Below are 144,179 nucleotides of genomic sequence, written 5' to 3' on the forward strand. Positions count from 1 at the left end.
AAGCCCTGAGCAGACACGTGTCCATAGCGTTGTGGTGGCAGGGTGATGGAGTGGTGGCAATACTTGTGCCTGACAGTAAAAGGTAACTTAGATTCCTCACTCAGCCACACTTTTGTGTACAGTACAGTTCGCATATTTTCTTCCAAATTCGTGGATTTCGTGCGGGTTCAGTGGTTTACACCCTTCACTTAAAACATACAATGCAAATGCCGTTGGCCAAACATCCCAATCAAAGACCATCCTTAAGAGGATAATTCAAATTCAAGTGTGGCTTTCCTGAGTAAATAATAAAACATTTTTAACCCTTTTTCGGCTGAGGCAGGGAACTGAAACAATAATTACTGCGGCTGAGACCTAAGGAGAGAGGATGACATTTCAGTAGGAGGCAGGGCCTAGAGTCGTCACCTTTTCCCACACACACCACACCCCAAATACACTTTTTTTTAAATTATTACACGCTTTTATTTATCTCACTCTGTTGTTGTTGTATCCTCAAATCTTGTAACTCAATTTTAAACCACTTCCCAATGTGGTATCGACTGTAAACTTGGTATACGTACATCTTACTGATGACAATACTATATCTTCATATATATAAAAGGCAAGGTTGTGAATGTGTCTGTTCAAAATGTTTAGCGTACTTCCCGACATGCAACAAACTTGAAATTTGCCATGTGGGTACTTTCCAGACTGTACACCATGCAAAAATTATTAAAATACACTTTAGTTTTTGTTTGGGAGGGGGGGGGAGCTCAATAATGCATTTATTTGTTTGACCCTCGCGTGTGGAAGCGTAACGCATTGTAGTGTAGCGGTTAGCGCGCTGTGTATGTGTCTGTGTGTCTATGTGTTTGTGTGTGGGGAGCGATAGTGTAGCGGTTAGCGCGCTGTGTATGTGTCTGTGTGTGTCTGTGTGTGTATCGGTCAAAGGATGGCTCCCTATTGCTCAACCACGTTATGTATGCTGATGATTTGGTAATAGCTGCTCAGTCAGATGAGGAGTTGGAGACGCTGCTGCTGAGACTGGAGCGTGCCACTAAGAGATGGGGCCTTACCATCAGCCCCACCAAAACTAAGCACCTGCCTGGGTATTTTGTACCATCGGACACTCCACCCCCACAACTCCCAATCGGTGATGGGGCAGTTGTGGAGAGAGTGGAGAGTTTCCCATACCTGGGCAGTGTGCTTATGACTGGCTCCAGTTTAACAGCAGAGGTCTCACTCTGAATCAGTCGAGCGGCAATATCTTTTCATCGGTTGCGTAACGCTGTGTGGAAGCTACCTGGTCTGTTGCTCCGCACTAAGCTTCAGGTCTTCTCGGCCACGGTCATTCCCTCCCTTCTCTACGCTTGCGAAACGTGGACCCCCCTAATGGAACATCTTCGCCGGTTAGAAACATTTAGGCTGGCCTGCCTACGATCCATCCTGGGTTTAACCAGACTGGATTGTGTGAGGAGCTCACAAATCCTTGAAAGATCTGGGCAGGGTCCCATCGGTGAGCTCCTCCGGCAGGCAAGGCTGCGATGGCTGGGTCATGTAGCCCGCATGCCCAGCCACCGCATGCCGAAACAGTTTTTGTTCGGCCGGATCGAGGGGGCTAAATGGGCGCGGCACGGGCTAGAGAAGAGATGGAGTGATGAGGTACAGGAGGACGTGGAGCTGAGTGGACTTGCCGATGACTGGTACCAGCGGTGTCAAGATCGGCCTCTGTGGAGGAGGCTCGTGAAGGACGCTGCTACTGGGCAGTTGGAGGCAGTCGCCCTCCAACAACAACGGAGGGCGGAGGAGCGACGCTCACAACAACGAGCGGAGCGCCGGGTGGCTAAAGCACAGCAGGTTGGCACAGTAGGGGGCACAGGTGGTGCATCAGCCAGTCATCTCAGTCAGTCGACCCGTGGCACCTGGGTCTGCCCAGTGACCTCCTGCCAGCGGGCGTTCCATACTTCACGTGGCCTCACGGTGCACATAGCCTGGCACAAGCGTCGTGGTGACGTCACCGCCACTTAGTGGCGAATGGCGGTTGGTGTTGTTGTTGTGTGCGTGTGTGTAGGGGAGCGGTGGTGTAGCGGTTAGCGCGCTGCGCTATGAACCTGGCGACCCGGGTTCGATTCCCGCTCACGGCCAACACCAGTGACGATTATCTGAACCGGTCCCGGGCCTCCCCTAGGTCGACTCAGCCTCAAATGAGTACCTGGTGCGGTGTGTAAACATTGCCACTAGGGAGACAAAGGCGGTCGGGCGTGGTGCTGGCCACCCACCCCCTCGTGTACCGTTCCGGCCTTCATAGGTGCTCGCTAAGAGCACTTGCCCCTACAGTCTGTTACAGACTATATGGGGGATCTTTGATCTGTGTGTGTTTGTTTGTGTGTGTGTCTGTGTGTGTGGAGGGAGCGATAGTGTAGCGGTTAGCGCTACGAACCTGGCGAGTTCGATTCCCGCTCACGGCCACCACCGGTGACGATTATTTTAACCGGTCCCGGCTTGCAGGTATACCGTCGTGTGTACAATACTAAAGTGTACAACAACCGCTGTCCATCACTAAGTGGCAGGCTAGGTGCACTTTGAGGCCACGTGAAGTGTGAAAGGTCACGGGGTAAATCCCCTAGGTATCAGATGCACCAACAAGACTCCCCATGCACGTGTACACAGTGGTAGTGTGTACACGTGCATGTATAGACAATAGTGTACAGAAGTACATTTATACCATACGGTTTTGCATATATTGTAGTGTATACCGTATTGTAGCGTGCACGATATATTGCTGTGTGCAGTGTGTTTATAGCACACTAGTACTATATATGCACTTTGTACTCTTCTGCAGTGCATGTAGGCTATAGTGTGTCGTGTGTACTGTAGTGTACACAGCGTATAGACTCCAGTGTATACAGTATACATCGACTATATGTAGTGTGGCGTGTGTACTGTAGTGTATACTGTATACTCTCGTGTATACAGTGTACATGTAAGCTGTAGTGTACAGTGTATACTCTAGTGTATACAGTATACATGTAGGCTATAGTGTACTGTAGTGTACAGTGTATACTCTAGTGTATACAGTATACATGTAGGCTATAGTGTACTGTAGTGTACATTGTATTCTCTAGTGTATACAGTATACATGTAGGCTATAGTGTACTGTAGTGTACAGTGTATACTCTAGTGCATACAGTATACATGTAGGCTATAGTGTACTGTAGTGTACATTGTATTCTCTAGTGTATACAGTATACATGTAGGCTATAGTGTACTGTGATGTACAGTGTATACTCTCGTGTATGCAGTATACATGTAGGCTATAGTGTACTGTAGTGTACAGTGTATACTCTCGTGCATACAGTATATATGTAGGCTATAGTGTACTGTAGTGTACAGTGTATACTCTCGTGTATGCAGTATACATGTAGGCTATAGTGTACTGTAGTGTACAGTGTATACTCTCGTGCATACAGTATATATGTAGGCTATAGTGTACTGTGATGTACAGTGTATACTCTCGTGTATGCAGTATACATGTAGGCTATAGTGTACTGTAGTGTACAGTGTATACTCTCGTGCATACAGTATATATGTAGGCTATAGTGTACTGTAGTGTACAGTGTATACTCCAGTGTATACAGTATACATGTAGGCTATAGTGTACTGTAGTGTACAGTGTATACTCTAGTGTATACAGTATATATGTAGGCTATAGTGTACTGTAGTGTACAGTGTATACTCTAGTGTATGCAGTATACATGTAGGCTATAGTGTACTGTAGTGTACAGTGTATACTCTAGTGTATACAGTATACATGTAGGCTATAGTGTACTGTGGTGTATAGTGTATACTCTAGTGTATACAGTATACATGTAGGCTATAGTGTACTGTGGTGTACAGTGTATACTCTAGTGTATACAGTATACATGTAGGCTATAGTGTACTGTGGTGTACAGTGTATACTCTCGTGTATACAGTATACATGTAGGCTATAGTGTACTGTGGTGTACAGTGTATACTCTCGTGTATACAGTATACATGTAGGCTATAGTGTACTGTAGTGTACAGTGTATACTCTCGTGCATACAGTATATATGTAGGCTATAGTGTACTGTGGTGTACAGTGTATACTCCAGTGTATACAGTATACATGTAGGCTATAGTGTACTGTAGTGTACAGTGTATACTCTAGTGTATACAGTATACATGTAGGCTATAGTGTACTGTGGTGTACAGTGTATACTCTAGTGTATACAGTATATATGTAGGCTATAGTGTACTGTGGTGTACAGTGTATACTCTAGTGTATGCAGTATACATGTAGGCTATAGTGTACTGTAGTGTACAGTGTATACTCTAGTGTATACAGTATACATGTAGGCTATAGTGTACTGTGGTGTACAGTGTATACTCTAGTGTATACAGTATACATTTAGGCTATAGTGTGCTGTAGTGTACAGTGTATACTCTAGTGTATACAGTATATATGTAGGCTATAGTGTACTGTAATGTACAGTGTATACTCTAGTGTATGCAGTATACATGTAGGCTATAGTGTACTGTAGTGTACAGTGTATACTCTAGTGTATACAGTATATATGTAGGCTATAGTGTACTGTAGTGTACAGTGTATACTCTAGTGTATGCAGTATACATGTAGGCTATAGTGTACTGTAGTGTGCAGTGTATACTCTAGTAGTCTAGTGTACACAGTATACATGTAGGCTCCAGTGTACTGTAGTGTACAATGTGTATACTCCAGTGTACTGTATACTCTAGTGTACACAGTATATATATTATATACTCTAGTGTACACAGTATATCACATATAATATACTGTGTACACTAGAGTATATATACTCTAGTGTACACAGTATAGTATATATACTCTAGTATAATATATCCACAGTATAATATATATCTACAGACTATAGTGTGGCGGTGTCCACAGTAGCGAGTGAATCGGCGCGCGCGCGCCCCGGCACTTCCGCGAGTCCCCCCCCCCCACCATCCCCCCCCACCCACAACCCCCCCCACCCACAACCCCCCCCCCACAACCCCCCCCCACCCACAACCCCCCCCCACCCACAACCCCCCCCCACCCACAACCCCCCCCCCACCCACAACCCCCCCACCACCCCCCCCACCACCCCCACCACCAACTCCCCCCCACCAACCCCCCCCACAACACCCCCCCCGCGTCTCGCCGTGCTCGCATTGTGTCCACGGCTCTCGTCGTCGTCGCCGTGTCCGCAGCCCGAGCGAGGCACGGCCGCACCGCGCCCCTCTTCTAGACCGCCACACGGACGGCGGCGTAGCGAGGAGCCGGCCGGGCGTGGGAGCGCACGAGACCGCTGCCTACTAACACACCCTGCCGGACACAGGCAGACAGACACACACTACTACCACCCTGCCGGACACAGGCAGACAGACACACACGAAGACGAGAGATCAACAACAACAACAGCAGCAGCAGCAGCAGAATCACCATGTCCCGTCTGGGCTGGGCTCTTCGCGCCGCCTCCTTCACACTCGTGTGTGTGGCCGTGCTCACGCCCGCGGTGCACGGTGAGAGTACGCGGACAACGCAGGGACACTGGGACAAAACAGACACGGACAACGCAGGGACACTGGGACAAAACAGACGCGGACAACGCAGGGACACTGGGACAAAACAGACACGGACAACGCAGGGACACTGGGACAAAACAGACGCGGACAACGCAGGGACACTGGGACAAAACAGACACGGACAACGCAGGGACACTGGGACAAAACAGACGCGGACAACGCAGGGACACTGGGACAAAACAGACACGGACAACGCAGGGACACTGGGACAAAACAGACGCGGACAACGCAGGGACACTGGGACAAAACAGACACGGACAACGCAGGGACACTGGGACAAAACAGACACGGACAACGCAGGGACACTGGGACAAAACAGACACGGACAACGCAGGGACACTGGGACAAAACAGACACGGACAACGCAGGGACACTGGGACAAAACAGACACGGACAACGCAGGGACACTGGGACAAAACAGACGCGGACAACGCAGGGACACTGGGACAAAACAGACACGGACAACGCAGGGACACTGGGACAAAACAGACACGGACAACGCAGGGACACTGGGACAAAACAGACGCGGACAACGCAGGGACACTGGGACAAAACAGACACGGACAACGCAGGGACACTGGGACAAAACATACACGGACAACGCAGGGACACTGGGACAAAACAGACACGGACAACGCAGGGACACTGGGACAAAACAGACGCGGACAACGCAGGGACACGGGGACAAAACAGACACGGACAACGCAGGGACACTGGGACAGAACAGACACGGACAACGCAGGGACACTGGGACAAAACAGACACGGACAACGCAGGGACACTGGGACAGAACAGACACGGACAACGCAGGGACACTGGGACAATATAGGTGTGGGCACGGGACAACGACACACACATATCCCACCCCCACCCCCTTCCCGGTGTAGCCTTAACAGACTTTTGAGGCAAGTGTTGTTAGCGAGCACCTATGAAGGCCGGCACGGCACACGAGGACAAAGACAGGGACACGTGGACACTGGGGCAAATGGACATGAGGACACAGACACATGAGGACACAGACACATGGACACTGGGGCAAATGGACATGAGGACACAGACACATGGACACGAGCACATGGACACATGGACATGAGGACACAGACACATGGACACATGGACATGAGGACACAGACACATGGACACGAGCACATGGACACATGGACATGAGGACAGAGACACATGAGGACACAGATACATGGACACGAGCACACAGACACATGGACACGAGCACATGGACACATGGACATGAGGACGCAGACACATGGACACATGGACATGAGGACACAGACACATGGACACATGTACATGAAGACACAGACACATGGACACTGGGGCAAATGGACATAAGGACACAGACACATGGACACGAGCACATGGACACATGGACATGAGGACACAGACACATGAACACGTTGACACGGAGACATCATCATCATGGACACTTGGACATGGGCACTTAGACATATGAACACGAGGATAGGAGGACATGCTGGTCCGTGCTGGCAACACAACACAGAGACCACGCGCATACATGGGGACACGTGGATATACATGGGACACGGGGATATACATGGGGACACGGGGATATACATGGGGACACGGGGATACGGGGACACGGGGATATACACGGGGACACGGGGATATACATGGGGACACGGGGATATACATGGGGACACGGGGATATACATGGGGACACAGGATATACATGGGGACACGGGGATATACACGGGACACAGGATATACATGGGGACACGTGGATATACGTGGGGACACGGGGATATACATGGGGACACGTGGATATACATGGGGACACGGGGATATACATGGGGACACAGGGATATACATGGGGACACGGGGATACGGGGACACGGGGATATACATGGGGACACGGGGATACGGGGACACGGGGATACGGGGACACGGGGATATACATGGGGACACAGGATATACATGGGGACACGGGGATATACATGGGACACAGGATATACATGGTGACACGTGGATATACGTGGGGACACGGGGATATACATGGGGACACGTGGATATACGTGGGGACACGGGGATATACATGGGGACACGTGGATATACATGGGGACACGGGGATATACATGGGGACACAGGATATACATGGGGACACGGGGATATACATGGGGACACGTGGATATACATGGGGACACGGGGATATACATGGGGACACGGGGATATACATGGAGACACGGGGATATACATGGGACACGGGGATATACATGGGGACACGGGGATATACATGGGACACGTGGATATACATGGGGACACGGGGATATACATGGGACACGTGGATATACATGGGGACACGGGGATATACATGGGGACACGGGGATATACATGGAGACACGGGATATACATGGGGACACGGGGATATACATGGGGACACGGGGATATACATGGGACACTGGGATACGGGGACACGGACATGTTGGACAAACATACATGGACATCGGAACACATGGACACTTGGACACACATGCTTACACATAAAGGGACATCTGAACACAGAGCGGTACTTATATATTGTATAGGGATAAATACACTATATGGACACGGAGGTAACATCCATGGACAGGTACACGGACTAAAGCAGAGGGACACGGGAACACAGATACATGGACACAGGGACAAGCTTCACGTTTGTCGATGGTAGGTGCATATAAATCACACGGGTATGGCCACATGGACACGAGTACTTGTGCAAAGACGTGGACAGAATGAAACTGAATATCCTATCTGTGCATCCTATGGTCACATATTTTGCCTAAAATTCCACACAAATATTTTCATGATCGCTTGAGCGTCATCAGTGTAACCTGTTACAGCGTGTGCGCACGTGTGCTTGTGATTTTATCTAGCCCATTAAGACACTGTGTAATGTTTGTGTACAGTGCCGTTTGTGTATTTTACTGTGATCGAGCTGTGCACGTGTCACCAATGTTGACAACTGGTGTGAGTTCACATCAGCCAGGCTTGTTTTTGTGGAGAGGTCAGTATCAGGATTGTGGGATGATGATGATACAATTGTTATTGATGGCAAATCGTCATTAGTGATTAAGTGATAGCCAAGGAATGGAATCTTTCACGAGAAAACGTACACCAAAGAGATGGAATGGTGAAATTGTCTCGTGTTCTGGTACTAGCTGAATTATTATATCGCAGTGTCGTGAGAGATGGGGATGGCTTGGGTAGTCCTTCCTCCAGCATTGGATTGACTATGGCTAATGATGATTATGAGCATTGTTCACCCAGGAAAGTCTACCTCAGGCCCAATCGGAGCTGGAATCAATTGAAAGTGTGTAATTCGTAATAAATTGCAGTCACAATGTTATTGCAACCTCAGCCAACAATGCTGCTGTAATTGTAATTGCAGTACAACTTAGCCCATGGCCTGCTGATCCGACAATCGCCGTAACAGATTACCGATGATCGGTTTGATTAATCGACCAAGCGGATAACATGACAATGGTCGGAAGAACAAAAGTATCACCTTTATTCCCACGTGTGCCGCCGGATGGGAGGTGATGGGTCGGGCTTGATGACTCCATCAATACCATTTGTCGCCGTGAATCGACTGAAATATTTAGTCCAAGAATTGATTGAGTCCACTATTCGTCTAATATCTACACAAAATCTGTGGCCTGCCTCGAAATTATACTGGTGTGTAAGTCAGTTTTTGGAGAGTCCCCTTCCCATTTTAAACCACCTTCCCACATCCTGGAGCAACCACTGTCCAGTATTTACAGGGTTGCATTCATGGTGTGTAGCAGTGGGCTACATAAAGCCGTCTAACCGAGTTTGATTGCCCACCATGGCTAACATAGTGGCGACTAATATCAGGCCATGGGCCTCCCCTGCCTCCACTGACCAGCTTTAACCAGCACGGGGGAAGCATGGTCAGATAACCCCCACGGCTGATGGGTAGGTCTTTATCCGGCAGTGGATTGACAAAGGACCCTGCTTTATTATTTTTTACTATACTTTATTTATATTATGTTAATAAACATGTATTTGTTGTTCGCGATGCTTTTCGTGAATATGTTGTGCCATCCTCTGCAACTGACATTTTGTGCAATGTTTGTAGAATATTTTTATCCCAGGTTTTCTTTGCAAAAGAGGCTTCTCTCACCGGGATCTCACCTGGCTATCAGGTCCATGTGTTTACAGTAATTTTAATAGCAAGGTTAAGTGTGAAGAGTTCATCAAAGCCACTGGCACATTGATCTCCGCTCCTCTACCTTGGTGACCGGTGCTGTCATATTCCTCCACCTGCAACCCGCACGCTCATCCGATGTCTGCATGAATACAACCCTGCCAGAGGCAGCGCACATCTACCCATCCACCAAGATCTCGTAAATGTACCGCAAACTAAACTTCTGTCTCACAAGCCATTCTAGCAAACGGCTGGGGTGCTCATCAGCTCAGGATTTGACACTAAACATCGGAGATAACTCTAGACTAAAAGCAATGTCCCGAACAAATATCTAAGATTGTATCCCACCACTGAACTTCCTTGTGCCAACCTTCCTCCAAAACAATGGAGCATTTGACTCAATGGCATTCTCACAACCCAGTTAGGTTCACCACCTTCATAAATGGAATCAAGGGAAGCCCAAAATGGGACTGCAGCGACCCTGACCAAACATTAGGGCACATTGTGAGTCACTGTCATCTTCACGAATTCAGCAGACAGAGCAGCAATGAATTCAGCCTCACCTGCACCCATTTTGCGGTTTTAAAACCTGTATATGGATCTGTTATTGCTATTCACTATTTTTCAAGCAAGAATATTAAAGCCATTTCCATCAATAAACCGCACACCTCGGCCACCACTTCCTGAACTTCTAATCCAACTGCTGCTGCTACTGCAGTCGCCGCCACTCCTCCAAGTTCAGTTTGGCCTTTATTAGGGATCACGAGTGGCACGTGTGCACATGAATAGACCTTGGTCAATCCACTGCTCAACAAGCACCTGTATCCGCTCTGAGTGTTAAACTTCATTCATGGTCTGAGACAGTAATAGCAGACCTTGGACTGTGACTAGCCGCTTCATCTGACAGATGGAAGGAGGTGGTGCTGAGGCGTGGTGGCATCAACAGCACTGTACACGATTGTCCTAACACGAGCCTTTTGCCCGTCCAAGGATGGGTGTATATTGCAGTAAATCTGAAACTTGCAAGCGAAATGCAGACCGCGACGTGATATTCATTGCATCAATTTGTGTGCAATTTGTAAGGCCGCGGTGATACAGACTTATTTCATTTAAAGGTTATAATCCCTTGTTCATCATGACGCCCTTTTTACTTATATGTCTCAACAGCGTTTTGGAGATCACGTGACGTGATGAGGGTTCTGCCTTTGTAGTGAGGGTTGTAAGTTGACGCCGAGGAGGGGGAAGGAGGCGCCTCGCCCCCCCATGTGGAGTGACGTCACCCGCTAATTCTTATTAATGAGGGGGGTGTCCATTTGGAAGACGTCACCTCTTCATTATTATTAATGTGGGGGGCTGTTCTATGTGGAGTGACGTCACTTGCTCATGATTATTAATAAGGGGGGGTCCATACGGAGGGCGTCACCTGTTCATGAGTATTAATGAGGGAGGCTGGCCCGACGTGGAGTGACGTCATGCGCGGGACACACAGACATTCTTGGCTCATTATAGTAGTAAATTGACCCCAAGGGCATCTTCAGCCAACTCAATAAGCTGCCTCTAAATCGGGGGTCAATGTGGGGGTCACACCTGTTTATTTTAAGGGCATAGGCTAAAAAGATCGCCTTTAGAACAACGATTCTGATTGGTTATGGCATTTGTGAAACGTTGCAACATCTGCCAGCAGGGTGGCCCAATTGTGGCTTTGCGGTTGGAGGCAGGTTACACGGTCAAACACAATTTTCCTCTCTTCACCCCCTTGAGGAGTCTTGGATGGGGCAAACAAAAAGCAATGACTGCAGAACGTGATGCTGACACTGCACTTGAGCTTTTGTTTTTGGTTGTGCCTTTTCATAATTTGTTTAGAAATTTTATAAATGATTTTTATATCTGAATCTCACCAACACGGGTGGCTAGTGCTCCATGACTTTGAACCCTGTAGATTTAAACAATGAAAATGCAGCTGACAGGAAAAGCAATGAGCTCGGAGGGACAAGAATACAGTGCGGGGCCTCAGGTTTATTGTGTTTCGCGTGAAGCGTTTTTGGTTCCTTTATTTTTTAGCCCATTTTTGCTTTTGTTTGAATTGACCGCGGGGCAGCGGTGTCCATTACCGTGCGAGAACCAGCCAAGCAATACACGGGAAAGTTTGGTGGCAGAGAGCAGTGGGATTTGTTTGTAAATGTTTGTAAGTGTAGGTGTGTCACTTAATAGCTTGGGCCTTTGTTGTGTGTGTGTGTGGGGTTTTTCTTCTTTACGCTCTGCTGAATGCTTATTTGCCCATTTTATGCTACCGTTCTTTCTGCCACTTCCATTGGACCGACAGTGCAGGCAGCACGCATACTGACATGCCCGCAGCATTTTCATTTTGTAGCTCATCGACGTGTTTTTGTGTTGTACCACGCATTGTTGATGATGACGACCCAGTGTTTCACTTCCATGTGCTGGGAGTTTCTTCATCAGACAGTGCAACCGCAAAAACCTACGTAGTTGTAATTTAACCTGTTGGCCTCCAGGATTACCTGTGTTGAATCGTTATTGCTGATAAGATGTACTCCCTGAAGGCCATGCTACTAATGGATTTAAAAAATAATCTTTAAATGATCATGTGGACAGAGAAATATTGGACGGAGGCATTCTTTTTTGTACTTAACATTCTTCGCAACAACACAATGGTTACTTTGTGTTTTGTATTATATAGTTTTACATCGACTCAGGACCCATTTCTTACAAAAAGGATCCTTGCCTATAAACATCTGGCAGTTCAGCAGAATTGAATAAAGCAAGCCTGACTGCTGATGAAGAGACATTGAATGTCAAATCCAGTCCAGAGTTTGCTTGTGTTGAAAGGATGGTGCTGATAAGATTAACTCCCAGAAGGCTGCTCAGCAGATGGGTTGTGTAAAGAATAAACTAGGTTTTTTTTGTGTGCGGGTGAGACGTTTATAGGAAGGTGGCCTTCATTGTTTCGTCCCGTGAAACGCTCTTCAGTTAGCCCTGGCGGTGTCGGTTTCACTTTATGCTATCTGTCCAGTCCTGCTCGCACAAAAAAACACCAAACCACCGCTTTCCCAGAGAAGTTGCCCTCCACGTTATGGTGTAGGAAGCCTGTTTCTGTAGATAACTGATACAAAAGGACACCATTTCTGACATTCCTCCATTCTCTGCCAGTAATCTAGTGTAGTTGAACTCGGTGTTACACATCTGAGAATTCATACGTGACCAAGCCCCGCGTAAATTGAATCATATTTATTGATAGGCAACAGTAAACGTGCTGCGACATTCGATGCGTGGGTGCAAAAGGAAGCCTGAATCTCCGTTTAAATTGAATACATATCCAATGTCAAGTTTGTTATAAAAAGTCACATTTACAACGGCACGTGTCCGACATGCTGGAGACTGAGGTGTAGGTGGATGTGTGAGGATGTTGGTTTGTGTGAGCTTTTTTATATTAATTGGCAGTTGCATCGTCATGCACAATTAGGTCCCAGGATAAAAAAAGAAGTGGAAAATGCCTTTAACACGGGAAACGTTTTACCGTGCTTTTCGAAGCAAGCAAATGCACGCTATATTAAGTACACATTGCTGTGCGTGAAAAGATTGGATTTGTGAACATCTATAGAAAATAACGGTAACACAAAGTTCAATTACTGCTCTGCGAGGGGGTGGTTAATTGGTCTCCTGGCGTACGAGATGTAACAGGCTGTTGATTGGACTGTGTAAGGCCATCATCCTATTGCCAGGCTGCTTTAGACTGGCTTGCCTCATATTGTTCATCGTCGTGGGGGGGGACCCTCTTGTCCTTAGACATCGTGGGAAGGTGGTTAGCGGCGTGGTGAAACTGAGGGAAATTTGCCGATTGTTGCACTTCAGGATTTTTTGCTTTTCCTTCTTGATGTTGCACAGGCTGCCCAACGGGTAGGTATGTTTCCCGTTGTTTGGGGTGAGAAAATGAGAATAACTGGCATTGGTTAGTTTACCCAAATGTATACAAAACCAGAGAGTGTTTTTCTTTCTGTTAGATAAGATATTTTATATGGAAGGATGTCAAAATATAACTTTAAAAAGTCAGCGATTTCCCATTCAAATGTGCATTGAGGCATTGCTCATCTGGTATTTGCCCACTTTGGGCCAATAGTGGAAATTCCATTTTCCTATGACAGGAGCAAGTCAATGCATATGAGAATCACTATTGACTTCCCTCACAATGTGTTACTCAATTTATTTACCAAGGAGAATGTGGTGGGCTGAGTCGATCCCCAATCAAGATTTGAACTCGCAGCCATTTGATTGCGAGCCGCCTGCTCTAATGCTGAGCCAGCTTTGTCGGGAAAAAAACTGATGTATGTTTTACATTTATTTGCTTTTGGCATTTCAATAGCGTGATCCACCAAGCTTGGATAGCTCGTTTGCAGTTTATTGCCATGGCAGCATGGAGTCTCAAACACCACTGCCAAGATAATATATAATCACACACAAGAACAGGTTTACTGTAACATTGGCGTAAAAGCAATAGCCTATTAATATCAATCACTCGGAATTATTTCAACGTAATTGATTACTTTTTGGGACCTATCGCTTGGCATGGAAAGCGGAAACAGGGATTATGACAGCTTAAGCACGCTATCAGTTAGAGGGTTTCCACAGACAAGCGGATGCCAGTGTGGTGTAATAGTTAGCACCCTGAACTTGAAATCCAGAGATAGCCGATTAGACCTCCTGGCGCTGTTCTAGTGTGAATCGCACGTTTCGTGCCGTAACACCGCGTGTTGTCAGCAAGTCTTACGTCCTGTAGATGCCACTTTGAGAGGTGTGCTAGTAGGATTGGTCATGAGCCAGAGATTCATTGTTAGCCGTGTCACGAGGATTAGCAAATGTGAACAGTGCTAATCCTGCTGCGTAATTGAAGCATTCAGAGTACCATTCATTCCGCGCCTTAAAATGATTTGATTTGTATACGCAAGTTAGAGACATTATTCTGACTGATTGTTAATCGCATAGATTGATTTGGGCGTATAGCGTTGTGTAGGTATGATGCCAAATTTTAACTATAACTGTCCAACACCTGACAGAACCAATCAAATAAAGTAGTAACGTGGGTAAATATGCTAATTGAGTGGGTTCATTAGAAAAATAAATATTAAAAGGAAAAGAAAATGGTGACAATTATAAAAATGTTGCTGGTTGTGAAACCCTCCGTGTAAAGATCATCTTGACATGTCACTTGAAGGGAGCCTCACTACACAGTGATGAATAGGTTTAGAGTGAATTTGTCCACCACATTAACTGGTATTTAGGACATTCACTGCAGCATGTCCTAAATGCAGAATGTTCTGCAGCGTGAATGTCCTCTCTATGCAATCAGCTTGTGAGCAGGTGTTGGATGAATTGTTGCATCGTAGACCGTGAGAGATGGCAGTGTCGCAGATTGTTTGAAAATAAAACCCTGAACCGTGTTGTCGGTGGCCATGCGCGCTCGCTCCAGGCTGGTACGGAAACCCATTGGGTTCGTTCATCCGGCACTACGAAGGCCTCTCCTACGACAGGGACGGGCTGCACCAGCGGCACCAGCGCGTCCGTCGCGCCACCTCCCACCCTGACACAGAGCTCCACCTCGACTTCGTCGCGCACGGACGGTACGTGACCCCCACCCCTCGCCACCACCCCCCCCCCGACCTTCTCGTTGCTCTCTCCGTGACCTCCAAGCGCATTTTGTGGACTATCGTGCGTCACGCCGGTGGCTCCGAGTGCCTCTTGTAACCTCGGTGTGTTGTGTTGAAACCTCAGTATGTATCCTGCGATCTCCCTGTGGTCTGAGCATACCTTACCTTGCCCCTTCCGTGACCTCCCTGTGCCTCTTTAGACCTTCCCATTATCTCCACGTGTTGTGTAGAAAACCTCTTGCATTTAGATGCTGTATAAATTGGACTAGATGTGTTGTGTATGTGTGACTTCCTCATCCTCTGTTTAGACATCTCCCATGCGTCCCCGACTTTTCACAAGAGTAGTTTATATCACTGTGTGCCCACCACATGCTTAGAAATAGCGCTGGTTAATTTGAAATTCTCGTAATAAACATAATGAGTAAGTCCAATTTTGGCTCATTTTCATAAGTCTATTGGAGCGCAAGTATTCAGCTTATTTTTCTTTAATATGTTTTCACCTTTTATTAATTATAGTAACACATTAATTTAGTAAATCATACGTTATTTTTGGCTGAATCCGCTTGTAATATTTTATTGGTCAGGGCTTTGAAGGCAAGCTTTGCTGGACCACGCAGAGACTATATATTAAAATAAAATTAGTGACTTGCTTACTTTCCTATACTTTGCACTCCTATCGGTGTTTGTATTGTTTGTTGTAACTTTCTGACCCACCCCTACTGGACATCTGTGAAAAAGAGCTTCATAGCTCATCAGATTCCTCCTCCAGTCTTAACAAAGATTCTGATTCTAAAAGATTCTGAGATTTGTGAAACTCCCAAACGCCATTGGGCTGGGAGATGGCCAGGATATGGTAGTACAGAAAATGGATTTGTGAATCATCCTGTGTGGATATTTTGAGTATAACCCATCTGCATGCTCGGTGGGGTTTTACCCCGGGTATGGCCGGTTTCCTCGCACATGAAGCAAAAACAATCCTTAACAAAATAATGAGGCAAACATCCCTCTGCAGGACCCACGTGAGACAGTCTTGAGACCCAAGGGGACTTCCTGAATACATAAATTACGTAAATTGCATTATATGTACGGTATAAAATAGATAAGCAGAAGATACGTCTCCCCCCAATAAATATAACTTATTTTTGCACGCAGCCATCAGCCCCATGGCCTCATGGGAGGTCATAGTTTCATCGGCGTTGATTCAAATCAAGCAATCTGTGGACCAGTTTTTACACACGTCAGACCCTGCTTGTATCAATGCTGGTGAACTGCCATATATTATAGTTAAAAGCTGTTTGTTTAAGATATGGGCCCTTGTGTTACTTACAAGGAGGCGGTGATGAGAATACTGGGAGGTTAAGGTCTGTCCGATTGAACGGAGCGAACCCCTCAAACGCAGCGTGCGGGGTGCAGCGTCTGAAACTCGTCTTGACAGTAACGGTTGGAGCAGCTTACACAGCAGCTGTGCAGGTGCTGAAATGCATATTTAGGAACAGACGTTTCAAAACAAGGCTTGTGTGTTATTGTTGTGTAAGCGGTCGTTAAGGCTGTAATTCCAAAATGAAATTAAATTGATGGGCCCTGCTGTTTCCCTCTCCCCCGAGTCGCAGGGGCTGCGTCTGCCGTGGCTATATTTGTGTCACCGGTGCCGCGGCAGCCACGGTTTTATCGTGCCGACTGCAGATTAATAATTGCGGAAACGTTCATTGCCTTTTTCTTGGTAATATTCCACAAATATTCCTATTGTGCTATCAGTGTGACGAGACGAAGTATCCATTCAGATATCTCGCAAAACAGTGCATCCCTTCATGTGAGAGAACGGCCCACAGATGCAGAGATCACAGCTACCTCTCAGATCCTGTCAAGTGATACCTGGTCCACACAGGAAATGGAAGCTCTTCCCCACCCGCTCTGCAGGGAGATTAAGCTTCATCACATGACAGTCAAATTAATATTTTTGTAATTCTCACGGCAAGAATGTATCTATATTAAGTGCAGAATCAAATGTTTTGCGATGGCTTTTTTTCTGCTGTCATTGCTGAACAGGCTAAGGCTGTCATCTTGCTACGCTTGAGAAACCCAGTTTAATCATGGGTGACTGCCTGGATTCAAACCCAGGATCTCTGCGGCATTGTGCTAATTTACTTTTAAGTTGTTGAGATTTATTGTGGTGGCTTTATAATTTCTAGTTTGGAGAAGGGGGGGGGGTTTCTGTTACGTGTTTAGTTCTCACGAAGGTTGGAGAGTGCAACGCACAGTCACAATCCAGCCTGATCGGCTCCTGAAATTTTAATGTGTGAGACACCACGCTGCAGTGGTGTGACCTTCCATTCCAAAGCACCTTGTAATATAACTCTCTGCTCTCCTTCAGGAATAGGACGAAATAAATGTTTTACAGTGAACCTTTACGCATAATTTGCAGGCTCATGTTAAGCTAACAGATTGTTCTGTCTGCATGGTAGCCGGCTGGTTGTGAGGTCACAGCGCTGCGCTGGCATCGCTGAGAATCTGGGGTTCGGATCCAGGTTTCAGCTGCCTGTGATTAAACGCTGTTTTGGTTGAGCGAATCGATGGTCTCAGCCCGGTCACCTATGATTGCGCAAAACAAAACAAAAAAAAACATCGTATTAAATTTGGTTCTGCGCTTTATTTGTCTAAATTCCTGCTCCGAGTTAATATCTTGGTTTGACTGATTTATGAAGAACATTACACTCGTATGCAGAGCGAGTGGGAAAGTTCTGCCCCCTACTGCATGGGCAAGAGGCGAATTAAAGGGACATCGGAGGTAGTTTTGTAATATCCAAATCCATGGGAGCGAGATATTTTTTCGGAACTGTTGAGAGTACCGAATGGTTACTTCGTCTCTTGACATGAAGCCAATAGCACAATCGGGATACATTTAAGGGGTAACGAAGGCAGTAAGTATGCAAGTTAAATAACGCGCCACTCTTAAAAACCTAGGTTATCACGAGTGAACAATATTTGTAAATTGTAAGCTCTTAAACAGTTCTGTCCTGAATTTTTTTTATGGAACCGATAAAATGTCTGTTAAGAGTGTTGAACATCGTGCATCGACAGTGAGTTCCAGGTCAATGGACTGCTGAGTAGGTGAGTGGATGGGTGAGTAGGTGAGCGGGTGAATAGGTAGGTTCCAGGCCTTTGGACTGCTGAGTAGGTGGGTGAGTAGGCGAGTGGGTGGGTAGGTGAGTTCCAGGCTGACAGACCGCTAAGTAGGTGATTAGGTGAGTGAGTGGGTGAGTAGGCGAGCGGGTGGGTAAGTGAGTTGCAGGCAGATGGACCACTGACCGCGAAGCTGGGAGATCCAAATCTCGCTGTCCGTGTGCGCGGACCGATCAAGGTCACCATGAGCTGCTGAGTGGAGATGGAAACAATAGACAATGGAGTGGACCGGCATATACCATGTTTGGGTGGGTGGGTGAGTGGGTTTGTGGGTGGCTGAGTGGGTGGGTGGATGTGTGGGTGGGTGGGTGGATGTGTGGGTGAGTGAGTGAATAGAAGGATGGATGCATGCATGGGTGGGTGGGTGTACCTCTGCACACACTGTGTCCATCAGATAGCATGGAGCAGATTAGTGTAGACGTATACGAATTTGCACAACTTGTAATAAATCCTTTGTTTAATTGGCAGCAGTATCGACACACGAAATACATCTTCTCTTCTTGTCCCATCCAGCCCTGTTATTGAGGCCACTGGGTACAAGAACTTCGGTTTGTGGTCCTCTACTGTTGACGATCGTATCTGTCTAACAAACAAGTCGTTTAATTCAACGGGGGGAAAAAATGTCCGTCTGCATTTAAGAATACTGTGGGTAGAGAGACTGCTTGGGAGCTCCACTTCCCATGAGCGATAAACGTGGGGAGGCGAGCGAGCGGAAACGGCGATGGTGGCTGACGTGTGACACGTCCCCTGGCCCGTGGTGATGGGGGATGGATGCTTCATAGCTGCCTCAACTAAACTATTTTTTATTTTACCAGGTCAAGCCCACTGAGCTATATAGCTCTTTTTCAGAAGCGACCTGGCCACAAATGATAGCTCAATGAAGTGACTTATATGGATATTTATATCAGCCAAATACTCTAAACGCATGTTTAGAGTATTTAGCACGGTTGGCTACCGCCAACCTACGGTGCGAAATAAGTTAAACATGCATATATGTGTAGTGACTGACTTGTAGACGTAACTTCTTGGAGGCAATTCTTTAATTAAACACCGAGCACACACACACCCTACACTGTTACACAACGCTCCGTCTCTCGCTTAAACGCATCTCTACACTGGTTGCTAGCCTACAACACAACGCTAACCGTCTGACACTGACGGCGCTGAACTAAGACAGCCAACTACTGTCTAGCAGCGCAATTATCAAGTGACGACGACAGCGACGAAGGCACGAGACGACAGCGGCGATGGCGACGATCTTCAACAGCAACGACGACGATGACGACGGGGATCCCACTCCAAACGACGGCCCCGATCTCCCGCTCGGGGTCCCCTTTTATCCTGTTCGCGTGGCCTCGCACTGCCCCGGCCACTCCCCCCTTCTGGAACCTACGAGCAGACTCTCGACGTGTCCCTTCTGTAATCTTTACCCTAGATCCCTCTCGGGTCTGTCACGTGGCCTGCTGTCAATCAGGGCTGCCTCAAGCTGCAGATCCCCTTCCCTGCCAGCAGCCAGCGCTATGCTATGTAGTGACCAATTCTACGTCACTACACATGCGTTCTAAAATTGGGGGGAAAAACTGGAGGTCCTGACTCGACAAAAAGCCAATTACAACCACAGAGTGCGTGGGGCCCGTTGTAATTTTGCACCTTGATTGAGAGACAAATTCCGCAAAGTTCTCTCGCTGTCGGGCATCCGTGAGTTTTCCCACGTCCTGGCCGCGCCCTCTGTGGCCCCGCTCACGAGCGGAGTGAAGATTTCGTTTCTGCGTTCCATCGCCTGTGCAGCTCTTGAGATAGTTGGTGCCGAGATCGAGCAATCGCCATTATCCACGAGGCAGGAAGTTTCCCCACTAACGTCTCGATTGCAATTTTTTTTTAAACGCGGTGCACTGCATTGCTGGATTATTGTTTATTACGGTGCCGCTGCGAGTGAGTCAGTCTGCCGAGCGTGTCTCGTGGGTTGTCTCCATCACTCCACTCGTTTACCCAGGCAAATCTCGCTGAGTCTCAACACTCGGTTTCAGGAGGGTCCTACTAGGTTTTCGCCGTTGGCGGCGATGTTGCCTTTATGTCATCCCAGTGGAGTCGTTGTTTAGCATTGGGATGTTTGGCCAAAACCAGGAAGGCCTCACTAAGTCTCAGAGATATTTTTCGGGAGGGTCCCTGTAATGTTTCGTCCAATTCCAGCAATTAGTGTTTTGGCTTCACGTGGGAGGAGGAAACTGATTCGCCCGGAGAAAATCCATACTTACGTGGTGGTAACACTCAAAGCTCTCCACAGATAGATTCAAGAAGCCATTACCATATTTCCATGTGGTACAATGAAGCAGAGTACCCGGAGAAAACACTTCGCAGGTTCGAGGGGGTAACACTCAAAGCTCCACGCACGCGAGTCCTTGTCCTGGTGTTCCCCTATAGGCAATCTCCCATCCAAGCTCTAACCAGTCTCAACGCTGCTTAACTTATGAGATCTGAGACCTGATTGAGGTCGGGCTCATTCAGGCCAAGATGTGCCTGCTGGCTCCAAATAACAAACCAGGATGGAAGCCACCTCTCTCTAACCAGGTCGCGCTCCCAGCGTGTGTGTTGGTTGTTTTTACTTCTCGGAACGGTTGCTGTATAACAGGAAGTGTCACGCCCGGCTTTGTGCGCTGACGTGTGTGCTTGTGGGACGAACACGAACGGTTTTAGTTTTTTTGTCCAGAGGAGGGAACCACCCCCACCGCGGCCAATGCTGGCGCTGAGCCATGGAAAGCTGCCAAGCCACCGCATAGCGTTTCTTCCTTGCTATCTTTGACGCAACACTCACGCAGCGGGGTGTGGCCCTGCAACTAGAACCAGCGCTAGAAAACCAGCAAGGCTGTGGATGTTTAGAATAGAGCTGATCCGTGGGAATTTTGCTTTAGGTGTTGCCCAGTTTGTTGAATTATTTTTTAATCGGGTGCGTAACAGTATGTGGAAGCTGCCTGGCCTTTTACTCCATCCGAAGCTATGGATGTTCTCGGCCACAGTCATGCCCTCACTTTTGTATGCTTGTGAAACGTGGACTCCTTTGAAGGAACATTTGCACTGGCTTTATACATTCTGGTTGGCTTGCCTATGATCCACCCTTGGTTTAACCAAACTGATTCTGTGTGAGAAGCTTACAGTGAGGCACTCCGGAGGCGAGGTTCCATAGGCTGAGTCGGCTGAGTCATGTATCCCGCATACCTAGCCACTACATGCCTAGGCAGCTTCTGTTTGGCCCAATAGAGGGGGATAAATGGGTGTGGCATGGGCTAGAGAACAGATAGATGGGCTGATGTGGTACAGGAGGATGTGGAGCTGATTTGACTTGCTGCTGACTGTACTTGATCAGCTTCAGTGGTGGAGGCTCGTGAAGGACGCTCCTGGACAGTTGGAGGCAGGCACCCTCCGAACAACAACAGAGAGGGTGGAGGAGGGACACTCACAACAATGGGGCGAGTTCCAGGTGGCTAAAATACAGCAAGTTGGCATAATAGGGGGCATAGTAGGGAGCACAGGTGATGCACCTTTTAGTGATCTCATTCAGTCAACCCATAATAACTGGGTCTGTCCCATGACCTGTTGGTGAGCTTTCCTCGCTTCACGTGGCTTCAAGGTGCACCTAGCCTGGCACAAGAAGGTGACGTCACCGCCATTTAGTGGCGAATGGCAGTTGTCGCATGGGGAGTGGTAGTGTAGTGGCGAGTGCACTGTCCTACTAACCTGGAACCCTGAGTTCAATTCTGGGCCATGGCTAACATCAATACTGTAGTGATTATTTCATCTGTTTGTAGGCCTCCCCAAGGTCAACTCGGCGTTAAATCAGTACCTGGTGCGGGATGTGTAAGCATCAGCATTGGGGAGACGAATGGTGGCCAGGCGTGGTACTGCCCACCACCTCGTGTGCTGTGCTGGCGTTAATCGGTGCTCGCTCACAGCACTTGCCCCAGCACTTGCCCCAGCACCAGTCTGGCATGGCTACAGGTTGATGTTTGTCTTTGTGGTGTTTGCGTGCCTGTCTAAATAGGCTGCTTGCGAACAGCACTTGCCTTGCGCACACAGTTTATATTAGCTGGCATGGCTATAGGTTGATGTTTGTCTTTGTGGTGTTTGCGTGCCTGTCTAAATAGGCTGCTTGCGAACAGCACTTGCCTTGCGCACACAGTTTATATTAGCTACATGGGGGATCTTTGTGTTTGCACATGCGAGTAAAACCCCCCAATCATGGCTGTGATGAAAGCGAGGAGGTTGTATCGTGGGTGTTTTACCTTTGGACGCTTGTGCACACAAAGCCGGGCGTGACACTTCCCGTTGCAGTGAAATTGGACGCGAAACTATTTTTTATTTTACCGGGTAAGGCCCACCGAGCTATGTAGCTCTTTCTCGAATGTCACCTGGCCACAAATGATAGCTCAACGAGGTGGCTCATCACGTGGAAACGTATAGCAGCCAAATACTCTAAACGCCGTGATGTTGATCCTAAATGTGGAGGGAAAACCCGGAGGGCCTGGAGAGGCCATTGGCAAGGAGTTTTATTTGTAGCCAGGCAGGAGCAGCCACATATTCTTGTATCTGGTGGCATCGGCCAGAGTACGCGCGGTCTCGTTTAGATATGAGAAGCTTAGCAAGGGTATAGAGCCTGGTTTTTAATGCTTGATTGTAAATGAAAAGTAAAACAGTGCTGTAAGTCGGTGTCTCCTCGATCAATTGTGAGTGGTGGAAATTGTACATCTTGAGTTGTGGCTGGTGGCTCCTCACCAAATGGTTTTGCATCACAAAGTTGTTTTTACCTTCCTACATTTCTACAACTCTGATGGCACGATGATGACATTGGTGATAGAAAAGGCGATGTTGACAATCATGGCAGATTTTTTTTGTTATCCTGTAAATTTACACTTTTTTACCCAGAAAAGCCGTACTGAGTCTCAAAATCTTTTCCAGGAGGATGCTGCTAAATTTTTGCCGTTGGTGGCGATGTTGCTGCCGTGTGTAATCCCAATTGAATTGTAGATTTTAGTTTTGTTAGGATTGAAGGAAGCAAGAGAACCCAGGGGAAACTCATGCGGATGGTGATCATGTTGGGGATGACGAATGGGCTCTGGCCAGGATATGAACTCAGGTCCTCACTCCTGAGAGCACAGGGTTCCATTGCCTGCTAAGCCACTATCCCCAGCAACGTTACGCACTGTATATAGTGGCACACGTGCACTGTGTGTCATTGGAGAAATTCCGCGTAAGCATTTTTGATTTGTAATTAAATGAAGGCATTGGAGCTCAAATGCAGTGTTAAAGGTGGCAAGTGACAATGCAAAGGTGATGTGGCCGACATGCAATTCAGCGAGCGCGACCTTCTCTCTGCAAGTGCCACGTTTGGGCCGAGCTTTTCGACGGAGCTCACGGGTGCTTGAGCCTTACGCGGTAAAAATAGTGGAAGCAGCCCTGGCACCAGCTTGACGTAACGACCACGGGAGTCTTCGCACCCTGGCTAATGGCCTCCGAGCTCGTTAGTCCCGTCAGCTCCGCGTGCGTCGCCCATCATCTCCGCTCCCCCTCGCCCGAAGCCGCCACCGCCCGACGCGTAGCTTACGTTCTTCTTGTTATTAATGATTACGTTCTCATGACGTTCTTATTATTAATGTTATAAATTCTGATTATCCCTTCTAATTGTGTGACTATTTGTGCGTGCGCCATTTTCTTCCTGCACATTGAGTCCGCTTGCAATAATCGGTGGAGTTTGCCGTGCTTTGTTTTTATTTAAATTAATGTTTTGTTTAGACATCCCTCAACTAAATTGTTTAAGGCATTGAGGCCGCCTCACAGTCGGACATGAGAATTCCTTTACTGAACTGAGAGCCAAAATAACGGCCGTTGGGGAGCCAATTTATCGACCCTCCAACCAACGCTGGTTTGGAGGTCTCTTTGGGCTCTGCTTTGGGTTCGTAACAGGGGTGCTGAAGTTAGGGTCCAAAGGCACAAAAGTGTAAGGGGAGCTAATGATCCGATTGCAGGCCTTCCCTGCAGGTTTTGTTATGCTGTGGTCCCTTCGGACAGCATCAGTTTTGGTGCATCAGACAGCACAGGAAATGATCAGTCCTGACCCACGATTCTTGTTGCAGCCACCACAGAGCGATGATGATTATGATTACAGGGATAATTTTTCGATTTAAAGCTTTCGTGACTGCAATGATTCATCTTCTTTGGTTATTTCGGTAAAGTCACGTAGAATGAGAATAAAATAATAAATTGATAAAATAAAATAACATAATATTATTGTGTTATTTTATTTTATCAATTTATTATTTTATTCTCATTCTATGTGACTTTACAGGGATAATGTTTTAATTGTTGGAGTATGTGCAATCAGAGCTGTGCATGTCACTGATATGATGTCCACTAGGCATATAATGATTAACTCCTCCCCAGCCATTCGATTAATTGTCACGATTTGGAGTCGACTCAAGAATTTTTTATGTTTCATCCCAGTATTACCATCTCGTTTGCATTGTTTGTCACTTTTCTCTGTTTATAACGCAATTTTTGTCTTTGCTTTTGCAAAAACGGTTACATCAGCGCACCATAACGTGCATGCAATTTGCAAAAAAAAATCGTAGTATATAGATTCTCACACGCATGTTTCTATGCACGCATCGTGAGCGTCAGTTCCAGCCAACTCGATGAATCACTGCACACGCAGTGCCCCTCACAGTTCGGGCCGCCCCCCGCTCAATCATTCTTACCCTGAGCCCTACCGAGCAAGGGAAGGTAAATACCCGTGCAAGCAATTACTGCAACCCCATGTCTCTTAATGCCGGCCTTTGCCCTGCATCATCGATCAGTGACCCTTTGCTATGTGTTAGAGCGAAAGGTGAGAGAGGTTAACAGGTAGAGGTAGCTGGTTTGCTCGGAAATCCCCTTGGGTGCCGAGTTGGTAATCGCTGAAAACAAATGTAACCACTGAGTGCAGCTTTCAACCGCAAGTCTCAAGTGTAGTGAGCCGACGGTCTAAGCCCTGTCACAAGTAATTGCACAATTAAATAATCGTAGTACATTTTTATTTTCAAATTTATTACACTTTTTTTTATCCAGGAAAGCCTCAATGAGTCTCCTGCCAAGTTTTTGCATTGAGGGCCGATGATTGCAATGTAAACTAAGCTTATTTTTTATTTACCAGCTAAAACCCACTAAGCTATATAGGTCTTTTTCAGAAGCAACCTGGCTGCCAATGATAGCTCAACAAAGTGGCTTATGTGGACATTTATAGCAGCTGAATAATCTCAATGCATTTTCGAAATGTAGAGGGAAAAATAGGAGGACCCGGAGAAAAATCCATTAACCACGGAGAGAAAATTCAAACTCCAAATATATAAGCGTCAGGGTCGGGATCGAGCCCACAACCTCCTGTATACCTGGCGAGGAAGATGACATCTCGCCACCAATTGGGTAATTTTTGGGCATTTTTTTTATTTGCACTGGGACGCCGGGACACTACTCGTGCGAATTACGTCATGGTGATTTTTAACGCAGCTGTGAAGCAGTACAACGCATGGTATTTTAAAGATTATTATACCCGCAGTATTATTCAGGGTGGCTGCTAGAATCGAATCACGAATCTTTGCAATAAGCGGCGAACTTGCTACCACTCGGCCACGTTCATTTGGCGTGTTGTAGCGCTGAGAATTAAAAATGCATGCCTGACTGCCACGCGAAGGACATTTCCAAAGCAGGGCGAGTGAGAGAGTATGACGCCTCGAGTGTGGATAAGAGGCAATTTAAGGGATCTTGGAAATAGTTCTGTGATGTCATCCTCCAAAGGCAGATCTCCGTCACAAGGTGATGCACTGTTTTGTTCAAGAGCACCAAACGGAAACAATTATGAAAATCATTTGTTCCGATTTAACCATTAATGTGTGATTGTCCGCCTGTTTGTCTCTCTCCACATGTCTGCATCTCTACATGCGTGTGATTGCATGTGTGCATCTGTGCATGTGTGCGTGTCAAAATGTGTTTGTGTCTGCGTGTGCGTTTCTGCATGTGTGTGTTTGCATAACCATGTATGTATACACTCACACGTGCGTTTGCATGTCTGCATGTTTGTACGCATGCGTGTGCGTATTTTCCACCTTTGCCATATGTGCGTGTGTCTGCGTGTGTGTGCATGTGGGTAGTGGTGGTATATTGGTTAGCGCACCGCACTAGAAACCCAGCGACCTGAATTCGATTCTCGCTACCGACCAACAACAGCGGTGAATATTTGAACCGGTCATGGGCCTCCCCTAGGTCGACTCAGCCTTAAATGTCTACCTCGTGAAGTGTGTAGAAAACATCAGCACTAGGGGAGACAAATGCATCCAGGCGTGATGCTAGCCATACCCCACTCCCTCGCGTGCCGTATCGACCTTCAAAGGTGCCACTCCCTAGCAGCACTTGCCCCGCCAGGCTTATAAGGTGGAATTTTTCTCTTTATCTTCGCATGTATCTCAACCCCCGCGGCGGAGCAGGCAGTTCAACATGCGCATGAAGCGGGACGCGTCGATCTTCTCCGACGACTTCTTCGTGGAGCTGCCGACGGGCGAGCGGCACGACGACACGTCGCACATCTACGCCGGGAGACTCCACGGTGCGGCTCCCCACCACATCCCCGCGGCGGTGGCAACGGCGATGCCACCGTCCGCCGTCCATTGCCTGTCATCTGTCTATGGCCTGTGCGGGAAGGTCACGATAACTCTTGTAAAGGTGATCGAATATACACGGAAGTTTAGTTGACACTTGCTTTGCTATTCGGGACTCGCCCGATAGAAAGCCGGACAAATTTACAGAAGGGTTGCCCAAAATTTGGTGGTTCAAACGGCACCTAATGGGTGAGCCTCCGATTAGCACGGTTGGCTGCGTACGGTGCGAACGAAGTTCAACATACATACAAGCCTTGTCCATCGCCAAAGGCAATGATGTATGATGTTACATCACACACTTCCAAGGAAGCATGTCGAAAAGTTTTGCATAATCCACGCATATGCATGCTTTTTCTTTTTTGTGTTTTTAGTCTGCTCTCCCAGTTGTATCCCAGTCGTGCTATCGTGCTGTCGTTTCATCAAGCGAGGTATCCATTCAGAGCCAGTGCAACCCTTGGTGTTTGAGAACGGCCCACGGAAGCGGATATCACAGAACTACTTTTGAGATCCCTTTAAGTGAGCTCGAGTTTACACGGCCTTAGGCAGCAATTCCCCAGCTACCCTGCCATAGTAAGTAATGTTTGGTGCATGACAGTCAGATACATATTTTTAATTCTCGGACCTTGACTTCAGCTCAATTACAAGCAGCGCCGAATTTGATAAATTTTGGTTTTGTTCCGGGCAGTCGTTGGTGGCCGTGTTGAGGGCATCAACTCGCCGCCACGCCTGAGAAGCCATTCTAGCTACGGCCAGCTGCTGTTTAACGAAGGTGCAAAACGAGCAGCCCTTATCGAGCAGCTGCTCATGTGCGTTTTATGTCCTGGGCTGTCCCACATGCGCCTGAAGCTTCGATAATGACAAAAACAAGCCTTTAAAGTCATGGCCGTCACCGCACTGGAAAATATGAAGGCGACATCTCGGTGGTGGTGTCACGAGAGGGCATCTAAATGCTGTGTGTGGATGGTGAGTGGAGTGGGAGGGGGGGCGGCTGGGTAGCTTTTTGATTTGGGCGAGATGGCGTGCTTTGAATAATTGCACTTGTAGTTAATGACACTAATTAATCAGGAGCTGTTATTCGTCATTCAAGTCAATACATGTTGTCACCTTAATTGGCAAATGCCACTGCCCGTTGACCTCTTATAATAATTGTTAATTGAACAGCAACAAAGTGGTTTTTAATTAGAGTTTGGAGAGTGTAGCAGAGGGTGTCTCACAGAGTGTCAGATAATATATTGAGATGGGGTTAAACAATTCCCCGTGTGTGAACAGATTATACATTTGGATTGTTGGGTGTACATGGGACTTGTATTTGTGGCCTAGGGCAGGCTGCCAAAATTGCCTTGATTCAGATGTTTTTGTCCTCTTTGATCATCCTGGGAATTTTTTTCACTTTTCAGAAGTAACATCCGAACAGCCCTGATAAAATCCAGGATTTGGCTAGTCAAGGCTGAAAACCTTTATCCACTGCCTATGACTGATTTTTTTTCTCTCTCTCTATGAAATGAAATACGCACACTGTTTCTATGCATCGTCTTGAGATGCGGTCGCATTTAGATGCCGTGTAAATCCACATTGTTTAGTCTACTTGTATTCCTTTGGGAGTCTTGAGTTCTTGGGCCAGGCCCGATACGTTGAACTGGAGCTTGACTAGACCAGCGCGGTTCCGACTCGCCGTGGAAAGGATGCACTGAGTAAACGACAAGCAGGAGTGGGATGGCTGTCAACGTCATCATGTGAATGCCGGTGTTAAAAACGTGAGGAGGAGGAGCAGCAGGAGCAACGCGTGTGGCTGTGTTGGTAAAAAAAGGAACGAACGTTCTTGGAAGGAGGTCCAAGATTTCAGTATCAAGAGAGAAGCTGAGGTCATGTGCAAAGAGATTGTTTTGCGTTACAATTTCTCGTCACTTTCATATTCTTCGCGCAGCCGCAGTTCAAGAATCGGGGTGTTTAAATGGCATGATACGTCTTCTATAAATAAAATATTACAGCCAGTCTCCTGCCAATTCCATGAGCTGCTCCCGGTTATGTTCTAATTACAAGTGTTCTTGTATCTGTTTTTTAATGAATCTAAATGAATAGATGTTGACGATAGTTCGATGCAGTCTGCACAGTGTTCGAAATTGTTTTTCGCAGCCTTCGTCCAGACGACAAACCTGTGAAATGTTAGTCACTTAATAATAGGGTTTTTCCCCTTTTTTCTGGCAACAAAACTGAAACCTTTTTACAAGGATTCATGTCTTTTAAAGAAAGCCGTCCCTTGCTGTGGACCAATCAGTTTCAAGGACAATGCATATATTATCACAGTATGTTTTTGTTTGCATTTTGACTGCAGGTATTGTGGTTAATGCAGACATGAATCTTTGTAAAAAGGTTTCAGTTTTGTTGCCAGAAAAAAGGGGAAAAACCCTATTATTACATTTTGGTACTGGCAAAGGAGGTCTAATGATGTTAGTCACTTCTTAAACTGTGGATGTTATTTGATTAGTCTCGTCGTCTAAACCAGCCAAACCTTTAGTCAAATACTCTTCGGCATTAACCTCATAAGAACATCAGCAACAGGCCGATCAACACATCTCCTTAAGAAATGGAACATTAAAGACGAGCCACAATAGTGCGTTTGTGGCCATGCAACCCAAACTATAGTCCCTTATAGTAAACCACTATAGTCTGCACTCCTTCAACGAAGGAGGAACAGTAACGTGACACAAACTCTCTCCCTGAGGCCTTCTGGACGTGGCCAGCAGCCCTCGACATTGCCAATCCTCGAATTCGTTAAAAGTGTGCTTATAAATAAAGATAGCCAATGTTGGTCTTCCTAAGCGCACTGCAGTCTCCAAAAAGGTTACCAAATTTTCTCATTCTGCGTTGTCATTCAGACTCGTTAGGCTCATCTCGTCACAGTTATAGTCATTGTGATGCTTGGTGATTTTCATCCACTCGTAGTGTCATCAATTGAAATGAGAAGAATCCGTTGACAAATATGTTCGTCAGATTTTTGTTTACGACAAAATACGTTCCGAGTCCGCAGGCACCAGTTGTCTGGTTGCGCAAAGCAGCGTTCGTGATAAGCTGCCTCAGTTTGTCTTGCAGGGCCGTGTAAGTTTACAAGGAAGATCGCTTTACTTTAGACGCCACTCAAAAAACAAACAGCTCTTGTAGATACACAGAAAGAGCATCTGTGCTGGGCCATCCAACTTAAGCTTGTGTTAATAAGAAGGTAGACTCACAGTAGGGGTAGGGTCAGACCTTTGTCCAATCAGCTCTGAACATAACAGAAAATAGAATGTTTTGTAGTTGTGGAGAGTATAAGTGTAATAAAATAACAAAAAAATAAGCAGACAATACACCTCCTTCACATGTCTGTCCCTCTATACAAAAGCTATTTTTTTATACATCCCATCAGCCACACGGCCTTCTGGGAGTCCGTAATTTCAGCACACTTGACTGGTTTCGACATTCAGGATCTCACCAGCGAAGTCAGGCGTGCTTGAAGCAGTGCTGGTGAACTGCCCGATGTTTGTAGGCAAGGAGCCTGACAATGAGCATAGCTCTGCTGATGATACGAATTCTCATAACAAGAGAATTTGGAACAGCCTTTATTCTACAATAAATTTCACTTACAGCCGGGCACTTTTAGTGAACATTACAGGCGTAACAATTCACCCCCTTGTACCCATTTAATTTAATACATTTTCCCGATTCACCTGCACGATTTGTTTATGTAACTCACATTTTGTAGCAGCCATTAGGGTTAATATTAATCCTGTTACAACCAACATACAGTATGCGACTCGATCATTTTTCACGATTAAAGAATCTGTGTATATCTGTTGCCGTGCACATCGCATTGTCCTGGCAGCCACTGGAGGTGCTAATTCGTTGCGGGTTCTTTTGCACGCAATTCGATGCATGTATTGTGAGCTTAAGAATTGATGCTGATCGACAACCAGATCCATTGTTGCACCTTGATTAATATAATCAACGTGGAATTCCACACCGATGACGACGACGACGATGATGATGATTATGATGATGGTGATTTTTGGTTTCCGCACTCCAGAAAGAGTAACGCCTTTTGTGGCTCAGTGCATCTTCCTTTAACGTAGCACGGTGAGATTTACAGTGGCCTTGGGACACCGTGTAGCGCAGGTCCCCATCCCACGCACGCCCCAGCGATTGCCACCGGCATTGCGATGCCTCCACGCCCGGCAGCAAGGGGGCACGACCCCATTAGCCGTGAAGTGGGGAATTCAAATAGAATTTAAGATGCTCTTCCTGTGCATGTTACAGCCGTTGTGCTCAGCGGCTGTGCGTCTGTACGTGCGGGGAGTGGCGGTGCAGCGGTTAGCGTGCCGAGCTATGAACTAAGAGACCCGGGTTCGATTCCTGCTCACGGCCAACACCAGTGACTATTTTCTGAACCGGTCATTGGCCTCCCCTAGGTCGACTTGGCCTCAAATGAGCACCTGGTGCGGTGTGTAAACATTGGCGCTAGGGAGACAAAGACGTCCGGGCCGTGGTGCTGGCCGCCCACCCCCTCGTGTGCCGTGCCGGCCTTCATCGATGCTCGCTAACAGCACTTGCCCCAACAGTCTGTGAAGGCTATACAGGGGATCTTTGGTTCACGGCAGTGGTTCTCAACTTGGGGTATGCGGACCTCTGGGGGTACGTGAGGTGATTTATAAATGATGTGAAATTATATCATACATGAGTCACGGTGAATAATTATGTATGAATCTGCCAATATAAAATAACTACAATAGAATTTAAATCCATATGGTAACCTAGAGCGATATAAAATATGTTTCTAAACTCATTGACCGTAAACAATGTGGTTTTCAAGAGTAACCAGCTAACAAATGACGTCAAGCGTGCAGAACGTCTTGTTAAATTTAGTTTTATTTGCTTGCAGTTACTCGCAGCTCGTTAGGATACCTCACAAAATGGACAATCGGTAAAAATGTTGATGTTCATTAATTCATACATTTATTTCTCAGAACCATGTTGGGTCAGGCGAGGGGGTACTTGCTTGAAACAGAATTCAACAAGGGGGTACAGCAGCCAAAATAACTAAACTAAAACTAATTCTTTTTTTTAGAGCAGTTGTTGAGAGCCACTGCCCGACGACTCTCCGACATGCGTTTCCAGGTTGCGCTCCGCGTGCCGCTGGGTGAGATGAAGGGAGATGTTGCTCCACATGCTGGGAATTTCTTCAGGAACCGGACGGTTCGGTTCCGAAAACTCCCAATTGGAAGAAACTCCCAGCCTATGGAGTGAAAAAAAAGTCAGATATCACGCCGAACAAGAGCCCAGAATCAACCTTAACACACATTAGAGAGCTTAGGGAGGGAGTTTTGTTGGCAAATACCACCGGCTGCGGATCACTGGCTCAAGCGAGGTGGCCACGAGGTGGCAGGAGAGGAAAAGGGTCCTTGAATCCATCTTTGTGAATGTGTCTGTGTCATCCCCTTGCATGAGCAGTAGGTGTCCCCCCACGTACTTTTGTTTCATCCCAAACGCATAATGGCATTGGCCACACCAAACACTCCTTGATTATGGAATTGGCCAAACATCCCATTTTATTTAGACTCCTCTGCAAGAGTCTCAAGTTTCTATGAGGCTGTTATCGTTAACACTGCTCCAACTCAGGAAATATAGACTAGGCTTCGGTTTTAGGCAGTTGGCTTTTTTCAGTAGAAAAAGAGCCATTTCCTGCAACATTAGTCCACTCGATGTGATTCTGTTTTTAAGTTAAAAGGCCACTGTCTCCACGCTTCACTGTGCATTGGATGGTCCTCAGCTCCTTTGGTGGCTCTCGGCCACAGTGGAGATTCCACATTCATGTGGCAATAACTATAGTGCTGCGCTTATGCTGCGCAGTTCTCTAGATACGTTCCCGGATCGTACTGGCGTGTTGTTTGGCGCGATGTTCCCGACGTTTCGCTGCATGTGCCAGGAGCTTCTTCAGGAACATAACTGACCGTAGTGGGAACGGAACTGAAGAAGCTTCCGGCACGAGGAGTGAAACACGCCGGCACAATCCAGAAACACACGAGAGCGCGAACTAAAAACCCCGCAAAGCAGTAGTCGTTCTACAGCCTCGAGAGAGACACCACTCCAGGTTTGAACTCGTGCCCTTGAACTTTAACCTCTGTCCCGCACGGCAACGATGGCGACTCGCTCATGCGACGCGGCTGCGAACGTACGCGAGCGTGCGGAACTTCTACCCCCGCTGCCCCGACCCCGATGCTCTGACCTTTACCCTCTCACCCCCCCACCCGTCCCACTGCCGCTGCTGCCCCCCCCCCCTCGCAGGAGAGAGCGACTCGTTCTGCTACGGCAGCGTGCAGAGCGGCCGCTTCGAGGGCTTCATCAGCACGCGGCATGGCACCTACCACGTGGAGCCGTCGGAGCGCTACGCGGCGCGCGGCAGCATGCCCTTCCACTCCATTATCTACCATCAGGACGATGTCGGTGGGTGCCCACCGCTACGGCCACCACTGCTGCTGCTATTGCGCCATTCAAACTGGCTGTCTGCTGCAGCTATGGCCAGATTGCCAACCACCTGCCTCCACAGTGCTGCTAATCAGGAGTGTTCCCTACTTTGTCTGCCACACTCCGTGTTTAGTTTCGACTGGCCATCACATGAGTGTGGTGAAGGAAGAAGGGGTTGAATGTGGTGGAGAGAGGTGGTGAGCGTTGTATCGAGGGGTGAGCGTGGTGGAAAGAGAATTTGGCAAGCGTTTGTTGTGGGGTTTGTTCCAGTCAGTTCTGTAGTCTCAGTATTTACCTAAACAATGTTGCACAGAGCATCAGCCTTTTCTGAGAACTCGCAAAACAAACTGCGCTTGACTTCCCTATTTAAAAAAAAAACGACACTCGTGTTCTTTTGGTTTCATTTTTTAAAACTGGCTGAGTGATTCAGATGTCAGAACGCCAAGCTGGCATCACTGTGAACCTGGGTTTGAATCCAGACAGCCACCTGTCATTAAACAAAAACACTATTGCATTAAAATTGGATGTGCGCTTAATTCAGCTAAATTTACTGCCATGTGACAAACAGTATGTTGTCAGGATGGGTTGGATAATTCTGCCACCTTACTGTGTGAACCAGCAGTCACTTGTAGGGATCTCGGGGGTAGCTCTGTGATATCCACTTTCTTGGGCCGTTCCCCCTAGCAGGTAAAGTCGCATTGCTCTGCGAGAGTTACAATTGGATTCTTTGTCTCGTGACGCTATTAGCACAACATTCGGAATATAATTAATTGGAGGAAAAAAGATGACACTTGGTGCACTTGTATCCTCTTGGCTGAGCTATCATCAAGAGACTGGAGAGACACCAACCTGTTTGGTTCTTTCGGTAAAGTCACGTAGAAAGAAAATAAATTAAATAATAGAGTACGATGTTTCGATTGCAACACAAGCAACCGTCATCAGGTAGAACTTCATTTGAGAGAGCGGTCCACCCGGGGATGGCCGGGGGGGGAGGGGGAGCGGGTGGACCTATGAGAGCCCTGGTGGGTTTTGGAGAGAGAAATAGGCCGTTTGAGAAAACTGTCTCTGTGTGTCTATGTTGTGTGTCTCTCTCTCTGTGTCTGTGCTGTCTCTCTCTGCTTATGTGTCTGTCTGTGTGTCTCCGTGTCTGTGTTTTGTCTCTCTCTCAAATTTAGTTCTACCTGATGACGGTTGCTTGTGTTGCAATCGAAACGGCGTACTCTATTATTTAATTTATTTTCTTTCTACGTGACTTTACCGAAAGAACCAAAGAGTCATTCCTGCAGTCACGAAAGCTTCAAATCAAGTTTTTAGACACCAACCTGCTTAGCATCAATGTCACACTGGCACTGCTGCTGCTGCTGGTGCTGCTGCTGGTATGTGTGACTTCACGGCAGAGCTATTGCGCGTTCCCCTGTGAATTTGGGACTTATTTATAAGAATGTTGTTGTACACCCCTTTGATTTGAATGTGCTACATTGTGTTCGAGTCCAGTTGTTAATTTTTATGATTTACTTCAGTCTCCTTCCCACGTGATTTTCATATCGCTATACTGCGAGGGGCGGTCGTAAATTTGAGGACGTACATCGTACAACAAACAGATTAACTGATGAAGACAATACAGAAAACATGATTTTGACTGCACCGTACCACACGGACCATCACAGTGAAATATGGTTTACCAACCGCTATGACAGACACGGCGTGGGGAGGCCTTCCAACAGCGGATTGACAAAGGCCATATTATTAATGTTTTATAGACAGTTCCACAAATGAGGCAATCTCACAATACAATGTTTCAATCACCTTAATATGCTCGGGGTGTAATTGTGAAGGTGATTATAATTTTGGAGAATAAGGCTTATTTACAGAATCGGTTGTTAGTTCGATACAAACAAAATACCTATCTCGCCATCACCATCAGTTTGTCAAAGCGCATCCAATATCATGGATATTTTATGAGCATTTCTCCCTTGTAAAAGAATGCTGGACCCATTACATCTCTGTGAATCACACATTCCTAATTGATGGACATGCTATGATAACATAAACATCCCATTTTCAAGTTGTGCTGAATGATTTGGCTACAACTTTTAACTCTCTGAAGTGTGCGTCCATAGTCGCAGAACTTGCCCGTATGTAAAGTTTCGTTGTCTTTCTCCGTCCTCTGCTGTCTTCCTTTTGGGTGTCTTTCGCCTAAAGGTGTTTGAGAAAATAATTAACATGGTTCACTGAAATCATAAACGACCCATTGTGAGACGCACGATTTGGCCACAGTATCACGGACTTACAAGTAGAGTTTTATCGGTGAATTGTTAAATGGCTACTATTGTTGTACCTTACTTCTATACCCCCACATTTATGTTCCCCACATTCAACGCATGATTAATTATGCATGAATAATAAAAAGTGGATTGACAAATGTCTGTAAATTATGATTATGAATATATTTCATAAGAGCGTGTGTGTGTCTGTAACGTGTGTGTGGCTCGATAACAGCACTTACCCCAACAGTTGTCTTTATCTGCATACATACGCTTGCCTTGCCCTTTGGGTATTGTTGTTCTCACAGAGTTTCCCGACAAGGTTGGCTCGCACGCCGGCTGCGCCAATAAATCGGTCTTCGATCAGATGCAGCGCTACCAGCGGCCCGAGGGATGGGTGGCCGAAGAGCAGGTGAGCGCGGGGTGGGAACGGATGGACAGAAGGATGGTCAAACAGACAGAAGGACAAACGGACGGATAAACGGACGGACGGAAGATCAAATGGACAGAAGGACAAATGGACGACCCAACAGATGGACGAACAGACGGGTAGAGTTTTTCGATTTAAAGCTTTCGTGACTGCAAGGATTCATCTTCTTTGGTTCTTTTGGTAAAGTCATGTAGAATGAGAATAAAATAATAAATTAATAAAATAAAATAACACAATAAAATTCTCACGACGTTTCGGCCACAACACAAGTGGCCTTCTTCAGGTGAAAGGAGCAGACCTGTCGGGACGACAGAGCTTCAAGCGTTTCACCTGAAGAAGGCCACTTGTGTTGTGGCCGAAACGTCGTGAGAATTTTATTGTGTTATTTTATTTTATTATTTTATTCTCATTCTACGTGACTTTACCGAAAGAACCAAAGAAGACGGGTAGAGGTTTGTTCGTTAACTTACTGGTGAGCTGAAATAATATATTCAGCATTTAAAGCACACTTGGCACAATTTCGTTTGGCTGTGCTGGGTGCTGGAAGGCTCACATTGACACAGATTTGCTCAGATCATTACGTTGCCTCTCCCAAAAGTCAATTATCAATTGTAATATTGGCTGCGAAAACCTACGCATTAGACCCTATGTCTCACTGTCGGTGGAAGTGTGTTCGTGCATTCTGCAGTAATGGAGAGCGGTCGTGTCGAGGTTAGTGCTATAAATTTGGCCATCGGAGATGATTGCCGCTCATGACCAACTCTAGTGACGATTATGTGAAGCAGTTTTGGGCCTCCCCTAGGTCTACACAGCCTCACATGAGTACCTGTGGTGTGTAAACATCAGCACTCGGGAAACAAAGGCAACCAGGCGTGGTGTTGACCGTCCACCCCATCGTGTGCTGTGCTGGCTTTCATAGGTGCTCGCGAACAGCACTTGCCCCAACTTTTGTGTGCAAGGCTATTTTGGGGGGCTCTTTGTCTTCTGTGTTCTGTAGGCCAGGGAACTCACAAAGTCCGAGGCCGAGGCCCTGAAACGGCGAAAGCGCCAGGTGTCGCCATCCAAGAACACCTGCCTCCTCTACATACAGACCGACCACATGTTCTTCCGCAAGTACGGCAGCGTGGAGGCCGTTACTGCCGAGGTGAGAACATCGCTCGATTTCATGATCGTCACCATCGTCATCAGCCACGGTCAATCCACTGCTGGATGACGGCCTACCCATGCCTGTCGCGAGGCTTCATGGTTCAGCGATGCAACAATCAACTCAGCACCTGTGCACGAGGAGATTTCATCGCTCCATCTCAGCGGTGGACATCCTTATCAGTGCTTTCTCTCCTTTAGCTGCTACTCGGTAGTTAATTTCGCCCCCCACCGGCCATCGTTGTCCTGCCCAAGCCCACTTAACTTTTCTTTAAAATATGGGTTTTACCTTCATCTGTTCTCGAATCCATGTGTTCCTATTTCTGCTCACTTTTCAGTTTTTGTTCCATCCTTTCTGTCACAGTCTGTGTTTCTCGTCCATAAGTCAAAGCCAGTAACATGCAGATTGGGTCCAAACATAATGAAACCAGAAGACCTCTATCGACTAGGGCGGTTTTACGGTAATTTTCACCAGAAATATGAACTCTTGTACTATGACCAACTTTGACAACTTAATATGGCATTGGCATAGAGCGCTGTCTAGCCAGTGAAACGGGGTTTGTTAAAAAAACGACGCTAATGACCAATTATATTTATTGGTCTAAAGAGCACACAATGTTGGGGTAGTTACGGCATGTGCATAATTATGAAAATGTTTAGTTTTTGGAGGGTAGCTATTGTCTGGGTTAGAGATTGTTTGATGGGATCTTAAGAAGGGATCTTAATATTTGAAGCAGTTTTGTGGTACCCACTTTCATTGGTTGTTTTCTATCACACGGGGCGACGCCTTGCTCTGCTTCCCGTAGTTTCGTAGTCGTTCGAAGTTGCCAGCATTACTAATCCTTCTTCGCCCTTATCCTTGTGCTCAGATAGCGAATCACGTCCAGGCCATCAGCCAGATCTACCGGGTCACCAACTTCGACAACATCCGCAACATAAACTTCTTGGTGAAACGCATCCGGGTGAGGCTCTCGCACACAAAAACAAAACAAAGATCCCCTGTGTAGCCTTAACAGACTATTGGGGCAAGTGCTGTTAGCGGGCAGACACACGCACACACGTGGGCGCCCCTCACCCTCGGCGCGGCCGACCGGCCGATCTGCGTGGACGTGGAGCGGTGTCCCCCTCGTACCCGGCTCTAAAATGACGCTCGCGTCCACACGCCGCACCGCAGGTGAACACCACGGACCACGAGAAAGACAGTAGCAACCCCTTCCGCTTCGCTAACATCGGCGTCGACAAGTTCCTGGACATGCACTCGGAGGGCAACTACGACGACTACTGCCTCTCCTACCTCTTCACCGACCGCGTCTTCGACAACGGCGTCCTCGGCCTTGCCTGGGTCGCTTCCCCGAGTAAGCGGCGCGGTTTTTTTTTTGTTCCACTTCTGTCGGCCGACTTTTAACCCCCCCCCCCACCCCGCGTGCTCCACACAATTTAATATAGATTGTTGCACACGCAATGCCTGCGAATGATCGCACGCATGAGAACGAATCAGTGTGTTTGTGCCATTGTGTTTAATTGGGTCTCATAAAAAAAACATGCAGCCACTAGAGGCATTACATGGACCGTAATTGCAAAACAATAATTCAGTTATGACGTCCGAACTGAGACCGTTTATTCAATCGCAAAGAAGAAGAATCAATAGATGTCTGGCAGACGTACGTTTGCCTCTGCAGGTGTTGCCTAGTGCATCCCTTTGGTTTGTTTTATTTATTTGTAAAATCCATAGACACACTTCCACTTTAAACTTGCACTGAACGGCAAAAGGTAGACAAAAATTCTGAGGCCAGAAACATTCCAGCGGTGTGTTCGCATGTGAAGCTTTAATCTGCCCGCCGTTAAGCGATCCCTCTTCAAGGCGAGGTGACAGCTGATGGACAGGCCGGGCGAGGAGGTTTGAGGCCTAGCGGTGGGGGATCAATCCCAGCTGCTGTTGCGGTTTTCGTCGCTGCAGCATTTGGTGCCTTTCCCCAGCGTGGGGAGGAGGGGGCCCACCTGAGTGGGTGCAGGTGACTCCCTGACATTTTGTGTGGGAGGCTGCAGGGGCGGTGGCAGTTTTGGTTCAATAAGTTTGGGCCTGTTTGCCGTGGGAGGGGTGGAGAGGGAGCATTTACTAAAAAAGCATATTTTCTTATTTTAACAGGTAAGGTCCACTGAGCTGCATTGCTCTTTTTCAGAAGCGACCTGGTCACGAATGATAGCTCAGCGAAGTGGCTTATCATGTGGAAGTTTATAGCAGCCAAGTACTCTAAACGCACGTTTCTAAATGTGGAGGGAAAAACCGGAGGTCCTGGAGGGAAAAACCGGAGGTCCTGGAGAAAAATCCACGAGCATGCAAACTTTAAATATACAGTTGTCAGGGTTGGGATCGAATCCACGACCTCCTCCGTTCCAAGCAAGGGAGTTAACCGGAGAAACACGCGGATTTCTCTGTTTCGTGGGGGTTGCGGCGATTACAGAGGCGACAGGAATTTGAAATCTGACTCCCGTGCATTCGGCCGCGTGAAGCCACAAAAGGGTTAATCAATCCTCCGTGGACTCCTACACCGTACTGTAGGGTGGGGGAGATGCTCAAGGGCATCCCACAGCTCGGACTGTAATGCGCATTAACCTTTGCTCGTTTTTTTACGCTGAGAGCTAGGTGTTTTACAACCCAAGGGTCGGGAAATTCTTGCTCAGAATCAACTCAACTTCACCAAATTCCATGACAACATACCCACGGGTGTCTTATATGGATGTCAAACTGAACGTAGTGCACTGCTGAGGTTGTCTGTGAAAAGAGGTTCACAGCTCATCGGATTCCTCTAGTGTAAAGATTCTGATTCGTCGGCGCAACGAGATAAACACGAGGGTTTTGGTCGCGGTTCCTGGTGGCTACAAAGTGCCGGCAGGTGCTCCTTCCGTTCCAGAAAGTTCTAAAATTCCTCAAAAGCCCAATAGAAACTTTACCTGCTCTTCGTTTGGTTCACGCTCCTTTTTTTTTTAAAGGATTTCCCGTCGACTAAACATTTCACAACGGTCACGTGAAATGTTTGATTTGGGCACCCTTTTAATGGTTTGAATTATATATTTTTTTAACTGGCTCTGGTGAGGGCGGCGTGGCAGCGCGACGTGCCCTCACTCGATTGGCGGGCGGCATGGGCGGCGCTGCCCGAGAGCCTGGCGGGGGCCTGGCAGGACGAGTTTTTTTTCCAGTCCATGGCGCCCTGGCACATGCTCCCGAAATACCTGCGAGAGTGCGCGTGGGGTCGAAGCTTACCCCTGGGTACCTTCGGGTGCCGCCACCTCTCCTGTCTGCACGCTTCATTGGGCCAGCGGGCGTCGCGTGGAGCGCGCATCACGGCGAGGCCGAGGGTGCACCTGGCGGCGTGGGGTGTCCGTGGTTTTTCCCATCGCGCTTCCTGACAGCACGCACGGTTCCATGTTTTGTGAAGTCGTGAGCGCGTGAGGAACGCACGTGCTGCTCCGAACATGCGGACACGAGACTGACGCGTACTTTTAATTTGGAGTGAATGCTGTAAGTAAATGTGTTTTTTTATTATTTTGCGCAAATTTACGACTGTTGGGATCATTTCCTGTTAGCGAGCACGTATTCAGGCTGACACGGCGCACGGGGGTACGGTGGTGTGGTTGGCATCATGCCCGGCCGCTTTGGCTCCCCAATGCGACCTAAGGAAGGTCCAAGATCTGTTCAGATATTCATTACCGGTGTTGGCCGTGAGCTCGAAGGTAGCGCCCGCACGTGTACACACGTCGGTACACCCCAACTCCTGCTACTGCAGTCACCTGTACACCGGGATACCTGCGCAAGTCCACACATTCCTGCGCGAGTTCACACACAGCACACTGCACGGTGTCCAAAACAAAGAACCCCCGCATGGCCTTCATCACTCCTGTTAGCAAGCAGCTTTGAAGGCCGAAACAGCATACGAGGGGGTGGGTGGCCAGCACCACACCAGACTGCCTTTGCCTCCCGAGTGGCGATGTTTACACATCACACTCGTTACTCATTTGAGGCTGAGTCGACCTAGGGCAGGCCCATGACTTGTTCACATTAACCTCACGGATATTGGCTGTGTGCGGGAATCAAACTTGTGTTGCTGGGTTCATAGTGCAGTACACTAACTCCTACCTACGTGTGTATTCACACCTACACACTCGTACATAACGTACACATGGACGCATACCCATCATACTCGCCGACGGCCAACACCGCGCATACGTATGTCTATTCACGCATATACATTCATACGCATGAACATACACCCATCACTGATACACAGCCGATGCTCGCGCGCATTTGGGCAAGTGCTATTAAAGCCGGCACGACGCACGAGATGGATGGGGTGGGGGGGGGACAGCAACACGCCGCAACAGGTGCTCACTTAATACCAACACCACCTACGGGATTCCCAGAACGAGTTTTGACATCAATCGCCACGAATGTCAGCCGCTAAGTAAGTAACTAAGCACATTTATAAACACGCTATCACGAGTGCGCTCATGGGAATCGAACTCGGGTCTGTGGGTTCATAGCGCAATGCGTCAACCACTGCTCCACCACTCTCCTCAACACACACAAAACGTCACCACAGCACTTGGAAGTTTCGAAGGCTTTCTGGCAGGAGGTCAAGGGACAGGCCCCAAGTGTTATAGGTTAATTGACTGAGACGACTTACAGTTGCACCAGCTGTGCTCCCCACTGTGGGACCTCGCTGGGTATTAGCCGCCTGGCGCTGCACTCGTTGATTCGCGCATCGCTCCTCTGCCCTCTGTTGTTGTTGAAGGGCGACTGCCTCCCAAGCACACGATTACACGTGGACTGTCCTCACTCCAGTGTGCACAGAGCCAACGGCTCTGATTGGAGTCGGAATGCACGCCCTGCATGGTGATCGAACAATTAAGGCATTTCTCATTTACTCGCTAACCATGCGGGTTTAATGAGTAACGCGTGAGCGCCGTGCACGAGGCTCCTGCGCCGTATTTTTAGCATCGCGGTCGTTGGGCAATCGATGTCGCGGTGTTTAGCGCGGTGTGCCGGCACGTGTCCCGTCTAGGGTTGCCACCTGTCCTGATTTTCCCAGTACAGCAAAACCTTGGATTGCGAGCATAATTCGTTCCGGAAACGTGTTTGTAATCCAAAGCACTCGTATATCAAAGCACTCGTATATCAGTTGTGATCACGTGACGCTCGGCAGACAAAGCGTATACGTACTTACTCGTATTGCAAGACCTCGTTCGTTTATCAAGTTAAAATTTATTTACAAATTTTGCTCGTCTTGCAAAACACTCGCAGACCAAGTTACTCGCAATCCAAGGTTTTACTGTACGTCCTCAATTTGAGATAGCTGTGCTAGGAAAATCTGGAATTCTTTACTGGAACATTAACATTTCTGGGGTGTTTTTGGTCAGTGGTTTAACAATAATAATAATAAACCACTGCATTTACACGTCATTCTCCCCTCTTCTGGGATTGAGAAATATTATTCCTTTCCTTCTCTTAATGTGTTCCGGTTTTTGTTTGAGCTTCGGAGGTGGCGACCCTAGTCCCGTCAGCTGTCCGTGATGTGGCTGGAGCTTGCGTAGTGCGGCACACGGCTGTGACACGGGAGGCATCGGGGTATTAATGTTTCCATTGCACACGAGCGGGCAGACGCACGGACGAACGCGACTGTTCTATTTTTGTTGTGGTGCCCACGAGGGCAGCATTGCTTGCAGTAGTGTCGTTTGTTCCGTCAGCCTCAAGGCGCTTTAGTTTTTTTTATTTTCATCCAGTTTAGATTCGTCACGAATGACGTGCGATTCGAGTGGATGCGTCACGGACACGTGTTGAAAATTTATTTGCTCGTTCTGAATATTTGTTTACGCAGTTGATGAGCACAGGGCCTAAAGGGCCGCAACGTCAAGTGGCCAGCCACAAACAGCACTGCCAAGGTTGTCAGAGATAAGAGTTCACACACGTGTGTTGTGAACCTAAAAATCGATTGTAATTGGGTTTTATTCCTGCTCACGGCTAACATCAATGGCGAATGATGTCTGAACCGGTCCTGCCCTCCACTCCCCCACCTCTTCACCAATCCGCGCTGACCGACGGAGTGAAGTATGGCCAAACAATCCCCACCACCGACACCGTGCGGGTAAAGGCACTCATCCAGTAGTGGAAACACCGAGAGCTGCACATTATGAAATTATTACTATAAGGGGAGAGCTTCACTTTGAGAGGCACACAAATGCATTGAGACATTGTGAGTGCGATCTGCTTTACATAACTAAGAGTGTATATGGCTCTGTCGTTGAATTGGAGAGGGCATCTTTGCCAGACCTTCACACAGTGCTTAGGCCAAGGTCTTGCCCTCTCAGCTGCTGTCAGGCTTCACAAAAGTATATTTTTTATGGGTTTGGCTTCGGGTAACCCACTTATTGGAAGCCGGTAATGCGTGAAAGAAACACTCAACCCCAGGGTCATTTTGGCATTATTCCAATTAGTCGAATAACGGGGCTTTTTTTGCGTCAGGCATCGGACTATCATCCAGGGGTCAGTGACCAACGTGAAGACCTAAAGCCAACCGGTGGTGATCATGAAACTGTAAGAGCAGACTTGTGGAGGTCAGCTGTCCGCTCCGCAACTAATACGGGATCTAACGGAAGGCAGGAAGGAAGCGATGGCGAGGCACGGTGACATCAATGGCAGTGGCCGCGGTGACGTCTGCACCTTGACGTGTGAACTCCTGAAGCCGCCATTATGCGCGCGTGGTTATGTTGGTGGAGCCTCGTGTTGACTCGGCGAGGATCTATAAGTGTTCCCCTGTCCTGAGTGTTCACCTCTCCAGAGTGTTCACCTCTCCTGAGTGTTCACCTCTCCTGAGTGTTCATCTCTCGTGAGTGTTTCCCTGTCCTGAGTGTTCACCTCTCCTGAGTGTTCACCTCTCCAGAGTGTTCACCTGTCCTGAGTGTTCACCTCTCCAGAGTGTCCCCCTGTCCTGAGTGTTCACCTCTCCTGAGTGTTCACCTCTCCAGAGTGTTCACCTCTCCAGAGTGTTCACCTCTCCTGAGTGTTCACCTGTCCTGAGTGATCACCTGTCCTGAGTGTTCATCTGTCCTGAGTGTTCACCTCTCCAGAGTGTTCCCCTGTCCTGAGTGTTCACCTCTCCTGAGTGTTCACCTCTCCAGAGTGTTCACCTGTCCTGAGTGTTCACCTCTCCAGAGTGTCCCCCTGTCCTGAGTGTTCACCTCTCCTGAGTGTTCACCTCTCCAGAGTGTTCACCTCTCCAGAGTGTTCACCTCTCCAGAGTGTTCACCTCTCCAGAGTGTTCACCTCTCCTGAGTGTTCACCTGTCCTGAGTGTTCACCTCTCCAGAGTGTTCACCTCTCCTGAGTGTTCACCTCTCCAGAGTGTTCACCTTTCCTGAGTGTTCATCTCTCCTGAGTGTTCATCTCTCGTGAGTGTTCACCTCTCCAGAGTGTTCACCTCTCCAGAGTGTTCACCTCTCCTGAGTGTTCACCTCTCCAGAGTGTTCACCTCTCCTGAGTGTTCACCTCTCCTGAGTGTTCACCTCTCCTGAGTGTTCACCTGTCCTGAGTGTTCACCTCTCCAGAGTGTTCACCTCTCCTGAGTGTTCACCTCTCCAGAGTGTTCACCTCTCCTGAGTGTTCACCTCTCCTGAGTGTTCATCTCTCCTGAGTGTTCACCTCTCCAGAGTGTTCCCCTCTCCTGAGTGTTCACCTGTCCTGAGTGTTCACCTCTCCTGAGTTTACACTCTCCAGAGTGTTCCGCTCTCAACGGAGAGCTAATCCCCACTGGAGTGGTCCACGGAGGGGGGGGCGGGTTATTGAGCTGTGCGGCACCACTGAGTTTATCCGCAGCCGCTGTGTGATCCCTGAGATGTCATGTTCAGAGTCACAGTTCGAGTCAAGAGATTGTTTTTTGTAACATTGTGGTGAATGTCGGAGCCTCCGGCTGGCTTGACGGATCACGTGGAAACGTTTACACAAAGCGTAGAAGAGAACTCCTCTTTTACTTTGTGATACGGTGGACGTATATCGCAGATCCTGTCATCGGTGAGGGTTATGCACGAACTTACTCCACTTATCCACGGGGAAAAATCGTCAAAAATTGGGAGTAATTTGCTCCTCGACCCGACTTATCCGTGAAATATTTGTGAGTAATTGGACACTGTTCTGCAATTGCTTATGGGGTAATTTGTGGATCATTGGATGCATAGGGCCACCCGTAAATAGGAGTCGTTAATTATTTGAAAAGCAGCAGTTTGTGCATGTGCAATACGATGCTTTTAGTTTAGTTGTTCTCCGATGTGTTTTGGAGTCGTACTACTTGTTGTTCGGCGCAATGTCTGTCGTTTCACTCCACGCACCGAGAGCTCCAGTTCTTTAAAAGCGATGCAGCACAACGGCAGAAACCTTCACGGACAGGAGACGGTGAATCGGTGAGTCGTTGCAGCCCCCTCGCTGTTGGCAGCCGTGCCCATTTTGGGAGCGTGACACTCGTGGAGTCGTGCGGCCCTGGCTGACGTCGGTTTCCACAGCAACTGGTCCCTCTCCCTTAGGGGCATCCAGGTGTACAGTAATTGGAAAAGCGTCGCGGAGGCCAGAAGTTGGTCAATGTGTAATCTGGCAGCAGAGTTGTTTGAATAAAACATTAACTCAAGGCTAAATGGAAAAAAGTCCGTCTCTCTAAGAAAATCTCGCAAGTGTTATTTTACTCGATTAATTCGTCAGGGTGAGTGGTCTTTAAACAAATAAGTCGCTAGGATACCCTGTGGGTATTGTGACACGTGCACTTGGCAAGAAACGCGGGCGACACCCAGTTTAAAGCATAATACATTAATTAGGCCATGAGTGATGTTGCTGCCCTGGTGTGCCCTCTTTTTGCAGCACGTGGCATGTCCACACAGGACATGAGGTCTCTACGGATAAACCCACGTCACAGCCGTAGGTAAACAAAAACAAGAAAATATGAAAGGAATTTGCAAGTTGCTGTCTTTCAACGACCACGGCATTGTGAGCTGTGACAAGCTGCGAGGGTAGGGAGCCTCATTCCTTCCTCCTGCCTCGTGACATAAACTTAGCCACGCTAACCGGTCTGGGAGGTGATGAACCATCAGCAGCGGCGTGAATATTGGAAAATCGAGATTGAGCATAGAATTACTTGCGGCGCAGCCAATGGGGGGAGTCGTTGCTAGCGGGGCTAGCGGTGGGTTTGCGGATCCCCCAGTAAAGCAGCTCTTGGCAGGGCATTGAACGGCGGCTTCGGCACTAACGAGCGCCCACCCGTCCTTCGCCGTGTCCTCCCATGGCACTCGTGCTGGCGGTGACTTTGGTGTGGGTGACCGCGCGCTTGGGCACGCGGTAGGGAGGGGCTCGTCCGTAGCGCGGAGTGCTGTCACATGTATGTTTGGCGTGGAAGAGAATGCCGGTTTATTTGCGTGCGCACAGCCCCCGTGACTTTGCGTGCTCGGTCGACGGCGGTTGGAGGGTTCTGGGAACGGAGGAGGTGTGCGAGGTGCGGGCGGGCGGGCGGTCAATGAGGCTGCGTTGGTTTTTTTGAGACGTGGAAGGCGTTGGTCACCCTCACACCCAAGTCCGCTCGCGACTCCCGAGTGGAGGTTGCCCTGTCCTACACTCCGCGCCACGCTGTTGGATCCAACTGAAATGCCCCACTAGTCCCCGTGCTGTCGCCATGTTCCAGCATGGGACCGTGCGTGCCAGACCGAGAGGGACACGCGCACCAGGCGAACGATCGCGAGGCATTCTTTCCTCTCTCCCGCGTGTCTCCCCGGGGAACGTTTAATTCGCCCCGTGGGTGTGAATTGCAGCTCAGCAAAGCGTGCGTTGAACAAGAAGGCTATTACGGCCCGGGAGAGCTGTGTGTGTGTCCAAAGCGACTGCCGCTCTCGCACCAGCAAGAAAAATAACGAGGGTAGTTTTTTTTCCCTCTCCCTCCCGCCGTCTAGAGAATTTGCTGACCAACTTTGCAGTGCACGAGTTTAATTTACTCTCCTTTATTTGGCGTGTGATTTTGCGTGATTTCCCACTCCCAACATTTGATCCCTGTTTGTCTTGAGACGTTGGGGCCGAGTCGATAATATTAGCACTGAATGTTCCGGCCATCCTCTGTCACGAGCACAGATGAAATGGGAAATCCAAAGAGCACTCCTCCCCCACCCCCAGACTGCACTGCAGCGCGCAGTTGGACACCCACGCAGCTACTTCACCACCACAGCCGTCCATCCTCCAGTTCATCATTATCGACACGGCGCCCACACACAACCACAACTTTACAACCGCGACCATTTTAATAAACCCATCGCAGGTCTGGTGTTGCCGAGACTCCCCTCTATGCCTGCCTACTAACGAATGTAATCTCCCTCGCCTGGTACGCAGGAGGTCCTGGGTGCAATTCCTGACCTTGACGCCCCTTAATTTGGAATTCACGTGTTCTCTCCCTCCCCGTCGTTGCGTGGATTTTTCTCCGGTTCCTTCTGTTTTGCCCCTCCCCACCACTCCATATTTTGAAACATACGTTCACGCATGATGATGTACGCCACTGTCATGAGCTCATACGAAATAAATGACAGTTCTTACAATCTCTCTCACTGGTGCGTTTTGGGAGCTTGGTGCCAGTGTGATGGCTCGGTTGCGTTGCGGGGGAGGGGTGAGGGGATATGCAGGTGAGAACTGGAGCGCCGAGATGTTTCTCGGTTCAAACGGTGAGTTCTGGATTACCCAGCGTGCGTGACGAGATGCGTAACCGGATTCCGGCGTGACCATGTGTGCGTGCGCGTTCGTCTGCGTGCACGTGAGCAGGCAGCTCGGGAGGTATCTGTGAAAAGAACAAGGCGTACCCGGACGGCCGACGCAAGTCGCTTAACACCGGCATCGTCACGGTGCAAAACTACGGGCGCCACGTGCCACCCCGCGTCTCCTACATCACCTTCGCCCACGAGATCGGACACAACTTCGGGTCCCCGGTGGGTGCCCTGCCTTCCAGACGCACCCGCCCCACCCTACACCGCCCCACCCCCTACCCCACCCTACACCCCCCCACCCCCCACCCCACCCTACACCCCCTACCCTACACCCCCCAACAACCACAACTCCCTCCCCCGAGGTGACCGCCGCTCTCCTGAGCGATGAACGAGCAGGATCCGACCAGAGATTTGGGAGGTTTTCCGGCCGTTTCCTGTGGATGTTATTTACAGAACTCGTTTTGTTTTCGCAAATTATTTTGTGGTTTTGTTCAAACGAATTACACACTTTGTTTGAAACCTAGTGATTTCATTTTAGTTTGTTTTATTGCTGTCCTGTGGAGCCGACTAAAATAACTTTACACAGCAACTCAAGGTGGTGAAACTAAATACCCTGTCCAAGAATTGTCTGGAATCGATTAAAGGGGGGGCAGGCCTGCAGAGTTTAATCCTTGGCAAAATCCCCCCGCATGGTTTTATACAAACATCATAAGCGGGGCCTCCGTGCAAGTGACTAGATGGTGCCTGATCAATGAACGAATAGGAAGCCTCATTTGTACCGTGACGGCACCATTGGGTGGCTTGGCATTGGCGATCGTTTTGCCCCAAACAAAGGATTTGGTGATACTGCCGCGTTAGCGTTCGTAGTATCGGTTCACCATTGCAAATGAGGCGGCTATCCTGGTCTAAACTTGGCAGTGGCGCGCACAACGCAAATGACAATAATTGGGGAATGGCCCTTGATAGGAAACCCATTGCCCAACACATTTGTTATTATATATACATTTTTTTTCTTTTAAGGAAGTTCTATTAACAATTATCTGAAACGGCCCTGGGCCTCCCGTATATCGACTAAGCCTTAAATGAGTACCTGGTTCCATGTGTAAACATCGGCATTGGGGAGACAAAGGCAGCCGGGCACGTGTGCTGGCCGCCCACCCCCTCGTGTGCCATGCCAGCCTTCATAGTTGCCATCGAACGGCACTTGCCATTGGCAGTCTGTTAAAGGCTACTCGGGGGATCTTTGTATTTGCGTGCGAGCAGCACGACTCTGGCCAGCAATGCACGCCAGGCGAGGGCACGCTGATCAGCGACAAGGGCAACTTCATCATGTACCCCAGCGCCACCAGCGGCTTCAAGGCGAACAACAACCTCTTCTCTCCCTGCAGCATCGGAAACATCAGCCGAGTGCTCGTCGCGCGCAAGGACTCCTGCTTCGTGGGTGCGTGGGGAATGGTGTGGCCAGTGGCGTAGGGCGGCCACAGGCCATGATGAGTCTCTCGTGTGAGTCTAGTGAGAAGGTGCTGAAGGTGAAGCCATTGCCAACGCTTTCCAGTTTCTCAATGGAGTCTGTGGGTCTCAATGTGGGATCTTGGGGTCTATGTGAAAAACCGCTGATGATGCAGCCATTGCCAGTGCATTTTGGTTTCTCATTGGGTCTCTACGTGAGTCTACGGATCTCTGTGCATCTATGGGTCTCTGTGTGAGCCTATGGGTCTCTGTATGATTCCATGGTTGCCTTTGTAAATCTGTGAGTGTCAATGCGAGTCTATGGGTCTCGATTTAGGTCTTTGGGTTTCTGTGTGAAAAAGCGCTGATGATGAAGCCACACATTATCACCTGAAAATCTCTGAGAAAACCCAAAGTGGCATTGGTAGCCTAAACCTGCAGCCATGAGCGGCCGATGGCCGTAGCGTCGCCGTGTATCGTACGAGGACGTCGGTGGCGGGCGCGTGCTTAAAACCTCCACGTGTGTGCCTGCGTGCGTCTGCGTCCGTCTGCGTGTGTGTGCGTGTGTGCGCGTGTGTGCGCGTGTGTGTGCGTGTGTGTGCGCGTGTGTGCGCGTGTGTGCGTGTGTGTGTGCGTGTGTGTGCGTGTGCTCAGAGTCGAACAAGCCAATCTGCGGCAACAGCCTGGTGGAGGAAGGCGAGGCGTGTGACTGTGGCTTCATGGACCAGTGCAGTGGAGACCTGTGCTGCTACCCGGCCGATGACACAAGTGGAAAAGGTTGCCAGCTCAAGCCCGGCAAGATGTGCAGGTGCGGGTCAGGGTGGGAGTGGGGAGGGGTGTGGGTGGGGAGCATGGGGGGAGGGGTGCAGGGGGGGGGAGCAGGGGGGGAGGGGCAGGCAGAACATGGGGCTACTGACGAGAGAAAGCGGGACCTCAGAGCTGTGTACCCTCTCACTGTTGGGCAAAGCGCTATTAAGGTTGGCACGGCATGCGATGGCACACTCACGAGCAAAAACAGGAACTTCTCGCGGCCAGACGAGCGGCAGCGCGAGGTGGAGAGGACAGCTTGGGTGAGGGTGCGGAGAGACGGACACTGCGGGAAAGGGTGGAACGTGCTCGTGGGTGGAGCAGCAGAGTGGAACAGGAAGGACACGTGGTGGAACAATACGGCAAGACAGAACAGCAATGACAGATAGGTGGGGCACGGCATAGCGAGGTGGAACAGGGAGGAGGGTAGGGTGTCAAAAGTAACGATAATTTACTTATCCAAGAAAGAGTCCAAGTACTCTTTTTCAAGAGGGTCCTGCATTGGGTTTTTATTTTTAAGCTGTTTTCAGCCAAGAAACGATGCGTTTAGTTTATTCAGTAAAACTTTGGATTGCGAGGAGCATAATTCGTTCCGGAAACGTGTTTGTAATCCAAAGCACTCGTATATCAGTTGTGATCACGTGACGCTCGGCAGACAGAGCGTATACGTACTGCTCGTATTGCAAGACCTCGTTCGTTTATCAAATTAATATTTATTTTAAATTTTTGCACGTCTTGCAAAACACTCGCAGACCAAGTTACTCGCAATCCAAGGTTTCACTGTAGAAGTGGGAGGAAACCGGAGGGCCCGGAGAAAACCTACGCGTGCGAGGGGGCAACACTATATCCCCATACAGATGGAAACAGATGAGAATTAGTCCACTTGCTGTACTGTCCTTCTCCTTGCAAGCCAGGGTATGGCACCTCCTTGGCGCCCACGGGAAGGGAGTTTTGCAACATTTGTGCGGTGATCCACCAACCCACGCTGCCTCCCCCAGTGCTGGATTACAGGCAGAAGCCACTTGCATAGCCACCACCGCCCGGCTGTTGGGTGTGATTGTGTGCACTTATTGTGCAATTATGCTTTATTTAACAAAGAAAACAAACCGATGTTGCAAACAACGGAATTTACAAGGCGATGGAGAGTGCTCACGATAAGCGCGATTCACAACTCAATTTCACAATGAATGTTTCCAGTGCCAAGGGCAGTTCCAAATTACATCTAGTCCACAGTGTTACTAAAAAACACGTTACACGAGCTACTGTATCCATCGGTAGTCCAGATAAAGGTAACACGCTCATACTATGCGAATAACCTCACTGATAAATTCTGGCTACCATGAGAGATTCGTTCATGAGGCTATCCACATATACAAGCACAGAGACAATTTCAACCGAGAAGATGGATTCTGGCTTAGCAATCATTGGAATGATTTGATAAACCATTTCAGGTCTTAATTGATTGTTCACGCTTACAGTGGCTTTCAGACAGCATACATTAATTTTTCGTCTCCCCCCTCCTCTTTTCAGAACATAGATGGACTAGTCCTTCTAAATAAACTGCCAAATCGCTGCGCGTGGCGCTGACGTTTTTTATAAATAAATAAATACACCGTTTAAAAATAAATAAATGTATGCGAACCGACACACTTGATGACGACCGTTTGTGTTATGGTCGAAACGTCGTGAGAATTTGTATTGTTTTATATATATTTTATTGTTTCCCTTCAACGTGACTTTACCGAAAGAGCTAAGAATATAACCTCACTGATACTACGGTAATATGATACGCTCACTCATACTACATGAATCATCATCAGCCATGATCTATCCACTGCCGGATGAAGGACTCTCCAAGCCGTCTCCATCTCTCACGGTTTTATGATCCAGCAATCCCCCTAAAGTTCACGGGTTGCTTTCGTCGCTCTGTCTCTATGGTAGACATCCTCTTGGGCACATCTTCCCTCCCTTGGATAATTCTTCCCTCCCTTGGATAATTATCCAAGGGAGGGAAGATGTGCCCAAGATTATTATGGATAATTATCCAAGGGAGGGGAATATCACACCGTTACTTACCCCCTGTAACGACCCTTACTGACGCGCGCGTTAATATGCGCACCAGTTCACGACATCGGTGTGTGCATTTACCCACGCGGTTTGCCAGTGCCTGATACCCACGTCTACCCCCACCCTAATTGCCATCCTCCTTGCCGCTGCACAGTCCGACCCGGGGCCCCTGCTGCACCTCCGATTGCAAGTTCCGTCTGCGCAACGAGGAGTGCCGAGCGCCCACCGAATGCGCCAAGGAGGGGGCGTGCAACGGCACGAGCGCCGTTTGCCCGGCCTCGCACCCGCAGCCCGACCTCAACTTCTGCAGCAATGAGACGCGCGTCTGCAAGGGCGGGGTGAGCGGCGCCAGGCAGCGTCTCGTTCCGTGCGTCGCAAGGCCGCCACGGCCATCGTCGGGGATGCCCGCAGCCTCGGCTAACGGCTCCTGCCGCGGCAAGCCAGACGAGGATTTGTCCAAAGAAAAAATAATAGTCTTTTACCCTTTCCGGCGACAACACAGGCGCCACGATGGGCGAGATTTTGTAACTACCCCGCCTGTATTGTTGAGCAGTATGTATATTGAACTACTTTCGCATGGTACATGGCCAACCGTTCTAATCGGAGGTGCGTATACAGGGGGTCGTAGGTTCGATCCTGACCCTGATGCCTGCTGTATATTCGGAGTTTGCGTTTCTCCCCGTGGTCGTGTGGTTTTTTTCTCTGGGTCCTCTGGTTTTTCCCTCAATTGAGCTATCATTTTGTCGCCAGGTTGCTTCTGACAAAGTGTTGCATAGCTCAGCGGACCTATCCTGGTAAAATAAAAATGGTCAAATAGTACTCTTTGGTTCTTTCGGTAAAGTCACGTAGAAAAATAATAATAGATCACGACGAATTTTCTATCGCCACACAAGCGATCGTCCTCAGGTGGGAGTCCTCCCGATCGTCCTCAGGTGGAGGTACTCTTTGGTTCTTTCGGTAAAGTCCTCCCACCTGAGGACGATCGCTTGTGTGGCGATCGAAACGTCGTGATTTATTATTATTTTTCTACGTGACTTTACCGAAAGAACCAACGAGTATGGATTCCTGCGGTCACGAAAGCTTCGAATCAAGATTAGTCAATTAGTAGTTTAGTTAAGATGTTCAAACGCCAAACAGACACCCATCGCGAGGCATCCAGTCTGCATTAACCACACATGCTTGTGGTAAAACATGCAAACAAACGTGCTTCGATGACAAATGTACACATTGTCCTTGAAACTGCTTGGCCTACACCAGACAGCCTCCTTTATGGCCTTGTCTCACCGGTGTTAGACTCGAAAACGCCAAAAGGCGAACAGCACAAAGGCAATGCAAATATCAAAGCATTAATAGCTTGGGTTGAGCAGTCATATCGATGGCAAACGGGGTCCCGTGGAGGATTTTTTTTCGTTGTGGTCCGGGTGCGTGCAAGGGTGGCGCGCTGCCATGCCGCGGGTCGTGGTGGTGGGGGCTGGGAATGATGCGCCGGTGACCCTCGCTGGTGCGTCGCCCGTGTCGATGGTAGTGATGGTGTGGTGCTGAAGTATCGCTCGCCTCCCTCTCCGCAGCAATGCTCGGGCTCGATCTGTGATCGGCACAAGCTGGAGGAGTGCTCGTGCTCCGGGGAGAGCGTGGAGGAGCAGTGCCACGTGTGCTGCATGCGCAAGGGTGAGCGCCACTCCCAGCCCCATTTCGTTAATTCCTTATTCACTCGCTCATTCGTCATTCTCTCGTTCATTTTGATCGATGTTTTGCTTGGCCTGATGGCTCAAGTAAAATGTCCACAGTGACGACCTCCACTTCCATTGCCCCCACTGGCTGTGGCACACCGAAATGCAGTTCGTGATCAATGCATCGTGAGCTGGCGGTGTCCTGCTCAGGATCAGCACAACAACTTTTATTTTGACCACCAGCATCGCGGCTCCCATCACCGACACCACCAGCACTGCCACCACTGCCACCAACCCTGCCACCACCATCACCACCAGCCACACCACCACCAGCAGCACCATCGCTGATGTACGTACAAACAACAAAACCAAGATCCTGAGTAGACCATGAGAAGGCACAGGGCCGGTTCAGATAATCATCACTGGTGTTGGCCGTGAGCGGAAGTCGAACTTGTGTTACTGGGTTCGTAGCGGAGCACGCTAACCGTTACACTACCGCTCCGCACGTGTCCATGCACACACATACCTACACCTACGTGTATTCACACCTATGCACTCATACGTAACGTACAGCGCGCTAACCGCGACGCGACCGCTCCACTCATGCGCGCGTGCTGCAGGAGACCCCAGCTCGTGCGCCAGCACCAAGGCGGATGTTTGGATCGACTTCTTCCACTCGAAGGAGCTGAAGCTGCAGCCTGGCTCGCCCTGCAACAACTTCCGCGGCTATTGCGACGTCTTCCTGCGCTGCCGCCTCGTGGACGCCGACGGGCCACTGGCACGCCTCAAGAAGGCCATCTTCAATCCGGAGCTCTACAAGTCGCTGGCGCAGTGGGTGCGGGTAGGTGGAAGGCCCGCGCCCTCGCCCGTCCCCTCGCCCGTCCCCTCCTCATCGCTCGCTCTCCCGCTCCGTGGGGGGCGCCGCCGCGCATTGGCTGGCGGCGCGCGAATGCTGCGGCCTGCAGCCCCTTCCCCTGATCTGGTCCCTGAACTTGTCTCTGATCTCCCAACCCCCCGTTGGACTCGCGGTGAGAGTCGGTCCGTTAAGGTGCGCGTTGCTGCACCGACAAAACCCAAATCCTGAGAAACAATCTCGCCACACTCGTGTTATGACTGCAGCCTTATACCACACGGTACACCGCGCGGTACACAGCGTGCGGCCGTGTGGCCCCGGGTCAGGTCCAGCTTGAGTGCTTAGGGATGGCATCCAACTCCCGGCGCAAGGGGCACAGCGCGGAGCTGTCCACAGATGGGCCAGGGACGGCCTCACGGCATTGAAGCCAAAGCAAGGTTAGGGTGGCAGCGTGCTCGGTGATGCCCTTGTGCACTGGCAGTTCCGAGCCGGCGGTGTAAAGTCACATTCCCCTGGCAAGGGCTGGGATCCAGCCCTATCAATTAATCATTGGCTGTGCTTTTTCTACCGAGGGCTGCAGCCTCACTGGTGGATTTAGTTAAACTGTGGATCAGAGGCCGTTTACATTATTAGATTGTTGCACAAGCCCATGGAGATTGTCGTTAGAATCGTTATCATTTGCTTGCTTACGTGAAGTATAGACATTTAGTTTCCCGGATTTCCACCTCACTTATTAGATAAATGTAGTTTATTAAAATTTTAATTGTTTGAAAAATCGATAAGCAACATACCTATATCTAGATTTGAAGTTTTCGTGACTGCAGGGATCCGTACTCTCTGGTTCTTTCGGTAAAGTCATGTAGATATAAAATAAAATAAATTAAATCACGACGTTTCAGGCGCAACACAAGCGTCCGTCATCAGGTGGGACAACCACAGCAAGAAACAATTGCTGAAGTTGGCACTTCAGCAATTGTTGTCCCACCTGATGACGGACGCTTGTGTTGCACCCAAAACGTCGTGATTAAATTTATTTTATTTTATACATACTTGACTTGACCGAAAGAACCAAAGAGTAACATACCTTTCTGTACGTAATTCCGAAAACTGGATATAAGTATCCTTTATTTTTGGATCAATAATTCGCATTTAGGAATCAAGTAGTGACTTTAGAGTGTTAATTAATCACACGTAACTTCATCGATTGCCAATTCTCATCGGGACTTCACTGCACCCAGCAGCCAAATGGCGAGAGAGAGCTGTTCAGCTCTTCAGAGTGACTACACGTGGCCAATTTTAATTCGTTCCGTTATTCTCCTACTAAAGAGTAGGAACGCATTCATCAGAACCAAGTCCTCCGAGGAGATGGAGCGGTGAAATAATTTTGTGTGTAGGGAGTTAGGTAGATCTTTTCATCGCAAGGTCATGAGAGGCGGCGACGGCGGTGGTTTGCGGAGGCCTTCAGCGTGGATTGTCCACAGCTGATGATCACGATGATGACGGTTTCTTCTAAGTACGAATGGAACCCCGGCACGTGCGTGCTATTGACTGTGCGTGCACACGGGGTGTCGCTGCGGGCGTGCAGGATCACTGGTGGGCCGGCGTTCTCCTGGCCGTGGCTCTCATCATGCTCATGGGGGGCTTCATCTACCTGTGCAGCAAACACACGCCCAGCAGCAACCCCAACCTGCCCAAGCACAAGGAGCTGCCAGGTGAGGTCGCACGGCCCCCACCGCCATCCAACTTGAATGACCGCACGAGGGTTTACATGTCGCTGGCTGTGCACCGTCCCTTCTCGTTTTATACGTCTGCTCCTGCATTCTCGTCGCTGAAATGATCCTGTGACCCCCGTGACCCCTGTACTTTCCGTGCCAGGCGTGTCGACATTGCGAAGGCAGCAGAGGCAGCGTCAGGCGAGGAGCCGCAGGCCCGACGGCCAGGAGATGCAGAACTTGAGGCGGTGATGGCGGCCGAGCAGGGGGAGGTGGAGGGGGCGGGGGGTGGTTTGTTGTGGGTGGGCGGTTGGAGGAGGTGGGAGGCCGGCGGCAAGGGGATGGCAGCAGGAGCAGAAATTTACACCACTACGCCTACGGGAGTCTACGACAATCACGGCTCCTGCGGTTTTAGGCCTCGCTCACTCCTGCCCCTGGAGGATCGTTTGGCCATGTGGCCGTCCGGACTCGATGCTCCGCTGAGGGATGAAAAGAGCACGGACCGGTCGACGGGAGGCCCGGTTCTGATGATGTTTGATGCCTGCGTAAGAGCGCTGAGCCAACTACGCTGCACACACAGACACGTATATATACATACGGAATTAGACAGAACATGTTACGAGCGATTGGTTTCGGACTTAATTTGGTGCATAGACACAGAAAACTGCTCGCCTGCATCTTTAAAGAGAACGCATTCCATGTGCGGTTTAAGAAACATCTGCCAAGGATAATTGGGCAAAACCTGTGGTGCCGTTTCTGAATCGCTACACAAGAAAATGAGTTTCTCTGCTGCTGGAAAAGCCTCTGAAATGCCCCTAAAGTGCGCTGCTCTGTCCCGTCTGAATGCCAGTAGCATAGCTGGGACATATGTAACAACTCGAATGGGTTAGGGTTTGGCTGTGGTGGGCGGGATCGGTGTTATGGGGGAGGCAACCAAAGACTTTGTAAGGCATATTTAATACCGGGCTTTGCACAAGTCCGGTGGCAGTTTCACACCCGGCGTGGGTATCCGTGTGCCCCGATGCCTTCTGGGTGGAACGTCAAACCAAGACCTTAGCAACACATCCTCCACCGTTGCTTGATCGGAGAATCCCGGTTCCGCACATCTACCGGTTTAAGTGGCCCTTCCTCTTGTCGGCCCAGTGGATGCGGCCCGTTTGTCTCGCACAAAGAGACGACGTGCAAAGGAAGCGTCGCACACAGGCGACCCGCCGTGCGGGAGGGACCAAGCACGAAGCCGATTTCAGCAGACATCACTCTCCCTTGCTCAGCAAGGACGACCACCTGTTTATGCACTCAAATGCAGCGTTCGCTCAGTCCGTTATTACTTTGCCGGATGAGTTGCGTTTTTTTTCAATCTCCTAGGAAAGTGAGAATTGTCATCCGAGGGGTGTTGGAAATGAGGCTGCGTTTTGGTGGAACTGTCCGTTTTACCGGCCTCTGTTTGGTCGTACGTGCGCAAGCGTGGCACGCATGGTCTCCGTTTAAACGATGCTTAAATTTGCTGAAGTGCCTAGAAACTGACTGTTTTTCCTTCGTCCAGATAACTTGTGCTGCATTTACACAACAATTTTTATCGCAACTGCCCCGAGGCCACAGCAACCCCGAGAATCTGCATTCCAAACCCCATCATCATAATTCCCATTTCATGTGAGCTTCGTTTCAGCCCAGTGTGCAAAAAAAGTATAAAGCGGGGTAGATTTTCTTCCACACCCAAATTTGGAGAAGTTTTTTTTCTCTATCTATAACTGGCAAGAAAAACCAAGCCACTAACAAATGTGAACTCTGCTTGTTCTAAGGTATCGTATGGATTCCTCAAGAAATGGGATTAGCTATCGCTAATCGTATCGCTTTTAAAGCAGACGAGGTTAGTCTTATTTTTTACTGCTATTGATTAAAAAGGGACACGGATCCTGCCGCATCTGCAGCGATGAATTTGTAACGTGTGGGGGGGGGGGGGGGCCTCAGCCTTTTTAAGCAACTTTTATTTTTAATAAAAATACGTTTTTTGAGCTACTGAACTGTGTTTTGACCGAGCGTAGCTGGTACACTGACGAGCTGAGCTGTGCGTGTTTAACTTGTGTTGTTTATCATGCCACACGCATTTTTGCGTTCTTTTATTCGAACGCTGAAACCCCCACATTATGTTTTGTGGTCCCCCCCTCTCGTCCTTTTCTAATTTACTTGGTGTGCTCAAAAACGTGGTGACGAGGGCCTGAAGTGATAAAACATCGCCGATATAATCGTTCTGACACGCCCATACTGGATATCTGTGAACAAAGAGCTTCATAGCTCATCGGATTCCTCCAGTATAAATATTTTGATTCTGAAATTATGGTTTTTGAATCATAGGATTATTGCACCACGGGGTTATGGGGTACTTACAAATTATTTTAATTGATTGCTCACTCGTGAAATATTTTAATATTTAGGCTCCCGGAACCCCTCTAGACCAATCTGCGAAAAACTCTTCATTCGCCACTGCTGTGGTCACGCACACTCTATTTACGTTTACCGTTTTTGTATAAAAAAAAAATACCTATTAAAAAAATAGGTTTGCGTTCGAGGCCATTCCATGTTAATGTATTGCTACTGACTTTTAAGCTGTGGGGTATTGTGTGAAAATGCAGAGGTGGAGATTTGAGGCTCAAAAAAGTGGAATTTTTTGTACGGCATGAGTGCTACCATCAACGAAGAAAAGTTTGCAGGGGCCGGGACATATAATGGGACCCGAAAATAAACAAGCAACAGAAATGTATCTCGTGGGTTTTAGTTTTGCTTACCTATGGTGCTGTGTAGCCTGAACACCTTAAACCGCCGCGTGTATTAAATGAGTTGAGGCCTGTACTCTGTAAATAGCGACGGCTTGCGCTTAAGCGCATCCGTATGGCTTGCACTTGTTTTTTACGTTTTTATTACTCCAACCAACGCTTTTTCTTACGTCCCGAACTCCAGTGTAAACTGTTTACCGACATGGCTTTGTCCACTTTTTTCCATTCTCTGCTTTTTACTAATCTATATTTTGAAACGTTCACGGATGTGCGATTTGAAATGACAAATAAAAGCCAACTGCTGGCTATCAATGGTTTTTTCCCCCCTATGTTAAATGTTGGCACCTGTGTCATCTACGATTGAGCTTAATTCTCCCCGCCACTTGCTACCGTACTGCAAAGACAGCAGTCAGGCCCTCGGACAGCGATGATGTTTATTGTGGTGCGTGTGTGCACCTCTTGCAGCTGATTACGGACGCAATGTAAAAGCTGATGCGTTTCAAAAGCGTAACGTTGCATCAGAAGATATCCGCAGGTTGGATTTTTTAAAGTTTTATTTCAAAATGTTACATCTACAAAAATACAGGGTGGAAATTACCCGCGTATGAATTAACGTGAGCAGCCTGTCACGGTCAACTAATGCAAGTACAAGTATACAGTATGTACAAACGTCAATAACTTAAGTCCCAGACTTTTTACAGCACAAAACATAAACAGCAGTCCTCACGCAGTGCTCTGTGCAATGTGCAAAATGTACAACCTTGCAAAACTGAAGATAAATCGTAATGGAAAGGACCGCCAAATTGTTTTGTGTCGCAGCGCCGAGCGGCCGCCGCCGCCGCTCGTCCCGAGCGGTGTAAACGCGCAAGGCAAAGTCTCGCGCACCACGATGGCTGCCAAGTTTCACTCTCTCGCGTTGCCGCTCTCCGTAGTGGGTTTTATTTTGGCTGCATTTCAAAGCTGGGTTGCATCTTTGGCTGTCGCCTACCGGCTCTTGAGGACTACGGCTTCTGGCGTTTGGCCTTCAACCCCCCCCTCCCCCTCCCGACCCACGTGCCGCCACCACCACCGTCACCCCACGCCATGCCACTGGCAGATAAATTGCGAGGGGCCACTTTGGTGGCGTTGCGACACCCAGGATCGAACCGATAACGAACCGGCGATCACGTTCGGCGGTGGCGGTGAACTCAACTCACGAGTTGAAGAATTTTTACGTTTGAAGTCCTGCCAGTCAGTGTGTGCCACAGGACGGAGTGCTTTTAAGGGACAGAAGTTATATATTACTGCAAATACACACAACAACCGTCAAGTTAATACATAGCGATGCGTTTGAGTACCCAACTCTCTCAGGGCTGAATGAGCAAGATCTTGGATCCCTGCCATCACGGACGAGACGTGCCTGAACATCGCAGGTGCGACGCTGACATCAGAATGTCGAGAGACGCGCGGTCAGGGCTGTCCCTTCGCTATTCAGTTCAGAACGCCGTGTCAACACTTGTTCATATAAAAAATAGAATCTTAAGAAAAATATATTTACAAGGGAGGCTAACCGGAGATTGTTTATGGGAGGTGTATGTTCGCTCAAATATCGACACTCTTAATTGTTATTGTGTACACCACACATTCATGCCAATGGAGAATCTGGCATAAGGGGAAGATGTGGTTACATCAATGGCATTTACCATGATGACCTCTGGACTTAACTCTGGTAAGTGTTTCGGTTTGACGATGAAGTGAAAGGCAATGCCCACAGACCAATGCAGTGTTTGTAAAGATGTGGAATAAAATTACACCGAAGAATAAGACAAGATAAAACTCAATGCTTTACCATGACTCCAGCTAGCACCGGTCTTAATTTCAGCTGGGGATCTTAGGAGTGACGTCCCGGAAAATATTTCAACACCTGGCACACCGCACCCAATGTAAATCTTTAATTATATATCTGCGGCTACGGGTCGTGTAACTATTCCAGTCTTCGACAGCCAATCTGGAAAATATGCGTTGAGAAATAAATCCGTGGACGAGCCGATCGCGTGCGGGTTGCAGCGTGGCACGTGGCCTCGGCGTCCGTATGGAAGGCACGCAGCATTGGGAACATGCCTGAGATAGGTCGCACACGTTATCACAGTTACATTTGAGATGTACAAATACGCGCACATCCTCCACGTGCGCCGGGTCGCTTATTTTACGCGCGACGAATCCAAACAAAAAAGTGCCGAGTGAAACAAACATTTGCGCGACCCTCATCTGGACTGAGAGCTGTGTGGGGATTGCGAAGTGCAGGCCGTTGCGTCTGTCCGCGCGTTGTTATTCCAATCGCCATTGATGGCCACGAGGCGTGCGGCTCGGGCTCAACGCGCTAACAAATGGAACCCGTTCGCGATGGTGCCGAGCTCGTGAGCATGAGTCGCAGTTGGGGAGGTCCTGGCGGTGGAGGTTGGAGGTGAAGCAGGGTCGCTAGGCATCCATGCGCCATGCCGTGCGGCTCCCTGCTGCGACTGGACGTGGGGGGTCAGGGTTCATCCCCGGGGAGCGGTGAAGTCGGGTGTGCACCGAGCCACGAACTGAAGGCACTCGTCCGTTGTTTTCTTTCTTGCGTTGGTCCAGTTTCTGTCCCGCGGAATTCCCCATGAGAATTTCATTCGTCCCGCTTCCCAACGGAACTGGAAAAAAAGAGGGGCAGTAAACCTAAAGTTAAATAGAACTGTGGGAGAGTGAAAATCATTGAAGACATCTCTTTAGACAACTTTTTGTGTTTAGCTTGTCCTTCCCCTGCACCTACAATTATCACGGTTGGCTAGGTATGGTGCGATAGAAGCTCAACATACATCATAAGCATGCTGCTTTTAAAGGGGAGGGAGGTGGGGGGGTTGTTTTGTACTCATGCATGTTTGTTTAGTAGCAGTGGTGAGAGTGGGTTGTGAAGATTATGATGATGACGAGAATTCGATGTTGATGAAACATTTGACGAAGCCTGACTTAATACCCAATAGTTTTTGTCACCTGTTCACTCCTCAATGTCACGCGCCCCGAGTAGCGATGAGTGGACATGAGTGCGGTGACTGGGCGTGCAATCTGAACTTTACCCAAAGCTCCTCTTGGAGATCCACCCGTCGGGACACTTGACGAACACCTCCTCCTGGGAGGGCTTCAGGTCCACGGTGTCCTGGTCTTTGGAGCAGAACGCCATTCTATAAACGATAAAAATCAACGTCCCCCATTAACTCACGCCGTAGTCAATAGGCCAGTGTTCTTCAGTGTTATTCAGTGCAAGGCCCCTGGGCCACTGGCGGCCCCTGGTGGCCTTTAGTGGGGCCCCTGACAGTACACAAAGAGTGAAGACATCCCCCATCATCATCATCGTCGTGCTGCTGCTGTCAAACCCAACAATGGTTTCAAACGTGTGGCGGCCCTCACCCTGACGATGTCTTATCGGTAAAATTGGCCCCCCTCTGAATATTAGTGAAGAACAGTGCAATAGGCCCTCAGTCAGGCACCTTCACCCTCACAGTGACTAATTTAAGTAACTAAAACTGCGACCTCCGACTGTAATCCAGTGAACAATGCTGTTATCTCTCCACTTCAGAACAGACATTACCTGAAAAAATAGCCTCTTGTATGTTTTTATTCGAAGGCAGCGTTAATGAAAACTACGTTTTGTCTTTTGTTTGTGCTTGAGCATCGCGGGGGTTGGTTTTTGCCCACGTAGGGATGATCGCCCAATAGCGAGAGATGGGGCCGAGAGCTGGTGGCCTTGGGTGGGGGTAGAGTAGGGGGCAGCCATTGTACTGCCCCCCCCCCTGGACCCCATGGCTACTCCCCCCCCCCCCAACTTCAAAGTCACTCCCACTCATCTATGTGGTTGCAGACCACTTACAACTGAACAGCTTAGGGGGTTGTGGATCCACAGCAATTCACATGGTAGAAGCGGCACTTAGCGCCCGCGTCAAGGGCGGCATTCCAAGAATTCAAATTTACAAAGTGGCTGTGATACGTTCCGCAGAACCGCCAGCCAATCAGGCGCCAGCGAGGCAGATCCTGAAACCGCACCGTGGCGATGTGAGGGGCAGGATCTCGACGGCCAGCGAACCGTGCCGTCTGTCTGGTTTTTGTTTTCACGTTAAGGCGTGGACGATTTATTTTGTGAGCTGCCATCGCGTTGATGTTCACATTCGGCAGAGTCTGTCACGAGCCTTGCCCGCGACAGGCCGAGCGTCATCCGCTTGGAGCCGCGTATCCCAACTCCATTCCCCCTACCCCCACCCCGCATTCTGCCTTTCCATGATTTACCAATCTCTACTATTCATATGCAAATCAAGTCCATAATTGGTTCCTTTTGGGTCCGATCTTGTGGAATTAAGCCACAGCATGCACACTGCTTGCACCTGACGGTGATCACGATAAACTGCACCGCGGTTGGGGGCTAGGCCGGTCTGCCGGAGGGGAGGGATGTAAGGATGCAGGGACAAGGAGGATGGGGGGGGGGGTTGAGGAGAGAGAGCCGGAGGGTTGTGAAGACAGGCAGGGAGGGAGTGTTGAAGAGTGAAAATGGAGGGAGAAAGGCGGGAGACGGAGAGGCTCACTTTTTCTGGGTCTCTCCGCACTTGACGCGGATCTTGCGCACGCGGATGCTCAAGCCCGAGCCGGCGTGGTCCAGGCCCGACCACGTGCGCATCTTGTACCACACCGACTGGTACCAGTTGTCCGACCTCTCCCACTTGAACTTGACCTGCAGCAGGTCGCCCACGTCCTGCTCGGTGTACACGAGGAAGGAGTGCGTCGTGTTGGGCTCCATGCTGTCCTTCCTGCGCGGACACGCGGGGCGGCCCTCACTCAACATGGCTGCGACGCTTCACCGCTCGCGCGAGGCGCCGAGTCATCTCCGTGTAAATGAGCGTCGGTTCGTTGAAATATGTGTACCCCAGGAAACATAGATTCAGCGACGAACATTTGTAGTGTGTGTGTGTGTGTCCGCCACCCTGCCTCCACCCCCACGCTCCCGTTCGCCACCCCGCCCCAACATGGGGGTTTATATCTGCTCCCTGCCTATTTACGGTTGGGGTTACGGGGAGGTCAAGGAACACACTGGTCAGAACGAAAGAGCTACGTTGGTCAGGACAAGGGTATCGCGAAAGAGAAAGGAACAAAATGTTCAATGTTATCCAAAGCAAACCGAGCAACTCTTTCACAAAAAAAGTTTGGCGAGTTGCCGTAAAAAAAGGTTTTAGTTGTAAATGCGTGGATGTAGACTCACAGCGCAAAGACTGACTTCGTTAAAAAGGAATACATAAGGGGCACAAATATTCCGAAGGGTAAACCGATATTTCGTACGGGGATCGGATTTTAGTTGCGAGCAACTCACGAGATGATCTTGAGGTCGTGCGCCTCCCCCGTGGTGCCCAGCAGAGACACGGAGAGCCGGGGTCGCAGATGCTCGATGTGGACCTGGCTGGTGAAGTGGATCTTCACCTGGTAGTGGAACACTGCCAAGGGCAAGCACGAACACACGGCATGGTGAGCGGCGATGTGGGGTGGGTGGGTGTGCGGGGTGGGTGTGCAGGGTGGGTGGGGTGTGAGGAGCGGGTAAAGTTTGTGGGGGTGTGGGGTTGGTGCGTTGGGCGAGTGGGTCAGTCAACCCATGGCACCTGGGTCTGTCCCGCGACCTGCCAGGGGGCGTTTGATACTTCACGTGGCATTAAAGTGCACATAGCCTGTCACAAGCACCGTGGTGCTAACCTCCAGTTAGTGGCGAATGGCGGGTATTGTTGGGGTGGGCGGTAAATGTGGGATGTGCGGGGTGTGCGTTGGGTGGGTGTGTCGGGAAGAGAGTGGCACGTGCCCTGGTGACAGTGCCCACTGCACCGTGCAGCGCTACTCGTACCGCGTGGCAGCAGTGAAGTGCATCGCGTGGCTCAGTGCGGCCCCTTAGGCGAGCCGTGTGCTGTCGCAGGCCTTGCGCCGTGCGCGCCGCACGGCGGCTTGCGCGCGTGTACCCGCGCGACATTGCCCCGTACGCGTGTAGCGCACAGCACGCCCCGTCTCTCCGCGCGCGCCGCCCGCACCTTTGAAGGGCATCCCGCCACGCGTCTTGTGGAACATGCGCGTGCTGCGGCGGGCGCGCACCCGCTCCGCGCCGTAGCCCACCGCGCTGCACCGGTGCTTGCGGCAGCTGAGGCACAGGCCCCGGTTGAAGCGCTCCGAGTCGGTGCAGCGGAACGCCGTGGGCATCTGCTCGGCGTGCAGCAGCGAGTCGATGAAGAGGTGCACGGAGCGCTCGTGCTCGCACTTGAACGCGTCCGTGAAGCCTGCACCGTGGCGCCCACGGATGACGGTGCCGGAGCCGGGGCGGGAGGGGGCGGCGGGGGATGGAGGCCAGGGGTTGGGGGGGGGGCAGAACAAGACAGAGAAACGTGAGAAATGACGAAAATGCGACGATTGTTTTTCTGTCCCCGAATCAAAATGCGCTTCCTGGTGTGGCACAGGTGGTGGGCGGTGAATATTTTGTCCTGAATGGTTTATTTTATTTTTTAATTAATCGTCTCAAAAACAAGAGGGCACAAGTTTGCAACTAGTGGAGGGTTGTGGAAAAGACCGATTCATCCGAGGGCGCGGGTTCACGCTGATCGTGTCGGTCTGCCACGTACTCTGCTAGCGCTGGCCTTGCGCTCTCTAGCCGAGCCCGGCTCCAAGAGGCTTTGCTGCATAGGTCGTGTTGCATTTGAATAACGCAAGCCAACGAAGAGGATCCCGTGGGCTAAGCTCCGTTAGCCAGAGCAGGTCCGTGACAGCCTTCACGCCAAGTCACCAAACAGAGCCAAAAGAGTCACTGGATAGACCTTCCGAAGTCGTCAAAAATTGTCACTGGAAAACGTGCCAGGTATTACGCGCAGGACACTGATACAGGATCCTCAATGCGCACTCGCATCACGTGCTCGGCAGTGAAAGTCGCTCGAATTGCGACAACATTTTGCCGCTAGGCAGAACCCAAAAAGTTATTGGATCCGGGAGACAAAAATCACTGCGTTCACAACACCGGCCACAAAATGTGGCAACGTCTCTCCCCTTACTCATGAGGCCGTTTGACGCCAATCCCCCGAACATGTCGCGGATGTCGCAGCCCGGCTGGTTGCTGCCACCGTTGGGGTAGACGTCGAGGTGACCCACGGGCTGCTTGATGCCGATGCTGAGGCCCGGCGAGCCGCGCGTGTGCGTGTGCAGCACGTCCACGAAGCCCGCGTCCTCGGGGGAGAGGCGCTCTGCGGACTCCCGGCCCTCGAACGTGGGGCCCGCCGGGTCAAGCCCTACGGGGGGGGGGGTAGGCGGCAACACCGCACGCTCAATCCAACGTCGTCATCATTTGCGCATATGTATGTTGAACTCCTTTCGCGCGGTCCGTAGCAAACCATGTTAATCAGAGGTCATCATCGTTATCATTAAACATGGTCAGTCCGCTGCTGGATGATGGCCTCCCCAAGCCGTCGCCGTCTCTCATGCCCCTGCCCACCCTCTCCCCTATCATTCCACTCCACTCCAGCCCACGCACTCTCCGCCAAAGTGACCAGGACTTTCTGTCGAAGCCCTCAGTGGGAGGTCGTCCTTTCTCCTCTGCAGCCGCCAGTCTCTGCAACTCCCTTCCCACAGTCATCCGTGCTGTCGACTCCCTGCCCCTGTTCCATTCCAGTCTCAAGGTCTCCCCCTGCTATTCTTACGCCCAGGACTGAATGAATGCCTCTCTCTCTCTCTGTATTATACGTCAGGCCCAATGTTTTTCTGTACACTCTCTTGAGATGCGGTTACATTTAGACGCCGCTATGTAACTCCAAAGTGGATTGTTTTCTATAAATCCAAGCACGCTTCAGAGCGCCATGAAACCTTGATGCTCCACATGGTGTCTGTTAGCCCAAGGCTAAACTCGGCACCGTGGAATCCAATACATCTGCATGGCAATGGCCGTTCAACATGTGCAGACTCGCAGACAAATATTGAAGAAGACGTGCATTGCAGTGGGGCGGACGACTGATGTTTGCACACACTTAGCAAACAATACGAGCCCTGATCCTAACCAGCTAGCTACTAACACTAGCTCTCCTGCTAACCATAATTAGCCAACCGGCCACTACTATTAGCTCTACCTTTACCCCTGACCAGCTTCCCAGCCAGCCACTATCATTAGCTGTATTTGAGAACCAATAACAAACTAGCTCGCCAGCCACGAGTACTCGCCATCTGTTTGACCATCACTCTAGCCAACCAGCCACTCGCACTCATCATCCCACTGATCCTAACCATACCCAGCCACTCGCACTCGTCATCCCACTGATCCTAACTGTACCCAGCGATCCAACCGGTCACATGTACCAGACCTCTTATAGGCCCTTTCCTAGGTTGACAAACTAATTTCTTAAAAACTGCTTTTTATGTTTAGTTTGTTGTCCTTCCCCCACACCTCCGATTAGCACGGTTGGCTACGTACTGTGGGAAATAAGTTCAACATACATACAACCAACTCGTATATCGTACACAGCTATGCCACAGGCTCTAACCATAGCCAAGTGGCCACTAGCACGAGCCCTCTCACTGACCCTCTAACCTTACCCATAACCTCTATTGTGGCTGTTCCCAGCCACGTCTCCCAACCAATGGCGAATAGGGAGAGTCCTTGCCTGTACACATCGGGCAATTCACCAGCATTTGTTTAAGACAGCCTAGCTCTATTGATGGCACATTGGATATCGATACTAGTCCAAGGTTGTGCTTGTATTAAACCAATGCTGCAGATTAAAAAATAAATCACTTCTCAGAAGGCCGTGGTGCTGATTGTAATGTGTAAACACATAAATGTGTCCATAATAGAGGTCCATAAAATAGTTTTTTTTGTGTACTTGTATTTTGTTTATGATATGGAGTGACAGATGTGGGGACGAAGCAAACTGTCGGCTTGTTTCTGGTTCGTTGATCACTCTCCGTTTAGTGTTTGACGTCTGCGGGGCGAGGCGTGCGTGCGTGCGTGCGAGCGAGCCATGCCGCGGCCGGGAGCGCGCTCACCCGTGATACGCCCCAGCCTCGCGGGGTTCCTCATGTGCTCCCCGGCGAACCCGGCGGCGTGCGCGCCCAGGCTGTAGCCGATGAGGTGGACGTTCTCCAGCGGGTGGTTGGAGGCCTCCTGCCGCCCACATCGCGCACACGGGAAACCTCCGGTATAGCGCGGTCGGCTACGCACTCCGCCAAAGAAGTTCAACGTACGTGGTGCGGTAACACTAAAACGGGCACAACGCTGCAAGCGCTCGGTCACGCCACTGTAGCCTCCGCTACATATTGGCCTACTCTTCCACACTGGCCGGACCTCTTGGAAACGGCGGGAGTTACCAACACTTTACCCCACCACTATATGACAATCTGCCGATTGACTGTGGTGTAGCTATTTATAATGCTGGGGGGACAGAGGTTGGGGGGGGGGTGATTCAATAATAGACTCACATGGAGATCTGTAGGATAACATAGAGACCTATAGACTCAACTAGACACCTGTAAACTTACAGAGACTCACAGACTCGCACAGAAAACCATGGACTGACATATATAGAGAGAGGCGTTCTATTTTACCAGTTAAGGCCCACTGAGCTATGTAGCTCTTTTTCAGAAGTGACCTGGCCACAAATGATCGTTTAACGAAGTGGCTTATCACGTGGAAATGTATAGCAGCCAAGTACTCTAAACGCACGTTTCTAAATGTGGAAGGAAAAACCGGAGGTCCTGGAGCAAAATCCACGTGAACCACGGGGAGAACACGCAAACTCCAAATATACAGGTGTCTTTGTCGGGATTGAACCCACGACCTCCTGTATGCCAGGCGAGCAGACATTGTCAAGTAGTGTCATTTAGACTCAAGGAACTAAATGCTCCCCCCCCCTCTCCCCTCGTCGCCAGTTCTCCCGCCACCTCCTCCCCTCTCTTCATAGCCGGGCGCCGGGCCCATCTGTCCTGTCGACCCAGGAGCAGTTGCACCGCCTGCACGCCCAACAAGCTCCGCCGTCGCCCCTCACCTCGAGCCACTCGAGGAAGACAGCGACGTCGCGACCCACGACGCGCGTGTTGGCGGCCGCCACGGGGTAGTGCTGGTGGGCGCGGTCCAGCCAGTCCAGCACCACGATGTTGGCGGCGCTCTCGCGCGCGTGCAGCGCGCTCACCATCTTGCCGATCCAGCCCTCGAACATGCCGCTGAGCTGCGAAGGGGGGCACGCGGGGGGGGGCATGCGGGGGGGGCATGCGGGGTATGTCGGTGGCATTTAGAGGAACAGTTTGGCAAAGGCTCCGGCCGGTGTTGCACAGAAAACGATTTGGAATGGTGGTGGAATTCTCTTGCTTTGTTGTAAACATTCCAAGTCAAAGTGATGTCTTGCCCAAGTGCCATATTGCGGCATTGGTGCGGCATGTCCTGTTTAAAGCACTGAGCGAGTGGTGGAAATTCCACGCTGCTTTGGCGAGAGAAAGTCGATATGTAGGACGATCGCTGTGGACTTCCCCCGCAAAAGTGGTGCTCCAATTATTTACCGTAGAGGGATGATTGGCTGAGTCAACCACCCCAACCAGGTTTGAATTCGCACGATTATCGTCTAAATCTCGAAGGGTACGACGCAGTCAATGTGAAATAAACTTCAAGGAAATGTTCAACGCTAAACAGAGCGAGTAGCAATAAGGCCTGCTTTTGTTGATCATACATCCTGCTGCAGAGCTCATCGACCGCGGTGAAACTCGCCAACTGGCAAAGGGGCCAAACTCAAGCCCCACACACGTGGATTCAAGTTCCCGTTTCTGGATTGGCCATCTCGCAGGGCCAACTGTGCAACATTCTGATGTCTCCGAGGGGAAGCCTCCGATCCAAGTACTGACCAGGCTCAGGCCTGCACGTGCGTGTAAGTGTACTGGTGTGCATGCTGCCGGAGTGGGGCGAGCACTCCAGACGTCGCACTTCTTACCGTCCAGCCGTGGATGATGAGGAAGGTTTTGACGCTGGGCTGGAATCTGCATTGAGTGAGCGACTCGGGCTGTCCTGGCACCAGCTGGCAACCTGGGCCCTCCGGTTCGTCCGCGCTTCTCAACTGGAACCGGCTTCTGATGGATTCCAGCTGGGGCTCCGCCGTGCCTGCGTGCAGCATGGGGTGGATCGTCACCGACGGGCGGCGGCGGAGGCACGGCCACTGGCTAAAAGCGGGCGCTCATAACAGGGGGAAGCTCTGGGCAGCACGGTAGCAAGGGGAGCAGTGGGGGGGGGGGGGGATGTCCCCGGCATCCCAGCCGAGGAGGGGCGGTCGCCCGAATGTATAGTCGAACTGTGGCACACGAAGTGAGCAGTGGCGGCTGCTGCCCCAGATGGTTGTGGGACGGTGGTGCTAGCGCCGCAAAAATCCAGGCTGTGGCGTCTTCCCCCTGGGCCACAAATGCGTAGCCAAGGTGCTGGCTCTGGCTCTCGGTAGAGGGGGCACCCAGATGGGAGGGCGCAGAATAGCGATGTAGCCCCCCAGACCTCCCCCCCCCCACCGAATGTGATAGGACATGTTATTTATGAAACGTTTCTTTATAATCGCTAGGTTTTTCCATTCAGTTAGATATTTTTTTATTGTAATTGTGCGTAAATAGTAAACAAAAAAGTAAATGAATAGCAGTACAAGTAACATGTAACAAAACGCATGGTGATATAATAAACAACACCAATTTAATAAATTCAAACATCAGAACGTTGGCTCGGGACAAAAGCCACCTCGATTGGAAGTCAACTGGCAAGGCGGTATCGGTGAAGGGCAACGGTCATGCCCCAACAGCCCAAAACGACACGAAGAATAACGGCAGTTCATCCGTAGATGAGTGAGTGTGACGACGATCGACGGGTGACTAGGTTACTTCACACATAGAGGTGCTTCACAATGAAATCAGAGCTGAGGCCAGCGGAAGGAAACTGTGAAGCGGGAGGCTATTTTACAGAGGTCATGGGAACTCTGTGGCACCGCATTACTGCCCTCGAAATGAGGGTTACGGGCGGGTGTCGCGTTCGGCAGCGCTTCACTCGTCGCTGCGAAGGTGAGACAATAGCCATGCGCACTCGGTCGTGGAGAAAAAGTTTAGCCCCCCCCCCCCTCGGGAAGTGCGAGCCCGCCCCCTCCAGCCATTAGTGGCCCAATGGCATCCTCTCGTTGGCCCTGTCCCCGTGAGCTCTGTGTCATCGCCGGAATGCAGCCCTCCCAGTTTTGAAAGTTCATCCTTTTGAATCTCGAACATCGTGGGGATGGGTTTCATTAAGCGTCTTGGGGCACCTACTGAAGTTACCAGAAGCTCGCCAAACAAAGCCGAAATAATGTAGTAATAAACCATTATAACCAGATATGAGCCCATTGACACTAAAAGTCTCTTTTTGAGATCTGGGTAAAATAATCAGTGCTTTATAAAGGTTACAACTATGGTCAAATACATCAAACGTATTACATATCGATCGGAAAGGGCATTTAATGTTCACTTGTGGCCACAAATTTGAGACCTATCTGACGGCATATACGAAACTTGTCGCGACCCGCTGATCCAGGGCGATACCACAGCGGTGACAGCTCCCGGCACTGCCGCCACTGCCACCACCACCGCAGGGCACGGGGTGCATCCCGTGCCACGCGAGGGGACTTGAAACTGCTGAGAAGGCGCGGCGAGCAAATTGAGCGAGGGGGCGGCGGCGTAACCGCTCGCGGATCTTACGTTTGACCGTTAACAAAGCCAACACGAGGCGTCGACAAAGGAAGCTCTTGAGGGCCTGGTCAAACAGTCCGGGCCAATGACCCCCACTTGATGGTGACTATTTACTCTTTACAGTCGCACAACCTTCAGAGCTCGTCTACCGGAGACCACGGGGTCAAGCGTAGATATGACGGCCACTTCTACGGCCACAAATAAAAAAAAGCGGCTTTCGCCACTGCGACTCGTAATAAACCAAGGGTCACGAAAATTATTGCAATCGCGCGGCAATCTTAAGAGGTGGCGACGCACGGGGACTCGTGACCAGGTGCATGCACTCGGTTATCCTGGCGTCAACTCTCTTGACCTCTTGAGAGTGAAGCTCGCACTTAAACACAAAGATCCCCCGTGCAGCCTTTTTTTCCAGACTGTTGGGGCAAGTGCTGTAAGCGAGCACCTGTGAAGGTCGGAACGGCACACGAAAGGGGTGGATGGCCAACACCACGCCCGGCCGCCTTTGTTTCCCCAGTGCTAATGTTCACACTGCACCAGGTACTCATTTGAGGCTGAGTCAACCTAGGGGAAGCCCAGGTCCGGTTCAGATAGCAAAGCTGGATCCTGAAATCCAGCCACTTGAGAGTGGAGTTGGTGGATCGTGTTGAGATTTCGTACACACAAAACAAACCTGCAAAGACTGGGTGTGGTTTCTGTTTTGGGCAGTACAAAAAGTGCGATGTTGGCCTGTCTGTGCACAGTTGTGATTTGTCATTCTATCGTATGCTTTGATTTGTTTTTCAAACTCTCTGTTATCCTTGCGTGTTTTGGATCGCTCACGTTCCACGGGGTTTGGAGGGAATGTGCAATGCTCGTTGAGCCAGATTCAAAATATTCCACAAACGTGGGCGAAACACACGTCACATTAATAGGTGCTTTCAAAACTCAAGTTAATTTCCATGCCGTCTAATTAGAGGAGTCATTGGTCGTCATTACGGTGCTCACGGAATCATAGAATTGGCTGAGCACAACTGGAGATTGCAGAAACTCTTACTCGGAGCATGAGGATGGCTCCCCATTGGACTGACTGCCCTCTCCGGGTTTCAGTTTCAGTTTATTTTGGTATAGCCCTGTGAGCCATTCGGCTCTTGAATCGGGCGCAACCACAACAAACAAAAAAAACAAAAACACGAACAAGAAAAACATCTTAAAGTGGGGGTGGGGATGCGTTCAGACTTGCTGGGTATCATAACATTTGCGCGGTTACTGCACATTCCAACTACTTAAGACATTTTGATTGAAAGCTTTCGTGACTGCAGGGATTCATATTATTGGTTCTTTCGGTAAAGTCACGTAGAAGGGAAACAATAAAATAATAAAAATATAAAACAATAAAATTATCACGACGTTTCGACTGCAACACAAGCAATCGTCATCAGGTGTGAAAACCACAGCAAGAAAATTTGAAAAGAGTGGCGGTTTTGTATTATTTTATTGCTTTCCTTCGACGTGACTTTACCGAAAGAACCAAGAATACTTAAGCCATACTTGTTAAAAGCTCTGAAGCTTTAGTGTTTAATAAACTCCGGTGCTGCCAAATGGCTCGACGCGATCGAAGACTTGAGTATATTTGTGTGTGTGCTAGCTGCATCCGCGTGCCCCAAACCACATACGTGTGTGTGTTCAGGCGTGTCTGATAGTTTAAAGTCTCATTTGAATATGTGTCGTGGCACTTGACAAGGTTATCGCCTTCCATTCCTTCAATGGGCAACGGTAACACAAATCTAACGAACACGGAGAGATAATGTCGCAAGGAAGGTTGCTTATGAGAGTGAATGTAGCAACAACAGATTGCGGCAATGATGATGATCAGTTAATAGAGCAAGGTCTCACTCGGTCTTATGACAAGTCCTGCACTACTTTTGACGTTTATGCCATCTCATTTTTAATAAAAAAAAATATTTTGCTTTCATTTGAAATGAAACTTTTGACTACCCGGAGCAAAAAACCCACCACTCACGAGGGAGTAAACACCCCGGAAAATTCTTCACAGGTGTACGAACGAGACCGCTTCCCCTGCGCGCTCACCTGGTGCCAGCGAGGAGCCCTGCACGGTGTCATTGTTGGCCAGGCCGCGTGTGCCCAGAGACGCAACGCAGATCCACACGATGGCCACTACTCTCAGCCAGGAGTTCATCTTCAGCTCCCCCCCCCAAAGTGCGGTTCAACTTTTAAGGCGCTGCTGCTGCTTGCTACCTGATTGCCGAGTGAGTGCGCGCGCGCAGCTGCGAATGAATGTGGTGCTGTTTAAAAAAAACAACCTAAAGTTAACTTTGTAACGAAGTGCTTCGCGAAATAATAAAACCACGCACGTATGAATAAAAGCAAACGATAAATATCTGCAAACTTATACAGCTGTGGATTTTAGCCCGTGACTTTGTGTTTGTTTTATCCTAACAAAATTCAAGTTTGTCTTGCTTCCACCGTCAGCTGTTAGCGCCACCGGTCTATTGAAGTCTGGGAGCTCTGTGGTTACTTTAAGTAGCGCCTCCCTGGGGAGTGTTTGCGTGTGGTGTGATAAATTAGCATAATTTATAGCACACACACACCCCTGAAAGCGAAGCGCTCATTGGACCCGGCGTGCATGACCGCCAGTAACCCCCAGCGGCTGTCAAGGTGGAAACTGAGAACCACGTGCTTTCAGGATTGTCTTACCAAAGATTTTCACCTTTCCATTGACCCACACGTCCGTGCGTTTGCGAGTGTGTTTAGCGCGTGTGTACACACGTGTGTGTATATATAGACGGACACTGCATCAAGGAAACTATTTTATTAATTCAATCGTGATGATCACAGGCAATGACGTTCTGTTCACAGCGAAACTGGCAAGCGTTCTGACCTCTGGACGAACTCTTAGTAGTGATCGCCGGTTGTGGACTAGGGCTGAACGATGAATTGATTTCAAATCGAAATCGCAATTTGAAACAATACGATTAGCAAATCTCAAAGGCTGCGATTTTTTGCAATTTTAAAAGTCCTATTCCTTTCTTATTGGAATTGTTTTATTTTTCATTATTATAACTTTATTTATTTAACTTAACAATTGTTCTATGTTTGATTGTTCTATTTCAATGAAAACATTTTAATACATTTCGATTTAAAGCAATGTGTTGTGGCCGAAACGTCGTGAGAATTTTATTGTCTTATTTTATTTTATTATTTTATTCTCATTCTACGTGACTTTACCGAAAGAACCAAAGAGGATTTTAATACATGTTGGAAGCAATTCATATATTTTTTAAAGTTCTCATCCTTACATTAGAATATATAGATCAGTTCATATTTTGATGGTATCACGTGGTAACGCTCCATCACGTGTTTTAAATCTATTACACAGTGAATATTGAACTGAAGCTTGCCTTTAAAAAATTGAATCTTAAATCAAATCGCAATCGCAATGTCAGAAAAATCGCAATTAAATATTTTTATCCCCAAAATCGTTCAGCCCTATTGTGGACGCCACGTGGTGAGATGGGATCTCTTTGTGTACTCGCCTTGCCAATGGCTCTGCTCACCGCTGAGTGATGGCCAAGGCTGGCTTGCAATAGCTCCGTGCGGCGGGATTGCGGGGAGCATGTTTACTACAACATTGAGCTCTGATATGAACTTGGCGAATAGGTTTTTGCAGCCAATACTATATAGATCGTAATGGTGCTAGAGCATCACAGCCCCGCACGGCATCGCTCTTTGCTCCAGCGGTGGATTTTGCTCAATAAAAAATGCATTCAGTTTCCTTTGTTGGGCTCAAACGAAATATCCATGAATTGCTTTAAGAGGCCGTCCATAAATGACGTCACGCACCTGGGGGGGGGGGGTCAGACATTTGTGACGATGTGTGACGACGGGGGGGGGGGGGGGCGGTGAGAAATGTGACGTCACATCAAAATGCGCAACTGTAAAGAAATATAGACAACACGTTCTACTTAATTAAATAGACTTTTTAATAAATGTTTTCTCCTACAACATCAGAGTGCAGCGCCACATTAAATACGCACTACAATGGCAATCGTTTAAAGCGATTTGAAGCATGTTTTATTTTTAATATGAAAATCTGGTTTTGGGGGGGGGGGGCAGAGCTTTGTGACGTCATATTTGAGGGAGGGGGGTCTGTCTATTTGTCACGCCGTGTGACGAAGGGGGGGGGGGGGTCAAAAATCGTCCAAAATCGCGTGACGTCATTTATGGACGGCCCCTAACCATAGCTTTTAACATGCAGGCACAGAGCGCGCGGTTGGCTATTTACGGCGCTAAAGAAGTTCAACATACGTACATATGTGTGTTTGTTCGGGTGTACCTATAAACGCACTGCGTGTGGACTCAACTCCATCAACCTAATAGCAGCGATGCTCACGTCGTTGATATCCCGTTGTCAGAGTCACACCATGGGTTACGAGCCAGCAGCATTGGCAGCAAAGCCACTGAACTTCTCACTGGCATTGATGGGCAATGTCAGTGGGGAGCCGGGAGGCGCCACGTGATCTCGAGGAATGTAATTGCCCTGCAAAAGTGGAGAGGTTTTTTTTTTGTGGCTACATTTGCACAAATTGAAAACTTCAAGGAGACCTCCCCGGGTTCTGTTTGCATCCGCATGACCATGCAGAACTGGACCGGACTGGATAACGAAACCCGTAACTTTGTCGGGGCGAACGTAACGTGACCAGCCAGTGAACGAAGCGCGTGATGGTGATGATGGTGCTCCCCAACTCCCCCCGCGCTCCCCACGATGACAACACCACGCACCCCCCGTCACCACAAAGCACCCAGAGACAAAGATACCCCCCGTGTAGCCTGAACAGACTGGTGAAGCAAGCGCTGTTAGCGAGCAGCACCTATTAAGACCGCGGAAAGCACCACCAAGCCCCCCACACACACACTATTCTCCAACTGTTTAGCATATTACACACACATCGCCAGCCCAACGCACAACGTACAAAGACCCCCATACAGTCCCAACAGATTGTTGGGGCAAGTGCTGCAAGCGAACACTTATGGTGAAGGCCGCCACGTCACAAGGTGTTGGTGGGTGGCCAATACCACGTCCAGCCGCTTTGTCTACCCAATGTTGGCGTTTACGCACCGTACCAGGTGCTCATTTAAGGCTGAGTCGACACGGGGGAGGCCCAGAACCGGTTCAGATGATCGTCATTGTTATTGGTCGTGAGCGGGAATCTAACTCGGGCCGCCGGATTCGCAGCACAGCGCGCTAACCACGACGCTACCGCTCCCCACAAAGACATCCACACACAACCCTCACCGCCACGCGCACCTCCGATTTCCATCACCCCCACACACTCTCACCCTCCTCCACCATTTCCACAGACCCGCCACCCCCACCAGCCACACACACACATCCCTTGTGTGGTCTGTGAAGCATGTTGGGGCCAGCGCGCTGTTGCCAGGCGCCTCTTATGGCCGTAAAGGAGCACGCGTGAAAGGCGGTGGTTAATGTTTACACGCTGCGCCAGGTACACGCTTAAGGCCGAATCGACATTGGCTGTAACTTGGGGTCGATTTCGAGATTTTGCTCGACACTGTTGCGGAGTCCAGCTGGCCGAGATCCCAGCGCAGTGCGCCAACCACTGCGCCACCGTTCCCTGGAAGTCAGAACGTCGCGTGACCGCCACGTGGCCCCAACACCACGTGGCGCACACCTCCATACACACCGTGACAACAATCGTCAGTCAAAAACACCTTGGGGCAGACTGTGAGGGCACGTGCTGTTAGCGAGCACGTATGACTTTGAGGGGGGTGGGTGACCAACACCACGCTCGAGCGCCTTTGTCTCCCCAATTCTAATGCCTATACACACCGCACCAGGTACTCATTTAGGGCAGAGTCAACCTCGTGGAAGCCCAGAACTAGTTCAGATATTTGTCACGAACTTGGTGTGGAGCGGGAATCGAACTTGGGTCACCGGGTTTGTAGCGTAGCGCACTTAGGGGCCGTCCATAAATGACGTCACGCACCTGGGGGGGGGGGGTGTCAGACAGTTGTGACGATGTGTGACGAGGGGGGGGGGTGAGAAATGTGACGTCACATCAAAATGCGCAACTTTAAATAAATATAGAATTGTTATAACAACACTAATTGTTAAAACAACACTCCTACAACATCAGAGTGCAGCGCCACATTAAATACGCACTACAATGACAATAGTTTAAAGCGATTTGAAGCATGTTTTATTTTCAAAATGGAAATATGTGTTTTTTTGGGGGGGGGGGCAGAGCTTTGTGACGTCATATTTGAGGGGGGATCTGACTTCTTGTAACGCCGTGTAACGAGATGCACCAGCTGCACCCCCTATTGTGCCAACTTGCTGCATTTTAGCTGCCCGGCTCTCCGTTGTTGTGAGCGTCCCTTCTCTGTCCTTCGTTGTTGCTGGAGGGCGACTGCCTACAACTTCCCAGGAGCGTCCTTCACGAGCCTCCTCCATAGAGGCCGATCTGGACACCGCTGGTACCAGTCATCGGCAAGTCCACTCATCTCCACATCCTCCCGCACCGCATCAGTCCATCTCGTGCCATGCCCGTTTAGACCCGTCTATGCGGCCAAACAGAAGCTGTTTGGGCATGCGGTGGCTGGGCATGCAGGCTACATGACCCAGCCAGCGCAGCCTTGCCTGCCGGAGGAGCTCACTGATAGGAATGTGTCCATATATTTCAAAGATTTGTGAGCTTCTCACACAATCCAGCCTGGTTAAACCCAGAATGGATCGTAGGCAGGCCAGCCTGAATGTTTATAACCGGCGCAAATGTTCAATTAGAGGGGTCCACGTTTCACAAGCGTAGAGACGGGAGAAGGCCACAGTCACGCACACACACACATACTCACTCCAAGACCCACAAACACCTCTAGCCACACATTGCATAACCCTCAGACCCACACACACACCCCCACCCACCGACCCCTATTCACAGAAACCATTCTGAACGGGCAGCAGCCTGTGAATGGGGTCGCTGGGAGCCAAGCGACAACAAAAATCAAAAGGGCCGTCACCATCACGGGATCGTGACCTCTTCAAGCTCACTGGTCATGGGATTTGAAGGCGTGGGGGTTACGACATTAAATGTCAACTCCACCACAATCGCTGTTAGCGAGCACCTATGAAGGCCAGCACGCCACACTCTTCCCAGTGATGATGTTTACACGCTACACCAAGTACTCATTTGAGGCTGAGTCAACCTAGGGGAGGCGCAAGATCGGTTCAGATAACCGTCGAAATCGGGTCACCAGGTTTGTAGCACAGCGTGCTAACCGCTACACGACCGCTTCCCACATTAACCCCAAAAGCATAATTATAACCAACATCAATTCTACCACTGCGGCACAATGGAGAGTTAAACACTCTCCAGCAGTGTACGACTGTGGTCATCCAGAACAGACCGTACAACGTATAACGACGCAATGCCCGATCCACGTCACAGCGATACACACCGCTTGCTCCTGACGCTGTTATCTGGCTTGACCACCTGAACGTAGAATTGTGGTTGTTGCTCTGCGTCTAGGTCAGCCATACAAAAAAATAAGAATTCCACCACCACTACTGTCATGGTCATTACCACCGTCAACCTCATTACCACCACCACCACCACAATTATCACCACCACCATCTTCACAATCACCACCATCGTCGCTTTCATTACTATCACCACATCAATACCACCACCTTAACCATCATAATCACCAGCACCACATTACTGGCATACACGCCATAACCATCATCACCATTATTACAACTGTAGTGGGTTCCACGTAGACACACACTTCACTTTGGAGGCAACACGTTTATTCTAAGACAACAACAGGGTAACTATATAAACGTGCACGGGATAACGATATAGGTGGTATCTACCACGATTAACTAGACCACAACGGGTAACTACATAACTGGGTCAAGTCAGGAACAGACTGCCTGACCCACGATGCCGAAGGTGACGACCGAAGCCCGAAGATCGAAGAGCCGTCGCACGGCGGGTTTCATTTCACAAGACAGCCTCTATCGGCTCTCGGGACCTCCCTTTTATGCCCCTGAGCGTGGCCTGGCTCCGCCCTCGGCCACGCCCCCTTCTAGATCCCACTAGAAGGTTCTGCGCCGTACATTAGGTGTCCCTCTCGCCACCTTTCGGCCCCCTCATTATCCTGCCCTGGTCACGTGCCCTCTTGGGTTAACCTAGAGTCCTAGACTATCACGTCCTCAATTGCCCTCTATCTGTCACCAGGGCCCCTTCCATGCCATACATAATCTGGTGCCAGAGAGAGGCTCTAACACGCACAGTTGCACTCTTCTCTAAGTAGCTGGCGCTCATCGCCGTCGTGACCCAACATACGTCACTACACAACCACTGTGGATAAATAAGGTCACAATGAAGAACTGCGAGTTCAAAGGTGGCCGGGTGGCTCAGAATCGCGTTCTAAAGTTAAGTGGGTTGATGATGTTAATGCGGTCACCAGTTTGCTCCTGTACTTAATTTGGCTCAACTCCAACCTTGAGAATTAAAACAACGATTTGACAGTAACTCAACAAGCACTGCTCTTAGTGGCAGAGCGGCTGGGAAAATGCTGCACGCTACTCTGTGGACCAGAGGTCACTTGAAGGGATGTCCGAGGTAGCTCTGCGACATCTTTCATGAAACAGATCTTGGAAAGATCGGAATTGATACTTTGTCGCACGTTATTGTAGCGGATACTCTCACCAACACGCCGAGACAAGTCATGGTTCCAGTCTTATTATTCCAACCTCCAATACACACAGCTCCCTCTTTCATCCACACCTCTCTCCTCCCCCCCCCCCCCCCCCGGTAACTTCTCCGACCGTCCGCTCTCCCATTCCCTCCTCCTCCTCTCATCCCCGTCACCTCATTCTCAGCTACCCATTACATATCGTCACATCTCAGACCGTGCCTCCTCAACTCCCGCCACTAATCACAGATGGCAAATACCGCGGAGTTACTCCCGGTCAAGTAGGTCCAGGGATTGACGCCAGCGTGTATGGGGTAGGGAATGATGATGTCGTGGGGGACGCTACGGAGGACACAATCATAAATATTAAAACGAAGAGTTCAACATCCCGTCGTGAAATTTTGATTTAAAGCTTTCGTGACTGCAGTAATTCATATTCTTAGCTCTTTCGGTAAAGTCACGTTGAAGGGAAACAATAAAATAAATAATATCCCGTCGTGAGTTGACTCAGGCCTTCATCTCTTCAGGCTCAATAAGGCCTATTAATTGATGTCTACTTGAGTAGGGAGACATCGACTATTCCACCAGAATTGAGCTGGACACAATTGATACTGGACATCTGTGAAAAAGAGTTCCATATCTCATCGGATTCCCCCCAGTCTAACCGTGGTGTTGGCCATAATGTCCATCACCACCAGTCCAATCTTGATATGCTGTATTGATTCATACATTACATTGCCATTAACTTGTATTTTATGATGAGTGCTATCGTCATTTACTTATTTTAATTAGTCATTAGAGTGACAGACGTTCGTAATTCTTGAAGGCAGATTGGGAAAAAATATATAATCTGCAAACAATGAGGTGAAATCACGTGAGCTCATTCAATCTCTAAATGATCATAAGCTATCATAACAGAATCATAGTGCAGACTGCAAACTCAAATTTGGATCGGTGTATATTGGGGGCCGTCCATAAATGACGTCACGCAATTTTGGATGATTTTTGACCCCCCATCGTTACACGGCGTCACAAAAAGTCAGACCCCCCTCAAATATGACGTCACAAAGCTCTCCCCCCCCCCCCCCCCAAATATATATAAACCATGCTTCAAATCGCTTTAAACTATTGTCACTGTAGTGCGTATTTAATGTGGCGCTGCACTCTGATGTTGTAAAATAAAACATTGATCAAAAAGTCTATTTTATTAAGTAGAACGTGTTGTCTATATTTATTTAAAGTTGCGAATTTTGATGTGACGTCACATTTCTCAACCCCCCCCCCTCGTCACACACATCGTCACACACATCGTCACAAATGTCTGACGGCCCCTTGGTCACCAACCCCCGACGTGCACGAGTTAGTGCGGTAGCACCGTTTGTGTGAGCGCCGCTCCTACGATGCCCTCTAGTGACTGTGAAGCCTCATCCGAACTCCCCCCTGTTCCCTAGCCAAAACGTCTGCCGTCTTTAACATATTAAAGCCCACACGGCCTGTAACAATTCCTATGCAAATGAATGCTAGTGCACGTTGAGTGTACGAGACATAAACATATGATTGCCAATTTCTCAGAAGCGTTGATCGCACGAGTTTCTTCAGTCTGTGCTTCTTGAGTTCGGAGTTGGCTTTGATTCGTAGAAAGTAATACACGCATTGAGATGACAACAACACCTTCACCTTATACCTTTACACGCGACTCACATGTCGGCATCCCAAGTAGCTTTTTGTTAGTGTCCCGGCATCCCGGGAAACGTGGAACTTTGGGTTAACTTTGGCCCAACATTGGCAACCACATGCCAGCGTTGCGAACTACATGCCAATGTTGGCCCAACGTTGGCATGTTTACTGGGATATCTGCTTAAATTCGCTTTACACGAAAAACTAATTTTTATGCCTGGCGCGCCACCATAGTACCCCAGTGACATCACTGTTGACATTTAATGTGTGGCAACGTGTTATTGATAAGGGGCTGTCCATAAATGACGTCACGCACCTGGGGGGGGGGCAGATATTTGTGACGATGTGTGATGAGGGGGGGGGGGTGAGAAATGTGACGTCACGTCAAAATGCGCAACTTTAAATAAATATAGACAACACGTTCTACTTAATTAAATAGACTTTTTAATAAATGTTTTCTCCTACAACATCAGAGTGCAGCGCCACATTGAATACGCACTACAATGACAATAGTTTAAAGCGATTTGAAGCATGTTTTATTTTGGGGGGGGGGGGCAGAGCTTTGTGACGTCATATTTGAGGGGGATCTGACTTTTTGTGACGCCGTGTGACGAGGGGGGGGGGTCAAAAAGTGTCCAAAATCGTGTGACGTCATTTATGGACGGCCCCTAAATGTTGAGGGGTATTTGTTTATTTGTCGGGCAGCCTGTACCAAAGAGACAACAATTTTTTTGTTATTTTTACCAGGCAAGAAACGACCTGGCTATCTAAAATGATAGCTCAGCGAAGTGGCTTATCATGTTGAAATGTGTTTCAGTCAAATACTCTAAACTTATGTTGCTAAATGTGGAGGGTAACACCAGAGGACCCGGAGAAAAATCCACGCGACCATGGGGAGAGAGACGCAAACTGCAAGTACACAGCAGGGGTTCGAGTCGGGATCGAACCCACGACCTCCTGTGTACCAGGCGAGGTAGTTAACATCTCATAGCCACCCACGACCTCCTGTGTACCAGGCGAGGTAGTTAACATCTCATAGCCACCCACGACCTCCTGTGTACCAGGCGAGGTAGTTAACATCTCATAGCCACCCACGACCTCTTGTGTACCAGGCGAGGTAGTTAACATCTCATAGCCACACACGACCTCCTGTGTACCAGGCGAGGGAGTTAACATCTCATAGCCACCCACGACCTCCTGTGTACCAGGCGAGGTAGTTAACATCTCATAACCCCCCACTACTTCCTGTATACCAGGCGAGGTAGTTAACATCTCATAACCACCCACTACCTCCTGTATACCAGGCGAGGTAGTTAACATATCATAGCCACCGTGGCGCCTATGAGCCCAGGGCTGTACAGTTTTTAGCTGCAGGACAAGCGATATGTTGTGCACAGCGGAATGTCGTTTGTCAATCATAATATTCTGAATATTATGCTCGAAATTTAAGTAGTCATATTCAAGCAAAACAACTTGTAAACCCAGTGGTTGCGCCTTTTGCGTGTGGATAAGGGGCCGTCCATAAATGACGTCACACGATTTTGGACGATTTTTGACCCCCCTCCCCCATCGTCACACGGCGTCACAAAAAGTCAGACCCCCCTCAAATATGACGTCACAAAGCTCTGCCCCTCCCCCCAAAAAAACATGCTTCAAATCGCTTTAAACTATTGTCATTGTAGTGCGTATTTAATGTGGCGCTGCACTCTGATGTTGTAGGAGAAAACATTTATTAAAACGCCTATATAATTAATCAGAACGTGCTGTCTATATTTATTTAAAGTTGCGCATTTTGATGTGACGTCACATTTCTCACCCCCCACCCCTCGTCACACATCGTCACAAATGTCTGACCCCCCCCCCCCTAGGCGCGTGACGTCATTTATGGACGGCCCCTAATCTACAATTAGTCCTATTCTAGATTTAAAGCTTTCGTGACTGCAAGGATCCATACTCTTTGGTTCTATTCGGTAAAGTCACGTAACAAACAACAATTAGTCGTTAAAAAACGACTTGAGTTTCCATATATTGCAGAAAAATTATTAAATGAAATGGGATCTCACACAATGCCCACTTTTTATCAATCCATTGCTGTATTGGGCTCCTACCCTCGAAGGTCCCGGTAGCTGGGGCAGCCGGGATTAATTGACCAAACTTCCCAATCTCTTACAACAAATAATCTGGATCAGATCAAGAACCACGTTGCACTCGCATTAACTACAGCTTCCATCCGAGTGCTGTTTGTGCCTGACCGCTGCACGTGTTTGGGTCTCTCACCACCCAGAAACTGTTTTCGCGCGCGCGCACGCACGCACACAAAAAAATACAGACAGAACCATTGTGATACATTTACACGTGTTAAGTTTAGCCGTACACTGTGAATACCAAGTACATTGGTGTGGCACGTTCATGTGATATAACACAATCAGCCATACATCGGAGGGGGTCGTGGTTCAAGCGCGGGGTCAGAGGTCAGCAGGAAGCGCGCGGTGCAGGCGGAGATGGCAGCAACGCGGCCTCGATCCCCAGCTGCCCTTCCCTCTGCTCGCCAGCTGCCCTTCCCTCTGCTGCTGCTGCTGCCCTCGCTGCTGCTGCTGCCGGTGCCCGCGGACGGCACGGAGCTCACGTTCGAGCTGAAGGACAACGCGAAGCAGTGCTTCTACGAAGATGTGCAGCAGGGAGCGCGCAACACGCTCGACTACCAGGTGCGATGGTGGCGGCGTGGGGTCGTCGTGGTGGTTGTGGTTGTGGTGGTGGTTGTTGTTGTGGTTGTTGTGGTGGTGGTGACTGTGGTGGTTGTGGTGTTGGGGGGAGCGGTTAGCTGCTACGCCGCGCCACGAACCAGGCGAACCGAGTTCGATTCCTGCTCGCGGCCACGAACACCACCGGTGACGATCATTCTGAAACGGTCCTGGGCCTCCTCCCCGAGGTCGGCTCGGCCTCAAACGAGTGCCTGGTGTAGCAGTGTGTAGTAAACATCGCCACTGGGGAGACAAAGGCGGTCGGGTGTGGTGCTGGCCACCCACCCCCTCGTGTGCCGTGCCGGCCTTCGTAGGTGCAGCTACTCGCCGACAGCACTTGCCCCTACAGTCTGTTTAGGCTATACGGGGGATCTTTGTCTTGGTGGTGATGGTCGTGGTGGTGTCACTTCAGAGGGGTTTTCACTCCAAGATGATGATGATGGTGATTTTCTGTCAGGAATGAATGGGTTATGAGCGGTGGTGGTTGTGCTGAGGATGGTTACAGTGTGTGAGGTATGGAGGCTATTTTAATTTGATGGACGTGTATGGTTGTGAGATGAGCTGCCTTTGTTGTTTATTTATCTGGCGAGGGCCGATCGAATGACATATTTATCCGACTTAAAATGTCAAAGTGTTAAATTTGGATTCACAATAGGTTTCTATCACAACGCCCATACGTTTTGTTATTTAGCAAAATCCCAAGATGGTTTTGTGAATCAGATATCTCGTCTTATCTCCCGAATGGTAGATACTGCTCCAGTGCAGTGCTGTAGACTGGTGTCACCGCATGTCAAAAACATAATGTTATAGCGGCGCTCATAAGCAACGCAATGTGTATATATTTAAAAGTCATAGTTTACATACAATGCTTCGGTTTTACATGCTAAAACATTATTATTCAGTGTCCAGGCCTAGAGGCCTGGAAAGGCAATTGGCAGTGTCTCAGAAGGCCAGATTGAATTAGGCCATTGTGAAACTTTATTCATGAGACACGGATTAAACTGGCAGTCGAAACGTGTCACTGGGAGGTGTCGATACTTTCTGCCCGCTTGTGGTATTTCCTATTCACTGTTCTCCGTTCATGTTTCTGTGTCAAGAGTTGCACTGCACATTTGGGACTCCCCGCAGCGAGCAGTGCACCACAGTGTGTTTGACCAAGGGGGATGTCCCACAACAATGTCGCTTTTTATTTAAAGCTTTCGTGACTGCAGGGATTCATATTCTTGGTTCTTTCGGTAAAGTCACGTAGAAGGGAAACAATAAAATAATAAAAATATAAAACAATAAAATTATCACGACGTTTCGACCGCAACACAAGCAATCATCATCAGGTGTGAAAACCACAACAAGAAAATTTTCAACAATGTCGCTGTCTGTTTATGCCTACTAAGGGGAAATACCTTTCACGTGCCCGGCAAAGAGCGTTCGTCACATGTCAAATGGACATTTTTTGTCATTTGATATGTGGTGTTCTCAGTTGTACCTCGAGTGTGCTATCAGCTGTCAAGTGATGAGACGAATAATGTATTTGTATCTCCTGTAGAAGAGTCCATGAGCCCATGTTAGAGAACAGTCTGTGGAAGGAGATGTCACAGAACTGCTCTTCAAATAACCTTTTATCCGCACTAGTTGGTAGAACTTGCAGCAAAGAGTGATGTTCATCACGTGACAAACCAGTATGTTTAATTCTCACGAATTCGAATTTATCCACGTTGAACTGAAAAAACTAGTTTTATATGATGTGTTTTTTTGTACAGCCATAGGTGATCAGGCTGAGACCATCAACCTCACTACACTTGAGAACTCTGCTTAATCGCAGCAGCCTGGACATAAATCCAAAATCTCAGCATTGGCAACTCATCGCTGTGATTCCTAAGCCACCCACCCTCTTAGAAAAAAATCCTTGTTTTAATTATTGTATTATGGGTTATTGTGCGGTTCAATGCTGACCCAGTTGAACCTGTCATCTCACTGAACTTGTGAATTTGATTTGATCACATGCAACGGAATCCCCATATTCAAACCCATGATCTGAGAGGTGCCCACGTTATTACTCTGACAGTCTTGGATTCAAAACCAGGACCCACAAGGCCAAGGTGGTCAAGTGAAACATCCATAAGGTCGAGCTGAGGTCAAGACCAGTGTCATGGCTGGTTAAGGCCAGGGGTCCGTTGCATGAAACAACTTTAAAGTACCACAATTACCTTATATCCCATTTAAATCTGTGTCAAGGGATATTTTATATTGAGGTTTTTTATGAATATGAATCCTCTAGGTCGAAGCTATTGTCAAGGCTGGGTGCTTTTTAAGTCGGTTCTCGGACTGAGGCGACTAAACCCCAAGGCCAAGGACGGAAGCTGAGACAATATTCTCGAGCCAGCCTCGAGAAAGCCAATGACCGGTGCGGACCCAGTACCGCTGACATTTGATTGCACGTTTACTTGATGCAGGTGATCACGGGCGGTAACTACGACGTGGACTGCCGCGTGGAGGGGCCCTCCGGCGAGATCCTGTACAAGGAGATGCGCAAGCAGTACGACAGCCACGTGTGGACCGCCGAGAAGAAGGGCATCTACGCCATCTGCTTCAGCAATGAGTTCTCCACCTTCAGCCACAAGACCGTCTACTTTGACTGGCAAATCGGGGACGAGAAGCCCGTGGGCAAGGCCAGCACAAATGGAGCAGTCTCACTCACACAGGTGACAGCTGTGGAAGGCGACGTTCGTTTGATGGCAAAAAATTATATTTCCTCTGCCTCCGCGACCCGATGAGTTGTCTTAATTTTGAATTACAAATTTATAAAAAAAAAATCCTTTCCAGTTTTTTAATGTTTGTACTGTCTTGTATTGACTGTCTTTCTTGTTCTGTACATCTAGTCTTTGCTGTCAGTCTAGTTCTGTCTATTTTGTTCATACTTTATCATTCTGTCTTGTTCCATTTTGTTTGTTCCATGAGCCTAAAGGAAACATTTGCACAAAACTTGCCTATATTGATAATAACCAGTTCTTGCATGCACGGTGTGCTTTTATCTTGAGTGTGTGTGGAGGCAGTGGGGTAGTGGTTAGCTCCACAATCATGCCCTCCCTTCTCGATGCTTCTGAAATGTGGACTCCCCGAATGGAACGTCTGCGCCGGTTAGAAACATTCAGGCTGGCCTGCCCACGATCGATCTTGGATTTAACCTGGTTAATGACCGGACACAGGAAGACTTTCATAATAAAGGTTTTTGGGTTAGATCACGTTATTTATAAATGTGTCGTAACCCTCCACCACCCGACACGGCCAATCAGCAAAAAAGTGTCACGTTGACAAAAGACAATTATATTCTTAGTTTTTTCGGTAAAGTCACGTTGAAGAGAAACAACAAAATAACAAAATATATATAAAACAATAAAAAATTCTCACGACGTTTCGACCATAACTCAAACGGTCATCATCAGGTGTGTCGGTTTGCATAAATTTATTTTGAAAACGGCATATTTATTTATATATATAAAAATAACGTTTGCGTCACGCGCAACGATGGCAGTTTGCCAGGACTAGTCCATCTATTTTTTGAAAAGAGGAGGGGGGAGACGAAATTTGTTTTTATGTATGCTGTCTGAAAGGCACTGTAAGCGTGAACAATCAATCAAGAACTGAAATGATTTATCAAATCTTTCCAATGATTGCTAAGATAGAATCCATCTTCTCGGTTGAAATTGTCTCTGTGTTTGTATATGTGGATAGCCTCATGAACGAATCTCTCATGGAAGCCAGATGGCTTACAAAGAACCTCCGTCTTGGAAAAGTCAATGGCATGTGAGCCTACTGAATTAGAACAATGATCTGCTACGGCCGAGGTGTTGGTCCTACCGTGTTTAAGGTCTGCTTTATGTTCACGAATGCGGTCCGAGATATGGCGTTTGGTTTCTCCAATGTAACTACTACCACAGAGGCAACTTAGTTTGTAGACACCAGGGTATTGTATGTCCGGAATCACATCTTTTACAGACGGAACCAGATCACGGATTTTATGTAATGTGTTGAAACGGACCTGGATCTTGTGTTTATTCAAGATTTTGGAGATCTTTTTTGTGATCCCAGCAATGTAGGGTAAAGTGATGGTTTTGAAAGGCTCCTCAAGAGGGTTCTTCTTCATGGTTTGAGTGATAGCTTTGCGGATTGTATAGTCGGAGTAACCATTAGCCCTAAGAGCTTGGTGTACGTGCTTGAGTTCACTGCTTATGTGTTCCTGGTCGGATATGCATTGGGCTCTATGATACAGAGTCTTGATGAGAGAATTCTTCTGTGATGGATGGTGGTGGGAATCCGGTTTCAGATAAGCATCCGTATGGGTAGCTTTCCTGTAGACAGAGTGGCTCATTGAACCATCAGGTCTCTTTTTAATTAGGACATCCAAAAAAGGTATCTTGCCATCTATTTCGACTTCCATGGTAAATCTGATGGCTGGGTGTATGGAATTGATGTGGTCGAAGAATTTGTCTAGAGCAGGCCGGCCATGTGGCCAGATGACAAAAGTGTCATCCACGTACCTCTTCCATAAGGTTGGGCGCAGAGTGGCAGTCTGGATAGCGTCAGTCTCAAATTTCTCCATGAAAATGTTAGCTATAACTGGAGAAAGGGGGGAGCCCATTGGGGTGCCCTCAGTTTGTTTGTAGAAAGTTCCATTCCAAACGCCATATCTCGGACCGCATTCGTGAACATAAAGCAGACCTTAAACACGGTAGGACCAACACCTCGGCCGTAGCAGATCATTGTTCTAATTCAGTAGGCTCACATGCCATTGACTTTTCCAAGACGGAGGTTCTTTGTAAGCCATCTGGCTTCCATGAGAGATTCGTTCATGAGGCTATCCACATATACAAACACAGAGACAATTTCAACCGAGAAGATGGATTCTATCTTAGCAATCATTGGAAAGATTTGATAAATCATTTCAGTTCTTGATTGATTGTTCACGCTTACAGTGCCTTTCAGACAGCATACATAAAAACAAATTTCGTCTCCCCCCTCCTCTTTTCAAAAAATAGATGGACTAGTCCTGGCAAACTGCCATCGTTGCGCGTGACGCAAACGTTATTTTTATATATATAAATAAATATGCCGTTTTCAAAATAAATTTATGCAAACCGACACACCTGATGATGACCGTTTGAGTTATGGTCGAAACGTCGTGAGAATTTTTTATTGTTTTATATATATTTTGTTATTTTGTTGTTTCTCTTCAACGTGACTTTACCGAAAAAACTAAGAATATGAATTACTGCAGTCACGAAAGCTTTAAATCAAAATTTAAAAAGACAATTAGTTCACTCCTTTAGCCCACCGGTGCGTTGAAGAGTGAATCCACAACATTTACAATTTGAATACGACGTTTCGCTGGTAATTACATCCAGCATCATCGGGCAATTCGCCAGAATGGTAAAGCCCTCACTTGCTCTCAGTCTTAAATAGAGCAGCAGGGTGACGTCATAATTTAACTCATTTCAGGTGCAGTGGTTTGAGGTGGAGGGGGGTTATTGTAATTTTATAATCGATTGGTAATCAGTCAATGGTTATGATTAGTGATGAGTTGTAGATTAGTATTTAGTTGTAATGTGTGTTATTGTGATTATATGCTACATTAGTAATCCGTTAATTAATGTGTTTGCCCTATAAGGAATCGTAATATGTATTATTTAATAATACGCTTCCAAGCCGCACTAAGCCTATAGCTATCAGAACGAATAAAGTTATTTCTGTTTCTCTCAATTTCAATGGATTCTTTAATTAGTCTTTGCCAGTAATAATTAGTTTTACACAACACTTCAACGTTATCAAAATCAATTGAGTGTCCTTGTTGACAAGCATGTTCTGCCACTGCCGACAGTTGTGTTTGAGATAATTTAATATTTCTTTGGTGTTCTTTTAGTCTTATGCTGATGTTACGTCCCGTCTGTCCAATATAGCATCTACCACATAAACAATTAATCCGATATACAACTTCTGTTGATAATTGAGGTAATTCGTCTTTAGTGCAAGATACTAGTTTTTGAATTTTGTGTACTGTACCAAATCTTACTGTAATGTTTTGCTTTTGCAAAACACAGGCTAATTTGTCAGTAACTCCTGAGATATATGGAATTTTAATTGTTTTAAGAATCTGATCGCTTTCAGCAGTGTTGCTTTGCGATCGTGATTTGGCATTCAGTGCTCTGTTAATTTGAGTATTATTGTAGCCATTCTGTCGTAATGCTTCTTTAATGTGTTTGATCTCTCTCATTAGACTTTCACCATCTGACACTGTTTTAGCCCGATGTATGAGCGTCTTGATAAGAGAGGATATCTGAGCTGGATGATGATGCGAATCTGTATTCAGATAGGCATCAGTGTGCGTTTGCTTTCTGTAAACGCTGTGTGTTATTTTACCGTTTATGCCATGTCCAAGCAAAATATCTAGGAACGGGAGTGTGTTATTCACCTCCATTTCCATGGTGAACTGGATGGCCGGGTTTTGTGTATTGAGATGATTTAGAAAATCATTAAGTGTATCTTTACCATGTGGCCAGACAACCAAAGTATCATCCACATATCTAAACCAAAAAGATGGTTTTAATGTGCTCGAGGCAAGTGCTCTTATTTCAAAGTTGTCCATGTACAGATTTGCTATAGCAGGAGATAAAGGAGAGCCCATTGCTGCTCATTCCTTTTGTTTAATGAAATCCCCTCTCCATAAGAAGTGTTATTTAAACAATGGTCAGCAAGTTTCAGGATATTTTTTGGTAAACCTGTATTCTTTACTAGTGTATCAAGTGATTTAAGCGATTTGTTCACTGGAACCTTAGTGAATAGAGAAATCACATCAAAACTTACCAGAATATCATTAGGATTAAGTTTGATATCTTTAATCACATTCACAAGATGTTCTGAATTTCTTATGAATTAAGATGTCCAACCAATGTAGGGCTGTATTTGTTTAGTTATATATTTTGCTAATTTATAAGTGGCAGAGCCAATTGTACTGACTATGGGTCGTAATGGGATGCCGATTTTAAAGATCTTTGGCTTAATTTTTTTGTTGCTCATTCTTAGGGATTAATGAATTTACAATTATTGCAGTAGTCTTACGTTCTAAAGTGTTAGTTGGATCTCGTTTAATTTTAATGTAGGTACTTTCCTCTAGTAAATTTCTAATTTTATTATCATAATCGGCTCGTGACATCACTACAGTAGTGCGGCCTTTATCAGCTGCCAGGATTTGGAGATCTTTATTTACACGGAGCTCTCTTAAGGCTTTTGTTTCGTTGGAGCTAATATTTACTTTTGGAACTTTGCTAATCTCATTTATTTTGGCAACCTCGTGTCTAGTCATCTCTGCCTCATTATGTGGAAGGAGTCTTGCTGCTGACTCTACCTCAGCAATGATCTCATCCACCGGAATTGTGCGTGGGGTAACGGCAAAGTTAAGGCCTTTAGAAAGGACAGAGATCATGGCACTAGTTAAAACAGTGTCAGTCAAGTTCATTACGGTTTTGTTTTTAAATTGTTCGTTTAAGTAGGGATTTATTTATTATGAAGTCTAGAAAATTTATTCATTTGGTTAGTTTTTGTTAGATTAAACACATTATCAGCCATTGTTATGTTATGGTATCGATTAGATTCCAATAATGCATGGACACACTATTGCTTATATCTAAGTGTAACTGCTTTAGCGATTCCGAAATGTAATATAATTCACTCCTGTTGTGCTGTATTCTCTCTATTAATAATAATTCGCTATCTTTGTGTAGTATTTGGTTAGCTTTAGAAGACTTTATGTGATGTGTTATTTTAACTGCGTTTGGTATTACCTTTGAATCTCTGCACCTTTTGAGGAACGCCAGTGAAGATAACAGTTTCATCCGCTTAATGCGGGATTCTCCAACTTTCTGGTTTTAAGAAAAGTATCCTCCCCATAGAGGTTAGTCAGTTTAACACGTAGGCTTTCGTGACCAATATTCATAATAAAGGTTTTTGGGTTAGATGGGACGTAACATCAGCATAAGACTAAAAGAACACCAAAGAAATGTTAAATTATCTCAAACACAACTGTTGGCAGTGGCAGAACATGCTTGTCAACAAGGACACTCAATTGATTTTGATAACGTTGAAGTGTTGTGTAAAACTAATTATTACTGGCAAAGACTAATTAGAGAATCCATTGAAATTGAGAGAAACAGAAATAACTTTAATCGTTCTGATAGCTACAGGCTTAGTGCGGCTTGGAAGCGTATTATTAAATAATACATATTACAATTCCTTATAGGGGAAACATATTAATTAACGGATTACTAACATAGCATATAATCAAAATAACACACATTACAACTAATTACTAAGCTACAACTCATTACTAATCATAACCATTGACTGATTACCAATCGATTATATAATTACAATATTCCCCTCCGCCTCAAATCACTGCACCTGAAATGAGTTAAATGATGACGTCACCCTGCTGCTCTATTTAAGACCGAGAGCAAGTGAGGGCTTTACCATTCTGGCGAATTGCCCGATGATGCTGGATGTAATTACCAGCGAAACGTGGTAATCAAACTGTAAATGTTGTGGATTCACTCTTCAACACACCAGTGGGCTAAAGTAGTGAACTATTTGTCTTTTGTCAACGTGACACTTTTTTTGCTGATTGGCCGTGTCGGGTGGTGGAGGGTTACGACACATTTATAAATAACGCGATCTAACCCAAAAACCTTTATTATGAATAATATTGGTCGCGAAAGCCTACGTGTTAAACAGGAAGACTTCACATTTCTGGCAACTCACCTAATGAAGTTGGTTGTAATCACCAGCGAAACATCATACTCAAATTGTAAATGTTGTGGGCTTACTCTCCAACACAGCGGTGTGCTGAAGTAGTTATTAATTGAAACTTTTTGTTTATGTGACAAACCTTACTAATTGGCTGTGTCGGGTGGTGGTTGGTTAACGACATATTTACGTTTACACAATCTAACCCAAAAAAAACCTTTATTACGAGGTTCATGAAGAACGTTACTGGGTAGCTGGAGGCAGTTGCCCTCCAACAACAGCGGAGGGCAGAGGAGCGACACTCACAACGAGCGGAGCTCCGGGCGGCTAAAACACAGCAAGTTGGCATAGTAGGGGGGGCACAGGTGGTGCATCTGCCAGTCATTTAAGTCAACCCATGGCACCTGGGTCTGTCCCCTGTATGTATGTATGTTTGTATGTTGAACTTCTTTTGCACAGTACGTAGCCAACCATGCTAATCGGAGGTGCGGGGGAAGAACAACAAACTGCGACCTTCCAGCGGGCTTTCAACACTTCACGTGGCCTCAAAGTGCACATAGCCTGGCACATGCACCATGGCGACATTACCGCCACTTAGTGACAAATGGCAGTTGTTGTTGTTAGGTCTGAACCTGTTGATTTAAGTTTAATTTCTGGCCATGGCAAACACTGCTAACGAGTGATATCCGAACTAGTCTTCCCCACAAGGATTTCCCCGCAACTCTGGCCATCGCCTGATGATGCTGGTTATAATTACCAGCGAGACGTACTCGAATTGTAAATGTGGGTTTCCTCTCAAAACACGGGTGTGCTAAACTAATAACGAATTGGCATGTTTTGTTAACGTGACAAACCTTACTAATTGGCTGTGTCAGGTGTTGGCGGGTTTAACGATGCATTTATATCTACGCAATCTAACACAAAAACGTCTTATGGGCAGTCTTACCCCTTCACCAACTCCTGCACGGTAAACTTTTGTAAAAAAAATAAACTTCTGTGACGAACACGGTGGATTGACAAAGGGGGCTGCAAAATCTTGTGCATAATAAATTGAATATATTGTCACATACTCTTTGGTTCTTTCTTTGTTTTATTTTAATTTATTTCTAACTACGTGACTTTACCGAAAGAACCAAAGAGTATGGATTCCTGCAGTCACGAAAGCTTCAAATCGAGATATCGTCACATTTCTAACATTAACCAACTGTATGTGGCTATCTGGTGCTCATGCCACACTTATGGTGTTGTTGAGTGCTCATTATTTTTTCCAACTTTTTAGTATGTGTCTCTAAATGTTTAAAGCGCTGTTAGACACATCACACCAACGTTGTAGGCGATTTTATGATGATTAACATGAGGCGTGTGCGAATGCCGGGTTATTATAGATTAATATTATTGACAATGGAAAAATCAACATTTTCCCGAAGGGAACATTAATTATGAAAATTATTTGTTCTCTCGTGTAACCAGCACGCTTCATGAATCGAATTACACTCAGAGACAGAAAGAAGAACATATGGAGTGGAGAACAAATGCAAATTCGAGGCATATTGTTTAATGTTAAGATATGTGAGCTAGGGCATGTCACTTGAAAAGATGATGACCAGTCGTTGAGACTCATAACAGTGGCAGCCAAAAGAGGAAATGCATCTAACAGCATGTCCATTGCTGAAATGGAGCAATAAAATCATCCGTTTTGCATATGCTCGATGGATTGTTGCATCGGGAGGCCATGAGAGATGGCGATGACTTGAGGAGGCTTTCACCAGTAGTGGATAGGTCGCGCCTGATGATGGTCCCATACGTATGTTTGTGCGTGCACGTGTTTTTCTCACTTCCCTGCCACCCCACCTGCCCCCCACGCTACAGATGGAGTCGGCCTGCGTGACGATCCACGAGGCTCTCAAGTCGGTCATAAGCTACCAGACGCACCACCGGCTGGAGGAGGCGCAGGATCGCTACCAGGCGGAGCACCTCAACTCGCGTGTCACGCTGTGGTCGGTGGGCGAGACGCTCATGCTGCTGTCCGTGGTGGTCGGGCAGGTGATGCTCCTCAAGAGCTTCTTCGCGGACAAGCACACGGGCTCCTCGCGGGTCGGCCTCTAGCCCCGACGCGGGGCAGTGCACCGCTCGCTAGCCAGCCCGCACCATTTTGTAGCCCAAATGGCTTATTAAAAAAGTTAAATGTAATGGTAATTTTGTTAAATAGGTCTGTCTCGGAGAGGCCAAAACATGCATTTTTCAAAAAATTGTTGGCAGTGCTGTTTAGGCCTGCTTTTGTTTGGCTGTCGGCCTGCTTTGGAAACTAAGCCATTGGCTTTGGTCAAAGGTCTGCAGAAAATTGTAACATGGGTTATAGTGGTGTCAAAAAGTAGAAGGACCGAGTGTGTGTGTGTGGTGTAGAGAAGCGCTAATGGTAACATTCATCACAGTGCCTCCCATATGCTCTGGAGGCACATTTACGTCAACACCAACCGAATGGGATAGACAGTGGCTGCTGTGGAATGTAAAAACGTGTGTGTTGTAGTCACGGCACAGCTGTTGCATTCACTACTAATTTGTGTGAAGGATGGCTATAAATGTCACTCTGTTTGCACTATTTGCTGTTCATCTTACTTCTTGGAACGTTGACCCACTGTTTAAATTTTTTGGCCGTGAGAAGTCAATAAGTTATTATTTAGAGGTTAACTTAAACAAATATTTATGTTTGCATTTTAAACATGCACAGGGATTCCCTTGAGTTCCCAGCCAGATGCGTCAGTTAAATAAGCTCCACGCAGCCTAAAGTTGCATTGGCTAAAGATATTGGTGGACAAAACTTTCGTTTGCAGTATATTACCAGCATGTTTTGATTGTGTTGCCAGGGTTGTGATATTAAATGCTTGTATTTTTTGGTGTGTTCTATTTGACATAGTTTTGTGAGTGTGGAATTTAGCGGTTTAATATTGATGTATTTTAATTTGGTCAGTGTTGTGTTTTCTCTGTGATATTTTGATAGGAAGCTTTTATTTGGATTTTATTCGTGGACAGATTTCCACTTGTTAATTTTCCCGGTATGATTCCAAATTATGAACGTCGCTTATGTAATGAAATTCACATTTTAGACAACAGTTTTTACATTTCGCATTTGCAATGTTGACATTCATCAAAGGTTTGGCTATATTGGCGAAAATCTGACTCATCTTTCTGCAAAGCATTGTGACCTTTTTATCAAATGTCAACAGCCCTAACACGACCTTAAAAAATACTTTATTCTGTTTCATATGTTTGGGTTTTGATCACAGCAAAGGTCACTCTACTGCTCCTTGCTACTGAGAGAGCTCATTGTACTTTGCAGTCATCTTTGATGTTTGATGGCATTATCATGGCCATGGCTACAGTGAGTGGCCGAGGTGAATTTCCTGGTGAATTTGGTGAAACTGGTAATAAAGGTGTTGTCAATGGGCGTTACACTCCTCCTGTCAATCGGCCGTGAAATGCAGAACACATTCACCAGGGCCCAAGTTGATGAATGAAAGAATACATTTTATTGATTTAAACAAAGGGTTATTTTTTCAATAAAAATATAATATCTCATGAAAAAAAAACCCCTGGATCTTCGTCCACCATCTCCGAAAAATAATAACACGCTCACCATATATAAAACGCTAGTTGGTTGGAGCAAGTGGGTCATGTTTAAATATTAAATATGTTCACGTTAACACATCAGATGGCTTCTTGTGAGCGACCATTTGCTACACTATTCAGCTGGGCGAGTTAGCACCCAGCTTGAATTTCCACAAAAGGGACAATTATTTGCGAAAGTCGTTTATACGATGTTCAGATTACTGAAGAGTTTTTTTGGCTATTTATATTAAATAACTCTTGGTACTGTGCAGTTACTGGATGCTGCTTATGTAGCATACATAAGCATCTTAACCACAACAGCATACATTGTTGCCTCCAACCCAAACCCATGCTCACGTGCACCTTGCCACAAGCCCAGTGTTAGATGCCCTCTAGTGCTCAGACATCGAAAGCATCTTGAAGAAAGACATCTGGGCCTATTGGGTTGAGGTTCATCTCGAGTGTAAGCCAAAATATCTGTTGCACTGTAGAGCTGAGCAATAAGGTGCAGTGTGGTCAATTGAAGTACTGTGGTGGTATAATTTTGCGGTATTTTGAACAATTGCGTTAAAATGTACCATGTCAACAGATAACCGGTGTACTGTACTCTCAGAGTGAAAGTAAAGTTTTGACACTTCTATTACTGAGTTAAGATGCTTTATTGGTCTGCTGTGTAAAATATACTTTAAACACTAAACAAAACAGTACTGTAATTGTTAAACACAATCCATATACTTAGATATCCAAGACCAAAGACTGTTAACATGATTCCGATATAATTTTTAACAAGATTTATAAATAACCTACTTGTGTTATTAATTTTAAAAGATTCCAACAGCTCTGCCCAGACCCAGCTTTCAGGTTAACTTTTCGACCCAATTATCATTTCATGGGTGATTTGTAAACCTGTGCCCTCGGTCAACAAAGTGCCTCGTACAAAAACAAAGTTCCTTCTACACTCTCGCATCTCTTCCAATAATACACTAGGATAGCGCATTGCACAGTCCCACACATTCCCAGCACAGCACCGCACCCCTTCCCCTTTCTCAATAGCCACGCATTTAACATTTCGGATGCGAAGATGTGTTTTAAGGTTACAAAAGGATATTGCAGGGGTGGTCACGTTTTGTTCCCGGATTCAAATCGGGAGTTGCCTAGTCACCAGATCCATCTCCGTGCGTGAGCAGCAGCTTCATCTGCTCCACCTGCATGGAGTGGCGCCTTGGGAATTTTTTCGTGCCCTTCACCTCTCGGTGGCTCGGCGAGCAGGGCAGCGGGGGCACCCCAGGTTTGACCGAAATCTGCAGTTGTTTGCAAAATCCCGGGGTTGCCTCGGAGGCGCTCCCACTGGCAGTTGGAGTCACGCTGATGGGTATCGGAGGCAGGATACTTATCCGACTGTGCGACAGTTGCTCCATGAGGACGTTGGCACCACCGGACCCTCTGCGCTCGGTGCTCGCAGCGACCAGAGACATCTGTTCCGCCGGGAACCCAACTCCACCAGACCCCCGCCTCTCGCCGCTCGCTGGAGCCATCGGTGGCCACCAGCCATCGAGCGAATCACGCGAGCTTGACATGTGCCGTTTCCTTTGCTCCATCGCGAACCTCCCCGCCAAGGTATGTACTGCCGTCGGCTCCGCCTGCAACTGCGTGTCGGAATGGTAGTGGTTAATGCCCAGCTGTCTCTGCCGCAGGATTTCTTGCAGGCTGCACACGGGTGGAAGCGTCAGGGTCTCTGTGAGTTCTTCCACGGGAAGGGTGTTCCTTCTCGCCATGTGCGGCGACCTGTGACACATGGGCGTAGCCGCTCTGCTGGAAGGCGGCCGCCTCTCGGTCGTGTATGTGCCCAGAAAGGTGTCGTCCGCCACGTCCATGCTGAAGTGTCTGGCGAGCACGCTCGACCTGCTCGTGAGCAAAGAGCTAAAGCTGGAGGAGAGTTCCTCGTCGAGAGACACAATCGCCTTCTTTGCTTCCTCGCTGTGAGCCACCGTCTTCTGTAGCTGCGGCAGCAGCTTGGGCGTTCCGCAGTGCTTCGGTGTACCCTTCCTGCCGCAGACGCCGGCTGCCGGGAGGCTCATCAAGGACTCGTCCTCCGTTGCGGTGGCCAGGGAGTTGGAGAACGTGGGCCGCAGCTCGATGTCGGAAGGGGACATCACCGGGGCGAACCGATCGTCAAAGTCGGCGGGCGAAGGCGGCACGTTGAGGTACTGCTTCGTGGTCTTGCCGCCCGAGGCCGACTTGTCGGTGGTGATGATGATCACGTCCTTGCCCTTGGCCTTGCAGGCGTCCAGCAGCACCTTGAGGGTGTCCTTGTCGTCCGTGTTGATGGCGTAGACGAGGGCCGAGGCTCCCGAGCGGTCCTCGAGGCTGGGGTCGGCGCCGCCCGTGAGCAGCAGCTGCGCCAGCTCGGCGCCGGCGCCGGCGATGCACGCGTGCATGAGCGCGCTGCGCCCGCACTTGTCCTGGATGTTGGGGTCGGCGCCGTTCTCCAGCAGGTAGGCCACCATCTTGGCCTTGGCGGCGCTCTGCGCGTCGACGTGTCGGCTCACGCAGGCCACCATGAGCGGCGTCTCGCCGCGCTCGTTGCTCTCGTTGATGTAGGCGCCACCCTCGAGTAGAAGGCGCGTCAGGCGCAAGCGGCCGAGCAGCACGGCCCTGAGCAGGGTGCTGCCGTCCGTGCGGATGCCGCCGCACTCCTCCATGTTGCTGCAGCCCCCCCCCCTCGCCCCACCCCTGGGATTAGTCTCGCCGTGCGGCGACCGGGCCGATGGGTGTGCGCGTGTTTGTCGCCAGGGGTGAGCTGTGTCGGTGGCGGAGAGCTCGCTGTTGCGGATGATAAAAGCAACAAATATGCGTGTGAACAAGACTGATGTGTGAGTGCAAGCCACCGTCACGAGATCGTTTACAGATCGTCATCATCACAATCTATTCATTTTCCAGAAGTATGTATCATCCATCCATTGTCAATCACCCATGATCCATCCATTATCCACTCATGATTCAGCAATTGACTGTCATCCAGCCATTACCCAGCATTCATCCTTTATCGAGCAATCATCCATCCATTATCCAGCAATTTCAGTAATAATCATCAAGCATGATCATCTATCCATTATCATCTCATCATAATAATTAAATATAAATATGATACTAACTAGTTGCTTCAGGTGCCAGGATACAAGTATTCCCCTTTAAATGTTCAATGCTTTGAAAGCAATCTCTGACCTTCGACAAATTACGTAAGTTTAATAAATCGCAGTAAATCGCAGTAAAATCTTAATCACAGTGAAATAGCACTCACATGGCTTAAACATGTTGTCTATTTTTGATCATTTATTTACTGTTCATGGTGAGCTTCTTAAATTAATATTTATATTACATTCATGCTTAACTGTCTTTCACAAAGTCATCGCGAGATTAACAAATATATATTTATATATTGAACCTGAATCAACAGTCATGACAGAGGAGGGCACATGACCGTCGTACGAGTGAGGCTTTGCGTGTCCAGGGAACGCGCCCTCTGGGTAGTTCTTTCTCCCCAAACAGGGGCACGTTGCCCTTCCCTGCTCCGAGACGTCTGCAAGTCATAGGGTGGGTTACCCCGTTCACCGCTGAATCTCAGAACGCGCAAGTGTTTCGGCTTTAATCGTTTTTAGCGAGGCATAGCACCGTTGTTTTTAAAGACATTGTACTCACCGCAGAGAACTGTAGCGACACGACCGCACTATATGATAGCTGGAGCCAAACTGTGCCACACGCCCTCCGCCCATGGCCTTGTGGCAGCCTCGGTCCTGATAAAGTTGTTTTATTTTTTTTACGAAAAACTGATGACATACGTCATCGCAACGGGAAAGGGTATAGTATACCAGGTTCGATTTCTAACCAAGGGTGGGGGTTGGGGGAGCATCACTAGATTTCTAATTAAGGGTGGGATCTGTAATTAGTTTATTAGCAAAACCGCAATGTGGAAAAGCAATATTTTTTTACAATTTTATACGACGTTTCGCTGGAGATCACATCCAGGATCATTGGGTGACAACAAAAGCTCAGCTCCCACGCCAGAGCCAGAGTTTTGCTAATAAACCCAAATCTATTGGCATATTTTCCCATTATGTGACAGCTTGATTTGATTGGCTCTGTCGGGTGGTGGCGGGTTATAGTTAAAATTTGAAATCATACCCTACATAACGCTCTAACCCACTAAACACTAATTATGAATCATAGTATTGAAAGTGAAAGTTTACGTGTAAAATTAAGCCATTGGGGGTGGATATCGTAAAAGTAAAAATAATTCATGAGCAATAATTATAATCACATCCTAGTGGGCGGGTGATCAAAATAGTTGCACATAAGTTCGGCAGCTGTCCAATATAAACACTATCTTCATATATCTAGTTTAAATCGCCCATTGGTCACAAATAAATTAAAAACATTAAAATAAAAATCGGATAACGTGTTTCCTTTTACAGCGCAACAAAAACGAGTGGCCTCGGTGGCCAGTCATGCACAGCCAGGCTCTCTGATTAGCCCTAATTAATTACATTTGGAGATTATTTAAATGGGAAAGGGCCAGGCACAGCTCTGCCTGGTGTGTGTGTGGTGTGGGTGTGTGGTGTGTGTGGTGTGGGTGTGTGGTGTGTGTGTGGTGTGTGTGTGTGGTGTGGGTGTATGGTGTGTGTGTGTGTGGTGTGGGTGTGTGGTGTGTGTGGTGTGTGGTGTGTGTGTGGTGTGTGTGGTGTCGGTGTGTGGTGTGTGTGTGTGGTGTGTGTGTGTGGTGTGGGTGTGTGGTGTGTGTGTGTGTGGTGTGGGTGTGTGGTGTGTGTGGTGTGTGGGTGTGTGGTGTGTGTGTGTGGTGTGTGTGGTGTCGGTGTGTGGTGTGTGTGTGTGGTGTGTGTGTGTGGTGTGGGTGTGTGGTGTGTGTGTGTGGTGTGTGTGTGTGGTGTGGGTGTGTGGTGTGTGTGTGGTGTGTGGTGTGTGTGTGGTGTGGGTGTGTGGTGTGTGTGTGTGGTGTGTGTGGTGTGGGTGTGTGGTGTGTGTGGTGTGGGTGTGTGTGTGTGGTGTGGGTGTGTGGTGTGGGTGTGTGGTGTGTGTGTGGTGTGGGTGTGTGGTGTGTGTGTGGTGTGGGTGTGTGGTGTGTGTGTGTGGTGTGGGTGTGTGTGTATGTGTGGTGTGTGTGTGGGGTGTGTGTGTGGTGTGTGTGTGGTGTGGGTGTGTGGTGTGTGTGTGTGTGGTGTGTGTGGTGTGGGTGTGTGTGTGGTGTGTGTGTGTGGAGTGGGTGTGTGGTGTGTGTGGTGTGTGTGTGGTGTGGGTGTGTGGTGTGTGTGTTGTGTGTGTGTGGTGTGTGTGTGGTGTGGGTGTATGGTGTGTGTGTGTGGTGTGTGTGTGTGGTGTGGGTGTGTGGTGTGTGTGTGGTGTGTGTGTGTGGTGTGTGTGTGGTGTGGATGTGTGTGTTGTGTGTGTGTGTGGTGTGTGTGTGGTGTGGGTGTGTGGTGTGTGTGTGTGGTGTGTGTGTGGTGTGGGTGTGTGGTGTGTGTGTGTGGTGTGTGTGTGGTGTGTGTGTGGTGTGTGTGTGTGGTGTGTGTGTGTGGTGTGTGTGTGGTGTGGGTGTGTGGTGTGTGTGTGGCCTTTCTGGGTCCTCGTGCAGCCACGGTCACCACTTTCGAGTGGCCGACCGGATTCCCCAATTCGCTCGCTGTGAGTCTCGGCCACTGAGTTTGTGCAAACATTCCACACACCTACGCGTTATTCTAAACATACTGCACTCTGCGGGCCTGGTTTAACACGTCCAATATTCTTTTTCTCATGCTTTTTATTGCTTATTCGTGCCAACATCTTCATTACCAACGAATGCGGAAAGACTGCCAAGGCCGTGTGTTTTTGGCTGTTTCAGCTATTTGTGAATCTGGCCACGAGAGTGAACGTGTGTAAACTTGACAGATGTGACAACCAGCAGTAGTTCCATATAGAAATCTTCATATCGTGTATAAGCCTGTACAGGGCACCCTAAATCTCACGTTTGAATCATCACAATACGGCACATGTATTGTCTACTTTTATCTGGAACAAATAGAGCTTTTTCATTTCTCAAACTTCACCTGACAGATATTGCATTAAATATCATCTAGATAAACAGCTCCATAATGTCTGGGGGTGGGAACTGTACGTGGCAAAGCCTCCTTGCTGAAGGCTCAACCTCCTTAATTTCTTATAGTCAAGTCAAAAAATCGTTGGTACAATATTCCAATGCCAGTGGCAGTTTATCCTCAAAGTTTTCCAGGTAGGCGAGCACCCATAACCATACATTAAATGTGCCCATGCATGTCTGCTTCAGTGAATCGACAAACGCGGGCTCATTCTGTAAGTGTTTGCAGCAGCTCTGCAATAATTTTAAGGGGCAGGACAAAATGTAAACAAAATGTAAACGTAGATCAAATCGTTACTCGTTCTGATTCACGTTTTGGATTTGTTTAAACCTGTTTAACATTGACTCTGTCGTGCCCCCCCCCCCTGTCTTTAGAGAGCCCCCCGTTTAAGCAAGCTCATACAACAGGATTGTACATACACTCAATTCTGCTGGTGTGTGTGAGTTGTATTGAGTGCTGGAGGTGAGTAGGTGCCGTTACCTGCTGCCTTGTGGGAGCCGATGCAGGGAGCACTCGCTGGAGGTGCAGGTGCCCGGCGCGTGCCCCGCTCGATGTGTAGCGAGACCACTCGCCCAGCTGACAGCTCACGGTCTAACACCACATCCGTGATGAATAATAAATATACCCACCTTCACACGCTGTCACGATAGCGCTGCCAGGTGATGACTGTGGGTGGCGGGAAGGGGCTAAGCGTATAAATGCGACACGCTTAAACCGAAGACAGTCAATTAACCCATGACCTCACTCAGCCCACAAACTCAAATATCTCATGGCCTCAAATAACCCATGGTCTCACTCAAGTAATAGCCTAAAACATTTAATGCCTTCAAATAACACTGCTCGAATTAATGAATTACCTAAAATATCTCATGGCTTCAAATAACCCAAAGCCGCACGGAGCTAACGGATCTAAATATTTAATGACCCTAATTTACTCATTACTTGAATTAACAGCGTGAAATATTTCATGACCTCAAATAACCCATGGCCTTGCTCTGACAATGCCCTCAAATATTTAATGACCTCAAATTACCCATCGCTCGAATTAAATCCCCTACCTACAATATTTTATGACTGCAAATAACCCATCGTTTCATTCAAACACAAACTCAAATATCTCATGGCCTAAAATAGCATATGGTTTTACTCAGGTAATGACCTCATAGAGTTAATGGCCTTAAATCAGAATCAGAATGGCCTCAAATGACTATTGTCTGAAATGAATTCACGACATAAAATATGTAATGGTTTCAAATATCCAGGTTTTCATTAAATTCACAACCTAAAATATATCATGGCTTCAAATAACCCATTGCCATACTCGTTTAATGGTCTCAAATATTTCACAGCCTCAAAGATTTTTTTCTTCGATTCATGACCTAAAATATCTTATGACCTCGAATAACCTGTGCCCTCAATTAATGGCCTCATGTCTTTTGGCCTCAAAAATCCATGATGTCTCAAAACCTCACTGAGATTCATCTCATATCATGGCTCCATTCATCTGCTGTCCTCAAGTAATCATCGCCTCCATCATTTCACGGTTTCAATGAACTCAATACTTCCTATAGCCCACCTCGCCCATTAACGAACGATCTGAAATATATACCTCTTCCACTATTGTTAGATCTGCTTAGGGTTTCTTAATTTAGCCAACGTTTGCCAATATGGTTCCCTAATTTATTGGGCATTATCCACAATCCACTCAAAATCCCTGTGTGGGTGGATAAAACGAATACCACTATTGGGAAGTCAAATGTGGTTGTCCTATGGATATACTCGCCCAGCCATAGGAATGTAGAATTTCTGCCAGTAACTTCAGAGCTATAAACGGGATATGAACACCAATCCCTCAATGTTCGTTTGAGTAGAACATAACTGATTTTTGTGTTGCAAATAAACACGGTTGATCTCTAGATTTAAAGCTTTCGTGACTGCTAGGATCCATACTCTTTGGTTCAATTGGGTAAAGTCACGTAGGTAAAAAATAAAATAACAAAAATCACGACGTTTCGGCCACAACACAAGCGGCCTTCAGGTTTTTATCAGAGATTTGTTCACGAGGCAATTCAGATCTACAAACACAGACACAATTTCAACCGAGCAGATGGTTTCAAATTAAGCAACCATTGGAAAGATGTTCTAAATCGAACTAAACATTAAACTAATTTCAATGGTACAGTATATTTTTCAAGTAGTGGTACCCCAAACTTTCGCAGCTCTTATAAATTCCCTTTTCACACCATCAATAGGTAAACTCCCACCCCCCCCCCCCCCCCCCCGCGCCAAACGGCAAGTCCACCGGCACGTACACCACCTCTTTTCTAAAATCGGCCAATCAAATGCTAATTTTTATGCTAATTTCTTTGTCAGGACACCTTGTTTGCTCGTACACAGTTTAAAGGTCCGCGGTCTGAGCGTGGTTGTGTTTCGCTAAATTCTCCTGTTTGATTTGTACTAAGTGCCTCGGTGAATGTATATGCTCTGACTTTAACATAGCTATTTCTGTGACCAGTTACAAGCTAATCACTCAGCTATTTCAATGCTAAATTCTATGCTAATTCCTTTGTCAAGGGGTGCCTCTGCGCATGTGTATACTTTAACTTAGCTATTTCAATGAGCCATTTCAATGCTAAATTATATGCTAATTCCTTTGTCAAGGCGCTTTGTTTCTTCTCACACAGCTTAAAGGTCGTGATCTGAATGTGGCTTTTTTCACTCCAGCGCTGTCCTCCAGGCAGTCTCGTCCCTTCACCTGATGAAGGCCGCTTGTGTTGTGGCCGAAACGTCGTGATTTTTGTTATTTGATTTTTTACCTACGTGACTTTACCCAATTGAATCAAAGAGTACGGTTGATCTCCTTAAGCCCGTTACGGCAGCCCCTCCCCCTCCCCTCCCTCCCCCCTCGGATTAGCCGAGGTATGCTCGCTCTGCGATCTTACATTTACTTGCAATTCCATCCCTAGCCCCGCCCACTTGCCCTTGGGTTGTACCCACCACAAACGGATATCACCTTTGGTTGCAGTAGCTCTCTCGCTACATTTCCTCCTGCCTCAGCAGTCCGCCTGCTGTATTGTTTCACCTGAAGACGATTGCTTGTGTTGCGATCGAAGCGTCGTGATCTATTCGTTATTTTTCTATCTACATGACTTTACCGAAAGAACCAAAGGGTATGAATTCCTGCAGTCACGAAAGCTTCAAATCAAGATGAATAATATTGGTCGCGAACAGCCTGCGTGTTAAAGCCTACGTATAGACATAACTTCAACCGGGAAGATGGATATAAACTGAGCAATCATTGGAAGGATGTTATTAACCAAGTAAAATCTTAACTGACTGTGATGTTTCCATCCTACCTGCCTGTTTCAGCTGTTATTTCCGACTCTCCGAGTACATTACCAGGCGAAATATCCCAGGCACAGGATCCCCTCCACCTCCGGTGGCTGGGGACCTTCCCACATTGACATGCTAATCTCTCACATTTACATTAACGTACAAATTCCTTCTCTACCTCCACACACTTACCCTTGGGTTGAGCCCACCAAAATACAATATAAACTCTTGTTGCAGCAGCTCTCTCTCCTATGTCAGCAGTTCTCCTGCTGTATCTGTTCCACCTGATGACGGTCGGTTGTGTTGCGATCGAAACGTCGTGATCTAATTTATTTTTTATTTTCTACCTACGTGACTTTACCGAAAGAACCAAAGAGTATGGATCCGTGCAGTCACGAAAACTTCAAATCTGGACAGGTTAATGACGGTTCAAGACACGGGCTGCATTCAGTAGCGCCCTCTGCTGTATCGTTGAGTATCTCCTTCAATGTGTAATAAGTGGCTCCTTCGGTACAGCTTGGTTGTCTCTTGTCTCTCTCTCTCTCACTACGGAATGATCGCCGCCCAGGCGGCTTCGCTGCCTCCCGCGCCACGTGGCGCTCACCCCGCTCGCTAACGCGCCGCCGACTGACGGCGCTGGCTTGGGAGCAGTTGAGCGGCTGGAGGTCGAGCAGCCACGTGGCCGATGGAGATGGCGGGGCAGCAGCGACAGGGAGCTCCTCTTGATTCTTCAACACCGACCCCGCACCTTGCTCCGGCCCCCGCTTATATGCGCTCCCCGGCGACTAAACCCCGCCTCTGGCCTGGTTTCGGCCGAAACTGATATTGACTTTCGGTCGTCAACCGAAGATCTATTTTTAGAATATAATGCTCGTGCTAAGTCTATCAGCCAGTCAAGTCGGCGCTAGGCAATCCTATGCGATAGGCTGCATACACACACACGTATAGACATACACACACGTACACACATACACACACACACACATACACACACACACGTACACACATACACACACACGTACACACACACACGTACACACACGTCAGCAGCAGCAGCTTGCGAGCGAGGTTACAGCCGCAACCATGGTCTGGGGCAGGGGTCACCAAACTACGGCCCGCGGGCCGGATCCGACCCGCGACGTCAGTCCATCAGGCCCGCCGACGGTACTTGAATTTGGTTGATAAAACGTATGGAACACGAGGCGTTGTGATACAATTTAAATATTATGTTTAGAATACTAGGAGATCTTCACGCATGCGGAGACCTCCTGACTGCTATGTGCCTTAAATTTACTATTTTAAATGTTAAATTATTGTATCTAGATTTTCTTGTTTATTGTAATGTTTGCTTATTTCACGCCATCCCAAGTCCTTCCCCGGCTCGTAGTAGCTCCGCCTACGCTCTGACGTTACCATGGTTTCCATGGCAACACGTTGCCATGGTTTCCATGGCAACTTACACAAACACGCATCTTTCCGGCCCCAAGATTTTCCAGCTATCAACACAGGTCCGACGCTCCAGAAATTTTTATTTATTATGCGGCCCGCGCTCGTCATTCTTTCAGTTATCCGGCCCACTGTGAAAAAAGTTTGGTGACCCCTGGTCTGGGGCCATCAATAAATGACGTCATGCACCTCGGGGGGGGGGGGCAGGGACTGCGTAGTGATTCGCGCCCTGCGCTACGAACCCGGCGGCCCGAGTTCAATTCCCGCTCACGGCCGGTGACGATTATTTGAACTAGTCCTGGGCCTCCCCTAGGTCGACTCAGCCTCAAACGAGTAAGTGGTGTGGTATGTCAACATCGCTACTGGGGAGACAAAGGCGGCCGTCCGTGGTGAATCCAAGTCCCGGGCGAAGCCGGGTAGTAAAGCTAGTCTTTCATAAATCTTGTGTTCGGTAACTTCGGTTATGTAACTTTCTGTTTCGGTCTTGGTCGAAAATGAAGTTAAACTTTCGGCTTCGGTTTCGGCCAAAAGTCAATTTTTTACTTTCGGTCTGGTTTTGGTTTCGGCCGAAACCAGAAATTCAGTTTCGGTTGGCCTCTAGTCACGTGGATAGAAAAATCAAATGATAATAAAAAATCACGACGTTTCGACCGCAACACAAGCAATCGTCTTCATTAACACAGCCGCTGCTGCGGGAGCCACCTCACATTGACATGCTAATCTCTAGCAATACAATGGCCTCTTTAGTACCGTAGTCGTGGGGTTACATTAACAGATTGACATGCTAATCTCTAGCAATACAATGGCCTCTTTAGTACCGTAGTCGTGGGGTTACATTAACAGATTGACATGCTAATCTCTAGCAATGCAATGGCTTCTTTAGTACCGTAGTCGTGGGGTTACATTAACAGATTGATATGCTAATCTCTAGCAATACAATGGCTTCTTTAGTACCGTAGTAGTGGGGTTACATTAACAAATTGACATCCTAATCTCTAGCAATACAATGGCCGAGGTATATTCCTTTTAAATTCCATCTCCAGCCCCGCCCACTTACCCTGGGTTGTACCCATCTCAAACCTCGATAAAATTTTGCTACAGGAGCTCTCTCGCTATATTTCTCCTGCCTCAGCAGTCCGCCTGCTGTATTTTTTCACCTGAATACGATTGCTTGTGTTGCGATCGAAACGTCATGATTTTTTATTATGTTTCTACCTACGCGACTTTGGTGCCGTCCATAAATGACGTCACGCACCTGGGGGGGGGCAGTCAGACATGTGTGACGAGGGGAGGGGGGGGGTTGAGAAGTGACGTCACATCAAAATGCGCAACTTTAAATAAATATAGACAACATGTTCTACTTTATTAACACATTCCTGCGGAGGGAGCTGGTAGGAACGTTGGGTTGCTCGGTCAATGGCCAGGGTCAACGGCGGCACCACGTGGTGTATTCCGCAAATATGCCTGACTGTGAGGGCGGGCACAAGTAGGTTAAACGTTGAGTTTTATAAGGGCACCACGGGGTGACTAGCCCCTCCCCACCCAGCCCCACCCCTCCCACCCCCCACCCAGCCCCACCCTCCCCACCCAGCCCCTCCCCACCCTCTCCACCCAGCCCCTCCCCACCCAGCCCCTCCCTACCCTCCCCTCTCCACCCAGCCCCACCCCTCCCACGTGGACAGACATCCACAGACATACACAATTAATCCCCTGCCTCCTGTGAATTAATCCCGGTTGGGCTTCCAGTCCACTACGTTCCCTACCAGTAATAGACTTTTTAATAAATGTTTTCTCCTACAACATCAGAGTGCAGCGCCACATTAAATACGCACTACAATGACAATAGTCCGAAGCGATTTGAAGCATGTTTTATTTTCAAAATGGAAATATGGTTTGGGGGGGGGGGCAGAGCTTTGTGACGTCATATTTGAGGGGGCGGGGTTTGACTTTTTGTGACGCAGTGTGACTAGGGGGGGGGGGGGGTCAAAAATCGTCCAAAATCGCGTGACATCATTTATGGACGGCCCCATTTTTTACCGAAAGACCCAAAGAGTACCGTGTCCTAAATGAACTATCGATTATACTGTCCACCCGCGGGCCGATTATCCATGCGGTCGAAAGAAAAAAGTGAAATGTTATTGCTGATGTTATCATGAACTGCTCACTCGGCGTGGGTCAGCGACCCGGTGCCCATGTGACCACGAACACGCAAGTAAACCGACTACTTTAAGGATCAATATTAAAAAAACAACAACGAATTCTGCATCGCCACTCCAAATTCTCCATGGGAAAACAACACGTTTACTAATAGCCTCGTTAACATTCACGCTTTGCACTCTTTTTTTATGGTCCACAAAACACGGTCACGAGCGAAAAGAATTGCACTGAGTGACAGAACGGTCGGATTCATTGCGTCAATTAAGGAATGCCTCGAATAAGGGGCCGTCCATAAATGACGTCACGCGATTTTGGCCGATTTTTGACCACCCCCCTCCTCGTCACACGGTGTCACAAAAAGTCAGACCCCCCTCAAATATGACGTCACAAAGCTCTGCCCCCCCCCAAAAAACATATTTCCATTTTGAAAATAAAACATGCTTCCAATCGCTTTAACCTATTGTCATTGTAGTGCGTATTTAACGTGGCGCTGCACTCTGATGTTGTAGGAGAAAACACGTATTAAAAAGGAGGCGTTGGAAAGCTGAAACTTACCATGAAATTCACTTGAAAATATTCAGCGTCTAACTAAAACTGCAGATGTTCAGAATATTATATTGAAATTCTCTCATAATTATGAAATATGAAAAATAATTCTAACTATAAAAAAAACTTGAAACTTTGTAGTAGAACGAAGCAAAATGGAGAGTACAATTATAACAATCACATTCATTCCACAGAATGAAAAGCCCTGGTAGAATCATTAAAATCAAAATGTTTAATAACAATCATTTATTAAAGTTTAATAACAATCATTAAAATAGGTGACCTTAAGTAAATTTTAATAATCAAACAGTTAATAATGAAAATTAATAAAAATTTGTGTTATAACAATTCAATTGTTTATAATTTGCGCATTTTAATGTGACGTCACATTTCTCAACCCTTCCCTCCCCCCCTCGTCACACATCGTCACAAAAGTCTGACCCCCCCCCCCCCACGTGTGTGTCGTCATTTATGGACGGCCTGTAAATAAGTTTATGGGCATGTGCCAATGTGGATGACTTACTACATCGCAGGATGGTGAGAGACAATGACTGATTGCGGAGGGGAGGCCTTCATCCAGCAGTGGATTGACCTTGGCTGACGGTGGTAATGATCCGGGCGACCGACGGGTCACCGAACAATCGAGAGTTGACGGGATTGGAGGGGATGTCATTACTGAATGCCCACAGTGGTTACATTGTTACGTTTTATAGAATTTAATTGGGGAACCCGTACCGTGTAGAGTCTGCCTGTAACATCGGCAGTTCAACAGCGACGATGAGACTGCTGGTGAAGCCACGTGTGTCGAAACCCGGTCCAGAGTTTGCTGGTACTGAATCAATCCCACAAGGCGTTACGGCTGATGGGTTGTGGAATAAATAGTTTGAAAAGCAATTGAATGGAAAATGTTGGTAAAGCGTACACGCAAGCAAGTTTACGTTGTCCAAAACATTATTTTGTCAAGAGGCAATGGATGGAGTGGAGTGAGTGAATTATTGAGTTCATTGTGGGGCTATCTGTGGGGAAATGATCATGATCGAAATGACCGTCACAGGCGGATTGCCAAGTGCTTTAAATGAAACCATAACCATAGTACCGTAATCATCACTCGCCGTCGTTGTGTAGAATATCACTAATACACAAACAATCAGACAATTCGCCTCCTCCTTCCCGACACTGCCTATACATCCCTACACGTAAAAAAAACAAACGATAGAAGTAGATCTTACACATCCCATCAGTGCAAGTGGTTCAACTCGCGAGCAACACTCTGCAGAGGTGGGGTTCCATGCAATGGATCGGTTCAGTTTTAAAGTCATCGAGTGTCTGCAGGTTCCTCGTCTGCCCGAGGCTGGACGCCCAGGTCGAAGTAAGATGATGACAACGACGATGACGACAACAATGATTAAATCGCAAACGTGGACCCTGGGTGGCTTTTAAAAAGGGAGCCGTTCGATTTGGTGAAGGAGGCGGCATTCGGCCCAGAGCTGGCAAGGGGGCCGTCCATAAATGACGTCACGCGTTTTTGGACGATTTTTGATCCCCCCCCCCGTCACACGGCGTCACAAAAAATCAGACACCCCCCCCCTCAAATATGACGTCACAAAGCACTGCCCCCCCCCCAAAAATATAAAACATGCTTCAAATCGCTTTAAACTATTGTCATTGTAGTGCGTATTTAATGTGGCGCTGCATTCTGATGTTGTAGGAGAAAACATTTATTTTAAAAAGTCTATTTAATTAAGTAGAACGTGTCGTCTGTATTTATTTAAAGTTGCGCATTTTGATGTGACGTCACATTTCTCAACCCCCTCCCCCCTCGTCGCACATCGTCACAAATGTCTGACCACCCCCCCTCCCCCATAGGTGCGTGACGTCATTTATGGACGACCCCCAAGGCGACGATGGTACCCGCCCGCCCAACATCCTCCCGAGTGTTGCGAGGAAAGTCCCGCGTTGCACTTCAACCATCACAGCTTCTCATGGATAACACACACGCAACATATGCGTGGTAAACACGTGTAACTGCTGTACTGTAACAGGCGACGTTTCGGGGCATGGGGCCATACCACTCACAGGTTTGCGTCGCCCATGTAAGCTCTATGGGCACTGTGTCACCACCGCCAGCGTAGCTCATTGTACATGGAATAAATATGAATTTATTAAGATGTACAGTGTCTCGATTTAAAGCTTTCGTGACTGCAAGGATTCATCTTCCTTGGTTCTTTCGGTAAAGTCACGTAGAATGAGAATAAAATAATGAAATAAAATAAAATAAGACGATACAATTCTCACGACGTTTCGGCCACAACACAAGTAGCCTTCATCAGGTGAAACAACAGAACTGTCGGGACGACAAGCACTGCTTTTCTGTCGTGTATTAAACGTTAAAAGTATTTGGTGAGTATAGTGCGTTAATTGGCAGTCATGCACAAGCACAAATAAAACAATGTCATAAGGTCCGTTTCCTGAAACGTCGCCTATATGTTTTTCCCCCCTTTTAAGGCCACGGCGTTATTGACGAACATGCTGGATGATTTTGTCATGCAGTTTAATCAGATCCCCGGTAACAATAGCGGCGTTCAAGTGAAGAGACTGGAGGTCGTGTAGCCCCCATTAAACGGTGCATGATGGAGGGACAGTCATACGCACGACCATTCCTCCACTTGTAAACCAGTTTAACGCGTAGGCTTTCGCGACCAATATCCATAATATAGGGGGGGGGGGGGGGGGTTTGGGGTTAGATCGCGTAAATATAAACGTGTCGATTGTAGTTGTCGTGGATTTTGCTCTCCAACACACAACCGGTGTGCTGTATTAGTAACGAATTGGCATGTTCTGTTGACGTGACAAGCCTTGCTAATTAGCTGTCGGGTGCTGGCGGGTTTATCGACACATTTACGCGATTTAACCCCCCCCCCCCCCCCAAAAAAATCTGTATTATGAACTTGGAAACCTGATTACCATTGACAGTGCCGATTCCTGGGCACCAATTACCTGCACTGACCAGCGTGGTGAAGTATGGTCAAACGACCCACACGACAGACACAGGCCTTCATCCAGCAGTCGATTTACAAAGTTCCGTAGAATATATCGTTACTTCAAAGACGGGCGTGTAATTCGACTTGTCAGCATCGGCAGCCGTATTGATGCAGTTAAGGGGATATTTAATTACGAGAGACTATTTGCTTTTTGTATTGCACCTTACGCCGTGTGTAACGATGCCTTCTTTAAATAATCAGTCTCACTTTAATAACAGCAGCAACAACAACGTAATCCTGCACCGCATCGTGTTACCCCTCAGGGATCCGTGCGTCGCTCATTGATGTAGGTCGCGAGGTGGCACATGGTGGGGTTTGGCATTCGGCATCGCCAGGAGATGCAACTCCACGTGATATACCGGGTGTACGCCTTGTTCTCCCTTTTATTTTATTACTGTTGTCCTCTGCAGCGTCGTGAGATGCAGTTTTGCACGAACGAGGCTGTGTACAGATTAATTATTGTGCTGATTTTCTGGGTCACTGCCCCAGACCAACCCCAGCTGATATAAAGCCGTGCTCTTCGCAAAGTCGTAGCCATGGAGTCAACATTGGTGGGGTCCAAATCTTCCAGGGGGTCTGGGGGTCCCCCCCCCCAAAATTTTTTTTTCTAAATTTTAAAACGAATTTCCTGCCTAAAATATTAAAAAATTCACTAACACATAGGATTGACTTTCTATTTATTTTGCACAATAATGTCTAATAGTGTATATTGTATCACATTGCTCTGTTTTTTTACCTTTTCTTGTTTCATTGTATGTAATGGCAAAGATTAGGGATTTATAAAGTACAACCATAGACACAATCATATAAACAGAAATATTTTGAATAGCAATATATTGGGGGGGGGGGGGGACACACACGTTTTGAGCATATTTGAATATTGGGGGGGGTGTCCCCCCCCCTCAATATATATGATAATTACGGCTTTGGCTCGTAGTACTATTTAGAACTGTCATTCTGCACGAAGCTGTGAGTGTAATCCACTCGTACGCAAGGGTATTATCCGGGCACTATGATTTCTCTCGCACATGTAGCCAAAATCCCATTGATGGAACTGGCCAAACCCCCCCCCCCCCCCAATGTAGCGTGACCCTCCTAAAAATGAGTCCCGAGACTCGTTGAGAATTTTCTGTGCAAAGAGCCAATAATATCTGAACCGGTCATGTTGCCCCCTTCACCTCAGAATCAGAAAATTTACTTATACTGGAGGAAACCGATGAGATATCAAGCTATTTTTCACAGACGTTCACCTTCCCGGATTCACCAGCGTCGAGAAGTACAGGATAGGCAAACAACCCCAATGACCGTCAAAAATAAGCCGACATATCTCCATCACTGTTACATTGCATTTATGGCTTTTATTTTGGTGATTTCGAAAAAAAAAATTGGTTTTGGCCATGTTTTTGTTTATTGTGGTACGGAGTTAGACTGATGGCCTTAATCTTAGTTGTCTTGTGGTTGTTGTTGTTGTTGTTATTTGACTTGCATCCCACTGGGATTATTGCACACAGCGTTGGTGTACGGTGCAATTTCAGGGATATTTTAATGTTTTTTTCCTGGATTTTCTGTTTGCACAGTCACATAATCACTTTAAGATGTTTTCTTGTTCATGTTTTTGTTTGTTGCGGTTGCACCCGATTCAAGAGCCGAATGGCTCACAGGGCTATACCAAAATAAATGAACTATGAACTAAATGAACTATGAACTATATATCTGCACCTTGATTTATTGCGGTAAATTCTTTTTCACATTTCCCATCGACCACAAGGCCTTCTGGGATGTACATAAGCACACTTTGGACTGATTACGACATTCAGTGTCTCAGCAGTGTCAGGTTTGCTTGAACCAATGCTGGTGAACTTCCAGAAGTACACTGCACAGTATCGGTAAGGACCCTCCTTAATGTTATATGGGTTCTAGTTCATGGGAAATTTATATAATACATAACAAAATAATGTTGGTTGTGGAGAATATCAGTAACAAAGTAAAGGTGCAGAACATGTATCCTTTTTTATATATATGACGACCATGTCGTGGGGAAAGGCCTTCATCCAGCAGTGGCTTGACAAAGATCGGTAAATTTCGATTTAAAGCTTTCGTGACTGCAAGGATTCATCTTCTTTGGTTCTTTCGGGAAAAGTCACGTAGAATGAGAATAAAATAATAAAATAAAACAATGAAATTCTCACGACGTTCGGCCACAACGCAAGCGGCCGTCTTCAGGTGAAAAGTACAGAACTGGCCGAAACGTCGTGAGAATTTCATTGTTTTATTTTATTCTCTTATTCTCATTCTACGTGACTTTACCGAAGGAAAAAGATCGGTAAATTAAGGAATCAGAAACGCCACTTCACGCAAGCCACAAGAGGGCAGAACCGTACCACAAATCGTGCAATAACATTCCGGGGCGCTCATTCACAAAGTGTCCCCAAAATGGATCAGCAATCTCACGCCCGTGACCGAGTGGCAGCTTTCTGACAGCAACGTCTAAACTTGTGAAGTTCTCAAAGTGTTTCAAAGTAAAAGCGGCTAGAAAAGGATAAAGCTTGTCCTCGGGATTTTGGGGCATCGCAGGTGAGGTGGCTCAGCGGTAGAGCAATAGGAAGTTTTTTTTTTTAAGTTCAAATCTTAGTTGGGGTTTGACTCAGTCCCGATCATCCCTCAAAGGTCTGTTGGGAAGTCTAACAGTGGTTGTCTTATGAGTAGACTCGCCTCCGCCATAGATACGTGGAATTTCCACGACTGGCCAACAGGGCTGAAATCAGAGGTGAGCATTCGCCTCGATGTTCTTTGGAGTGGGAAATCGCTCACTGTGTTTTGTGGAGCGGATGCTAATGGTGTGCAGTTAAATGTTCCCATTGCGAGTGTGGATGTGTTAGGGGCACAGTTTCTGGGTGCATTGAAAGTACACTTGTGGGGTGGAACTGCGTATAAAAAACGCCTTATGATTGGCTTTCTACCGAGGTTAGTATTGAGGGAGCCTCAAATTTCATGAGCAAAATTGTTTCTTAGACGACCTGTACACATGAAACCACGCAAACAGACGGACGCACGCGTTCAGCGCGGACGAGACACCCACGCACATGTACAGATTCTAATGAGCACATCATAGTGATTAGCATCCTAATGTAATTGTTATGCGTAAAACACTTCTTGAAAGCATTTTATACCAATTTCACCCAAACGCTGCAGTTCTGAGCAATAGTGTTGGTTAGCTGTTTGTGTGAATTTGGTGGAGATTGGAGTAGTGGTAGGGCTTCATATCTCACTGAATATTTTGCGGGCCGCTGGCCGAATCTTGCCTTGGAGGCACATCCATGGAGAGATAAACAATGGATGCAGTGTGCTCGGTGCGGAAATGTTTTTTTTTAAATCTTGGAGTAGGGGTTTTGTAGTTAATGTGAAAATATGAGAAGAGTAATCAGGTGGGAAAACACTCGGACGCATTATTTGTCATCACAGCAATAAATGGTAAAGGAGCGAAGGTGCCATTGTTAGCGCATTGGTTAGCACACTGCACTATGAATCCAGTGACCTGAGTTCGATTCCTGGCCACGGAGAATGTGTAGCCTATGGCCACCTTAAAACTGATCAGACAGCTGGCACCAGGGCTGTTTTTTTCTGCCTGTGCCTTGTATTAAAGTCCGATGACACGATGTAACACAATGTTTGTTCCTGGGTACTAAGTGTTATTTTTTAATTGCTTATGCCTCAAACGTATAGAAAATGGTTATTATTATTCCCCACAAAAGTTGCTTTTGTGACCAGGATTTTACCGTGAACGAAAGACACAAATGCGCACCGCGTTTTCTCATTGAAAATAGGTAGATTTCAAAATATCACTGTCCTGGTCACAAAAGCAAAGTTTTTGGGGAATAATATAAATTTTCTGTACTTTTTAGGAATAAGCAATTAGGAAATAACACTTAACTACCCAGGAACAAAAAAAATGTGTTTTGGTTACACAGTGTTATCTGTCGTGCTGCACATATGCTGGGTGGCTGCTCATCCCATTCTAGACTCCCTGGAGGGCTTCTCAAGCTGAACACAGCTGATTTAGGGACCTTATCTTAGAGGGACCTTATCTTATAGGAGCTTATTGGTCCGGGACGTGCTGGGAGCTTCTTCAGGAACTGAAGCAGACAGCACATGGAGCAAAACGTTAGACATCTTTGCCGAACAACACACAGTGGTAAAACACAAAAACGCGGCGGAGATCTGCAGCGCAGCACAACTGGGAAAATCTATGCAGTTGTATTTGATGTTGCTTGCCTTGCCCACATGCAATCGTTACGTGTGTCGTTCATGCATGGCCCCTGCAGTGTCTCCAGGGTGTTGAGGTGAACACATCGTGTGTGCACAGAGCCATATTAACAAACATCGGGGTCCAGTACAATCTTGTGGAACGAGAGCCCCTAGAAACAGATATACAGACAAACACCCAGAGACGTGGAGAGAGACACACTCAAAGGGAGATACACAGCTGTAGAGACACACACATACTCATATGTAAAATGTAACGTGCATTTAGATATAGAGACACGGAGAGAGATGAACACAGAGAGACACGGAGAGAGAAAGAGACAAAAAGAGATGGACACAGATAGGGATACGAAGAGAGACAGAGGCTTTGTAAGAGACATGATTTTGAGAGAGAGAGAGATATGGAGAGAAAGACACGTCGAGACATGGAGACCCATGTTGCACATTCACAAACACGGCACTGGCTGTGGAAGTCTCGATGATGTGACTCTGTTCGTCGTCCTCCCATTGTGAAGGTTGCTTTGTCCTCACGCCTGTCTTGACTACGGTTTCACTGCGACGCGTGCAATGCGTTGGTGTGTAGATGGGCTCTTTGTAGATGTAACTGCATCGAGCGAGTCATGCGTTTCAATCCTCGGACCCAGTGGAAACCTGCCCTCATGGTTTGTGTTCAATTAATCCATTGTGTGATGGTCGATGCAGAAAGAGTTTGAGTCCCTGTCGTGAAGCGGTGGCAGCAATGGTTGGAAAACTGAAATTAGAACTCAGAAACTTGAATTAAATTCCAGGCCATGACTGACGTCACCGACGGGTGATATCTGAACCGGTGCTGGGCCTCCCCTTCACCAACTTGCATTGACCGGTGGGGTGAAGTATGGTCAAACAACCCCCCTGACCTACACGGCATGGGGACGTCTTCATCCTGCGGTGGATTGACAAAGGGGCGGTAGATTTATATTGATATGTGTAAAAATTACCATTGCAACTTCAATATAGTAAGGCGGCTCTGTATTCATCAATATCATTCCATAACGGTCATAACAATTACTGCACAGCAGCAATGATCGCAGCAGGGACGGGAAAACGAGACGCACGGAGACCCGGCGTGGGGAGGAGGAGGAGCTGGAGGATAACGGCGACTCTCGCGAAACACCACAAGCGGAGGGAATGTGGCGAAGGCAATTAATTGTCATTGGCACTGGCTCCGGTGAGGCACGAAATAAACAAAAAAATCAAATGCTTAGCCCCCTGCGTCGGCACGCGGCCACGCTTGTTGGCAAATGCCTGTCCCCTGCATGGCAATTAGCATGCAGATCTGCGCCGGCGTCGCGGCCCCGGGCTCGCCATTCCTGCACTCGCCAACGCCGTCCTGGAGGGAGACGGCACAAACCAAAAGCTGTCAAACGCCAAAGATGATAGATCCGCCTCTCTCGCGACCTCCGTTCTCACCGTGGACTTAATTTTCGAACTGATTTTTTTTTTGCCGCGTGGCTGTTGCATAGTTGGAGTGCGTGGCACGTGACCAGCAGGAGTAGCCACGGTGGCGACATGTGAACTATGTCTCTTGGTATACGGGAGTTCGTGGGTTTGATCCCGACGCCTGTATAATTGGAGTTTGCATGTTCTCCCCGGTGTTTCTCTCCACATTTAGAAACATGCGTTTAGAGTATTTGGTTGCAATAAAATCCACATGGTAAGCCACTTCGTTAGGCTATATAGCTCAGTCGGCCTTACCTGGTAAAATAAAAATAAAAACATTAAAAAAGGTTGAGAGGTACAATGGATGCGGTGTGCCGGGTGGAGGAAATATTTTCTGGGTCGCTGACCCGACCAACCTGAGTGGAAGATGTGCTTTGGTTATCGCTGACAATTAGAGTTTGTTTTGTCGTAATGCATGTCGTAATGCATAAGTTGATTGATATAGTGTTGTTATTGATGTTAATACTTCAAATAAACCTGTTGCAATGGACAAGCAGAACTCAAGTGATTTTCCACGTAGTATAAATGTGTGCTTGTCCATCAGCTTCATCAACTTTTTCAGACCAATTTTATCAAGCGGCATTTGTTTAAACAAACAAACCCCCGCACGGGTTTGACCTTCTGGCACTCAAGATCAGCCAGGCTTATTAAACAAATGTTGCTGGATCTACCAGATGTTATTGGCAACAACATTCCGTAAAAACTATGGGACCCTGTTCAAATACTGCTCGATAATATTGGTCTGGAACCCCAATAGGCTGATAGACTAAATCATAGATTTATTTTATGTGGAGACACAATGGAGTTCTGCTTATATTAATGTTTACCCATAATGCACCACAGTAACACGTACAGTGAGGGAAAAAAAGTATTTGATCCCCTGGTTATTGTGTACGTTTGCCCACTGACAAAGAAATGATCAGTATATAATTTTAATGGTAGGTTTATTTGAACAGCGAGAGACAGAATAACAACAAAATCCATAAAAACGCATGTCAAAAATGTTATAAATTGATTTGCATTTTAATGAGGGTAATAAGTATTTGACCCCCTCTCAATCAGAAATATTTTTGGCTCCCAGGTGTCTTTTATACAGGTGTAGGGGTGCTATGGGGAATAAACACATGGCACGGGAAGGTGTGGTTCACCCACACCTTGGTGGCTACAACAACGTCCGCTAAGGCTCCAGTGGGTATAAAGTGCGGGGAGCCAGGGAGCTCGGGGCAGAGTGTGGGGCCCGAGGCTGAAGCAACCATTGAAGAAAGAAGGCCAGCTAGGTGAGACCCTGGGACTCCTGTGTCCGCTGCCCTTTTCAGGGCCGACACAGCAAGCCAGTGGTGTGGCCCCAGAGCCCCAGAGTCAGAGTCCTTCTAAGGGCCGGTCTGGTCGGCGGGGTGCCGAGATCTGTGCCTAACCAGGGCCGGATCTGATAGCCTCCCTTAGAGCCCTACCAGGAGGAACTGGGAGCCTAGAGCTTAGGCTAGAGAGCCTGGGGTGTGTTCCTGAGTTATACGGGTGGAGGGGCCGCTACCCCTTCTAGTGTAACCCTTGTTAAGGTTTAAATAAATAGTGCTGCTTCTATTCTGCCGTCTCCGTGTCCTGGAACTCACTACAACAATTAGTGTCAGAAGTGGTCTTAAAATGGACACAAGGAGTACAAACCGATCACAGGAACCCCAGGAGGAGGACGGCTCGCCTGGGATTGCGCCAGAGGCCGCGACCGACGATCCTGGGATGTCCCAGACGCCCCAACAGCAGCCGCCGCTGGAGGAGTGGCCCCCGATGGAGGACGGGTTGCAGGCGGCTCACTCTCGACTGGCTGAGCTGCTGTATGCCGCGGCTTCCACGCTGGAGGAAATCAACCGCGCGGGGCTGCGGGCGCAAAGGCGGCAGAGAGACGAACGCCGTTCAACGGCCATTCCCGCCGAAACACAGCCACCAGATTTCGGATTTGCCGCCATGACAGTGTCCGCCACGGCGATTGGAGGGTCGCAGCTCCACGTGGACGCTGTGGGCCAATCAGCGGTGGTGACGTCATCACCAACGGACGCCCGCTGTCAGGACCAATCGGCGGGCGCATCGTCATCACCTGCGCGACCGCCGATGGGTGTCCCCAGCCCCTCAAACACCGGTGGAGAGGCCGGAAATGGCGCGCGGCACCTCTCAGAGACGAAGCCATCGTTTCAACAACGCCTGCCGGTGTTGAAGGAGTTCGTTTCAGACGGCGGCGACTGGGGGGCCTTTCAACGCCGCTTTCTCGCTCATCAAGAGATGGCCGGCTGGACGGACAACGAGGCGTTGAGTGCGCTACCGGCCATGCTGGACGATGACGCCCTTGCTATGCTCATCACAGCTCCCAGATCAACGCGATCTACGCTACAGTCGGCGCTCCAGGTCCTCACCATAGTCTACGGGCCATCGTCGGACTGCCGCAAACTCTTCCACGAGCGGTGCAGGGGCCAGAAGGAGCCACCGCTGGCGTATCGCACGGCTCTCCTGGCCCTCGCAAAAGCGGCTTTCCCGCGGATGGACGGCGAAGGGGTGGACGCGATGGTGACGGAGAAGCTCCTGGCGTTGGCCCAGGAGCTACAGATCGTCATCGTCGCAGAGGACGACGTGGACATGTGCTCCTTGCGGGCAGCAAGACACATCCACGCGCACCTGATAGCGCAGCGTCGATCACCTCTCGTCCCCAAGGGCGCAGCTGCGGTGTGCGCTGGGACGCCGACCATCCCCCCCTCCGAGGAGGTCTTCGCGGCGGGTCGCCCGGTGGAGTGGAGATCCGGAGGGAGGCCGGCTCGGACCACACCGGATCGCCAGGAGCACCCCAAGGCGCTCATCACGTGCTACAACTGTGGCCGCAAGGGCCACGTGGCTGCGGAATGCCGGGCGCCTCGTCAACGACAGCCGGGACGGTCGGACGGCGCTCCAGCCTACAGGCCTCCGCATCGCAACCCGGCAAGTTGCGGCACCCCACATGCTCGGCCTGTGCACACACCTGTCCCCACCTCGCGCGTTTCGGTGTACGGGCCTGGGGGTATGCCCATTGGTTTGTTGGGTGGTGGCGGGGTCGAGAGGGTGCTCGGGCCGGGGCAGTGGACGGAATTGGCCCACCGCATTGTTGCTGCGTCGGCAGGCTCGTCCGTGGTCGCGGGTCGCATTGACGGGGTCGAGGTGCGTATCCTCGTCGATACGGGAGCTTCGGCGACCATTGTGTCAGACTTGATTTATAATATTCTTCCCGTTCAAAGCCGCCCCTTGCTCCCAGTCACCGTTCCGTGTTACGCAGCGAACGGGGGTTCGCTGGGTATCATAGGCCAAATTCGAGCACAAATTTGCATTGGCGATATCAAACTCTCCGGGCCGATATTAGTCTCGTCCTCGCTGGCGGTTCCATGCTTGTTGGGGACGGACTTTTTGGGCAAAATGCCGATTAAAATTCTAATTGATCAGGGTTGCATCGAGCTTCCCTCGGGCCGACGGGTAACATTCCTGCCTTCCCCTGTCACCTCAAGGGCAGCGTGCGCGTCGATACAAGCGTTCGTCACTCGGACGGTGCGTGTACCTCCCGGGGCGCAAATGCTCGTGCCCCTTCGCTTGCGTCGGCCTTTCGTGCCCGGTGTTCTGGACCAGGGAATTCTGTTAGGGCCCTCGAGGGCTGGGGAAAACGGGCTGGATCTGGTGGCCGCTCAAACGCTCGTTAAGGGGAGCGATGACCCGTTTATCCTCGTCCTTAACGTTGGCGTACAGACGGCCGTCGTTCCTCAGGGAACTGTGCTCGCGCACGCGACACCGGTCCCCTTGGTAGACACGGTTATGGGTAATGTGGGGACCGATCCTCTGGCTCAACCGCATTCTGAGGGGGACGATAGTTGGATGGACACACTATGTTCGGGCACGAGTGATCTGTCCGACTCCCAGCGTGCCGGCCTACGCACCCTTCTGACGGAATTTTCCGATGTTTTTAGTAAACACAAATATGACATTGGGTGCACGAAATTGTTGCGTCACCACATTGACACGGGTGACAATGCCCCGGTACGCCAGAATCCTTTTCGGTTAAGTCCGGCCGAAAAAGATCATGTCAAATTGGCAGTGGATGACATGCTGGCTACAGACATTATAGCCCCTTCCACCAGTCCATGGGGAGCACCCATAGTGCTTGTCAAAAAGCACGATGGGTCCTTGCGATTCTGTGTGGATTTTCGCCGCCTTAATAAGATCTCCGTGGCCGACGCGTATCCACTTCCCCGGATGGACGAATCTCTGGATGCTCTGGCTGGCGCACGTTTTTTTTCTACGTTGGACTTGTTATCCGGATTCTGGCAACTCCCATTGGATGATGAGTCCAAGCCAAAGACTGCGTTTCGCGCACCACACGGCCTATTCCAATTTAACCGGTTACCTATGGGATTACACTCCGCTCCGGCGACATTTCAGCGCCTTACGGAACTGGTTTTGGCTGGCTTACAGTGGAACGTCTGTTTGATCTATCTGGATGACGTCATCGTGTTCAGCAAGACATTTGACGAACACCTTTTGCGCTTGCGCGCCGTGTTCCTCAAAATGCGTGCTGCGAATTTGAAATTTAAACCGCAAAAGTGCCACCTGCTACGGGAATCCGTACGCTATTTGAGGCACATCGTCAGCCGCTCGGGCATATCCACCGATCCCGCAAAGACGCAGTGTGTCAACTCCTGGCCAACCCCCACCTCGGTGGCTGAGGTCAGGAGTTTCATTGGATTTGCGTCTTATTACCGGCGGTTCGTCGCGGATTTCGCGACCATTGCTAAGCCCTTACACGCTCTGACGGCGAAGGGAGTGAAATTTCACTGGGGCCAGGAGGAGGAGGTCGCTTTTTGTTCCCTTCGCGACGCTCTCGTGCGGGCCCCTCCATTGAGCTACCCCGATTTTTCGGAACCCTTCCTGCTCGATACAGACGCCAGCAATACGGGCATTGGGGGTGTGCTCTCACAGGTTATCTGTGGTGTGGAACGCGTCGTGGCTTATGGCAGTAGGGTTTTGTCTCCGGCGGAACAGAGATACTGCGTCACGCATCGGGAACTCTTGGCTATTGTATTTTTTATGCAACAGTATCGCCCATACCTGTACGGTCGGCATTTCACTGTCCGTACGGACCATGCGGCATTACAATATGCCTTGCGGGTGACACAGCCTTCGGGGCAATTGTCCCGATGGCTCGAAATCCTTCAGGATTATGATTTCACGACCACGTATCGGAAGGGTGCTCGGCACACTAATGCGGATGCGCTGTCTCGCCTGCCGCCCGCCTCAGATTGCGCTTGTCTCAGGGGATCGGGGCGTTGTAAGCCGCCAGAGGATAGCCCCCCCTTAGATATCCCGGTTCTCGCTGCTGCCACTGAGGACCCCTTGCCTGAGGGTCCTGTCGGGGAGGGAGGTGCGGACTCCTTGCTGGGGTTGTCCGTTGCGGAATGGGGGCGCCTCCAGATGGAGGACGCATCCCTCCTCGCGTTGCGTCGTCGCGCAGGGGGTTCCGTGCGGGGGGTCGCGGGGATTGATTCGTACGGGCTGCTCCAGGGGCTCCTAATGCATTGGGATGGGAGGGCCTGCCGTCACAGGCTTGTGGTGCCATCCGCTTTGCGGGGTAAGGCCGTTTGGGCCGCACACGAGCGACTTTTGCACCTGGGGACCCACAAGACCCTTGCCGTGCTCCAGCTGGATTTCTTCTGGCCGGGTATGGCAAGGGATGTGGATGACCTCCTGGGTGCATGCACTCAGTGCGCCCAACGAAAACCACCAGCGAAAGGCGCCTGCCCACCGCTACAATCTATCACGGTCTCTCGGGTTAACGAACTCGTCGCACTCGATATATTGGGGCCCTTCCCTGCGACCCCTAGGGGTAACAAGTACCTGCTGGTTGGCGTGGAATATTTCACCCGATGGCCTATGGCATGGCCTCTTGCTAACCAGTCAGCAGCAGCCGTTGCCGAGGCCTTTGTCCAGGGCTATGTCCTCGACAAGGGTGCTCCCGAACGGCTGCTGACTGACCAAGGGAAGAACTTCTCTGGCGTCCTTCTGCACGAGGTGTGTGCGCTTCTTGGTACGAAAAAGATTCGCACTTCCCCCTATCACCCACAAACCGATGGCATGGTGGAGCGGCTGCATAGGACGCTCACATCTATGTTGTGTCACCAGGTGTGTGACTCCCAGACCGATTGGGACCTTCACATTCCGGGGGTTTTGGCCGCCTATAGAATGGCTCCTCACGCGGCAACCGGCTTCTCGCCGTTCTTTTTGATGTACGGTCGCGACGTTGACCCACCAATTGCGAATCAGCTCCGCGTCTCGGAAACCAGCAGAAAATCGAAATTGGCCGACCACGTTAAATTTAATATCCTGAGGTTGACCGAGGCGCGGGAGGCAGCGGCCCAAAACTCTTCCTCTCGGCAGAAGGCCAACGAGAGGTTGCGATCGCGCCAATCACGCACACATGCGTGGAAGCCAGGCGATCAAGCCTGGCTGCACTGCCCTCAGGTGCCGTTGGCGACCTCGGCGAAATTGTTGCGGCCTTGGAGGGGCCCTGTGGTTATTGTGAAGGTTATGCGGCCGCAGTGCGTTCGTATCCAGTGGGGGAAACGCCGCTGGTACGTACACCCCTCGCGTCTGAATCCGTTTGTGGCGCCGCGCGTCCCTCCACCACATTACACAGGCCGAGCATGTGATGTCTCCGCTGACTCCCGGACGGCGTCTTCGTCACCTGCCCTTGATGCTTCGCTAACTGTTCCACCTTCAGGCGCCTCAAGAATGACGGCTTCCAGCGCGCCTGCGCCACCCGATGGGGACGGAGTTTGCCCTTCCGGGGTGACGGAAGACGGTGCACCTGCACAGCCGGTGCCCACTGCCGGGCCGACCGGACCCTCCCCCTACGATGGACCCGCAAATCGGACTCGCGCCAAAATGCGCCGCTTGTTGTAAAAATGGTTCTTGTTACTCTTGTTGTTCACTGTTAAGTTTTCTTGCTGCGTTGATGGGGGGGGGGGGGGGGGGGTACAATGTATATGTGTATATAGTGTAATTTTGTATAGGTGGGTTGGGTTATTTATTGGGGTGTTCGTTCTTATGAGGCACGCACGGGTGGGGGTTTGTTGTGTTTATTGTTCGAGTATTGTTGCAGCCGGGACGGCTGCGGGTTACACGGGAGGGGGTGATGTAGGGGTGCTATGGGGAATAAACACATGGCACGGGAAGGTGTGGTTCACCCACACCTTGGTGGCTACAACAACGTCCGCTAAGGCTCCAGTGGGTATAAAGTGCGGGGAGCCAGGGAGCTCGGGGCAGAGTGTGGGGCCCGAGGCTGAAGCAACCAGTGAAGAAAGAAGGCCAGCTAGGTGAGACCCTGGGACTCCTGTGTCCGCTGCCCTTTTCAGGGCCGACACAGCAAGCCAGTGGTGTGGCCCCAGAGCCCCAGAGTCAGAGTCCTTCTAAGGGCCGGTCTGGTCGGCGGGGTGCCGAGATCTGTGCCTAACCAGGGCCGGATCTGATAGCCTTCCTTAGAGCCCTACCAGGAGGAACTGGGAGCCTAGAACTTAGGCTAGAGAGCCTGGGGTGTGTTCCTGAGTTATACGGGTGGAGGGGCCGCTACCCCTTCTAGTGTAACCCTTGTTAAGGTTTAAATAAATAGTGCTGCTTCTATTCTGCCGTCTCCGTGTCCTGGAACCCACTACACAGGTAACGAGTTGAGATTAGGAGCACACTCTTAAAGGGAGTGCTCCTAATCTCAGTTTGTTACTGTACCTGTATAAAAGACACCTGTCCACAGAAGCAATCAATCAGATTACAAACTCTCCACCATGGCCAAGACCAAAGAGCTCTCCAAGGATGTCAGGGCCAAAGTTGTAGACCTACACAAGGCTGGAATGGGCTACAAGACCATTGCCAAGCAGCTTGGTGAGAAGGTAACAACAGTTGGTGCGATTATTCGCAAATGGAAGAAACACAAAAGAACTGTCAATCTCCCTCGACCTGGGGCTCCATGCAAGATCTCACCTCGTGGAGTTGCAATGATCATGAGAACGGTGAGGATCAGCCCAGAACTACACGGGAGGATCTTGTCAATGATCTCAAGGCAGCTGGGACCATAGTCACCAAGAAAACAATTGGAAACACACTACGCCGTGAAGGACTGAAATCCTGCAGCGCCCGCAAGGTCCCCCTGCTCAAGAAAGCACATATACATGCCCGTCTGAAGTTTGCCAATGAACATCTGAATGATTCAGAGGACAACTGGGTGAAAGTGTTGTGGTCAGATGAGACCAAAATGGAGCTCTTTGGCATCAACTCAACTCGCCGTGTTTGGAGGAGGAATGCTGCCTATGACCCCAAGAACACCATCCCCACCGTCAAACACGGAGGTGGAAACATTATGCTTTGGGGGTGTTTTTGTGCTAAGGTGACAGGACAACTTCACCGCATTAAAGGGACGATGGACAGGGCCGTGTACCGTCAAATCTTGGGTGAGAACCTCCTTCCCTCAGCCAGGGCATTGAAAATGGGTCGTGGATGGGTATTCCAGCATGACAATGACCCAAAACACACGGCCAAGGCAACAAAGGAGTGGCTTAAGAAGAAGCACATTAAGGTCCTGGAGTGGCCTAGACAGTCTCCAGACCTTAATCCCATAGAAAATCTGTGGATGGAGCTGAAGGTTCGAATTGCCAAACGTCAGCCTCGAAACCTTAATGACTTGGAGAAGATCTGCAAAGAGGAGTGGGACAAAATCCCTCCTGAGATGTGTGCAAACCTGGTGGCCAATTACAAGAAACGTCTGACCTCTGTGATTGCCAACAAGGATTTTGCCACCAAGTACTAAGTAATGTTTTGCAGAGGGCTCAAATACTTATTTCCCTCATTAAAATGCAAATCAATTTATAACATTTTTGACGCCTTTTTCTTGATTTTGTTTTTGTTATCCTGTCTCTCACCGTTCAAATAAGCCTACCATTAAAATTATAGACTGATCATTTCTTTGTCAGTGGGCAAACGTACAAAATCAACAGGGGATCAAATACTTTTTTCCCTCACTGTAATTCATTTGCGTAGTGTCTTGAAATGTCAAGATTCCTACCACGTGAACTAATGCTTTGCAGGATAATTTTTCAAAGCAACCTCCCAGAATGCATGAATTGATTTTCACAAATAGCCCACAAAATCAATTTCTATTCGTGTCTAAAATGCATATGCACGGCGGGGATAAATTCACACGCCCTTGCCCTAGATGTGAACTGGCATGCCAAAGAGCAAATAACAGATGTGAGGTATTCCGGCTGATGGTATGCGATGCCAGCGCTGCACTTTAGAGCGGCGGAATCAGTGTAGAACTAAAAAAAAATGGCACGCGCTTACAATTTGCAGTCGTTTAATGGCATCATCTCTGATGTGTCTTTTGTCTTTGCTTTGCATGCAGTGTCACTAAAAGCTTTGATATTTTAATGGGCCAAATCTGGAGGGAATCATTATATGCCCCTGTCTCTGATCCAGAGCCTGCCCAGGTGTAGGCATGAAGCTGTGATGTGTAAATTGCTGTAGCACTCTTGTCGCGAGCGCGGTGGGTGTGGGGCGGAGAGGAAGCAAGCCTCGGCTTGCTCCATGCACCGCAAATATCTCCACGCTCCCCGCTGCTTTGGAAGTTTTTTTTTTAAAGAAGCTTCCACAAGCTTTGCTTGGCTGCCACCCTCGTATACGTTTTACATAACTTCTTCTTCCTCCTCCTCCTCCTTGCACTTCCCCCGTTTCTTTATCTTTTGCCTTCTTCCTCCCCTCTTTCTCCACTCATTCCTGGGCCATCATCTCCACGTGCATTCCACAGTCCTTCACGTCCCTGCTTCACCATTTCGAAGCGCCTCTCACCGGGCCTGGCTGTCGGTGTCCGCCCTTGCTGCTGCTGCCACGTTCGTCGTCTTTCTTTTCTCCGATGCAGTTTTCCTCTCTGTTGAAACCCTGTCCCCTTGGCCATTGGAGGCGGCTCTCAGCTTGTCTCAGATGGTATCCGCCGTCCTTGCACGTTTGGTTCCTGCCCCAGTAAAACGCGTGCAACGTTGCCTAATTGATCGTGTTATTTTTATTTATTTTCATTCTGCCAAGGGACACATGAAAGCATAATCGATTTAAAAAAAAGCAGCTGTGCATGCCCTTTGTAGGCATGCATTTAAACAGTTAAGACTTCTCCACAAATCTGGCTGTCGCCTGATGAAGCTGGTTGTAATTGCTGGCGAAACGTCGTACTCAAGATTGTAAATGTTGTGGCTTGGCTCTCCAACACACAACCGGTGATGCTGTAGTCAGTGGAGTCACTGGGGGGTGCGGACCGCACCGGGTGGCACCATCAGAGGGGGTGACTCCAAAATTACTGTCGATACAATTTTTGTGCGGTGTTTCAGCAGAAATTTTTGTTTATACTGGTAGGAAGGAAGTTGTAAACTGAGTGTACCAGCCTGCAATAGATTAATGTGTCCGTCCGTCCGTCCCCTTTCAATACTTTAACGAAGTGAAATCTCGTGCTGTTGGGGTGTAAAAATAAAATTGCGCAAAATTCCAATGTTCCTACCAGCCCACCCTGCAGGGACCTGTTTTTTAAAAAAAAAATCCCTGTAGTTAGTTATAACAACAAAAACATTGTTTGTAAGCCCAGCTTCCATGCACAATATACCGACAAGGCTAAGACTCGATGCTAATTTACTTTTTTGAACCTTCTAATGCGCTCCGGTCAGAGCTGTCATTGTTACCCAATTACGATGACGCTTCGAGCCACGTGGTTTCGTCTGCACGCGCCACAAGCACGTGCTGTTGTTTTCGTTGCTGCTCGTGTTTTTATAGTCGCTGATTTTGTCAATATTCTGGTGTTTTAGCTACAATATTGTGGTAATTAGTATTTGTGAAGCTATATCAATAACTTTTTTGAGAATGAAGTCGTAATTAAAGGAAAAGAAGGAGAAAAATCTAAAAAGGCTTCCGCTCCGTTACTAATAATGTTGTAGCAAATAATGTTGTAATTCAATGTAGAAAGATTTTACAAAACAATTTTGTTAGTATTCATATAATCTAAGAAATATTGTATTTAAGCAATTTACAACTATATTTATCACATTTTTCTATGATTAAATTGACAATTTACGAGAAATGCTATGTTTCTTTATACATGTTGAGAAATATAACTTAAATCTTAAATAAAAAAATCATTTTTTATTTTAGCCTTTTATTTTTAAAATCACTGTCTTGCAAATATAGATCTGATTTTAATGTAGTTCTTAAAAGTTTTAACGTTTTTTGTTACTTCTAATTCTATTGTTTTCTTACCGAATTTTCATTTTAACCACACGAAACTAAATAAAAATAAATTTCGATTTAAAGCTTTCGTGACTGCAATGATTCATCTTCTTTGGTTCTTTCGGTAAAGTCAGGTAGAATGAGAATAAAATAGTAAATTGATAAAATAAAATAACACAATAATATTCTCACGACGTTTCGGCCACAACACAAGCGGCCTTCATCAGGTGAAGCGCTGTCCTACCAGACAGTCTCGTCCCTTCACCTGATGAAGGCCGCTTGTGTTGTGGCCAAAACGTCGTGAGAATATTATTGTGTTATTTTATTTTATCAATTTATAATTTTATTCTCATTCTACGTGACTTTACCGAAAGAACCAAAGAAGATAAATAAAAATAAATACATTTAGGCTGTACGTATGGTATTGTCATTTGAAGGTATAATTTTAATTTCGCTAGTTGTGTACGTCACTACTATTACCATCACATTCAGTGATATACGGGGAATTACGATTTACGAGTAACATTTGTACAAAACACATTACTAAGGATTGTTTGGTCTGGTACAGGAGGAGGTCCATGGGGGTGACACCATGAGTTACCGCACTGGGTGACACCAACCCTAATGACGCCACAGCCTGTACTTGTGACGAATTGGCATGTTCTGTTTACGTGACAACCCTAACTAGTTGGCTGTGTCGGGTGGTGGCGGGTTTTAATGACACATTTATATATTTACGTGATCTAACCCAAAAAACCTCTATTATGGAGGAATTACACTGAGACACAGAAAGAGGAGCACGTGCATTGCCAACGTAAGTCAAGACGGCACGTTGACGGGCGGGACACATCGCTTGAAGGGACGATGGCCAGTGGTCGTGACTTACAACAGTCGCAACCAGAGGAAGGGTTCGCATCCGAGAGTACATCCACAAATGAAATGGAGCAATTAAATCAGCTAATGTGGTGGAACGCGATAGGACCAAATCTTGACTTAAAGCTTGCGTGACTCCAGGAATTCATATTCGTTGGGTCTTTCGGTAAAATCACGTAGATGGTTCAAAGAAAATAACAAAAAATTACGACGTTTCGATCGCAACACAAGCGGTCGTCTTCAGGAAAAGTTGTGTAAAGCACAACTAACATCGGAACGTGGTAGGATGGGAACATCATAGCCAATAATGATTTAAACTGGTTGATAATATCCTTCTAATGATTGCTCATTGTACCCATCTTCTCGGTTGAAATTGTGTCTGTGTCTATATATATGAATGGCTTCATGAACGAAGCTTTGTTGATAGCCAGTGGGCTTGCAAAGTACCTTCGTCTTAGAGAAATCAATTTCGTGTGCGCCCACCGCATTAAAACAATGATCAGCCACGGCCGAGGTATTGGCCCTACCGTGTATGAGATCTGCCTTATGTTCACGAACACGGTCTGAGACATGTCACTTAGTTTCCCCAATGTAACTACTGCCGCAGACACAGCTTAGTTTGTAGACGCCGGGGTATTGCATGTCAGGGATCACATCCTTCACAGATGGGATCAGATCACGAATTTTATGTACTGTGTTAAATCGAACCTGGATCTTGTTTTCTCATGATTTTGGAATTATTTTTAGTGACTCCTGCTGTGTATGGCAAGATGATGGTTTTGATTGGGTCCTCAAATGTTTCTTTCCCAACGGTTGGGGTGATAGCTTTACGGAATGTGTAGTCTGAATATCCATTTAGCATGACGAGACCGTAGGGAATGTCGACGGCTTAGGGAGGCCTTCATCTAGCAGTGGAGAGATAACGGCCAATACAAATGATAATGCTGTGTTTAGAATCCGTATAAAACAGTGGCGCATATCGACCGTCGTAAACATTTGAAAAGCGGCAGGGGACGTCCGCTCTCCACGCGGGGTACGGGGTGGTGGGTGGGGGGGGTGGTGGCGCGTGGCAGCTGCCGGGCACGCGCGTGGGAGGCCCTGCGCTGTTATCTCTCACTCCGGAGACACCGTGCGTGCTGCTGCGGCCGTGGGGCCGCGGGGCTTCGGGCTCGACGGAGGTACAGATATGCGGCGTTCGCGCCGTAGATAAGCGCAAGCACATCCCTGGGCCTGGGCCTGCGATGGCAGAAAACGGCCTAGATTAAAAGTAGAACGCTTCGTTCTCAGCAGGCGTTCACATCTCCTGGGGGTTTTTTTTTTGGTTTGGTTTTGGGTTCGTCCTAGCCGAGAAGTAAATTTACTTTGTGTTTCTTTATTTTATTTATACTGCGTCACGGAATGAATTTTGACATGAGCTTTTAAAATATAACAAGCGTGCGTGCTCGGATTTATCACGGATAGAAACAGGTGGACCAAGGGCTACTGGAGTAGAATGAGTCAGAGTTAAGTTTCGTTTCACGTTATGCGACTGTCTTTTCGCTCTGTTATTTTGTTTCAGATTTGTACGTTAAACCTCGGTTGCACTCGGTTGGTTTTTAGTTGCTGACCTAGGCCACCATTGCAAAATAGATTTTTTTTTCATTCTAATCTCTCCCAAAATGTTATCCCAAATTGTGCTCCCAGTTTCATGTCTTGAGAACACGTACAGTATACATTTGAAAGCTTGCAATGCAGTGTAAGGGGCCATCCATTTAGTACGTACGCATGGAGGGGGGAGGGGGGTTAACTCAAATGCATACGCTTCTGTATGGGGGGGGGGTCTACTGACACAATGCACGTACGCATAGGAAATGGGGGGGGGGGGGGTGAGCCTCGATAATAATATAATTTGTCTACATTGGCCTTCAAATGAGTTAGATAGTCCGGCGGTGGACTATCTGTTAAAAACGTTAATATTATTCATCCTTGATCGTTTCTGCATGGATTAAACATCGGCCGTTCTATAGGATTCGGGGGGGGGGGGTGGTGGTGTAAAAAGTCCGCGTGTGTACAGGGAGGCGGGGGAGGGGTCAAGTTTTGACAGATGCCCCCTACCCATTCGTGCCAAAACAATGACCAACAGAAGCGGATTCTGACAGAGCTACTTCCAAGGTCCCCTACAAAGTGACCTCTCGTACATGCACAGTAGGGGACAGCACTTCCGACTCGCTCTGCCACTGAGAGTGATCGTCACGTGGACGGCTGCCTGGGTTAAACATCCGGAATCTCAGCATTCAACTTTTTTGTATTATCCCGGATGTTAAGGGATGCTATTTTTTTCTGCAGTCATTGGAGGCCGTGCTGAAACCGTCAATTCACTACAACTTGATAAGCTTCTTTAATCACTGACAGTGGCCTCGATTTGAACTCAGCATATCAGCGGCAACAGTGCAGCGCTCTGACCTTTGAGTCATTCGGCCACCCCATTGCAAAAGAGACGTGAAGTCTCAATGGGGTTTCACCTGCCTGGTGAAATAAAGTCTGTCATTCAATCAATTTAAATGCCCGTTTTCCATTAAAATAAATCATTCACATTGACAAGTTTCAGGCATTGTTTATTATGCATTCCATTTATTTATTTGTGTGTTGTATAGTCTATTATATATAAAATCAGCATGTTATTTTTAATTCAAACGGCACTCCGAGGTGCCTTACAATTTTGACCGCTCACATCTTTCATGTGGCTTGTATGCCGCAATCAGCTGCCAACTGTGACGCATTCAAAACCACCGACGGTTCTCGTAATACAGTTCGATTTTATTTGACTCGAAAAGCCAGGTTTTTCCTCCTATTTGTTTACCTGTCGACATTAACTGTTTAATGTCCAGAGAGGTTCATCGAGAGGGGCGCCTCGCTCACACGCCACACCCCGTGTGCTGCTCCCCTGCCCTCAGTGCTCACGTGGATGTTTCGCTTCGGGTCCTTCGGTTCCCCCCCCCCTCCACGTGTATAAACATGCTTTTCGAGCAGTGTTCTTCACTCATTTTCAGAGCGGGGTCCACTTTCGCCGATAAGAAATCATCAGTGCGAGGGCCGCCACACATTCTAAACCATTGGGTTTCACAGCACGATGATGATGATGGGGGGGGGGGGGGTGGGGGGTGTTTTCACATCTGTACGAAAGGCCGCCAGGGCCCCGCTAGGGGTCCGCCAGTGGCCTTGCAATGAAGAGGTTATTTACATTTATCGGTGCTATACATTTCCACATAAGCCACTTCTTTGAGCTTTGATTTGTGGCCAGGTCGTTTCTGAAAAGGAAGAGCATAGCTCAATGGGCCTTGTCTGGTAAAAATAAAATAGTTTAGTTTTATTTATATACATATTTTGTGATTTGCTTAACAATTTTCACTCCTTTCGTGTTTTGTACTGTTTTGTTGTTAAACAATATATAGCTTTATAGCTCATCGGATTCCTCCAGGATAAGTATTTTGATTCTGATAGGTGATGTCACCGTTGCTCTGCAGATTGTTGCCAGCACCTCTACCTCCTGCAAGAGGTTAGGGTCCAAGGTAACATCACTTCATTGGTCCCGCTGAGATCCTGGGTTCAAATCCAGCCAACTAGCCGGTTATAAACAAGCTTATCATGTGTAAGAGTTGATTTTCAGCGAGGTCACCAATGATTGTACGCAAAAAAATGGGGGTTTTCCTTTAATTTGGCAAAATTCCAGCTCCGAGGATTAAAAAAATATAACATTTTGGTTTGTATTACGTGGCAGGATCGTGAGAGATGGCGATGGCTTTGGGAGGCTTCCATCCAGCAGCGAATTGATCGTCACTAATAATGATTTAAGTTTGGCTGCCATACGGTGAACATCTCTTACAGGGCACGGGGGAAACTGCAGTGCCTCCGGTATGGATGAGAGGTCAACAGAAAGCATCGTAGAAGCTCAGTGATGTTACTTTCCCACGAACCGACGTACTCCCAGAGAGTTGCAAATTGACCTATCTTTGTCTCTTGACAATGACACGGACAATACCATTGTAATTTGGACAGAGCTAAAATTATATATGTAACATTTTGTCCAGTTAAGAGACAGAGGAAGAGTCTAGCTCATGGAAGTGGTTACTGAATGTAGCAGTAGGATAATGTCTCCCCCAACCATGTCGTTTGTTTGAGACGAGTGAAATTAATTTGTTGGTAGCCTGGATGATCATGTTTTGTGTCAATGCAGACACGTATGTAACCCGTGGATTTCTTTTGAATTCATGGGCTATTATGAAAACTGCCAAATATTATTATACCTTTGTGAGTTATGACCGAGTTTCACTGCAAGGCACGTTCAATTAATAGAATGATAAATGCAAAGCCGTATTGTTTGGGCACAGCTCGTAATAGGGAAGCCAGTATTTTAAGGCTTTACGAGTACCTTCACATGTATCTGTTGGTTCAAGAGAAGTGAGAGGCTGCAGAGCGGTTTAATTAAGGTTCGAAAAACCTCTTTGATGAACTCGGCCTTAATTTTAAGCAAGCCGAGAAGGCGGCGAAGTAAGTGCAGAATCTGCGGTGGCAATCCGGAGGGCAGGCAATGATTATTTTTAATTTGGAAAATGTAATTAAGATGATCTTGACTATTTCATTTATATTAATATAAAAAATTGTGTGCAGTGCTAGGGGCATGTCCCCGCAGCTGGGTGAAGTAAAAAAGTCTGCAAAACCCCGAGAGATTTTCTTACATTTTATTTCTGGTGGGAATCTAGCAGGTAATTATATCTGCTTTTGCATGAGCATGCAACGTAACATTATTCTCTTAACACAATTCAACAACAACAACAAATGGTGCCTCTCTTGTAACCGAATTCTTCGGAAAGTTAATTGTAATCAAGGTTAAAATAAGATGGTGTCGTTAAACCATAATGGGGGGAAGTGTAGACATAAATGGAATCCCAAATCTTGTTTTACCGCCGGATAGCACTGAGATGCTTTTTCTGGTTGTACCGCACGTTGCTCGGCACGATGTTTGACGTTTGGCTCCAAATACTCGGAGCTCCTACAGGAACTTAATTCATCTATTCAGCACAACCATGAAAATCCACATTCAGTTCCTGAAGATGCTACCAGGACGTGGAGCGAAACGTCAGACATCATGCCAAAGAACACACATTTCACATTGGATAGCTAAACATTTCCCGCCAGAATCTTTTTTTCGTGGCAAAAATCGTAAAACCGGTTAAATTCTCGGTGTCTGAAGGTACTGACAAAGCCCACTGAGAAGGCTTCCCACCCAATCAATCCCAGCATCTCTCGCCGGTGCCACACGTCGGTGGCAAAGCTACCCGCTTGGCCTGCTTGTTCCATGCGTCGCACAGCAGCCCTCGCCAGCCACAAGGCCCCCTCCGCCTGATGTTGCCGCAGGTGTAGCTCAAGAACACTGCACACCGTCTGTTTTCGGGGTGTAGCTCAACAGCACTGCACACCGTCTCTGCTTCACAGGAGACAGAGGTCCCTCGACGTGGTGGGCCGTGTGTGCCGCCAGCATCACGGTCCATATTTGAAAGTTACCCACAAGTAACTTAATTGACCCAAACTGAAACCTTTTACAAGGAATCATGTCTGCATTAACCACAATACTTGTGGTCAGAATGCAAACAAAAAAACTCTCATTATATATACATTGTCGTTGAAACTGATTGGTCCATACTAGAGACAGATTTCTTTTGAGCCTCGTCTCAAACGGTGTTCGACCAGAGGACGCCAAAAGGCGATTCCTTGTAAAATATTTCAGTTTGGTGTTTTAACATCTTAACACCTGTTTGGTTGCCAGAAAAAAGGGGAAAAACTATTCTCATATTTTGGTACTGGCAAGGGAGGTCCCATGATGTTAATTTACCTAATTGAGTAAAACCAAATAGCAACAATGCACTCCTACCGGCAGACGATACCAATTTGTTAACTGTATGTCATGATACCACATGTACGCATTCTTCATCTTTAGTGTACGTATGCTTAGATGTGTGAGGTTTTCTCAATGTCGGCCTCCTGTTGTTGCTGCTGCTGCTGCCCAGCTGTGGGCCGGACATTCTTGCGACATCCGCTTCGCGTAGCGGTGGGTGGCGAGAGAACTGAGGCCTTGGCGCATGCTTCGTGACCTGGGTGTCCCCTCTGAGTGTGGAGGCCATCGTGTGGACGTTGGCCGGGTGGCTGCTGCTGCTGCTGCTGGAGCTGCAGCTGCTGCTCCTGCTGCCCCTTGCAGAAGCCCTCAAGGTGAACGCTCGAGCCAGGGTCATTGCGGCGGTGTCTTGCGCGGTGGATCTGATCGCGAGCGATACGTTCCCAGACAAGACTGTCACATCGGCACGCGGTGTGTGCTCAAGAGTACCGGTTTCATTATGCACTTAAATGTAAATTGACTTCACTAGCCATGATTTAAGGAAATTGATGTCAGAGAACGGGAGCTAATGAAAGAATAGACAGAGAATAATTAACGTGTGACATGGATAAGTTAATATATGTCACCTCCTGTAGGGTTCTGGCAACAATTAGCACTGACAATTTCACATTCATTAGGCTCTTAATTAGTTGCACGGAGCAGTGCTTGCACATTAATTTTTCTCAACTTGCCAAAAAATATTTCAAATTACAATTGCCTTGCCATTGCCAATCTTTAAGGGGAGATCCGATTTAGCCTTTTCAGCTGCCACATTGCTAATGAGCAAAAATTAAAATGCCTAATTAATTTCTTGTTTTTTTTGTTCTTTCTAAAAGACGATTGGTAAATTAACGTATCGCAGTGCGGTGGGTGGTTTTTTTTTATTGTTGTCGCTCAGCAATAACGCACGACGAGTCTCGCGGGTGGCAAACTCACTGCGAGTCAACACGTGGAGCGGGTGACGTCACCGACGTCCGCGTTCACTTCGGAGCACGCGCTGCACGAAACGCGAGCGCGCCCCTAGGGCACGTCCATCACGGAGACGGAGCAATGAAGATCGTCTCGTGTGCAGGGGCTAGATGCGATGGTTTGCAGCGCAGGATTTTGTGAGGGAGAGAGAGATGGCGAGACGTTGTAAACATGGCAGGGGATGTATTAAAATGTTACCTCCTGTAGGCTGGTAATGATGAGGTTCGCACGGCGCCCGCACGCTTGCGGATGAACTGGCTGAAGTTTGAACTCATTTGTGCAAGTGCGTGGGTGTGTTGGTATGCATAGGTCGATAAATACCCGGTGTGGTGTGTAAACATCGCCGCTGGGGAGACAAAGGCGGCCGGGCGTGGTGCTGGCTACCCACCCCCTCGCGTGCCGTGCCAGCCTGCATAGGCGCTAGCCAACAGCACTTGACCCAAATAGTTTGTTGAGGCTATATGATGGAATATTTGACTTTTGGGGCTGCATACACACAATTCCTGCACAAACATCCTTGACTCACAACCAGGCCGGAACCAAGCGCATCGCAGTGTGGTGGGATGCGCTCGTATGTTTTTTACGCTTCACATTTCTAAATTGCGTCGCGTAATCTCATATTCACGAAGGTCACACAACACCACGGGCGCATTGGCGGGTGAATCTCGCGAGCCACCAAATCTGATGGAATTGACCCAGCACCGAGACACGGCCGCTCAGATATTCCTGGAGACTCGGGGCGCACAAGGCCACGTGGGTGTGGGGGGGGGTCTCCTTGTTTACCATCCACAGGGCCCTCTATGTGGGGCCCTCTTCTGTGTGGGCCTGGGACAGACTGAAACTTTTGCAACCCCCCGAGCCCTCCCACCCCTTTCCATCCGGGCAGCGCTGCCACCAGACGCGGCGAAGCGTTTCCATGCAAACGTCGAAGCCGTCCCGCATTTGCCTTCGTTGGTGTTGGTGGTGCCCTCGTCGGCACATCGTCATTCCTGCCTCGCTCCATTATCCGTGGGTAGATTATATCCAGGCTGCAGATTGACCTTTCACGCGGGCATCGCTTTCATTCTTACCTTGCTTCTCACTCGTCGAGAGCCAGCCATGTCGTGGACTCATTCTCTTTTGTCGCGTCGGCTAAAGCAGTCTCACATGAAGTCAAATGCTTTGAGTTATTTAATGTCGATGTGAAGGCCGCATAATCCCCACCCCCCTCCATCCCCACTACAAGTTTCAGAACGTGAGCCAATCAGTGGACTCAATATATATTTTCATCAATAATGAAAACATATATGTATAGCCAATTACCACGCTCGGTCTTCCTCAATGCATTGCAGTCTCCAATGATAATGTATGTATGTATGCATGTTGAACTTATTTTGCTCCATATGTAGCCAACTGTGCTAATCATAGGTGCGGTCTGTATGCTCATTCAGACTCGTTAAGTTCATCTAGTCACAGTCAGTCACACTCTGATCTTTGCTGGGTAGTCATAGTCGTCGTCACGCTGGATGAGTTTCCGTCCACTCAGAGTCGTCGTTGCTTTGATGAAAGGGCAGCGTTGCAGAACTGGACACAGTTTCATCGCCGTCGCAATCTCTGGATCTCAGGCAAATCGAATCTCTCCTCAAAAGTATATTTAAGTTGACGTGGTGAGATGGTGGTGACGTGACGACACGGGAGAGAGATGGCGGCACTGGAGAAAGATGGCGGCTCTATGGAGAGAGATGGTGGCTCTATGGAGAGAGATGGTGGCTCTATGGAGAGAGATGATGGCTCTGGAGAGAGATGGTGGCTCTATGGAGAGAGATGGTGGCTCTATGGAGAGAGATGATGGCTCTGGATAGAGATGGTGGCTCTATGGAGAGAGATGGTCGCTCTATGGAGAGAGATGGCGGCTCTGGAGAAAGATGGCGGCTCTATGGAGAGAGATGGTGGCTCTATGGAGAGAGATGGTGGTTCTATGGAGAGAGATGATGGCTCTATGGAGAGAGATGGTGGCTCTATGGAGAGAGATGGTGGCTCTATGGAGAGAGATGATGGCTCTGGAGAGAGATGGTGGCTCTATGGAGAGAGATGGTGGCTCTGGAGAGAGATGGCGGCTCTATGGAGAGAGATGGTGGCTCTATGGAGAGAGATGATGGCTCTATGGAGAGAGATGGTGGCTCTATGGAGAGAGATGGTGGCTCTATGGAGAGAGATGGTGGCTCTGGAGAGAGATGGCGGCTCTATGGAGAGAGATGGTGGCTCTATGGAGAGAGATGGCGGCTCTGGAGAGAGATGGTGGCTCTATGGAGAGAGCTGGTGGCTCTGGAGAGTGATGGTGGCTCTATGGAGCGAGATGGTGGCTCTATGGAGAGAGATAGTGGCTCTGGAGAGAGATGGTGGCTCTGGAGAGAGATGGTGACTCTGGAGAGAGATGGTGGCTCTGGAGAGAGATGGTGGCTCTGGAGAGAGATGGTGGCTCTGGAGAGAGATGGTGGCTCTATGGAGAGAGATGGTGGCTCTGGAGATAGATGGTGGCTCTATGGAGAGAGATAGTGGCTCTGGAGAGAGATGGTGGCTCTGGAGAGAGATGGTGGCTCTATGGAGAGATGGTGGCTCTATGGAGAGAGATGGTGGCTCTGGAGAGAGATGGTGGCTCTATGGAGAGAGATGGTGGCTCTATGGAGAGAGATAGTGGCTCTGGAGAGAGATGGTGGCTCTGGAGAGAGATGGTGGCTCTATGGAGAGATGGTGGCTCTATGGAGAGAGATGGTGGCTCTGGAGAGAGATGGTGGCTCTATGGAGAGAGATGGTGGCTCTATGGAGAGAGATGGTGGCTCTGGAGAGAGATGGTGGCTCTGGAGAGAGATGGTGGCTCTGGAGAGAGATGGTGGCTCTATGGAGAGAGATGGTGGCTCTGGAGAGAGATAGTGGCTCTATGGAGAGAGATGGTGGCTCTGGAGAGAGATAGTGGCTCTGGAGAGAGGTGGTGGCTCTATGGAGAGATGGGGACACGGGAGAGAGATGGCGGAATGTCAGGCACTGGTGAAGCACTCAGAGCCGTTATCGCAGGTGATTCGCCAAAGTGCATTTCTTTAAAAAATGACTCCTCATTAACCCCAGGACTGGCAATTAAGCCATTTCCAGGCGCTCGACCTCGGAGTTTGCGTTGTGACGTCGGTGCTTGCGGCACGGAAGGCGACGTATCCACATCGTTCCTGTAACAACACGCGATCAAGATCAGCCACTCGTGTAACAATCCCCTCCCGCAAAAAGAAACTCGCTCACGTTCTGCCCATCATCATCATCATCCCTGCGGGGATAAATAAAATGAATACAGCTTTGTGGGGCAGCCAAAAGTGCTTGTCATAGGAAGGAGGAATTTGCACCAGTGGATTAGGGCTGCAAATGGGAAATGAGGACTCCCTCGATGCTCATTTGAGCAGAAAATCACTTGGACTTTCACCATAGTTATTGTCGTAGATTAATTTGTTATTTAAAAAGTGCTGCTGCTGGGATGTTTTCTGGGTTGTTTTTTACACGGCTTTCCATTCCGGCGTGCAACCTCCTACTTCGCTGACTTGTTTCTCGTATTTCAGCCTGTCGTGACTGCGATACGTTTGACTCTAACGAAGAACTCTGGTCCCCTCACTGCAGTCAAAACTTCCAATTTATTCAAATACAGGCTATAGTGCGAAACAAACTTGTTATGAATGCGTTAAAAAAAGTGCTGCGCACAAAACCACGTTGGGGATGTCTACAAATGAGACGAGCATGCGGCGAGGATGCGCAAGAAGTCACGAAGATTTGTGACGGAGCGTGGAGTTCGGAGTGGAGCGTGGAGTTCGGAGTGGAGCGTGGAGTTCGGAGCGTGGAGTTCGTGGAGGAGCATGGAGTTCGGAGTGGAGCGTGGAGTTCGGAGCGTGGAGTTCGTGGCGGGCCATGGAGTACGGAGTGTGGAGTACAGAGCGTGGCGTTTGTGACGCCGCTCGCGGTATATGGGATCTGAGCCGGACGGGAGACTGTGACTTGCTGTTGGTTTCTAGATCGAAACAACAAAATCACTAGTCTTCCACCCGGCCGCAAGACCAGAGTGGCCAGGACGCCATGCCGCAGGATCATGCCAGCCAGAGCCAGAGGGGATCCGTCGTCATAGCAGAACCCGTGGAAAAGAGGCCAAGGTAACGGGTAGGGTTGTGCAATATGGGTGCCACGGTGGCGAGATGTTAACTACCTCACCTGGTATACAGGACGTAGTGGGTTTGATCCCGACCCTGATGCCTGCTGTATATTTGGAGTTTGCATGTCTCTGTCCGTGTGGTCGCGTGGATTTTTTAATCTGGGTTTTCCCTCCACATTCAGAATCAAAAAGCGTTTAGAGTATTTGGCTAATATACATTTAAAAGATGATAAGCCACTTCGCTGAGCTGTCATTTGTGGCCAGGTCACTTCTTTAAAAGAGCTGAATAGCTCTGTGGGCCTTACCTGGTAAAACAAAAAAATAGTTTCGTTTAAATAGTTTGCCTAATCAGTTTTCAACCAACGACATCTTCCGATGTATAAATGTTCACTACTTGTTCCCCAATGTAATTGTATTTCACGTTTTTTGTCTTTTTTATTTAAAGCTTTCGTGACTGCAGGCATTCATATTCTTGGTTCTTTCGGTAAAGTCATGTAGAAGGGAAACAATAAAATAATACAAATATAAAACAATACAATTCTCACGACGTTTCGACTGC

General features: G+C 48.2%; 4 protein-coding genes and 2 long non-coding RNA genes across 14 annotated transcripts in view; 2 read left to right on the forward strand and 4 right to left on the reverse strand.

Annotated features, from left to right (window-relative positions):
* Positions 1-5,173: 5,173 nt before the first annotated feature.
* LOC116950624 (disintegrin and metalloproteinase domain-containing protein 10-like) lies at positions 5,174-60,043 on the forward strand. The gene is made up of 16 exons (XM_032968540.2): positions 5,174-5,544; positions 15,270-15,420; positions 27,135-27,253; positions 33,621-33,779; positions 36,373-36,476; positions 37,492-37,638; positions 38,507-38,599; positions 38,812-38,992; positions 48,465-48,628; positions 49,670-49,847; positions 50,510-50,663; positions 52,884-53,067; positions 54,298-54,397; positions 55,020-55,240; positions 56,838-56,964; positions 57,128-60,043. The coding sequence occupies exons 1-16, from the start codon at positions 5,466-5,468 to the stop codon at positions 57,214-57,216; spliced, it is 2,250 nt and encodes a 749-aa protein (XP_032824431.1). The 5' UTR covers positions 5,174-5,465; the 3' UTR covers positions 57,217-60,043.
* On the reverse strand, positions 32,189-42,575 carry LOC142930516 (uncharacterized). 6 transcript variants are annotated; one of them, XR_012946454.1, is made up of 4 exons: positions 40,900-42,300; positions 36,307-36,439; positions 35,934-35,996; positions 32,189-32,571 (listed from the first exon to the last, which is right to left on the reverse strand). It is a non-coding gene; the product is annotated as an uncharacterized LOC142930516 (long non-coding RNA). The 6 variants fall into 6 exon arrangements; XR_012946457.1 differs by lacking the exon at positions 36,307-36,439; XR_012946453.1 differs by having other exon boundaries at positions 35,934-36,439.
* A 228-nt stretch (positions 60,044-60,271) lies between the features above and the next one.
* Positions 60,272-75,002, reverse strand: LOC116950625 (lipoprotein lipase-like). Its single transcript, XM_032968541.2, has 10 exons — positions 74,532-75,002; positions 70,712-70,878; positions 69,779-69,958; positions 68,781-68,898; positions 66,803-67,036; positions 65,798-66,040; positions 65,098-65,218; positions 64,319-64,540; positions 62,822-62,926; positions 60,272-62,398 (listed from the first exon to the last, which is right to left on the reverse strand). Exons 1-10 carry the CDS (start codon positions 74,638-74,640, stop codon positions 62,374-62,376), a joined length of 1,524 nt encoding a protein of 507 aa, XP_032824432.1. The 5' UTR covers positions 74,641-75,002; the 3' UTR covers positions 60,272-62,373.
* Positions 75,003-85,265: 10,263 nt separating this feature from the next.
* On the forward strand, positions 85,266-98,636 carry LOC116950622 (transmembrane emp24 domain-containing protein 7-like). Its single transcript, XM_032968535.2, has 3 exons — positions 85,266-85,564; positions 88,051-88,299; positions 96,260-98,636. The coding sequence occupies exons 1-3, from the start codon at positions 85,361-85,363 to the stop codon at positions 96,494-96,496; spliced, it is 690 nt and encodes a 229-aa protein (XP_032824426.1). The 5' UTR covers positions 85,266-85,360; the 3' UTR covers positions 96,497-98,636.
* A 168-nt stretch (positions 98,637-98,804) lies between these two features.
* LOC116950620 (ankyrin repeat domain-containing protein 34C-like) lies at positions 98,805-107,047 on the reverse strand. Its single transcript, XM_032968534.2, has 2 exons — positions 104,623-107,047; positions 98,805-100,819 (listed from the first exon to the last, which is right to left on the reverse strand). The coding sequence occupies exon 2, from the start codon at positions 100,696-100,698 to the stop codon at positions 99,151-99,153; it is 1,548 nt and encodes a 515-aa protein (XP_032824425.1). The 5' UTR covers positions 100,699-100,819; positions 104,623-107,047; the 3' UTR covers positions 98,805-99,150.
* Positions 107,048-137,286: 30,239 nt separating this feature from the next.
* The window catches only part of LOC142930517 (uncharacterized), a 22,682-nt gene continuing 15,789 nt past the window's right edge, over positions 137,287-144,179 (reverse strand). For all 4 annotated transcript variants that reach the window (XR_012946462.1, XR_012946459.1, XR_012946460.1 and 1 more), the window contains one exon: positions 137,287-142,658. This is a non-coding gene — a long non-coding RNA (uncharacterized LOC142930517). The remainder of the gene's footprint in view (positions 142,659-144,179) is intronic.

The sequence above is a fragment of the Petromyzon marinus genome, chromosome 40, assembly GCF_048934315.1.
Source record: "Petromyzon marinus isolate PM22_M1 ecotype Great Lakes invasive population chromosome 40, UKy_Petmar_22M1.pri1.0, whole genome shotgun sequence".
Taxonomy (NCBI): Eukaryota; Metazoa; Chordata; class Hyperoartia; order Petromyzontiformes; family Petromyzontidae; genus Petromyzon; species Petromyzon marinus.

Excerpts from the sequence above, each read along its gene's own strand:
- LOC116950625 (XM_032968541.2), bottom strand. The coding sequence starts at position 74,640 with ATGAACTCCTGGCTGAGAGTAGTGGCCATCGTGTGGATCTGCGTTGCG. Across the intron at positions 70,879-74,531 it reads GGGCTCCTCGCTGGCACCAG|GCACGGCGGAGCCCCAGCTG; the intron begins GTGAGCGCGCAG and ends TGCTGCACGCAG. Across the intron at positions 66,041-66,802 it reads GGCGTCAAACGGCCTCATGA|GCTTCACGGACGCGTTCAAG; the intron begins GTAAGGGGAGAG and ends GCCACGGTGCAG.
- LOC116950622 (XM_032968535.2), top strand. The coding sequence starts at position 85,361 with ATGGCAGCAACGCGGCCTCGATCCCCAGCTGCCCTTCCCTCTGCTCGC. Across the intron at positions 85,565-88,050 it reads GCAACACGCTCGACTACCAG|GTGATCACGGGCGGTAACTA; the intron begins GTGCGATGGTGG and ends TACTTGATGCAG. Across the intron at positions 88,300-96,259 it reads GAGCAGTCTCACTCACACAG|ATGGAGTCGGCCTGCGTGAC; the intron begins GTGACAGCTGTG and ends CCCACGCTACAG.
- LOC116950620 (XM_032968534.2), bottom strand. The coding sequence starts at position 100,698 with ATGGAGGAGTGCGGCGGCATCCGCACGGACGGCAGCACCCTGCTCAGG.
- LOC116950624 (XM_032968540.2), top strand. The coding sequence starts at position 5,466 with ATGTCCCGTCTGGGCTGGGCTCTTCGCGCCGCCTCCTTCACACTCGTG. Across the intron at positions 37,639-38,506 it reads TGGAGGCCGTTACTGCCGAG|ATAGCGAATCACGTCCAGGC; the intron begins GTGAGAACATCG and ends CCTTGTGCTCAG. Across the intron at positions 55,241-56,837 it reads CGCTGGCGCAGTGGGTGCGG|GATCACTGGTGGGCCGGCGT; the intron begins GTAGGTGGAAGG and ends GCGGGCGTGCAG.